Genomic DNA, 144,179 nt, shown 5'->3' with positions numbered 1-144,179 from the left:
TGAGGAAGCAATAATATAATATAATATAATATAAATTCACTAGTTACAGAATGAAGGGAATGAGGTGCCATTCCCGACAACACTACCAGGATCTCCACCAGGATCGCCACCGCAGTCACCTCTGCATCAGATGGCACTTCAGTGGCGTCCATTTTCACCGCCGTGGATGCTGGTGGAGAGGCCGCCGACACCACTGCCCAGGTCACCGACACCTCAACCCAAGATGGAACCGGAGTCTCCCCCACCCTTCATTCAGTTGGGGACTCCACCCAGGTCGCCTACACCGGTGGAATGGCTGCCATCGACGGCGGCGCGTATTTTTAAATTTAAATTTTATTTTTAAAAATCAATAAATTTTTATTTTTTTGTAAATTAGTATATTTATTTTGCGGATCCTGTATAGAAATTGTTACGACTACGTTAGAGTAAGAGTATTGCGCATGCGTGAATAGGTGGGGGAAAATTTAAGAGTGGGGATGCGTTATTGGTTGGAGTGAGGGTAAATGGGTGCGCATGCGTGAAAGGTAGGAGTGGGGATTTCGGGGTATATATTTAGGGATTTTGTCGAGTTTAGTCAGTAGCTGTTCTGTTCACAGATTCAGCGGTTCCAACAGCAGCAGCAGATTCCTATTGCCATTACTAACTGTCTTTTTTGTTATATTTACTGTCTTTTTTGTTACATTTATTGTTATATTTACTGTGTTTATTGCATTTACTTTGTATTGATTTTTAGGTTAAGTTCTTTAGTTTGTAAGTTCGTTTTGCTTAGTATAAGTATTTTAGTTTGTAAGTTCGTTCTTTTGTTAGCTTGTAAGTGTGTTCTGTTTAGTTTTAAGTGTGTTAGCTTGTAAGTGTGTTTCTTTTGATTTCAGGTGCAGAGATGAAGCGGAAGGCGACGACCACGGATGGACCACCACGTAAGTATCCGAATTACGGTACTATTCTTGACGAGAGTGACATCACTGTTACTCTCATTAAAGAAGCCCTTGAGTTGATACCTTATTTGAGTAACGTAAATGAGAGACGCTCTTTCATTGAACGATGGGTTGTAGAATGCTCACAACATGAAAACTTGTTATCGAGCATTCTCAAGTCGATGTACTTTACACATCAAAAGAAAAGATGTGTGAGCATTCTACAATCCATCATTAGACTTCGCGCATTATTTGAGTCTTATATTGTAGATGGCGCTGGAATCGATGACCCAGATATCAATAAACGTGTGCGCTGGGAAGAATGTGAGAGTGCGTTTGCGTGTAGACTGTACACTAATGTGATTCTAAATCTTGTACACATTGATATAAGCGCGTTTTTAGACGATGGGTCCACACTGTTTCAAGACCATATTAGAGGTGCTTTAAATAAGAATGGACCCATCGTCGTGTACGGCGTACTCATCGCAAACTTTAAGAGGGTGGAGAATGACGAAGAAGTTGTAAAGCCGATTCCTTTTGGAACCAAGGCCAACAACATCTTCCCTACAACCCTTTTAAAAGATTGGTTCGAGCAGTACATTAAGCAGCCGATTCTACATAGTGTTGAAGAGTTTTACGCCAAAGGTTCAAATTGGAACCTACAGTCAATTATAAAGCTTGAAATCAATGTAAATAAGTATAATCCGATGCGTGCGAGCTCTTACATTAGTTTACCTCCACAAATTAAAAACAAGCATGCATGTATTAATGTTGAAAATGCAGATAAAGAGTGCTTTAAATGGGCCATACTTTCTGCTTTACATTCAAATGTATCACATCCTGAGCGCGTTACCAGTTATAAAGAATTTAAAGATGAATTGAACTTTGACGGAATTGAATTTCCAGTGACGCTTAAAAATATCCCGAAATTTGAAAAATTAAATGATATTTCAATTAATGTCTATGGTTTATCAAAATACTATGGGGACTTCTCAACACATCCTCTCCATCTCACTGCGGAAAAAAGAGATAAGCATGTAAATCTCTTGTATGTTGCTGACATGTATGCGGATGAAAGTGTTGACAATAATGTATTGCATGACGATGATGGTTTTATGAACTTCCATTATGTATGGATAAAAAGTTTATCTGCGCTTCTGTATAAACAATTGTCAAATTATAAAGGTAAAAAACATATTTGCGACCGTTGCCTACACTATTTCAATTCGTTAGAAAAACTGAATGTACACATTGAGAATTGTAAAAAAGTGAATGAGTGTAAAATTAAATTACCGAAGCCGAAAGATAGCATTATCATATTTAAAAATTATAAGAATAAAGAGAAAGTACCGTATGTAATATACGCCGACTGTGAAAGTCTACTTCTTCCCGCCGATGAAGATGTAGACAATTTAAGTAAGACTGAAGTTTTCCAGCGTCACAAATTGTTAAGCATCGGATATTATATAAAATGTAGCTACGACGAATCATTATGTAAATATGTACCATTCCCGAAAAATGAATCTGACCCTGCTAAATGGTTTACTGAGGAATTAAGGCAATTATCTGAAAAAATTGATAATGTATTTAAAAATCCGATACCAATGAATGCCTTAACTCCTCAAGAAATCAATGACTTCAAGCGAGCGACAATATGTCACATTTGTAATGAGAAAATACCGGCAAGCGAAAAGAAAGTCCGCGATCACTGTCACCTTACTGGCAAATATAGGGGTGCTGCCCATGAATCATGCAATTTAAACTACCAAGATTGTCAGACAATACCCGTGGTGTTCCACAATTTAAGTGGCTATGACGCCCATTTTATAATTCACGCGATCTCAACGAGCTTTGAAGGGAAAATTGACCTCCTCTCCATTAACAAAGAGAAATATATCTCTTTTACTAAACACGTCAAGGGGAGTAAGGTCAAATTTCGATTCATTGACTCATTGCGATTCATGGCAGCATCCCTAGAAAAAGTCGCATCGTACTTAGACGAGTATAAAATTGTAAACTCTGTTTTTGCCAGTACGGTGACAGATCCGGATAAAATAAAATTGCTAACGCGTAAAGGTGTGTTCCCTTACGAGTACTTTGACTCAAAAAGCAAGCTCGACGAAACCGAATTACCCCCGATAGAGAAATTTTATAGTACGCTTTATGATGCCGGTATTTCTGATGATGAGTATGCGCATGCGCAGAATGTATGGACCGAGTTTAACTGTCAGAATCTCTACGACTATGTACATTTATACATGAAAACAGATGTATTGTTACTTGCGGATGTCTTTGAAAATTTTCGAAAAGAATGTGTTAAAGCGTACGGGTTAGATCCTGCTCACTATTATACGACCCCCGGTTTAACTTGGGATGCTATGCTCAAGTACACGAAAAAAGGATTGCAACTAATAACCGATATCGATATGATTATGTTTGTTGAGTCTTGTATTAGAGGTGGCATAAGTCAATGCTGCAACCGATATACTATAGCGAATAATCCATATATGGAAAATTTCGATGAAAGCAAAGATACTAGCTACATCATGTACTTTGACGCCAACAATTTATATGGCTGGGCAATGGCTCAAGCGCTCCCTTATGGCGGCTTCAAATGGGTTGAAAATGTCGACAACTCTTTCAATTTTAATGTATCCGACGATTCACCTGTTGGATACATACTCGAAGTTGATTTGGAGTATCCTGAAAGTATTCACGATACCCACAAAGACATGCCATTTTGCGCAGAAAATGCGAAACCCCCCCTCTCGAAACAGGAGAAATTATTAACAACTCTCCTACCCAAAGAAAAATATGTGATCCACTATCGAACTCTCAAACAAGTTGTTGCTAATGGCATTAAACTTGTTAAAATCCACCGAGTCTTACTGTTTAAGCAATCAACATGGCTTAAACCATACATAGACTATAATACAATGATGCGAACCAATGCCAAAAATGAGTTCGAGAAAAATTTGTTCAAGCTCATGAACAACGCTGTGTACGGCAAAACAATGGAAAATGTCCGTAAACATGTCGACATTAAGCTTGTCACCCAATGGTTTGGCCGCTATGGAGCTGAAGCCCTTATTTCTTGCCCGAATTTCCATAGTCGAGCGATATTCGACGAAAATCTGGTTGCCATTGAACTGCGTAAAACCGAGGTACTACTCAACAAACCAATCTATGTGGGGTTAAGTGTGCTCGATGTTTCCAAAACGCTAATCTACGATTTTCACTACGGGTATATGTTAAAAAAATACGGCGACAATTGTAAACTGATGTATACCGATACAGACAGTCTAATCTACGAAATTAAATGTAAAGATGTCTACAATGACATGAAAAATGACATCCAAATGTTCGATACGTCAGACTATCCCGCAAACAACGCGTACGGCATTCTGCAAGCCAACAAAAAGATTCTCGGTCTAATGAAAGACGAATGTAACGGCAAGATCGTTACCGAATTTGTTGGCTTGCGGAGTAAGATGTACAGCGTACGGGTTGAAGGTCAAGATTTTATTAAAAAAGCTAAAGGCATTAAATCCGGCGTTGTGAAAAAATCGATTCACTTTGATGATTATGTAAAATGTCTGCGAGATTTTGACATTCAAACTCGAACACAGTATAATATAAGATCGCGACTACACAACCTTGAGACTGTAAAACAAATTAAAGTAGCTTTAAGTCCGCAAGACGACAAACGGTATTTGTTACCGGGCAGTACCGACACTCTACCGTGGGGACATTATGCGATCCCTAAAATCGACGAATGATTTTGTGAAACATGATTGTAAAAAAATAAAAGGTTTGTTAATAAATAATGCAATTATATTCAATTTCCATGTGTTTTTATTTAAAAAATCCTTCCATATATACATAATAACATATGATTAAAACTTATATTAATTTAAATGTGCAAATCGCCCCCAGTAACTTAACGCAAATGCCAATCAACCAGCAAAGCAATCAAAGATTAATGTTAGCGTAGAACCTCTCTATAAATCAAAATTACTTCCAACAACAGACCTTCACAATGCCAGTGCCAACTGATTCATTGTTGATTCATTGTTGATTCATTATTGATTCATTATTGATTCATTATTGATTCATTATTGATTCATTAATGATTCATTGTTGATTCATTATTGATTCATTATTGATTCATTGTTGATTCATTATTGATTCATTGTTGATTCATTATTGATTCATTATTGATTTAATGTTAATTAAATTTGGCACTGGCAGTGTAAAGGTCTGTTGTTGGAAGCAGTTTTGATTTATAGAGAGGTTCTACGCTAACATTAATCTTTGATTGACATTTGAGTTAAGTTACTGGGGACGATTTGCGAATAATAGATTATACATTTGCTTTATCTTCCCACGTATTGTGAGAATTATCAAAGCCAAGCCATTTGACAAGAACTTTGTTTCCACGTGTCTTGAGAATTTTTTCCACAAGATAAATATCTGAATATTTTACTTTAAGAAGTTCCTCTTCATAAAATCCTCCGCTGATGGGTTGATCCTGGTAATCCTTGAGCTTGTAAGTCACTGGTTGAGTTGATACAACTTGATCAACGGTGAATATTTCTGTTGTCCAATTGGGTGTATATCCTTTCTCGAAAACGTTTTTATATTTGCTTACTCGAACTTTGTCACCAATTTTATACTTTGGTCGTCTTAAAGAAATTTTTCTCAGTTTAGAGATCCTTTCTTTTAAAATTTCAACGTCTTCTGAAGTAACATCTTTAGGCTTCATTCCAATTGTTCTATGTTTTGTATTATTGTAGTTGGAAATAAGAGTAGGCAATATATCATACCACTTGTAATTTTCTCGTAAATTAAATTGCATCTACATTTTTCTTTTTAGTGTTCGATTGAACCGTTCAACAATAGAAGCCTTCATATTACTGTATGTTGAGTAAAAATTTATTTTATGCTTTTTCATTAATGCTTCAAATTGTGAATTATTGAACTCTTTTCCTTTGTCACTATGCAAGTTTTTTGGTATGCGTTTTTTAGCAAATATAGATTGCATTGCATGAGAAACATCTTTTCCATTTTTACTTTTTACTGGAACAGCCCAAGCATATTTCGAAAATATGTCTATAACTGTTAGTAAATACTTGAAACCTTTATTTATTCTTGAATAAGGTATCATTTCTACTAAATCTGCTTGCCATGTCTCATCAATATCACGCATTTCAACTCGCCGTCGAGGATAATTTTTTCTAGCCTGAGTATGAAGTTCATTCACTACTGTTAATTTTTTGTTGTTCATTCTCAAGAGTTTTTAAGCGAGTATCCAATTCACTAATAATTTCAGCTGTTCGATAAGATAAGTCTTGATTTATATCTTTTTCAAAATTTTTTATTTTTTCTGTAATCGAGTCTTCAAGAACTTTTATAAATAAGTTGTTATTGTCCACCTCTGATCTAAGTGAGGCACTAGCTTCATACAATAAACGCACTTCGTGTTTTATCATATGTCGTACAAGTTTTAAATTGACAGCGTCGTTTTCTTCTTCAGCGTTAGCAAGATTAGAGAGTTTTCTTCCTTCAACGTCAAAGTTACCTTGAGAATTAAGTTTAAAACCAACTCCAGGAGGCCCTCGTCTTGCTGTTCCTCTTTGATTGAGAGGATGTCCGAACACGTCAATGCTCATTGTTGAAATGAATGATATTTGCTAAAACACATCTTAATATATAATTTTAGCTTCACGTAGTTCCTCAATGATAGACATGTTTTCATTATTGTGACTATGATTTCCAACAGCTTGAGAAGCCATTAATAGTCTAAGACGGTCAACCAACTCATTTGGATCATCCCAATAGATATATTATCGTTGAAAATTTCTGTTTGTAATCATAAATTTAGGTAATGAACTACCGCTTACAGATGGTTGTTTGGTAGGTGTTCGAGGGAAGAATTGAGATATAAAATTCAAATACTTGTAACTCTTATCTGTACGTATAGATTCAGAGGAACTATACTTCTTTTTGTGTGCATTAGTAGCAGTTACAAAGCTATCAAATCCTTTTCTATACCTTCCATCATTTAAATCAGAATCCTTATCAATTACTACAAATCCATATTTGTCTGAATTCCAACATGTTGAACATAGTTCTCGAAATTGATTAAATGTCATGTCAGTATTAACATGATCATCATAAACATGCCTTAAATTTTTCTCATCTTGACGAAAAAGAACTAGTAAATTAACATTATCACGTACTAAATGTTTAGGAACGCGGGCATATGTTTGACAAAGATAAAAAGAATCAACATCAACATGTCTACCCATGCAAAAAAAATGCCCTTACATTATCTTGCTTCTCACAAGCAATATCATTAAATATAAATATTGATAAATATTGAATTCCGTTTTGCATCTTTAGGAGTAATGACTTCTTCATGCTCACTAAATGGTAAATACTCTACTCCTTCAACATTACTTACAACTTGTTCCAAGAATTTATACTTGAGTTGATGTAAAGACTTTGAGTATAAGTAAATATTATCAAATCTAAGACCATTAGGATGTAAAATTAAAGAAAGGAGTACATTTGTCTTTCCACAATTTGATGGTCCACAAAAAATAGCTCGAATACTACCTGATAACAAGCTACCATGACGCTTCACTTTCTTCTATTGTTGTTTAACAATCGAGTCTAAATTGACGACTGGCAGCTTGTGAAGTTGTTCCTTGAACCGCATCCTGATTTAGACTGCCGCTAAAGGTATAAATACAGCGCTTATATAGTTCACAAGTCATTCTAATTTTAACTTTCACAGAGTAAGGTATGATTATACATCATCGCTCTCGAGAAAAAGGTTTAATTAATAAACTTATAAACAAGTTACCATTTGAATTACATTTGCCAGGTTATCAATATTGTGGACCAGGCACAAAGTTAGCAAAACGATTAGACCGAGGTGATCCAGGTGTTAATCCATTAGACGCCGCTTGTAAAGAGCACGATATTGCTTACTCGAAAAATCGAGAAAACGTTGAAGAAAGAAACGCTGCTGATAGAGTATTAGCTGACAAAGCGTGGCAACGTGTATTTGCTCCAGACGCACAATATAGTGAAAGAGCTGCAGCTTACGCAATAACAAACGCTATGAAAGCAAAATCAAAATTTGGAATGGGAGTAAAGAAGAAGAAAAAAGTCAAAGAAACGAGTAAAGAATATAAAATAAAAAAAAAGAGTAAATCTTAGAAAAATTGTTGATGTGGCAAGAAAATCAATAATTCCTGGTAATGATGCTCGTTTAACAATAAAGTCAGCTATTAAAACAGCTCGAAAAGCTGTAAGGAATGCAGGTGGTAGAGAAAAAGTTTTAACTACTCGTATTCTACCTGTCCCATCAAAAGTTGGTGGTCTGTTACCATTGATTCACATTTTTGCTGGTCTAAGTGCAATTGGAACGCTTACTGGGGGAGCTGCTGGTGTAGCAAAAGCTGTTAATGATGCAAGTGCAGCAAAAGAGCAGTTGAAGGAAGCTCAGCGTCACAATAGAGAGTTAGAAGCAGTTGCACTTGGTAAAGGTCTACATTTAAAACCATACCGACAAGGTTTGGGACTTCATTTGAAACCATACGTTAAAGGACAAGGTATTAAGAGACGATGTACAAAAAAAAAGTTTAAAGCTGCCTCAACGAGCACTTACAGATCTAGATTTACTTAAATATGTTAAAGAAATGAAAATATCCCATTTTCGAGGAGTTTTTATGCGAAATGAACTACCTATAAGAGGTCCTCGAAAAAATGAATCCGCCATTATTAATTTAGATGATAAAGATGGTTCTGGAACTCATTGGGTTGCATATAAAAAAGTTAATAATAAAGCAGTATACTTTGATAGTTTTGGTAATCTTCAACCACCCTATGAACTTGTCAATTACTTAGGTTACAATACTTTAATACAGTATAATCATCAAAATTATCAAGATTGTAATAGCTTTAATTGTGGTCATTTATGTCTAAAATTCTTATGTGGACAGCTTGAAATTACTAAAAAATATATTCTATATAAGTGATTGTAAGTCATTCCACCTGATCAGTTTATAAAAAGTCATCAACATGGAAGAATCTTTTACTCTGACTATCTCAGGCAATTCATCTGTCCTGGAGGCAGAATATTTTCCTCCGATAGAATTATTATCTAACAAAAATTATGTACTTGGCTTAGTTGAATTACTAACCTTCAATTCAATTCCTAATATTGATCAAGGTAAAAATAAATTTTATATTGGTGATAAAGTGATTACTATTCCCCCTGAAAGTTATGAAATTGAAGATATTGAAAAATATATTCAAAACTCTATTGAAAATGGATCTGAAATTGTAAGAATCAAACCTAACAATAATACTTTACGTAGTGAAATAACAAGCAGCCTTGAAGTGAGTTTTGAACAAAACGATTCAATTGGTAAATTATTAGGATTTACTCCACGAATATTGACAGCTAATAAGGCTCATACTTCAGATGTACCAGTAGCCATTCTTAAGGTAAATGCTATCAGGATTGAATGTAATATTACTACTGGTGCATACATAAATAATAAAAAGGTACACACAATTCACGAATTTTTTCCAATTGTTCCAGCTGGATATAATATTGTGGAAGTTCCATCTCACGTTATTTACCTTCCAATCGCCGTGAAGACAATACATAATATTCAAGTAAGAATCGTTGATCAAGACGGAGATTTAATAAATTTTAGAGGTGAAACTATAACAATTCGATTACACGTTAAATCAACGTAATGGGAATTGTATTTCATAGAAAAACTGGTGGAAGCTATATAAAAGAGTTGCCATGTCAGAAGTCATTCATTCCTCAATCAGTTCGCAAGAGACTAACATCTCAGAACATACTATTTCTGAAGCAGCTCGGCCTAAGAGTTAATCAAGAAAACAAGGGAAAAAATTGATTTTTCACATACTTTTTATTTGTTGTTGTAACAAAAATGGAAGAAATTTTAAACATTCTAAGTCCAGTTAAATTTGATAATTCTGTGGCACACTATGAGATTCATGCACATCAACCATACGTGTCATCAGCATTTAATAACAGTGACGAGATTCGAATTGCAGTTCAACATCAAGACTTGTACATTCTTCCCTCTAAAAGTACTTTACACGTCACTGGCAGAATTGTTAAGCCAAACAATACGCTTGTAACTAATACAAAGTTAATTAGCAAAGGTATTTCCTACCTGTTTAATGAGATTCGTTATGAATTAAATGGTGTTGAAATTGATCGCTCTAAAAATGTTGGTATTACAACCACAATGAAAAATCTAATTTCTCAAACACCTAATTAAATGATTTACTCTGAAAATGCTGGTTATCTACCTTATGATGATGATAGTAGAGTAACAAATGATGCTGGATATTTTGATGTAAATATTCCACTAAGTATGATTATTGGTTTTGCTGAAGACTATCGAAAGATTGTTGTAAATGCAAAACATGAACTTATTTTAACAAGATCTCGTACTGATCTAAATGCTGTAGTAAACATTGGAGTAGCTGAGCGTGAAGAATTTAAAATTATAATTAATAAAGTTGAATGGTTAATTCCATATTTAATGGTAAATGATTGCCAAAAAATTGAATTATTGAAATTCATTGAAAAAGACTCACTTATAACAATGAGTTTTAGATCATGGGATTTGTATGAGTATCCTATGATTCCTGCCACTCAAAAGCATGTGTGGACTGTAAAAACTTCAACACAAGTTGAAAAACCTCGATATGTTATTTATGGTTTTCAAACAAATCGAAAAAAAGATCAAGGAAGGTATGCAAATTTATTTGATTGCCTGTAATCTTCTCAATGTTAAACTTTTCTTAAACTCACAGTACTATCCTTATGGAAATTTAAATTTAAATTTTACTCAAAACAAATTTTCCATACTATATGATATGTATTGTAATTTTCAACCATCCTACTATGGAAAAGAATCTGAACCTTTATTAACTAGAAATAACTTTAAAGATTATGCCACATTGGCTGTTATTGATTGCTCAAAACAAAACGAATTTTTAAAACAAGCATCTGTAGATGTGCGATTGGAATTTGAAGCAAATGAAAATTTTCCAGCCAATACAGCTGCATATTGTCTTATAATTCACGACCGCATTATACAGTATACACCAATCAGCGGCGTTGTTAAAAAGTAACGTGATTGGTGGAAATAATGACCAATCATAGAAGACTTCGGTAGTGGGGGTATTTGGAGTGGTGGGTGAAAGGCTATAAAGAGAGCGTATTTCTGAGGCTTGAGCCATTATTCTATTTCAGATACCATGGCGTACGTCGTAGATATTAAGTGCTTTAAGAGACCATACAACGAGTTTGTCATCAAAGAGTTGGTGATTCTACCACTTCAACAAGATGCTCATCCATTGGTCTACCTCTTCGAGCCGCCATATGCCTGGAGTCGATTGCCTGCAAGATACAAATGTGAGAATCGATGGCTTACAAATAATTATCATGGTATCGATTGGGCTGCTGGTGACGTATGTTATGAAGAATTACAACCTATAATAAAAGAAGTATTAATAGGTACATCTACTGTTCATGTAAAAGGTTTAGAAAAACAAAAATGGTTAGAAAAATATACATTAAATGTGTTTAATTTAGATGATTTTAAATGTCCGTCGCTAAAAAGTTTAAGTGTAGATAGTTCATCTACATGCACAAATCACACACGTAGCTTTAGTAATTGTGCTGTGAAAAATGTATGTAATCTACGAAATTGGTTGATACAACCATCGAATGTACTACGAAATAATATAGAAAATAATGATGAAGTTGACAATGATTGTACATTGAAAGATTTTTATAATGATTGTGAAAATTTCCTATATAATGAATAAATGTATTAAATGTCTATTAATGTTTACTTTAATTAACCATTCCCTATCCTATTATCTTTATTACACATGTGTAAAACTATTAAACATGTTAAAACTAGTCTAGACTTGTCTTATGACGTCACAAAGTGGGCGTGGCTCAATAATAAAAAGTGGGGGTATTTTACAAACATAAAACGCTATTGCGCATGCGTAGAATTAGTGGTGGGGGTAATGCGCATGTGCAGAATTAATGGTGGGGGTAATGCGTGATATTTGGGTATAAATAGAGGCATCTGAGCCGATTTAGTCATTCTGTTTTGTAACTTCACAAAGTATTATCTCTAAGAAAAGATGGATCTAACCAAAATCAACGCCATTGGTCGCATGGATGCTTTCCTAACTACGAAGCCGCTTTCCGAGCTGACTCTTGGACATAAGTATCCTATAACAAAGATCCAGGTTGTCAACACCAGGTATGGAGTCAAGGTCGTCGTTGAGGTGGATAAAAAGTTCAATACATTCCTACCTTCAAGATTTGTACCAATGTTCACTGATGACTCTATATGCTTGGATCAGATGCAAGAAGCTATTAGTTCTGGACAATTACGGTTGAAGTATATTGGTGTTCCATACAACCATATTGAATTTAAAATAAAACAAGTGTAAATATTGTATATTTAATGTAAAACAAGTGTAAATATTGTGTATTGATTATAATAAATGTATGAAATGTTATTAATACTGTATTTAATTAAGTACCCTCATTAGCATTAAGTTAGACATAATTAGAATTAAGTTAGAAATAATTAGAATTAAGTTAGAAATAATTAGCATTAAGTTAGAATTAATTTGTATAAATATCCTGTAATTCAAAATTGAAACAATATTAAATCAAAGTTAAATAGAATTAAAGCTAAATTATAGTTGATTCTATGTCAAGCCAAAGTTAGATTATAACAATTAATTAACTATATTATTATTTAATCAATTCAAGAATAGGTTTAAAGTATAAAACAAAATTTCTATAAAGTTAAAGTAAAATGAATAATAAAAAAACTCATGCAACTAAACTAAATTTAAAAAACATGTGAAAATAAAACAAAAGTCAATTACAAAAAAATAATTAAATATGTATTATAGGAAAATATACATATGTACAAATGAAGATATATATTTTTATATATATACAAAACAAAAAAAACTTTTTTTTACATATGTATGTTTCCAAGAAAAAAAGAATATAAACAATTAAAAAAAACTTATAAAATGAATGAAAACATGCAGACAGTATTGAAAATGAAAAAAATGGTAAAGCGTTTAATTAAAAAAGGAAAAACTAAAAAAACAAAGCACAAAAAAGGTTTAAACTTGATGTTCAACTAAAAAAAAACTAAGTATAAAAAAACATTAAACTCAATGTTTAACTACAAAAAAAAACTGAAGACACTTGAGAAAAAAATAAATTTATCTCAACATTTTAAGGGACTTTCGCAAACGTTGACGCAAAGTTCCCTTTAGTGGTGGAGGAGGAATGAGTATTGAAGTCGATCGTGGTGGTGGTATGGGAGCTGAAGTGGATCGTGGTGGTAGCTTTGGAGCTGAAGTGGATCGTGGTGGTGGCTTTGGAGCTGATGTGGATCGTGGTGGAGGTATTGGAGTGGAAGTTGATCGTGGTGGTGGCTTTGGAGCTGATGTGGATCGTGGTGGAGGCATTGGAGTGGAAGTTGATCGTGGTGGTGGCTTTGGAGCTGATGTGGATCGTGGTGGTGGCTTTAGAGTTGATGTAGATCGTGGTGGTGGCTTTGGAGCTGAAGTGGATCGTGGTGGTGGCTTTGGAGCTGAAGTGGATCGTGGTGGTGGCTTTGGAGCTGATGTAGATCGTGGTGGAGGCATTGGAGTGGAAGTGGATCGTGGTGGTGGCTTTGGAATATGTGCTACTCGACGTTTTGGTTGTGCTGGATATTTTTCAGAATCCTCAACATCTGGAATACGTTGTGCAGCAGGCTGTGGACAAATTCCAGATAGATGACCCGATGATGTCATTTTTGGATTTGTTCTACGACGAATACATGATTCAATATCCAGCACAACCATTTGCTGAACCATATTGTGTTCTGCAGGTGGCACAAACATTTGCTGAACTATATTGTGTTCTGCAGGTGACACAACCATTTGCTGAACCATATTGTGTTCTGCAGGTGGCACAAACATTTGCTGAACTATATTGTGTTCTGCAGGTGACACAACCATTTGCTGAACCATATTGTGTTCTGCAGGTGGCACAAACATTTGCTGAACCATATTGTGTTCTGCAGGTGACACAAACATTTGTTGAACATGATTGCGTTCTGCAGGTGGCACATCCCATCGACGTTCTCTCCTTACAAACATCTCCGGGCATGTAGGGTCATAATGCATGGACCTCATCGCATTAATCGCACTTTCAATTTGATTCTAAAAGAAGAATGAACATTATTTTAAATATATTACTTTAAAAGTAAAATATTATTAAATTATATTATTATTATTATTATTATTATTAAACTCGAAGTATCGTTTAACTTTTTCACTATTATTTTCAACAAAATAAATACTAAGAAATTCACTCTGTACATAACCTCTAAATTTATCACTGTTATTTTTCACAAAATAAACAAAAAAAATTAAAAAACTTTGTCACTGATATTTTCAAAAGAAATAAACAAAAAGAAAGAAAAAGAAAGAAATTCACTTTGTCACTGGTATTTTTTTCACAAAATAAACAAAAAAGAAAGAAATTCACTTTGTCACTGGTATTTTTTCACAAAATAAACAAAAAAAAGAAAGAAATTCACTTTGTACATTACCTATAAATTTATCACTAATATTTTTTCACAAAATAAACACTCTAATAAACATTGGTATGAAGTTGTAAATTTATTTATTTAGAATTTGAGAATAAATTTACTTACAATTTCTGTTTGCAGAGCTCGATATTGGCACTGCTCTTCTTGACAGAAACAATATATTTTTATTTTTTTTTAATTCTGTACAAAACAAAAATATATTAATACACACAACAAATATATTAATACATACAACAAATATATATATAATTAATAATAATAAATTAGAAAAAAAAGATTACCATGATGATAAGTCACGTAAGTCACTGAATTTCTATGCAAAAGTTTTGGTTAGATAAAAAATATGGCGGCTAAGCATTTCAGGGGCGTCATAATCATAATTAATCCCCATCCTTTCACAATATTAACAATTGTTCCAATTTTTTTAGTTAATTAAAAATTTAAGTGTTTTCTTTTTACAATATTAGGTATAAAATTACTTAATAAATATATTAAATAATAAATTTAACGTATTATGTGAAATCAAATTTAAAAATTCCCGCCGCGCAATAAAGTATTATAAAAAGGTGGAAATCACAAACGTGAATTTCGAAGATAAATTAAAATAAATATTTATGAAATATTAAAATTATTAACCATATCCAAATTATAAAATTTCATTATAAAATTATTATTTTAATTAAAAATTCTATGTTATTATTTAATTTATTTCTCAATGAAAAAATTAACCAATAGAGAGACTCCATTCTCTTGTAGCAGGCACAACATCGATTCAAATATATCGAGAGTAAAGTTAGCGTAAAATTCAATTTGAATTCGAAACGCTTTTTATAATTTTAAGTAATAATTTCACTTACCTTAATTATAAATTGATTATAATTAATAAAATAATGATAATAGTAATAAATAATAATAATAACTAAACTTACCTTTATTAAATAAATATTAATAATAAACAATTTATAATTAATATTTTTAAGCAATAATTTTTTATATAATAAACAAATATTTACAATTAATATTTTTTTATATATAATAAACAAATGTTTACAATTAATATTTTTTAAACAATAGTTTTTTCACTAATATTAAAAATTTAGTGGCGCCATCTATCGGGACAACCCCATACTAATACTCGGTCGGTAAAACAGAGCACCCTTTCTAAGCCACTTAAAAGTATAAAAAATAAATTTTTAAATTTTCCGCCAAATGGGTTTGAAATTCGCAAATGGCGCCATCTAGCGATGACAGCCGGAACTAACTCGGTCGGTAAGGTAGAGCACACTCTACCAGTCGCTGATAATGTAGGAATCTGTATTACCGACCGAGGGTACTTAGCCGAGATCAGAACCTGGAGCAGTACCCCTATTGCTATACTACTGACGTACGTTCCTCCAAGCTTGTGGATACCTTTGTGAGATCTGAGACAATTTCCAGTTTCATATTCATCGAAGAACATGCCTAAAGAAAGAACGATTTTTCCATTTAAATTCCGCACATTTTCTTTCCATAAATCCGCCTGTACAATACTAGAAATTACTGAGCTGTTTGTGTTTAAGGAAGCCATGTAATTGAGAATACAATCTAAAACACCGTCACTTTCCAGAAATTTTTTCAGAAGAATTCGTAAGGGTACTACTTGTAAATACCTACTTTTGATTACCTCCTTTCCTTTAATTGATTCTATTTCCTCACTTATGGTACATGAATTAGGATCAATGAAAGTACCTGATTCGCGAAGATGTTTAAAGCGTAAATATTCAGAATTATTCTGATTTAAAACCAAAGGAAAAGCATTGAACATTGACAATAATTCAGCCTGTTGTTTTTGCGGAACCGAATGTTCTATTAAAATTTGTTGCATTTTATCTTGGATTATTTGCAGTGGAACAGCGACTACTTTTTTCATTTCGTCAATAACAGTCTGTACTATATATCTTGGAATAGCTGGCTTAGCATACAAATTTGATATCATACTCTGCATTTGAGAACTAATTAAATTGGAAAACTCGGTTTCATCGAAGCTTGGAATAGAAATACTTGAAACATGCTCTGAAGTACCTGGTACTTGTTGCAAGGAACTCAAATTCTGTTGCAAAGTACTAGGAACTTGTTGCAAAGTACTTTGAACTTGTTTTAAATTACTTGTTGTTTGTTCCAAAGTACTCGATTCTTGTAAAGAATATTTAATTTTTTTCGTAGTACTTTGGATGTCTGGTACAATACTTTCAACCTGTTTCGAAGTACTTGGTATTTCGTCAAAATTACTTGGAGTGGACACATTTTTATCAATATCGTTAAAACTACTACTATTAGAGTGCAAACTATTTAGCGGATTATTTTCATTTGAAACAGAAGTACCGTAATCTGTATTGACGGAGGATGAGAGAATAAGACTTTTTATATCTAGAAAATATGATTTATGTTCGTTTTTGAAGTGACGTTTAAATGAGTAAAGTGAGGAGTACCGGTTTTCACATTTTTCAACTGTACATTCATAGATACTGTTTTCACTAAGATTATGGAATACTCGCATATGAGTGATTAAGTTTTTCAACGACGATGTACAACGAAGTTTACATATGTAACAATACATTATTAAAATTATTAAAAGTTTAACATAGAAAGAACAAAAATTGTTGTACTTTCAATTATGCAATATGCGGTCATCTAATATTTCTAAGATAAATAATGACTTAAATTGTTATATCACAGAACAATTTGGAAATACATTAAGATATAACTAATTTCAGTCTCATACCTATTTAGTCGTTATAACCTCTAAAATCGGTATCTTAAAATATCACTGATCAACAGTTTTAAGTAAATATAAAACGAAAACTTACAAGTAATTGCAATGTAAAAAATTATCACATTTTTCAAATAATGTTTTAAAGTCTCTTTTGCAGAAATATTCTCAAACAAAATCAGATACTCTCATAAACGTAATGTTTATTGCTTTCTTGGTTTCTTTGGACGATTTCCGTCCCATAAAAACTCCCTGTGAAAAAATAAATATTAATACTAATAATTCTCTTTTAAATAATAAAAATTAATTATTTTCGTTAAAAAATTACTTCAAAATAGGCTCTGCGCTGCACAAATCCACAACAACTTCTTCTTGACTAGAACTTCTTAGGTCGTCGTCTGTGAAAATTTTGTAGACATACTGTTGAATAAAATTCCATAAGTGCGCATTGACGGGTGGATTATCAGCATCAAGTACTTGATATATTTTAAAAAGAGAGTCCAAAGCTTGAACAGGACCTGTCATTAAATATCTAACGTCGTCAACATAAATTGAAACAGATGTATCATCTGTGGCACTCCCAATTGAGACTATAAATGGTTGAAGCGTGTCACCACGTTTTCCAACAACACGCTTTCTTTGGTTTATCGCTTCATTTACATCACTTACATTCTGTGAAATAAAATTTAAAAAATTTGAATTAAACAAATAAATAATGCAATTTTAATCTAATACTTCTTACCTCAACTCGGAGGTAAAACGATTCGACAGATTCAATTCCTGACGGCCTGAAATTTTTTTTGGTGATTTTATTTTTTACTGGACATTCACAAAACATTCTAGGTAAATATTCCAGTACAAGTGCATCTACCAATAAAAAAATTATATTAAAACAACTTAAAAAATTAATAGGTTATTTTCAAAAGAGTAAATAATGTACTTCATAATGTAAATATGGCTATAAAAAATGAGTTCATATGATATTATTAATTATAAATTTGACACTTTAATATAGAAGTAAGTATTGTAGTCTTTAGTCTATTAAGTAAAAATTCAATAATAAACCAAAGGCCAAAATACTTACCACTACATTAAAAAAATAATGTCAACAAAAGCAATTACATTAACATTCTTAACTACTGAAATTCGAAAACTGAAATAAAAAATAAAAAAACAATAAACAAAGTAATTCCAGATAACCGAAAAGAAGTAATTGTCGTTAAAAATAAAATGTCACAGACCATTCCCTTCTTGAAGAACATCTTCTTGAAAAAATTTTTTTTCAACAGCAATCCTTAAAACTGCAATCTTTAAATATTGCCAGATTGAATATAGGGTTGTTTTTTGAGTTGGATAACTCACATTAAAATCAAGCAACAATAGTTGACATCCAAATTGTGCTTTTAAAGCAGGAATCAAGTTGAGGTATTCATAAATACTATGATTTTTCAAAAAATTAATTCCTTCCTCTCTGCAAAGTAACCAGTTATCCTTTTGTTCTTCATAAGTATCAATGTTACTTTTCAAATATTCGAAAGCCACTAAAGAAAATTAATTTGATTTGAAACTGGACTCTATTAACAAATAAAATGTGAATTTAATAAACAATGTCTCAAACTAAATGTGTATTTTTTGAACTTTTCTTAATATTTACATTAAAAATAATAAATTATGAAATACACACCATCATTGACTTCTTTGTCGTAGTAATCTCTTTCATCGTTTTCTTCCGTAAAACCAATTAGAGCTTTTTGCACAGTATGATATCTGTTCCATAACTTGCCTTCATTATAGGTTCTGCTACTAGTTTTCGTTTTAGGTTTTGCAGGAATAAAGTAAATGGTAGCCTTTTCATTTGGATAATTTTCAACAATCTCATCAGCAGCTTTTTGAAAATATATCTTATCTATCCTAAACATGAAATAGTTTATATATTTTTTCAATTGTATATAAATTGATACTAATAAATCTCGGAACGACTTTCAACCACAATGTCAAAAATTATAATTAGTTATTAAATTTTAATCAGTAATATAATAATTAAGGTTTTTAATAATATTTTTGAGTTAAAAACGTCGGGAACTATTAAAACTGTTAGTTACTTTTAAAATACTTATCGGAGATTAATTTTTTGATTCTTGAAAAATTATTAAGTATTTTAAAAAAGTTTAATGCCATAATTTCGTATTTAAAAAGAAAATAATAAATTAAATTTTAAATTTGTTTTATTGGAAGCGTAAAAAACATACTTTCCAATAGTTTAAACAATTCAAAGTTGCAATTGAATAAAAATTACATTTTTCTGCCATTAAGAAATGTTTTTTAATTTTAGGTTATGCTAACTAAATTGTTTCTTAATGACAGAAAATGGAAATTTTTATTCAATTGTAACTTAATTGTTCTAAATATTGAAAATTAAATTCTTTATGCTTTCACTAAATAGAATTTGAAATTTAATTTAACTTTTCATATAAAATACAAAATTATGACAATCTACTAACTTTTGTTTTTATTCTTTGTCAGATACTTTCTTAAATAAATTTTTGAAAACCATTGAAAACTTATTTCTTTCTGTTTATGTTTCGCTAAATTCAAAAATAAATAAATTGATCAATTATTTTTAACCTTTGACAGTAGAATTTTTTGCTAAAAATTTTGAAAAAGTTTTAAAATCCGAGTTTTAAACTAAAAAAAATATATTAATTATATATTTATAACTTACACATTGTTGTGGGAAAAATTTTTGAACAAATACTCAACAATAGATCGAACTAAGTGCTTCCTCGATTTTTTATTTAATATTTCTCCAGATTTGAGGGTGACTCTGCTATCAAAATTTGTAGCGAGATATGGTTTTAAACCCTAAAAATTAGTGTTAAAAGTTTAGTCAATTAAATTAAATTTATTACCAAAGTTTTTACTTACTTATATAAAAATTTTTTTTTTAATATTGATTGAGGTTATGCTCATTTTTATACATTACTATCATACCGATTGTATATACTCGAAATATTTTTTTATGAACTTTATTCGCGGTCCCGCGAGTGGAATCAAATCTTTAATCGTATTTTCGTTTAACATTAAAAACGCCTCATCGTCGATTTCGTTTCTGAAAATTACATAGGAAATGATTTATAATTAAGTGACATTTTACATTCATATATTTAGAAACAACATTTTTAATGCTTTTTAAATTTCAAACTATAAACAAAATACCTTCAAATGTTCGAATGACGACTTCTCCACAGTCCCACGATTTCAAAATATTTACGTAATTTCGAGATGACATATCTTGTCATTAATTAAATGTCACTAAAAAAAATTAGGATTTAATTTCACATATTCTGAGCATGTTGCATTTTACATTGAATTTTTAAATTTTCTAGAGAAAATTAATTACCAAAATAGTATTAAAAAAAACAATTTCAATAACCTAACCTCAATATTAAAAACAACACGATATTAATATAATTTACGTTCCTGTATTTACCTTTTTCAATAATTCCTTTTCGGTAAAATAAACGTAAATATAATTAATTACCCCGCCGATGGTTGTCCACTACCGAACATCATCGATGTCTTTGACGTGCTGGGAGAAGCGGATCCACTGCCAAATATCATTGATTTCTTTGATGTACTGGAAGAAGTGGATCCACTGCCGAACATAATTGATTTCTTTGATGGGCTGGGAGAAGTGGGTCCGGTGCCAGACATGATTGATTTCTTTGATGAGTTGGGAGAAGTGGGTTTGCTGCCAGACACGACTGGCATCATGGATATGTTCGGTAGACCTTGTCGTGGTGGCGGGGCTTTTCACTAAAGGGCAACTAAACAGCAAGAAAAAATGGATTCAGAGAAGGTACCCCATGTGGCCGGAAACGGGAAATCTCACCATCGGTCCCAGGACTGATGCTCAAGTGCGCGCGGATTGTGGGGGCGCACAATTTCTTGCAGTACCACGTGTGATCGTGGAAAGGTTAGAATCACAGAACATCGTGGAAAAAGAAAGAAGGAGAAAAGGAAGCGCGTCGAGCCTTCTGAGTGTGTCAAGTTGCAGTAGCGGAAAGACCGTACGCAGCGCTATCCACTCGGAAGTGGACGACGAGGCAATAGAAGAGAGTCGCGAGATATGCTTGCGGCTCAGAAAGGAGGAGGCGACTTGTCTCGACAAATTGGAGTTGGAGGTCGCAAAGATGATGGAGTCTTGCGACATTCAGAGAAGCGTCAAGAAGACGGTAAAAGATGGACTTAAAGTCATCGAAGTCCTGCTGAAAGAAGCAAAAGCAAAGAATGTCGCGGCCGATGAGTCGGACGTCGATTTGGCATGCGTTTTGAGCGGTGCCGAGTGTAACCGCAAGAACCGTAAGGAAGAGAGAGAGAGCGTTCATATAGGCGTAATCTCAAAAGCATTATAAGAGATGCTCAGAAACGGAAGAGAGAGGGTGACAGTCCAGAAGAGACTCGAACCAAAACCGATAAGAGGAAGAAGGAGGAAGCTCCTCCAATGGAAACGGAAGTACCAGATCCAAAGATTCCTCAATTGGAAAGAATTGGGTCAAAAAGATCCACAGTTCTAATCCGAGTCGGTCAAGGATTGACGTATGCTGACGTTCTAGGTAAGCTTCGCAAAGAGGTTAACCCGGAGGACAGTCATACGAGAATAGTAGCAGCAAAAGCTACAAACAAGGGGACCTTCTGATTAAGTTGAGAGGAGACTCCGACAAGGACGCTTTCGCCGCCGAGGTCACCAAAGCGGTTGGAAGCATGGGTAAGGTGCAGTCATTGGATCGAAGAGTTACACTCGAGATCCGTGATTTGGATTGCCTTACCTAAGAAGCTGAGGTGCAACAAGTGTTGTCTGAAGCAATGGGTAAGCCAGGAAACAGGAGAGTGACGGTCTTAGGACCCAACCGCCGAGGGATGAAGCTCGCGGTTGTAGTCACCAATCTGGAAGAGGCGAATAGGCTGGAGAAATTGGGACACGTAAAAATTGGTTTTATGTGTTGCCCAATCAAAAGAAGAGTAATGGTCGTCCGGTGTCATCGATGCCTGGGATACGTCCATATTGGAGCCAAATGCCAGAAGGAGGACAGATCGGCTGCGTGCTTTAAGTGCGGTGAGGCCGGTCACAGGTTCTCCAACTGCAAAAAGAACGTAAGCTGCTTTTTGTGCACTGAAAAGTTTGGCAATAAGGTGTCAACCACCCATATTGCAGGCAGCGGAGGATGCGGAGTCTTCAGGTCGGCCCTTGAGGAGGCGAAGAAGACTCTTGCAAGGACTAAAAGTAAATGAGAAGTGTTAAAAGGAGCGAATAGTTTTTAATTGTTTATTTTATTTACTTTGATTATTTTTTGTAGTTTTTATACTGTCCATTTTACATTTTATTTTTAATAGATTAATTTTTGTTTTTATGTTCGTTTACAATTTTATCTTTTAACCTTTTAATCTTTTTAATACTTTTTAACATTTGTTCCTTTATTCTTTGACATTGGAATGGTTTATTAAGGTCGCCAGTTTATTAAATTTACTATAAGATATATATTTATTTTTTTTTTATATTTCCTTTTGTTTTATCATACCAACCCCACATAACCTTGAAGTGCGGAATCCAAGGTATCTGTAGGCAGATTTCCCAAAAGTCCCTAAGCAAAAAAAAATATATATTTATAATTAATTATTATTAAATATTATTAACACATTAATAAAATACTTTTTTCATTTAGAATAACAACAAACAATTTTTGTTTACGCGATTTGCGAAATTATTCACGTGGACTACGAGGTTAGTTATATTCGTTGCATTCCATGTGGTGATGTTCGCGCCAGTTCGCGCGCATCAGTTAATTCAAACTTTCTGCGCAGCTTTTAACCCTCTTAATATAATAAAATAGAATATACAAGCAGATTTTCTTTATCAATTCAAAAATTATTTTAGAAGGACTATCAAACTCTCTTAATAATAAGGGAAAACATACACTTTTTAAACCTCTGAATTTGAACCTTCAGTTTTCTCAGTGAATTGACATATAATATATGTATTTTAGAAGGACTATCAAACTCTCTTAATAATAAGGGAAAACATACACTTTTTAAACCTCTGAATTTGAACCTCCAGTTTTCTCAGTGAATTGACATATAATATATGTGACGCTTCACAGTGAAAACAACATATGAATCAGTCTTCGTGTACTGTGCACGGAAGATTACGCCTATTGTTATTTTAATATATTTGCTATATAACTTCTTGGAAATAAAAATTATCCATAATTTAATTTTCGGTCCATAGTCCAGTAAGAAGTAAGGAATTAATAAGAATTCGAAATTTTTAATTCTTTTGAATTTCGTTTCTGACCAATTCTTTTCATTTTCATTTGTAGAAGACGAAAAGAAACTAAGTTTATTCTTTTGAATACCGTTTTAATATTTTAAGCGGAAAAAAAATTTGTCGGTTTGAAGATTTGAACCCTCAAGTTTCATTGTCGGAGACAAACAGCTTATCCGCTTAGCTATTTAAACTGTACTATGACTAGCGAATTTTAGAAGCACTTATCTCAAAGTATTGCAAACTTCAGTGGAATTAAAAAATTACAAAATATTAAAACGGAATAGACAGGAATTGAACTTACCGAGTATCACACAGTATTTCGGAATTCACAAAAATTCAAAAATTAAAGAAATATTAAAACGGAATTGATTGGAATTCACTTTCAAGAAATCTTCGCCTCAAAAAGGAATACATAGGAATTGGACAGAAACGGAATAAAAAAAATTGATAATTTAACATTTTCTGTAAAAAGTTAAAAATGTCCAATTCTTCTCAATTCCTTACTTCTTACTGGGAGGGTAACGGGTATGGTAACCGAGAAAAAAAATTTTTTTAAATTGAATTTGTATCACTTGTTTTTTATTATTTTTTATTTTGCGTAATTTTACATAATATAAAAGAGTATATCAAAGGAAAAAATGAGCCCCAAGAGCAACAAAAAATATGAAAATTACGCAATTTTATAGAAGAAAATACAAAAAGGTAATTTTTTTGATAAAATTTAAAAATATTCGTAAAAAGTGCAAACAGAATTCTATTCAAAATTAAAAAAAATACGCATTTTATTATTTTTTGATTAGGATAACGTATGTCATTGCGCAAATAATTCGCAATTTATATCGTCGGAATGCTTGCATGATTTGATATAGATTCTTTCATAATAATTTTGCCGTAAAAGTAAAAGTAAATAACGGACACCCTACTGTCCTTACTGCCCAGGTTAGGCGTAAGTCGGGCACTGTTAAGCTCCTAGTGTCTTGGTAGAAAATCAGATATCGTTAGAAATTGGCGCGAGCGGACGTACGGCCTTTGTGGCGAAATATTACGAAATATGTAAAAAAGTGGTAACGCGAGAATACGGTGCCTTTGTGGTGTATTAGTTTGTGTGTATTTCTTTATAATTTTATTACATTTTCAATAATTACATCTTAAATAAAATAATTAATTAGAATATTTCACGTAATTTCAATTAATCCGAATGCATCCCTGAGTTTCCTTAGTTTTGAAGACAATTTTTAATATTTATAACAAAATTTTAATTACACATAAAAAAGAAAGTATTATTTTATGTCGGTTAGAAAAATTGGGCAACGTCAATTCAAAAGTTTTTATTTAATTTTTCATTTGTTTTGTCGCACTTATTTTCACTCTGAAACGTTGATTTGATTGATGGATTCTTTAACATAGAAAATAATAAGTGAGAATGGAAATTGTGTAGGTAAAGAAGAGAAATCTGATTAGAAGTGACCCTGACAACTGAAAATTTTACAGTAATAATTAATTTTAAAAATATTAAAACTTTGCAAATCACTGCTCTTCTTTATTGTATTTTAGACTGTCCCGAGGCGCGCACAAACTGGCGAGCGAGGCGAGCCCCCCGCGCCCGCGCCGCGTGAAGCGCTGATGAGAATGTGTCTGTCCGAAGGATGGATAGATTTTTTACTCTACGATGAGTGAAAAAATGATTTCAGATTAAAAACAAAATTTTTTTAAGGTGCTCCGTTTGCAAAATTTTAACCTCATAGGTATGTAGTTGTAATTAAAACATAAAGCAGAATCTTATTTGTAATTTTCATAAAAAGTAATGGTAAATTTTAAAATTATCTTTCTACAGTATTCGAATTTTTTTTTGTATGATTATATTTTCTTTTTGTTTAACAATATTCTTAACTGCAAATTTAATATTCTTAGATGCTTATGGGCAAAATTCAAACTCTGAAAGTTTTTTTTATTATTTGCGGTACGATGTTCTTTCTACCTTTTATGAGGCTTTTTAATTTGCTTAACCAATTTTCAAATTCAAATGCCGAAAAAGATGATAATGGTCCTTCCATGGTTTTAAAATCGTCAGCCACGTGAAGCAAGTTATGTTTATTCATTATTTTTGAAGTCGTTGCATATAAACTTGGCAACAAAATAAAAAAGTCATGGAAAAGACGTTTTAAGTAATCGGCTTGCTTTACTGCCAGTTCCGCTGAAAAATGGATTCTACATGCTACAAAAACCAACATAAAATGTTGGTACGTCGATTTGTCCAAAACGTGCTCCAAAACAAATGCACTGCAATACAATAACAATAAACGATATTGTGTGGCTTTCCAATTAGATAAATCTTTTACATCTAAACTTTTTCTTTGAAATTCTGATGTAATTGCTTCTTCGACTCCTAATAATAAAGATTCAAAAAGCTTTTTTTTGGAAGATAGCTTGAAATTTAACCATTTTTATACTAGCCACTTCACGGCCCCCAAAAACAATAAGTGCATTGAAGCCAAAAAAAATGATGTACCAAATCTAAATTTTTTATGTTTATTAGAGGAGCTTCTCCTAAGTGATGCTCTTTTTGCGTTTACACAGTAAGGCAGGAGGTAGGCAAAAGCGGAAAAAACTCAAAATTTGATCGGATTCACTTGAAACTTTTTACTCGAAGGTTTTTGGACTCGCTGATTACGAATATAATGTCAGTTTTTCAAAATTTAAAATGGCGGATCGAATATGGTGGAAAATTTCAAAATCAATACTGTTTGATCGAAATTTATTTGTCAGGGGTTTTTTGGAGTGACTGAATTTGAATTTGATGTCCGTTCTTATAAATTCAAATTGTCGGATAAATTAATTGGTACTAGTAAACGACGATTTTTCAGAGACAACTCGAAAAGACACCGCGTGTGTGCATGGATTACAGACCGATTAATAAAGTGATAATTAAGGGTAAATATCATTCTCCGCTTATCGAAGAATTAATTGATAAACTTGTACTAAATAAACTTACCAAATTCAGTCAGACAAAACCCTTTGTTTCAAGTGGTTGAATCCGATTGATAATTTCACCTTAGAAAATGCGGATTATGAGGAAATCAATCAAAAAATGTTTGCTATATGTCATCAACATTTTAAGGATGAAGCATACGTCGATATTTATCATTTTCGATTGATTTTGCAAAAAAATGCAGTTCTTACGCTTTTATTAACAAATTTTACATCAGACATCAGCGCAGAGGTAATGATGAATACATATTTTCAGAATTGTTCAAGCGATTTGTCGATACCTATACCCTGTTCCACTAGAGAATGCTGTCGTAAAAGGACGAATTTTCGTCCACTTCGTGCACATATTAAGAAAAATGTCGCTATTCGCTAAATTTTGGAATTTGGACGGCCCATTTTCCCAAAAAAATTGTGGCCAAGCCTTTAACCATAAATTAAATCCCTCGGCTCAAGTTTAACTCTCGACCGACACATGTCTCGACGACTCATGTTTATGACAGTGGTCATAAAAGAAAAAAATAGAGGCAATAAAATATTAAAAATGTTTAAATATTACAATTAATAAATTTTTAATAATATATTAGTAATCTATTCATTATTCCGATTCAAATAATATATAATTTTTTTTCAACTATAAAATTGAATATTATCTACTGTAAATTAAAAGAAGTGAGAATTAAATGTTTTAAGTCTTGACAGGAATTAAGAATTAATAAAACTAAAATAATTTAAAAAAGCATTGTTTAATATTAATTAATAAATTAATAGAAATATCAAAAAATATGTAGAAATTTTGTTTATTATACATTTATAATAATAATAATAATTATTATTATTAGTTAATATTAAAAAGAAATTTTTTTAATACTATATGTGACGCGTCGCGAAGAAAAGCATCTAAGAAGCAAAAAACCGATTTTCGGGGACGCATGAATATTCCCCACATTGAACTTGCAACAATTTTTGTGGTATCGAAATAAAAAACTTGAAATATCTACTTATTAGAACTGCAATAATTCGAGTTTTCTTTTAAACAAATTTTTATCACAAGAAATTAGTATTTGAAGAAATATTTATTAACTACTTTTTTCATTTGACTGTATTTTAATTTATAAAAATATCCATGTAGGGAAATATGAAAGAATAGAACATTTAGTTGTTTAGATTTTTTTATAGTATGTATTTTAAAAAATAAAAATTTTGCTTAAATGAAATTTTAAGTACATAAAAGTTTATATAAAAGGATTATAACCTAAAAGATTTGTCAATTATCAGAATTTTTATATCGTAGTATATCTATATAATCGAATTTTTATGTAACGTAAAATATATGTAATCGAGTTATAATCTCACAGAATTTATATTTAACATAATTTTGATGTACAACTATTTATATTTAGTTGAAATTATATTTAAAATAATTTTTATTTAATCAAATTTTTATTTAACCATATCTGTAGTTAACCGAATTTTCGTATGAGTGAATTTCCAAAGTACCAAATTTATGAAACATAGAATTTTCAAAACGTCGAATTTCTAAAGCATTAAACTTTTAGAATGTCGAATTTTCATTTGTCCTAACTTTTTTTGCCACAAGAGTTTCCTCTCTGTAATTCTTATTGATATGGTTGATTTAAATTGTGCGGGAAATTTGAAATCATATGTTAAATCAAATTTCGCGCGCAATTTTAATCTACCTTACCGACTAACAACATAGATAGTAAACTCTATAGTGACAAAAAGTTAGGACAGATGAAAATTCGACATTCTAAAAGTTTAATGCTTTAGAAATTCGACGTTTTGAAAATTCTATGTTTTATAAATTTGGTACTTTAGAAATTCACTCATACGAAAATTTGGTTAACTATAGATATGGTTAAATAAAAATTTGATTAAATAAAAATTATTTTAAATATAATTTCAACTAAATATAAATAGTTGTACATCAAAATTATGTTAAATATAAATTCTGTGAGATTATAGCTCAATTACATATATTTTACGTTACATAAAAATTCGATAATATAGAAATACTACGATATAAAAATTCTGATAATTGACAAATCTTTTAGGTTATAATCCTTTTATATAAACTTTTATGTACTTAAAATTTCATTTAACCAAAATTTTTATTTTTTAAAATACATACTAAAAAAAACGCTGAACAACTAAATGTTCTATTCTTTCATATTTCCCTACATGGATATTTTTATAAATTAATATACAGTCAAATGAAAAAAGTAGTTAATAAATATTTTTTCAAATACTAATTTCTTGTGATAAAAATTTGTTTAAAAGAAAACTCGAATTATTGCAGTTCTAATAAGTAGATATTTTAAGTTTTTTATTTCGATACCACAAAAATTGTTGCAAGTTCAATGTGGGGAATATTCATGCGTCCCGATTTTCGGATTATGATTGTTTCAGATAAATTAAAGATTACTTTTTAACTATCTGAACTAAAAATTAATTTTTATCAAAAACTTATCTGAAATACTTTCGTAATAATGATTTACAAAACAGAAATTCGTGCTAAAAGTTGATTTTCTCTTTCCTTTTTTTCTCCACCTGTAAAATTTTCGATATGCTTCTAAGGTGCTTTTCTTCGCGACGCGTCACATATAAAATTTTTTGTTTGCACAATATTAGGGACTTTTGGGAAATCTGCCTACAGATACCTTGGATTCCGCACTCCAAGGTTATGTGGGGTTGGTATGATAAAACAAAAGGAAATATAAAAAAAAGAAAAATAAATATATATCTTATAGTAAATTTAATAAACTGGCGACCTACTACCAGCCCGACCCACTAAAACCCGTAACCCTTCTTCTGGAGCCCTTTACCCTCCCTCGGAACTGTCGTAAGACTTTAGCCTTCGAGGGTGGCGCTGCGACTCTGTCGCTCATGCGACTTTGTTCTCTCTCTGCGGTTCTTCTGCGTCAATAGTTAAAATTAAAAACCATTCCAATGTCAAAGAATAAAGGAACAAATGTTAAAAAGTATTAAAAAGATTAAAAGGTTAAAAGATAAAATTGTAAACGAACATAAAAACAAAAATTAATCTATTAAAAATAAAATGTAAAATGGACAGTATAAAAACTACAAAAAATAATCAAAGTAAATAAAATAAACAATTAAAAACTATTCGCTCCTTTTAACACTTCTCATTTACTTTTAGTCCTTGCAAGAGTCTTCTTCGCCTCCTCAAGGGCCGACCTGAAGACTCCGCATCCTCCGCTGCCTGCAATATGGGTGGTTGACACCTTATTGCCAAACTTTTCAGTGCACAAAAAGCAGCTTACGTTCTTTTTGCAGTTGGAGAACCTGTGACCGGCCTCACCGCACTTAAAGCACGCAGCCGATCTGTCCTCCTTCTGGCATTTGGCTCCAATATGGACGTATCCCAGGCATCGATGACACCGGACGACCATTACTCTTCTTTTGATTGGGCAACACATAAAACCAATTTTTACGTGTCCCAATTTCTCCAGCCTATTCGCCTCTTCCAGATTGGTGACTACAACCGCGAGCTTCATCCCTCGGCGGTTGGGTCCTAAGACCGTCACTCTCCTGTTTCCTGGCTTACCCATTGCTTCAGACAACACTTGTTGCACCTCAGCTTCTTAGGTAAGGCAATCCAAATCACGGATCTCGAGTGTAACTCTTCGATCCAATGACTGCACCTTACCCATGCTTCCAACCGCTTTGGTGACCTCGGCGGCGAAAGCGTCCTTGTCGGAGTCTCCTCTCAACTTAATCAGAAGGTCCCCTTGTTTGTAGCTTTTGCTGCTACTATTCTCGTATGACTGTCCTCCGGGTTAACCTCTTTGCGAAGCTTACCTAGAACGTCAGCATACGTCAATCCTTGACCGACTCGGATTAGAACTGTGGATCTTTTTGACCCAATTCTTTCCAATTGAGGAATCTTTGGATCTGGTACTTCCGTTTCCATTGGAGGAGCTTCCTCCTTCTTCCTCTTATCGGTTTTGGTTCGAGTCTCTTCTGGACTGTCACCCTCTCTCTTCCGTTTCTGAGCATCTCTTATAATGCTTTTGAGATTACGCCTATATGAACGCTCTCTCTCTCTTCCTTACGGTTCTTGCGGTTACACTCGGCACCGCTCAAAACGCATGCCAAATCGACGTCCGACTCATCGGCCGCGACATTCTTTGCTTTTGCTTCTTTCAGCAGGACTTCGATGACTTTAAGTCCATCTTTTACCGTCTTCTTGACGCTTCTCTGAATGTCGCAAAACTCCATCATCTTTGCGACCTCCAACTCCAATTTGTCGAGACAAGTCGCCTCCTCCTTTCTGAGCCGCAAGCATATCTCGCGACTCTCTTCTATTGCCTGGTCGTCCACTCACACACACGTGGTACTGCAAGAAATTGTGCGCCCCCACAATCCGCGCGCACTTGAGCATCAGTCCTGGGACCGATGGTGAGATTTCCCGTTTCCGGCCACATGGGGTACCTTCTCTGAATCCATTTTTTCTTGCTGTTTAGTTGCCCTTTAGTGAAAAGCCCCGCCACCACGACAAGGTCTACCGAACATATCCATGATGCCAGTCGTGTCTGGCAGCAAACCCACTTCTCCCAACTCATCAAAGAAATCAATCATGTCTGGCACCGGACCCACTTCTCCCAGCCCATCAAAGAAATCAATTATGTTCGGCAGTGGATCCACTTCTCCCAGTACATCAAAGAAATCAATGATATTTGGCAGTGGATCCGCTTCTCCCAGCACGTCAAAGACATCGATGATGTTCGGTAGTGGACAACCATCGGCGGGGTGTTTGCACAATATTGACACAAATTTTATACTTTTAATCTTCTGAATATGATTCATTAGAAACATTGATTATAACCGGTTGAATTCTGGCTACTAACTCTTTAATGCAATTATCAACGACCCAAAATTTTTCTTTCTCTCGAATAACATAAGTAATATAATGTTCCTAGTTTTGCTTTGTTACGAGATTTATTCCTTCTAAAATCAACTTTTTGACATCTTCAACTTTAAATGTGAAATTCTTTGATTTTACAAAACCTTTGACCTGTGACCATACCATTTCAATTGGATTTAATTCACAGTGGTAAGGAGGCAGCCATAAAATAGTCATGTTGTTGTTGTTTGCTATTTCATCAATTAGGTATTTGTCGTATTGACTTCTAATTTTTTTCACCACATTTAGTAATTGCAATTTTAGCATTTCTACTCCGCAATCATAACCCTTTTCCTGTAGCCACTCTACAATTTCAGGTTTATTCCAAGCAGTGGTTGGAATTTTTTCAAGTTTAACTGAATGGTTGTGAGCATTGTCCATAAAAATTATACTATTTTTATGTAACTTCGGTAAAATGCTCTCAAACCATTCTTTAAAAGTTTCTCCGTTCATTTTATCATAATAATTGAATTTTTTTTTGACTCCATAAGCAATAGTCCTCCTTCCACGAAACCATAATGACTTCCAATATGAAGAATAATTAATCGCTTCGCTTTTCCAGTTAAATTTGGTGGTCCTGTTGTTAAACCTCTTATAAAAGCTTGCCTTGCAGATGTAATACCCTCTGGGCACGGAAACGTCTTCGTTCTAGAAACGTGCCTTAAACGTTTTTAGAACGTTTAATGTCCTCAGCATAACGTCTCAAGAACGTTTTATGTTTTAAAAACGTTTTTAGAACATTGGACGTTTTTTAACCGTTATGTAGCGGACATGAAACGTTCTAAAACATTTCCGTTTCCATGCCCAGAGGGTAGTAAGGTCATTCCAGCACTTATTTGAAGTCACCTGTATTGTACCAAGTTTTATCCAAAAAGTATATTGTTCTTTTTTCCTCACGATATCTTCTTATACTTTCCAAATAATTTCTTCGCCATAGTACAATAGCATTTCTTTCCATCAACATGCTATTTTTCTGACGATTAGAAAACTTAACATTCATTTCTTTTAAAAAACGATACAAAGAAGTACGGCTTATATTCTCAATATCAGGATCTTCTTCAATAACCATAGTTAATTTATTTATAGTCGGCATTTCCTTATTAAGATAAAAAGAATGCACTTTTCTCCTCACTAAGTTTTTGTCAAATTCATCAAGTTTTTGTTCCAGTTTTAGTAGCGACTTTTTTATATTTGGAGAAGTTACATTGCCAGTCAGTCTTTCATATTCTAAAATAGCGTTTTGAATGGTTCTTCTTCCAATCCCAGTTTCTTCACTAATATGCCACATTGCATCCTCTTTTGAGATCCCCAGATATTTTTCATTCAAACTTTTAAATATATTTATTATCAATATTTTTGTTTTACTGCTAACAAGCTAAAATAAACTAATTCTTAATCTAATAATATTGACGAGTACGATTTTAATAGTAGAAAGTATAAAGAGTTAGAGTTATACACTTACCTGTCCACGTTTGTTTTTTGAAACTGGTGAAAAATTGTTTTCATCCTCAATTTTAATTCACGTTGATAGAAAAAAACGCAAACTTGCAACACTTATGTTTAAAAATATTTCTAAATATTTAAAAATTTCAAATAACCGTACACTTTGAAGTCTGAAGAAATACTAATTCTAAGATAGGTTTTCCAACATCTCTTAAAATCTTATTTTTCGTGTAACTTAATGTACTTTTAATGACTTCTTAATTTCGGCGTCAAATAGAAATCCATATTTGTCGATTTGCAAAGTAATAAATCTTAACAGTTTTTATTCGGAGCTAATTTCATTGTCGAAATTACATAGTTCAATCTAATATATTTTAAATGGTTCATAAATTTTCAAAAATAAAAAAAATTTGCAGTTTTTTGTGATATAATTTGAAAAAAAAATTTAATTTTATGTTTAGAAAAAAAATTAAATATGAATGGAATCAGAAAAATTGACAGATTCCAAAATTGTTAATGAAAATTAATTAATTGTAATATTTAAATATTTTGAATATTTTATAGCCCCTGTTTTTTTTATGAATACCGTCATAAACATGGGTTGCTAGAACATGTGTCGGAAAAAATTGGTCTTCAGAGTTCTGAAATGTAGGTGTTCAGTTAGCAGGCATGATTTTCATTGGTTAAAGGACTTTCAAAAACACCATTTTTAAATTCTTCTCCACCCTTTAAGAAAAAAAAAACTGCGCGTCGGAAATCATTCTCTCGTGGAACGAAGTATACATGTCTACATCTACACCAGTGATGAATGTTACCAAAGAAACTGGAATCTTAAATAAGGACATATTAATTACACATTCAACACGTAAAAAAATAAAAGAGAGAGCTTAAAATCAGAACGTAGCAGTTTGCATTATTCAATCGACAATTTATCAGAAGTGCAAAAAGAATTTATATTAATGCAAACAAATAAATCTGGAAAAGCAATTAATGGGTTCCGATTTACGGATAAGAAAAAAACAATAGCTTTAACGTTATTAAAAAATCCCGTAAAGGTTACATTTTTTAAAGCTCCTTAATTATTCTTCTATCTGTGAAAACTTTGAGACGACATGAAAGAGCTGTTAAATTACAAACAAAAATTAACAGAAATGTCGTAAATCTTATTAAACAGGCGGTTGAAAAGATGAAAGACGAAAAGGAAAAAGTTTGCGAGGTCATGTGGGACGAATTTAACATCCAACCAAATGTCCACTATGACATAAAAGAGGATAAAATAATATGGTTTGAAGATTTCGACAGTAGAAGAACCAGCAAATTTGCAAACCACGTTTTAGTCTTTATGATAAAAGGGTTCCAGAGCGAGAGAAACAATTTTTATGATGTTTGATCCTGTACATGCTGCAAAAAGTATGTGAAACAACCTTGTGGATAAAAATTTGGAAATCGATTACAGAGAATCAAAGAAGCTAAAGGGCATTAATAAAAAATATGCTTCCTGGGATCATATGGAAATGGCTTACGATATGGACCGACATGAAGATTTGCTGTTTAAGTTAATGCCAAAATTTACTCCTGCAAACATAAAACCTTAAAAAAATAAAGAAACTAAAGGTTTCATGTTGCACAGAAGCAGAAAGCGTAACAATGTTTAATTTTATTTGTCAAGCAATCGAGAACAATGGTTTTTATTTTGTTTTTTTTACTTATTACCTACATTTATATCTTCATATTTTGTTTCTTCAATTCTTTACTGATAATTTGTTATTTTAAGAGTACCTACTGCAGGGTTGAATTTATTTTAAATAAATTAATTTTTGAAAAATTTAACAGAAAATTATTATTTTTAAATTGTTTTCCAAATTTATAGGAATTTTTTTTGGCTCAATGAAAAGGTCAATTAAAAATCTGTAAAGTATATTTTATTTCATGAGTATTGATATGCAAAATATATTTTTTCAAAAAAATTTCATTACAAAATAGCTGCTGTGTAGCATTTTATTGGAAACCGTCTGCTTTATAGGATTCCATGGCCGGACAACTAACGTCCTCAATTTTTGATTTAAAAAAAAATCAAAATGATGTCATTGTTGATAAAAATAAAATATCAAAAATTAAGGACGTTAGTTGTCTGGCCATGGAATCCTGAAACGACTAAACGAGACGCTTTCCAATGAAATGATTCACAGCCACAATTTTTTAATAAAATTTAAAAAATATATCTTTTTTGCACATCCATAATCATGCAATACTCATAAAAATAATGGTCAATCAAACATCTGTAAAGTACGTGTTATTACGTAGTTTACAGATTTTTGATTGATCATTTCATTCAGAAAATCATAAATTTTCAAAAATATGGTAAAAACGTTCTCCTATCTACAAAAAAAACTTTTTGATAAAATATAATTTTTTCCCTCATATCTGTAGATAAATCTATCATAAAAAATATCTTAAATGTCAGGCGTAAATTTCATGTTGACTTGTGTAATTAAATTTTGGAAAATTTTTGCTATCAATTTTTATAATTAGCAAATGTGCATTTATGACATAAAAAGAGTAAAATAATAATTAACGGAGTGTTGATATTTCTTTCCTATTATTTTATTTTTTTATTTAAATTTCTAGATGCAGTCAGAATGGGAACTTCTATTTTAAGAATGCCTCCAGAAGCAATCTATAAAGCAGATTAAAATTTATTTAAGGATTAGCTGTTTGATTCTGTTAATGGACAAGCAGTGGATTGAGATAAACCTTTGAGACGTGTCATTGAACAAGGTAGTTCGTACATCGAATTTTGGAAGCAAGGCAAGGCAAAAATTGCATCCAGGTTCAAGGAGTTTTTAAAACGGTGTTAATGAACACTTATACGTCGAAACATTCCGTCGGCGCAAACTGCTAGGTAGATTCAGCTACTATTTTGGCAGCTTTAAATAATTTTCTCAAATATAAGGAGCCTCAAAATGGCCAACCTAAATATAACGAGGATGAGCAGAAAGAACCTCCCAAAAGAGAAAATATTAAAATGACAAAATGGATTTTTACAGTGCACAGAGCAGATGCTGTCGTTTTCGCGCATCAAATATTGTGCACCACAGATATCCGAAATTGTAAGGAATGTCAGACAATATTTCTTGGAACTGAGGACAATAATTTTGTGAAAACAATAATTGAACGTGCAATCAATTTCTTAGAAAGAGGATATCTTAAATCTCACTGTAGGTAAACTATTATTTATCATGGTCGGAGCATCGTAGAGAGGGTGAGGGTGTTACTACTAAAAAATGGAAATAAAATTTTGCATTCTTTAGGATTGTGTAGGGCTTAGTCCCTACTAGAACTCAGGTAATTTTTAGATAGTTAGAATTATTAAATTTGGAAAAAATAAATTTTTAATGAATTTATCTCAAAATTTTGATTGTCTGATAGCTTTCTGGTGTGAGTGCTACTACTAAAAAATGAAAAAAAAATTCTCTATTTTTCAGGATTGTGTAGGGCTCAATCCCTACTAGAACTCAGATGATTTTTAGATGATTAGAATTTTTAAGTTTGGAAGAAATAAATCTTTAATGACTTTTTTTTAAATTTCTATTGTCTGATAGCGGTCGGGTGAGGATGCTGCTACTAAAAGTCTGCCCGTCCTTTGGGCGGACACACAAGCATTACATTCTCATTACCTATTTTTGATGTCTGTTGATTACAAAATTAATTGTGATTAAATTTAAATTTTTTGGATCGTTTATTACGAATGGTAAATTATTTTTTAATAATACCTTTCTTTGTAGAAACATGGTTAGCTAAAGAAACTCTAAATTGTAATTAATTTAGTACTAATTTTGGTACTAATACCGTAATCAGGTTTGATTTAGAACCGTTATTTTACAGTGGAGTTAATACATACCGATTATCTGTTTAAACAGTTGCCGAATTATTAAATTCATAAAATATATTTTGTTTTATTGCCCAGATCAGTTATTTGCAAAATTAAAAAAATTAGATTTTAATAGTATTGAATAAGGTGATAATAAATCAGAAAAATTATTCATTTAAACAATTGGAGGATTTCACGGGTAAATCACATAGTTGTACGTGAGAAGTTACCGATTTGTCTCAAAGTTTTTAGGCTTATTCTACCTTAAAAAATAGTGAACTAGCCAAAATTTCAAAAATTTTCCAAACTATTTTGCAAAACTAAGATTAAAAAATCCATTTTAGCTTGAAAAAATGTCAATTTTGGTCTAAAAAAAATTGGAAAATTACAAGTCGATGGGAAATTTTTAAAAAAATCCAATGTCGTTAGAATTTTTGAGATATTTCTAAACGCATGCGCAGTAGATTAAAAACATCTGCTTTTTAAAAAAAATTATAATTCAATAACACCTGTTTTAATTTGGTTTAAAATGAACTTATTAAATTTCTTTAATAACTTTTTCCCAAAATTTTGGTTGTCTGATAGCGTTCGGGTGGACCTGCTACTACTTAAAAATTGAAATAAAATTCTGAATTCATCAGAATTGTGTAGGGCTCAGTTCCTACTACATGGTTGCCACAAAATCTAGATTTCAAAATTCCAGACTTTTTCCTGGTTTTCCAGGTTAAAAATATTAAAAATCCCAGGTTAAAATTTAGGAATTATTTGTGATGAAAAAACAAGTATTTTACAAAACAGTGTTAACAATATTCATTATTATGTAGTTATAAATTAATATTCCATTAAACAGTTAAAATCATAGGCATTTTTATGTCAAAGTGAGACAATAATACACACTTACCTACACGGAGAAAAATTTATTCAGAATGATTACAATAGTCTATATTACTGTTTGGATATGTGACCACTTTTTGTGATGATTACTATAGCTGTTGTGAGGGGTACAATCATGAAGGTATCCCTTACAACAGCTATAGTAATCGTTCCTACTCAATTCTTAACACATTACATAGTCTTCGTAATCATTCCAAAAAGTGGTCACATATCCGAGCTGTAATGTAGACTATTGTAATCATTAAAAAAGAATTTTTCTCCGTCTATAAAAGGGTGATTTTTCTGAAAGTGCTACTTTTGATATTCGATTTTTCAATTTTTTTTTTTTAATTATATGGTTTTTTCTATTGAAACTACTTTATTTTATAATCAACAGTAAGAATTTAAGTTGCGCAAAGTTAATTTGAAAATATTAAAGTCTTTCTTCTTTGAATTTTACTCGGGCCGATATGTAAAATTTGAATATTTATAAAAGCAATAATATTTCTCCTTTTTATAAGTAATATATAGAAAAATTAAACATCAGGTCTTTAACTTTATTTTAATGAGAAGAATCAGTCATAATTAGAACATTAAAGTCATGTTTAAATTAAATAATTTTAATCTTTAAATTTTGTTCAAAATCTTGAACAAAAAGCAACTAGTAACAAAAAATTTTGACAATCGTAATACTAATAAAGATATAAATTCCTTTTTTTAGATCAATCTTAACAACATTTTTTACAGTTTTAGTCAATAATTAAAAAGAAAAATTAAATTAATTTAAATAGAAGATAACATGGAAAAGGAAAATTGTATGTTAAGATTTTTTAAAAAAAATAACATGTTGAATGGAATTTTTCTTAATATCTTTTATTAACAAAAAAAAATTCCAGAAATTTGTTCAAATGCTATTTGTTTATGCTATTTCCAGGTTTTCCATACGCTTTTTAAATTTCCATGCTATTTCCAGGTTTTCCAGGTTGTGTGGAAACCATGTACTAGAGCTTAGACGATTTTCAGAGGATTAGAATTTTTAAATTTGGAAGCTGATAGCGTTCAGGTGGTCCTGCTACTACTTAAAAATTGAAATAAAATTTAATATTCATCAGAATTATGTAGGGCTCAATCCCAACTAGAACCCAGGTTATTTTCAGAGGAATAGAATTTTAAAAACCGCTGCCAAGTGGTACATTTTTATAATTTTAATGTTTACTTCATGAACACTTTGCTTCCTCATAGAAATAATAATAATTGAAATATAAGAATTAATTTTTATAAAAGAGTTAAAAATCATTAAATCTTGGTCCAAAAAATATGTTTTTATATATTCTATAAGATAATTATAATATTTTAATAATTACACGTAAACAAGAATGTTGACAAAATTATATTTTCCACAATTTTGGATTTTTCAAATACCAATAATTCGATAATTTTTGACCGAATCAGGTTCAAAAATAGGTCAATCGAAGCCTTTTTTAATGCTCTACAAGTTGGTAATGAAACTTTTAAAGTTTCTTTTATATTTTTCAACAAAATTTTCAAAAAAATGTTATTTTCGAAAAATTTAGATTTTTAAAACTTTAATATCTCTGGCTAATATAAACGAAAAATGTTCAATGAAGGCTCAAAAGATGCGTCTGAAAAAACTCTACAAAATTAAAGAAAAACATTTATAGGTGCCCTAACATTTTTTTAAGTTATGGCCAAAAAACGTTTTTTTACAAAATGAAAAATGCAAAAAAATATAGTTAAACTTTATGAATCGGGATGAAAATACTCTCGTTTTATGTCCCCCGGGGAGACCTACAATTCAAAAAAAATTGAGGCCTTTAGCTCTTTCTCGTTCTGAGATATTAAGGCAAATGTAATGTTAGTACACACACACGCACATCGGGACAAATTTTTAAAATCCGTTTTTTGGACTTCAGAGGTCAAAATATGTTGAAATTTTTTTTTATTTATTTAGAACATTTATACGGGCAGTGCCCATTCGTACATAAAGTACTAAAAGATTAGGTATAACGAAAAAAGATTTATAAATATGTCAAAAAATCACAATTGAAAATTTTGCTAATACAATCCTTCCTCTATGAGGAAGCAATTTTGAAGAAATAAATCTTTTATTACTTTTTCCCAAAATTATAATTGTCTGATAGCGTTAGGATCGACCAGCTACTACTTAAAAATTGAAATAATATTCTGTATTTGTCAGAATTGTGTAGGGCTCAGTCCCTACTAGAAATAAATTTCACTTGAACTTAGGTGATTTTTAGATGATTAGAATTTTCAAAAGTTGTTGAATTCGCTTGAAACTTGTTACTCGGGGATTTTTGGGCTTTCTGATTACGAATCTGAAATTAGATTTTTAAAATTCAAAATGTTGGATCCAATATGGCGGACATGAAAATTAAAAATCGACTGAATTCGCTTGAAACTTGTAACTTAGGGGTTCTTGGGGTCGCTGATTACGAATCTGAAGTCATATTTTCAAAATTCAAAATGGCGGATTAAATATGGCAGACGACAAAATTAAAACTTCATTATAGGTATTGCTTTCAAATTTGTTACTCGGGGGTTTTCAGGGTTCGTTGATTATGAATCTAAAGTCAGATTTTCAAAATTTAAAATGTCGGACCCAATATAGTGTAGATATTGAAATATAAATGATGAAATATAAATTAATTGTAAAAAATATACGATAAACACTCTTAGCCTTTGAGTATTCAAATTTTTCCGATTCCAACAGCACCGACACCCTTGCATGGGGGCATTGTAAAATTGCAGAAATTATGGCGCGCATGATTATCCCCTAGAGTTCATTTTAAATAACTTTCAAAAGAAAGAATTTTATAAGATATAACTTTTCTTTTACAGATGTTTTGTTTGTTTAAATTACTACCTAACGGGAAGTTGCCAATGGTAACGATTAGTTATATATTATATATATATATATATTTTTCAAAAATTTATTTAAAAAAAATATATTTTTCAAAAATATATATTTTTTTAAATTAATAGAACGTATTAATTTAACTTTTCACCTCTGGCAAAACAAAGGTGAAAGATTGATAAAAATTCCCTTACCGTATCTCACAGCGGAGGGATAACTGTGAATGTCTTTGCGAGAGAGGAGTAGGTACTTATAGAGCCAGTGTAACAGGTCACAAGCGTGAAGAAATCACTAGCATGCACTCTGGAGCGCTTGTCGGAAGTGGCGCAGCGTTGGTTGCCAAGCGCTGTGTCGATAATGTCACAATATGCATGCGCGCCAGAAAACAGTTCCGACAAGCGCCGCCAGAGTGCATGCTAGTGATTTCTTCTCGCTTGTGACCTGTTACACTGGCTCTTTAAGTACCTGCTCCTCTCTCGCAAAGACATTCACAGTTATCCCTCCACTGTTAGATACGGTGAGGGAATTTTTATCAGTCTTTCACTTTTGTTTTACCAGAGGTGAAAAATTAAATTAATACGTTCTATTAATGCATACGTAAACAAAAAATTTAATAAAAGAATGATTAAAAATAAAAATATTTAGTGATATTACTTTTCAAATAAAAGAGTTTGTTTTTGAAATAATGTTTAAGAATTTGAGTTTTTATTGAGCTAAAGGTTCTTTGATTAAAAATTCTATTTCTAGTAAACTTTGTTAAAGAAAATTGTTGTTTAGCATGAAACTTATTTATTAGAAAATTCATATGTTAAATTTTTTATTTAACAGAATTTTCATACAGCACGATCCTCATTTCAATAAAAAATTATCGAATGTAATTTTTGTTTGATTGATTATTCATTAATGGGAATTGTTATTTTAACAAATTTATAATTTACAAAACTGAAATTTGTAAAAAATTTTATAAGGCACAATTTATATTGAAAGAAAATTTCGTTTATAAGATTCTTATTTAATTGAAATAGAATTGTGAGTGATTGCTTATTTATTAAAATTTTTTGCAGACATTATGCAAAATTATTAAATGTTTCAATTGTCTAATATTATATTTGATAAAATTTTTATGTAAAATATTTTTTATTTGCAATAATTTTTGCACACCAAAATTTTCATGTTAAAAAAATTACGTTCATCAAATTTTTATTCGATACAAATTTTACCTATCGAAATTTATATTGAATCGATTTTTTATTCAATGGAATTTTTGTTCATGTAAATTTTTATTACACAATTTACTTTATGTCAAATTTTTTTTTAATTGAAATGTATATGTAAAAGAAATAACATTTTACTTGATGTCTATTTGATCAAATTTAAATTTGACGTAATTTCTATTTAATTTAATAAATATTTGGAAGAATGTTTATCTGCCATGATTCGCGTTAACCTTAATGTCTTTTGAATCAAATTCTCTTTTATAGTATTTTTTAAATAACATAACTTTTGTTTAGCACATGGGAATTTTTCATATGAGTTTACCATCTATGTATTTTATTAAATGTAAATAAAACTACGAAACGTGGGTAGTTGGGCTAGGGGAATTGTGAATTTTGATTGGCAAAACTTCTTAGCCCCCTGGTGTTGTTTTTTACATTAAAAAAATACATAAATGGGAAACTTATATAAAAAATTCCCATGTGCTGAACATAAGTTCTGTCACTTAAAAAATAGTGTAAAAGAGAATTCGATTCAAAAAACATTACAGTTTTCGCCAATCGTGATAGACGAAAGTTCTTCCAAATACATATATATTAAATTAAATAGAAATTACATCAAATGTAAATTTGCTAAAATAGACATCACGTAAAATTGTATTTCTTTTACATATACATTTCGATTAAAATAAATTTGACATAAAGTAAATTGTGTAATATGAAAATTTACATAAAAAAAAATTCCATTGAATAAAAAATCGATTTAATATAAATTTCGATAAGTAAAATTTTTATCGAATAAAAATTTGATAAACGCAATTTTTTTAACATGAAAATTTTGGTGTGCAAAAATTATTACAAATAAAGATTATTTTATAAAAAAAATTTTATCAAATAAAATATTAGACAATTAAAACTTTTAATAATTTTTAATAATGTCTGTAACAATTTTAATAAATAAACAATCGCTAACATTTCTATATAAATTAAATAAGAATCTTATAAACGAAATTTTCTTTCAATTTAAATTGTGTCTTTTTTTTATTTACAACTTTAACTAACGGGATATACCCTTGATTACATTTACAAAAAAAAATTATAATAGTATAAGAAACATATAAGCAGTACATAAAAACATCAAGCATTATGCCATTTAAAACGCATTAATCAGTGACAACTTTAACTGTCCTTTAAGAGCAGAGTGTGAGGAGCCAAAAAAATTTACATCTTTATAGAAATTTGCTTCTCTGCAAATACGTGACAATGGACAATTCTCACCATAATTAGTACAATGGAAGGGTATACGGAAAGTGGCAACACTTCTAGTGGAAATAATCGGCGCTGATAAAGAAATAAGAAATAATATGGAAGGATAATCGATATGTCCGTTAAGAATATGATAAAGAAAGTTTAAGTCACAAAATAAAAATCGAAACTCTATTTAAGGAATTTTAAATATGGAACGAAGTTCTCGATAGTCATGCGAAAATCTGTCATAATGAACATTAAGCTGATACGCCATAAATCTAAGAAAACGATTTTGGACCCGCTCTAGCCGTTTTCTGTGACATTCATAATAAGGGGCCCATATTATAGAGGCAAAATCAAGAACTGATCTTACCAAAGTGAAATAAAGCGTTTTTAATACCAAGGGATCATAGAAATCTCTCGATGATCTAACAATCCGCCCCAGTACTCTTAAAGCTTTATTTACCGTTATATTTAAATGTTCTAGAAAATTTAATTAAAAGTCTTAAGTAACACCTAAGTCGCGAACACCGGAGACAGATTATAAGATTTTAGAATTTAAGTTATAATAAAATTTTATTACTTTACGTCTTTTAGTAAATGTAATTACAGAACATTTTTTTTCATTCAAGGGCAGATTGTTAATAATAGACCAACGAAAAATTCCCTCTACGTCCTCCTGGAGATCCAAGGCTGAGCTGATTGATTCGATCTTATTAAACAATTTTAAGTCATCAGCAAAACATAAAAAATTACAATGCTTAATGCAGTCTTTAATGTTATTAATAAAAATTATAAAATGAAGGGGACCCAAATGAGAACCCTGAGGAATACCAGATGGAGCATAAAAACCTTCAGATAGTCTGCCATTTATTTTAACAAATTGATTACGATTACGTAAGTATGACGCGAACCAAGAAAGTGCTTGATCACCAATACCGTAGGTCTTTAATTTAGCCAATAGTATATGGTGATCAACTTTGTCAAAAGCCTTAGCAAAATCAAAATAGACAGAGTCCACCTGATACCCCCTTTCTAGGCTCCTAGTTAGGTACTCTGAGTAAAGACACAGATTCGTACAGACTGAACGAGCCTTGCGAAAACCATGTTGTTCCTCCATGAAAAAATGCTTAAAGGCTGAGTACATTCTATCATGAACGATACTCCCAAAAACTTTAGGAATAGCATTAAGTAACGGTACTGGCCGATAGTTCGCAACCTTGGAAGCGTCACCACTCTTATATACGGGTACAATTATTCCATCCTTTCAACAATCCGGGAAATAACTAAGCTTCATACTAGCATTAAAATTGCAAACAATAGGTTCCACCAATGATTGGCCACACAGTTTTAATTAGCTTGGTGGAATATTATCAGTGCCAGCACCCTTATGTAAATTTAATTTAGAAAACCTAGTGAGTACTTCCTGTTTAGAAATAGGAGAAAAGTCCAAATTTACTTCATTGTCATACTTAAAAAAATAGTTTTATCAACATTATCATTATAAACAGACTTAAAATAATCCGCAAATAAATTAGCAGTTCCTACATTACTGTTCGCATGTCTATCACTAAAATACATTTCGTTCGGCATACCAGAGTTTTTTTTGAATTATTTATGTACGACCAAAAAGACTTCGGATTGTTAAGAATGTTCGCCTCAATTTTTAAGATATAATCATTATAACATTTTGTTGATAATAGCTTATAACGAGATCTTAAAATAAAAAATAGTTCGTAGTCCGCAAGTTCTCTTGTTCTTTTATACACTGAATGTGCTATTTTCTTTTCTTTAACGAGATTAATTAATTCCCTAGAAAACCATGGTGGAAAAGTACTACTACATTTCTAAACATAAGGTACATGTTATGAAATTGCAAAATAAAGATGTGAATAGAATACATTAATCATTTTCGTGTCTTATAAAAATTTATACAAATTTCAGTTCTGTAAATTATAAATTTGTTAAAATAACAATTCCCATTAATGAATAATCAATCAAACAAAAATTACATTCGATAATTTTTTATTGAAATGTGGATTGTGCTGTATGAAAATTCTGTAAAATAAAAAATTTAACATATGAATTTTCTAATAAATAAGTTTCATGCTAAACAATAATTTTCTTTAACAAAATTTACTAGAAATAGAATTTTTAATCAAAGAACCTTTAGCTCAATAAAAACTCTAATTCTTAAACATTATTTCAAAAACAAACTCTTTTATTTGAAAAGTAATATCACTAAATATTTTTATTTTTAATCATTCTTTTATTAAATTTTTTGTTTACGTATGCATTTTGATATATAGTAATTTAAACAAACAAAACATCTGTAAAAGAAAAGTTATATCTTATGAAATTCTTCCTTTTGAAAGTTATTTGGAATGAGCTCTAGGGGATAATCATGCGCGCCAAAATTATGGAGGATGATGAACCAATGTAAAAAAATCAGTTGTTATAGAGTAAGACGAGGAGGAAAAAATAGTTATTTAAATAAAATAAATGTTGTTAATTTCATTTTATGTCAACTTTATTTTAGAAATAACCTAATCTAGTTACATTATTTAACTTATTCTAACGTCACATTAACTTATTTTAACTTTACTTTAACGTTATTTTAACATTAATTTAACTTTACTTTAAATTTAGCTACATATTAATTTAACTATATTACATATATCAGATTTTTACATTCTCATCACATAAGAAAGTATTAGTTTTTGTCGAAAATTGACTTTTGCTAATTTCATGAAATCTCGACGTTTTGGGGTACCCTGAGTCCGAAAAACATGGTCTAGAAAAAGTGTCTGTCTGTATTAGGGTGGCCGTTAAAAACGACATTTTGGAATTTTGTCCATTTCCGGTTCTCATTTTGTCACAAATTGAAAAAAATTAGATACGTATTTTTTTTATTTTTTTTTAAATTAATATTTAGTGGTGCCTGTAGGCTATTGAAATTTTGCATGTATTTTGCATGGGAAAAAAACTTTTTTTCGTAGATTTCCTGTAAAATCGTTGAAAATTAATATTTTTTTAATGGACTACTCTGTTTCTCTTCATAAATGTTTATAGAATAATATACAATTTTTAACATATGAAATTTGTTAAGTTAACTATTTTCTACAGGACTCAAAAGTTGACCAAAAAAACCAAAATAGGTTATTATTGGCAAAAAATATTAATTCTAAAAAACGAGAAAAATATAAACTGCTAATCACGGTTTCTATTGTTTTTGAGGTCGCTGATTACAAAACTGAAATAATATTTCAAAAATTCAAAATGGCGGATCCAATATGGCGGCCATGCAAATTTTAAAATTAATTAATTTTTATGAAACTTCGTATCAATGTGTTTTTGGAGTCCCTAGTTCCAAATCTAAAGTTAAAAATTTAAACAGGTCCTCGCTGCTAATCAGAAATTAGGAGGTTAGTATTTATTAGTTAGATAAGTTTTATTCCATCCTCCTTTGTTACACTTTCTACATAGTAAAAATGAGAAAATTACATGTGCTGTTACACTTAGATAGTTACACATAGGAAAAAGGGTACATAAAAGTATGCTTTATTAGTTCACTTTAACTAATCGATTTATTAGAAATATTACTATTTGAATCAGAGATCGACTTTTTGTTATTAAAATAGTTATTTCTAATTAACTTAAATGTAGATAGAACTTTCACAAAAATTTTGTTGGCTAATGGGATAAGATATTCCATAATTAAGTTCATAAAAAATTATTAATTTTTTAAACATTATGCGCGCCATATTAAATCCGGCACCTTGAATTTTTAAAATCTGACATCAGATTTGTAATCAGAGACCCCCAAAACCCCTTGATACGAAGTTTCCTAGAAATTGATTAATTTTAAAATTTTCATGGCCGCCATATTGAATCCGCCATTTTGAATTTCTAAAATATGACTTCAGTTTTGTAATCAGCGACCTCAAAAACAATAGAAACTATGATTAAAAATTTAAATTTCTCGTTTTTTTAGAATTAATATTTTTTGCCAATAATAACCTATTTTGGTCAACTTTTGGATCCTGTAGAAAATAGTTGACTTAACAAATTTCATATGTTAAAAATTGTATATTATTCTTCGAACATTTATAAAGAGAAACAGAGTAGTCGGTTCAAAAATATTAATTTTCAACGATTATACAGGAAATCTAAGAAAAAAAGTTTTTTTCCCATGCAAAATACATGCAAAATTTCAATAGCCTACAGGCACCACTAAATATTAATTTAAAAAAAATTTTAAAAAATACGTATCTAATTTTTTTCAATTTGTGACAAAATGAGAACCGGAAATGGACAAAATTCCAAAATGTTGTTTTTAACAGCCACTCTAGTCTGTATGTCTGTCTTCGTGTCTGTCTGTGGACACAATGGTGTCACTACGATAACTTTTCAAAACCTTATTGTGTCAACTTGCAACTTTGCATGCACAAAGATAGTGTTAAAATACAGATCGAGTTTGTTAGCCAGCCATTTTCGTCGAAAACTACACAAACTACAGTACTTCAAAATGTTTAACTTTATTTTACTTTAGATTAGGAAAATACAAACAACTTTTCTCTATAACATTTTTTATAGAAAGTCAAATTTCGGAGTTATAGGCTCTTAAATAGTAAAAAAAAATACTCAAAAATCCAAAAATAACGCTAAAAATCAAAATTTCTCAAAGAGAAAAAAAGTATTAGAGGAACATAGTCGAGGTTTTAAAATAAAAAAGTTATTAAAGATTTTAAAAAAATGTGTAGTCCAGGTTGGTCCTTACAGTCAAGGTCGGCCATGTTTAAAATTCAAAGGGCATTAATCGTTAAAAAATAAAATAACATGTTTGGAGTTACGGAAAATTGATTCTTTATTGTTTACAGCTTGTAACTCAATGAAATAACAAAATAATAAAAATAAACAATATAAAAAAATAAATATAAATAAAAAAAAATTTGCACTGAAGTATTATTAAAATTAAATAAAAATATTATTAAGATGATCAATTATATTATGAGTTATTCAGAATTGCAGTTTTTGCAAATAAAGTAGCTCGTCCTCATCTTTGCGCATTTTAAACACAAAGTGGCCGACCTTGACAGAAAGTAACATTTCCGAATTGTTGTAACAATAAAGAAATACGTTTCGGGATTCGATTCTTCACTTTGATTTTCTTTCAACAATGAGTCCCACAAAATTTCTGCATGCTTGCCTTGACGATTTAATTTTTTTTATCTTTTATTAATGATTTTTCACATGATGCACAAAACTTTTTTTGAGCTTTTTTTGTACCGACGTCACAAAAAACACAATTTTCGATTCTCCGAAAATGTAATTAAACAAAAAGTTAGGTTTCACTAAGACAAGCTTCGACAAGTATGCGCGTAGAATATTGCATATTCACAAAGTCGTGAAAATATTCAAGATAGAAATGAAGCAGATAAAGTATTAGCCAAAAAAGCTTGGGAACGTGTTAAAGCTAGTAATTCTAGTTTATGTGAAAGAGCAGCTGCTTCAGCTATTATTGGAACCATAAAAACAAACTCAAAATTAGGTATGGGGATGAAAAGAAGAAGAGGAAAATTATCTATAACAAAAAAAAAACAATGTATAAGAAGAAAAGGACAGCACTAAGAAAAATTGTTGATGCTGCGCGAAAAAGTATAGTTCCCAGTAATAATGCTGAAGAATCAATTAGGGCAGCTATGATTGGTGCACAAAAATCAATAAAAAAAGGTTGGTGGTAAATCCAAAGTTTTATTACCTAGAATTCTTCCTGTACCTACTAAAGTAGGTGGGATATTACCCCTAGTTCCAATTTTTGCTGGACTTAGTCCTTTAGATGCTCTCGCTGGAGGAGCTTCAGGAAAAGCAAGGGCTGTTAATAAGGCTAAAACAGCTAGTAAACATCTGTCAAAAGCTCAGCGTCACAATAAAACAATGGAAGCTATATCGCTTGGAAAAGGATTACATTTAAAACCTTATTGGCAAGGACTTGGTTACACTTGACTTACACTCAAGGAAAGGGAATTGAAAAACGAAAGAAACGAGCATCAAGAAATGCTTAGTTGCTTAGCAAAGTACAGGTAATATCGGTAAGGTAGAGAATTATATTATTCTAGAATTTGAAATATAAAAGGATTAAAAACTTTTAACAAAAAATGTTATGGTTTAAAAGAAGTTATTAAATTATAATATACTTTATCTAGGTTATCAATATCTGTTCTATAATTAATACTATTAGTATTGTTTTTTATATAGAATATTTCTAAATTTTTTCTTTTACAATTATTGTTTTCGATATGTAAAATATTTACGTTATTGAAATCAAATGAATGATTATTGTTAGAAGCGTGATTTGTTAAGGCATTTATATTTTTATTGTGATTGATATATCGTTCATGCTCTTTAATTCTTGTTTTAAGATGTCTTATTGATTCTCCGATATAGCAGCTATCACAATTTTTGCATTGAATTTTATATACACATCTAACTCTCTGTAGTTTTTCTATTGTGTCTTTAAATTTTGGATAAATGGAGTTTTTCAGATTGTTAGAATTTGTAAAAACTAATTTAAAATTTGAGTGTTTGAAAATATTTAGCAAAGTTTCATCAAAATTTTGGATAAATGGTATAGTAATAATCTTTTCAATTGGAAAATCATTCCTAGAGACCTACACTTTGTGCGAAGCGCATAATCGCATAATTTTCAAAAATTGAAAGAAAGTTTAAAGTTTTACGTATTATAATGTTTATGAATAAAATAAAATAAATTTAACGTCGCATCAAAACGCATAATTTTTTTTCATCGCACAATTTTTGAATTCTCGCATAATTGTGCATAATTATATTTTTTGTGCAAGAAATATAAAAATATTTCACAGTCTAAATCTGCATTAACGAAATATCTGTTTATAAATACATTTTATCATAAATTTATGAATAAAATTAATCATCCATAATTAAACGGGTAATCCTAGTTGTAATTTTCAAAAAATCAATTTTTCTTTTCTTGCATTTTTTCTAAGTTTACCCACACAACACCGAAAATTTCCTAAATATTTACTAAAAATTTACTTGCAAGCTTGGAAGTATTTACTTGCAAAGTTTAGTGAAAATTCTGCAAAGATTTAAATGTCCCACTTTAATAAATGTTGAGCTAACTTTGCAAGTAAATTCTTCGAAGTTTGCAAGTAAATCTTTAATAAATTTTTAGGAAAGTTTCGGTACTGTGTTGGTAGGGTCTCAGACATATGTTTGTGAAATAATAAGTTGATATTTTAAAAATTGAGTGAGATATAAAGCTTTAATCTGAAGTAAGGTTTAGTTAAGTCTGGCTTCCTGTAGCCCGGAACAAAATTTCGTCTAATGAAAGAGTATGATAAAATTTTAAACTCGTTTTTCTTAAAACAGCATTTTGCAAATCGGTGATCGCACTATTTCTCAAAAACTACCCTGCCGGAAGAATGGACTGAAATTGTACTGGAGAATTAGTACTGAGAGCTCAGTGCTATTTCAGTGAAAATTTGCTGCGTTTCAGCACTGAAATTGTACTGGGAAAAATTACCTGCAAAAGGGTCGCTATAGGGGATGTTTATGGCCTGACCGTCATTAAGTTAAAGGACGAATGTTTCTTTGTTAATGTTAAAAATATTTTTTATTTCTATTTCAACATTATATTTGTTTTTCATGAACTCAGATTCTTTATAAGTATTTATTATGTATGCTAAATATTCATGTGAACCTAAATTCAAAAATAATATCCGTTTTTACGTGACAATTAGAGTTTGCGAGATAGTTTACAACTTTTTTAATTAAACATTTTTTATAATGAATTTTAAATATTTGTAATCATAAAACATCACAGATTTAAATTTTTTTGTTTTGAAAATTGAATTATTTAAATTGTAAACTTTTTAAGCCATAAAATTATAATCCCATACAACAATAGGCTTTCGGGTCTATTGTTAAAGCAGGGGTTGCAATATAAGTTTAAAATTTAACGGGAATTTCGTTGAAAATTTTGTTAACCTTTTTTATTTTCACTTCTAGACTGTTAACAATGGTTTGTTGACATAACCTACATTTGAAACTATTGTTAAAGGACTTTAAAAATGTCTACCGAAACATTAAAAAAAACGGACTGAAATTGTATTGGAGGCCAGTACAATTTCAGTACTTTTTCAGTCCATTCTTCCGTCAGGGTACTGCACTGAATCTCCGATTTTTTTTTTGAGTTTAGTGGGCTTTTTTAATACATAAAAATCTACTCCTCACCTCAATAGAATGATTTCTTTCTTTAAGAAAGGGGTCGTCCATAAAGCATGTGATATTTGAAGGAGTAGGAGGGTCCATAAAATATCATGCTTCATATTAATCATTAATGGAAAAAGTATCAAGATGGAAAGGATAAAATTTCGGAAATTAAGTATGCTTTATGGATGACCCCAAACAATATCTTTTTACAGCTGAGAACCCACAGCATTTTTTTATCTTTTAGGGGAGAGTGGGGCAAAGGCGCTATGCGGGGCAAAGACGTTTTTTAAAATATCTCCTTTATTTTCTGTCTATTCCAATAAGTATTAAAAATTAAGTTGCAATGCAATCAGACCAATTGATTAAAAAAAGGAAAACCTAAAAATATCAAATATTTTAAGAAATATAACAAAAAAATTGTTTTGCAAAAATAAAATGATAATTTTACTGATCAAACTTTAATTTTTTAAAATATAAGTTTAAGTATTTAATTTTTAAAAATGTAACATGTAAATAAATTAAATATTTCTCTACACAACTGGCGTGGTGTTTTAGTTTAATTTTGTATCTAAATATTTTAAATTTTAAGTAAAAAAAAGTTTGTTATGTGGGGCAAAGGCAATATTGAACATAATTTGGTTAAAGACAATTGAATATTAGAATTTTCTATGTATTAATTTACAGTAATATAAGGTTAAAATCACTAAAAGTTTTTATTTTTTATTTAAATAGTTTAATTCTTTTAATAATATATTGTTAACCTTATGTTTCGTAAAAATTATACTAATAAATATCAGTTGTTAATTTTTTTAAGGCTTATAAATGCTTTCTTTTAGAAATATAAGCGAAAACGTCGCTGCCCCAGCGTGTGGGGCAAAGGCATTTTTTGCATTGTTTTTAAATTTCATTAAATAATGTATTTATAATTATAATATACTAAAGAACAACTATTAAAATTTCTTGTTGATTAGTTTTAGAATAATGGAAAACAAAGACCGCAAAAATTAATTGCTTAATTTAAAAAATATACATTGATAAATGTAAACCTAGCGCCTTTGCCCCACTCTCTCCTACTTTAACTAAATTCGTTTGAATTTTGTATTTCTGAGAAACCAGCTCCTTGTTACCGTGGTCATCGCAAAACATATTTCTTATGATGACCTTTACTCTATATTTATAGAGAATAAGTTGCTTTATTTTAAAATGTTGGTGGTTTTTCTTAAAAAAAATTAACATAATGTTAAAAGCTTTATTTGGGTCCTTAATAACGTTTTTCTTTCAAAAGCATCAATTTGCACTTTTTAATTTTTCAACGCATAATTTCGCATAATAATCAGTTTTTCAGGGCATAATCCAGTAATTTTCAGCGTCATAAAATACTGTCATTAATCATTCCTATTATTTTTGGTAAGATTTTGGTTGTTAATAAGAATGTGATACCTCTGTGAAATCTTTCTATTTAACAGATCGATGGGATATCCGTTGAGAAGTAATGTTTTTTTAACAATATCAAGATTTTCTAGATGAAATTGTTGATTTAAGAGTTTTATAGCTCTATCAACGAGAGTGTTAATAATTCTAATTTTATAACATAAAGGTTGATGTGAGTAAAAATTCATATATCTACCTGTCCAAATAGGTTTGCGATACCAGTTAGTTATAATTAACTATAATAATAATCGTCGTATTCTGTCCATTCTGTCCATTCTGTGCAGTCTGTCCACACTTGAAGTTAGACTATTGTGCATGCTTTTGTTTTTTTGATATATTCTGATAGATAATATTATACGTCATTATTTTTTCACTAATTTTTTAATTTAATAATATTATTTTTATTTCTCAAATAATTCAAAAATATTTTTATTAATTTAAAAAAATTATTAATGTTATTATATTAATAATATTATTATTTCCTTATTCCATTATTTCCTTTGTTTCTAAAAAATAAATCCTGCAAAATATTTTCTTTTTTTTATATGAAAAACTTAATTACTTGATAAAATTTTGACTTCTTCCCTAACCCTAAAGAAAATTCTGATACACTCTAAAAATGTTCTATTACATTTATTTACCAATTTCTGAAATTATTCAAAAACATCAATAACTTCTTCTCTAAATAAATTTTAATCATTATTATTTTCTCACAGGAATAAATTATTTTTAATAATTTTTGAAAAAAGTTCTTTGAGAATTTTAAAATCCATTTGTTTACAAATCAATTTTACGAAATTTAAATTATACAGAAATTCTTCAATTAAATATACGAATTAAAAAATAAACACTTAAAATAATTTCAGGATAAAATTCAATTAAACTCTTTTAATATAATTAATTCTACAGAATTGTTAGTTATAAGTAGGGGAGTTTGCTGCGAGTTGGTCACTACTGCGAGTTGGACACCCCTTGATATTTCGAGAATACATAAAGTTTATCCCAGAATTAAAATTGTAAAATATTTGCCTTATTGATAAGATATATTTATATTTGTTTTGAAAAAAATACTCGCATTATTTAAGATTCTTATAAAAAAAACATTTTTTTAGTGTAAGAATTTTTTTGAGAAGTGGAAACGACGTCTTTTAAGTGTTAATAAAAAGACTACTATTCATTGTTCATAAAAATTTCGTACATGTATTTTTGGATTAATTTTCATGCTCTTTAGGATGCAAAAAGAATTAGCTCCATATATTGTTGCCAAAACTATTTTTTGTGGTCTAAAAAAATCCTGTTAATTCTGCGAGTTGGACACACCTTTTCGCTGCGAGTTGGTCATGATTTATATGCTGGAGATTTCTTTTGTTTTCAAGTTTAACCTATTTTATGTTTGTAATTATTGCAAAATATTTGATTCGAAATTTATAGTTTATAATATGTAAAATACATTATATTTTATAAAATACAAATTTTGCATACACTTTTTATTACTAGAGGTTTTATTTAATTTTTATGCTTTTTGAGTGGATTTTGTGAGGGTGTCCAACTTGCAGCAAAGAAAAAAAAAGTCCAAAAATCATCTTTTTAGAAAATTGGCTACATTTTGAAAGTTTTTTCAAAAATTAAATTGCCGCTTTTACAGAAGTATAGGTAAGCTCTCTGGCTTTTAAACAAGACTTTAAACATGTCGATAGCTTAATTTAGTGGAAAGTTATAACCTTAAAACAAAACTATGTCCAACTCGCAGCAAACTCCCCTATGAAAAATACAAATTTTTAAAGAATTTGATTTGAAACCATTTTAAAATTTAATTATTTCTTAAAATTCATGCTAAATTTTTATTAGATAATTCAATAATTTAAATGCAAAAATAAATAATTTATTTTATATTTAAAATTTTTTAAAATTGAAGTCTCATAAAGAATTTTATCAAAACATTTTTAAATCATTAATTTCTTTGAACGATTTTTCATAAAATTTTTAAGAACAATTACATTTTTCGATAAATTTGATTAAAATTGTATTAAAAATAATTTAAACTCTGCCATGAGTTTTATTTAAGAAAATAATTGAATTCCTAAAAGAAATTTTATTATTTATAAAAATAATTAAATTATTGCGAAGAAATTTATAAAAATATTGTAAATAATAGATTTCTTATTAAATTTTTTAAAAATAATTGACATTTTGACGAGAATATTAAAAAATTCTTGAACATAATTGAATTTCTGCGAAAATTTTATTACTTTTGCAAATAATTGCATTTATGCAATTAGTTATAAATTTTCAAAAATTCAATTTATTATTGGGAGGCTTAAAAATGAATTTTGTGAAAAAATGAATTTTGTGCAAAGTTAGCAAAGCATTCAAAATTTTTGCTCACAAATTTTTTTAGTTTTTTTTGTTATTTGTAACAGGAATTTGTCGTAAATTACTGAAGTAACATTTCAAAAAACTTTAACTAATTCATTTTTTCACCCCGAATCAACAACCTGACTCTGGGTGATCGATAATTTCAACTCTATTATATAATTAATTCATTTTTTGAAGGCACAAGTAAGGCACTTTTTCTTACTAAACGAAAAAGTAGACATAATTTGATAATTTCTATTTTATAATCATAATTTTCGCACAAAATTTTGTTTTTTTTTTAAATATTTGAATTCATTTTTGTGATTACACATGTGTAATCCCGTTTTTATTTTTTATAGGCATTATTATTAATTATCTATTGACACTAAGAGAAACTACACGCGCGCTTTAGCGCGCGTTTGTTTAGCTGTTACATATACAATAATTTAAAAAGATAACATTTTTGTAATTTTTCATAAATTTTTCGAAGAATTTTTTATTGAAATTTTGTAAAGATAATTTTATTTCTTTTGAGTAATAATAATAACAAATTAAATACTTAATTTGGCGGGCGTGACAGTTGCTACTTATTTATATTACTTAATAAAAAAATTTTAAATACAAATTTCATAAAATTCAATTATTTCTTTAATTTTTAAATAAAAAATTATTCCAAAATAATTCATAAAAAATAATTTTTTCTCGACAGTTTTTCAATAATTAAATTATTTTAAAAATATAAATTTTAAATCTGTAAAGTCTAATTATTGTTAAAAACAGGAAAAGTTTGAAATAAATAAAATCTTTTCAACGCTGAAGAATAACATTCAGAATTTTCTTATGAATTCTTGAAATTGAATATTATTACAGCACTTTTGACAAAATTCTCTGGCTTTTTTCTAATTTTCCTGAATAAATTTAGAAAAATAAGTAGTGATTTTGTGTAGAATTCTTCTGAATAATGGAATTTTTTAATGTTAATGACATGAAAATAATATTATTTAATTTTGACTAGAAAACTATTAAAAACAAAATAATAAGTAATTAATTGTAATTAAATGTAATTTTTTTTGATAATTAATAAGTCAAAAATACTGTAATAAACATATCTTCCATTATCGTCTCATTGGCAATCACGCTTTTCTATGAACTATTGTTCATAAACCTTAAAATATAACATGCTTAACGGAATAAAAATTTAAGTCTTATTCTCATGTGACATGTAATGTAAAAATTACATTATTGTTATATATGTTAAAAGTGAAATAAGAAACTTCAAGCGCGCGTTATTTGTGCTAGTAATATTATTACTGTCGGTTGAAATAGACAGATCCAAAAAATTAATATTATAATTATTATTTGACAGCTCCAAGGTGAATTTTAAATTTTTATCAATTGAGTTAAATCTGTGTAATATATCGTTAAATTTATTTTTAGGTGCACAGATTAATATATCGTCAATATATTGAAAGTGAAAAAGAATTCTGTAATTAATTTTATTTAACATTTTATTTTCAATACCCTCCATGACAATATTGGCAGCACTAGAGGATATTGGGAAGCCCATTGGCAAATAAAAAATTTGTTTATAAATTTCACCTTGGAATTGACAATAAGCTGAATTTAAACATAGGTTTAAAGCTTTAAGGAAATCATCCTGCGAAAAGTTTGTGTGTTTTTCGATTTCTGCCCATTTAAATTTAATAGTGTCATTTATTAGTGTCCAGGATATGTTTGTATACATGGACACTATATCGAGTGAAAAAATAGTGAAATCTGAAGGAATAAAAAGGTTATTCAATTTACTCTTGAAATTCCAGCTATCTTTAATGAAATAATCGCTTTCAGTATTTATAGAGTTTTTTAAAATATTATTTATTAATTTTGATAGGTTGTATATTGGACTACCTATAAAAGATGTAATAGGTCTCATGGGAATGCCATTTTTGTGCAACTTTGGAAGTCCATAAAAACTTTGAGCAATACCATTTGTGCAATTTAGAAAATTATATGTGTTTTTATCAAAGTATTCTTAAGTGATGAAAGTTTGAAGTAAATTTCGCAAGGAATTTTGAATTGTGATTGTAGGATCGGAATTCAATTTTTTGTAAACAGTAAAGTTAGATAAAAGGTCTAACGTTTTTGTAATATAATCATTTTTTGTTATAATGACAGTTTTGTTACATTTATCACCAGTAGTAATAATTAAATTTTTATTTAAATTTAAGAATTTTTTTGTTTCATTTATTTGATTAATTAAATTTTTTTGAGTCGAATTTAAAATTTATTTATTAAAAATTAAATTTTGTAGCCAGTAGGAAACATTTCCTCTGATAGTATTTGAAACTAGTTAAGAGAAAAAAAAAGAAAAGTTCTTTTCACAAGAAATTTACACCTACAAACCGTAATTAGGCCTTTACATCATCAAAATTTTTTATTACAATTGTTGGTTTGAACGTTTCGCATTTCGCTCAATATCAAAAAGACGTATTTTGACTGCGACTCTGTTCTTGTTTAAAGTTCTTAATTCTCAAATATATGCTCCCGAAATTTTATTTATGATCAATTTAAGAATTCCCCGACTCTCATCATGTAATTTCGAACCATTTTACCTTTACAACAAATCAATTAGGTAGGTACAACTGCACCTAATTTTTTCGCATGCAACCATATTAATCGTTAGTAGTAAAATAAATGATCATGGCGATGGTCCCGAGCTATTTCATACTAACTCGCACGCGAGTTTTTATTTTATCTCAACTCGAGCTCGACTTATAATACTATCTCAATTCGAAGATTATACTCTATTCTGTACTAACTCGTCGGAGTGCGATTATTTCATCTCAACTCTAACGCTACAAACTAAACTATCTCAACTCAAACGCGCCTTTTTATAATGTCTCAACTCTTGGCATTGCTTTTAAAATGTATCAACTAATTTTTTTTTAAAATTTTGATTTTTGTGTTTTCAGATAGATATTTTTATAATGATCATTCTATAAAAATTTTAAAACGATAAAAAATTTAGTAATATATTTAAAAATGATTGAACTAAATCACGCAACTCAGATCGAAGAAATCGTTCCGTTCTATTTTATCTCAATTCGAGTATACATGCGCACAACTCATGCGCGTTAGAAACACGTCGTGTTTGCAATGTGAATTGTGATCGTAAAATAAATATTGCGGCAGTTGATTTTGTTATAAAGTTTATTGATGAAGAATGGAGATGTCAATTAGTGATACTGAAGAGTCCTTCAGTTTTTTGCCTCATTATCAAATACTCCATGAAGAAAATGTTGTAGGTAAGTTTTAAATAAAGTTTTTTTACGCCGAAAATTGTTGAGATTTCTAACCTCAATATTTTGAGAAAACAGGACGTCTTAAAGTTTCCAAACTTTTTTCTTGTATAGCAAAATTGCAAGGTATTTTTGGACAATAAACGTTGCTAGAATTATTTTATTGACAAAATTGATGAAAAACAACTGTTTTATCCTAAACTAAATAAATTTTTTCATAAAATGCGAGTTGTCTGGTTAGGAGGAACATGATCAAACAATTCACATATAAGATGCACTTTTTTAATCCATATTAAAACTAAACTTGACGACAAAAAAAAACATTTTTAGACACTTCACAAAGCTGCCAAAATTCTAATTAAAATAATTGAATTCCTAAGAAATTTTTTTATTCATGAAAAGAATTGAATTCTTATTGAAAATTTTTTTTAGATTGAATTCTGTTCGGAAATTTTATAAAATTAAAAATTGCGACGTTTCGTTGGCTAAGGTTCGCCAACCTCATCAGGCTAAACCCACTTAAACAGAAAAACACTTCAATATTTATAAAGGTTTAAAACAACACTATACACTTTACTGAGAATATGTTTAAAGAATGTCCTACCAGATTCGTTAAAACATAAAAATTACGTTCTAACTCGTCAATATCAAATGAACTGAATGTAAACACAGTTTTATCATAGAGGGAGCAAGTTGTGTCATTATAGGCAAGAGTCTAAACGTCTGAGAAGAGGAAAAAAGGTTCTGTTTAGAGTGAAAATATCTTCCTTTCTATTAATAGTGGAATGATTTGTTTTTATATGGATCATTTCAGATACTCGTCGTTTTATAAAATTTGCTTCATTGTCCAAAATTTTGGCATTTTCCCAATCGAAGTCATGATTACAATTAATTCGATGGCGGTAAACTACAGAGTTATCATTTACTTTTTTATGTTTATTTATGCGAGTTAACAATGACCGTTTTGTTGCACCTATATATGTTACAGGACAATCTTTACAGTGAAACTTGTATACAACATTTGTTCTGTCCCATTTTATAGATGCATCTTTACCAAGTCTAATTATAGAATTGGAGTTTTTATTAATAAGTGGAATCGCAGTAAAATGAAACTGTTTGAGAATATTTGACAACTTAAAGAAACATTTTTCATTGAACGGTAAACAAACCTTCGGGATTTGACTGTAAATACTAATTTTATTTCGATTATTGTTATTATTATTATTAACCTGAGAAAATTTTATATGGTTTATACGAATTTTTATATGTTTATCAATAAAATCCAAAGCATAGTTATTATTTTTTAAGATGGATCTTATCTTCTTTAGGTTATCAAAATGAAACTCTTGATGATCTGAAAAATAATTAATGAGTGTATTTGATGAAGTCGGCTTTTGATACCAATTTGACAATTTTGTTGTTTTTTCTAGTAAGTTTTAAATCAAGAAAATTAATTGAGTTATCCTTTTATTTCTCAATTGTAAATTGTAATTTTTGACTGTAGGCATTAAAAGTATTGATGACTAAGTTGACATGTTCTTTTTTTACAGCTAATATTGTGTCATCAACATATCTAAAATATAAAAGTGGGACACAATTGTGCTCCTCCTTTAATTTTGTTAAACATATTCTCAGTATAGTGTATAGTGTTGTTTTAAACCTTTATAAATCGTCGGCTTGGTGGAAAACTGTACCATTTCAGAAATTCGTTATAAACTGTACCATTTCGGTAAATGTTTTTAAAACATACCATTTCGAGAAAAAAAGTTTTTTGCTTTTTTTCCAAGTTTGTCAACACTGCTGCTGGACATAAAATAAGGTTATGCATTTTTAAAAAGCGGTATCTTAAATATACTCTTGTTCATCTTTTCAATGTATTAATTACAAATTTCTAATAATTTTAATTAATTGCTTGTTAATCATTAGAAATTCTTTAGTGCGACGCTTTTATAGATCTTCATCGAAATGGTGTGTTTTATAGCAAACTTTTGAAATGGTATAGTTTATAACGCATTCTTGAAATGGTACAGTTTTCCGCCAAGCCGACGAAATATTGAAGTGTTTTTCTGTTTAAGTGGGTTTAGCCTGATGAGGTTGGCAAACCTTATCCAACGAAACGTCGCAATTTTGACGATACATTGAATTTTTCAATTCTTTACCTTCCCATGATCATTTATTTTACGACTAACAATTAAACTACGAAAGGATTTAACGCTTATCACTTAATAAATTTGAGTCTTGGATCGGAGATAGACTCACATTCTTTATCAACTTCCTTTTTCACATATATTGGTGAAAAATATGGCACACACTTCAAATGTCTCTTAAAGAAATGGACATCTATTAGCAAACAACTGGCAACAGCACTTTCAAAAAGAGTTTTTCTCTTGAGCTGCAGAAATAACGGCGTCTTTCCTCAACACATTATTAATATACAAAGACGTCTAAACACTACTTCTTTCTACAGTATGTCTTGTAAAAAATCTTTTTTTAATTTAAATGTATCCTACCTAAAAAACTTCTTAACATCGAAATCAATGATATTCATTTACATGTCGCTTTTTTACAAAAATGTCTGAACAACTATAAAGAAAAGATTGTAAATTCTAATTTTTATGACCTGTCTCGCGAAAGATTCTTTGAGTTTTCTAAGATAAAATTTACTCGTATTTTAAATTCCAATAACAACATTCATAAAAATAAACTAAAAACATTAACAAAAAAACAACTTAATAAACCTCAATTTAGCCGTGATTCTTGGTATAAAAATTTGACTGATATTGAAGTTCCTTCAGAAGTGGTGGAAGTTGCATCTCTTGGCCCTAATTTCTGTTTTACAAAAAACATGGGCAAAAAAGATGTTGTAATCCGCTTAAAAAACTAATCAAAGAAACATCAAGCATTTTAAAATATCTGAATGAAAATAAATTTCTCGACAAAAACTACTATCCCAATCAATTGACCCTGACTGACACTGTATTAGCGAAGGCATATGGACTTCTAAAAATACACAAAGAAAATGTTCCACTTCGTCCAATTATATCTCTAATAAACAGTCCAACACATTTTCTTGCAAAAATATTGTATAATTCATTAAAAAATTGTATTACTCCACCTCGTTCACATATTAATAATAGTTTAGAACTTAAAAATAAACTGAGCAATCTTGTTATGGACGATAACTATACTTTTATTTCTCTCGACGTAAGTTCTATGTTTACAAACGTTTCTTGTGAACTGGTCATTTAGAGTTTAGATCGACGTATTCATTCTATAAGACAGAAATGTAAGATTCCTTTCTCAGATATTATCGACTGTACTAAATTTGTATTTAACAACACCTATTTTTCTCTTGGTGAAAAATTCTATCGACAAATTTATGGTACACCGACGGGTTCACCAATTTCAGCCTTCGTTTCAGACATTGTCATGGATGATCTGGAAACTGATTGTTTAACAAAATTAAAGGAGGAGCACAATTGTGTCCCACTTTTCTATTTTACACATGTTGATGACACAATATTAGCTGTAAAAAAAGAACATGTCAACTTAGTCATCAATACTTATAATGCCTACAGTCAAAAATTACAATTTACAATTGAGAAAGAAAAGGATAACTCAATTAATTTTCTTGATTTAAAACTTACTAGAAAAAACAACAAAATTGTCACAAATTGGTATCAAAAGCCGACTTCATCGAATACACTCATTAATTATTTTTCAGATCATCCAATCCAACAAAAAAAGAATATTGTATACAATCTGGTTGGTAGAGCGATTTCATTGTCCAACAAAGAGTTTCATTTTGATAACCTAAAGAAGATAAGATCCATCTTAAAAAATAATAACTAGGGGAGAGTCTCCAGTTGTGAGACGGGTTTCATTTTTGACCCGTAAATTGTAAACGGGTAAACGAAATTGTTAATAAAATACACCGTTCGAAAGGTAACAGAAATACGCAACTTTTTTAAAAAGAAAGTGTAGTGTTTCGATGAACTCAAAAAATTTTACGATACGTTTTCCGAGCACATCGCTTTTGTGAAAAAAAAAATGTCTCCAGTTGCAAAACACTCATTAAAAATTGCTAAAATTTAATAAGTTTGACATAAAACGTTATGTCTAGTAAAAATAATTGAATATAATAATAATATATATTATTATATACTAAATAATAATATTTATTCGCTAAAATATGACTATCAAATAAACACAATTTAATAGCTTCAACAAGAGCATTAAAATTGATTTCTTCTGAATCAATTGACTTTTTTCCACTTGACATGCCCAAAAATACTAGAAAAAAAATCAAAACAACATTTAAATAGTATGCCTGCAAAGTCGTATTTTTTATGCTGCCCAGATGGGTGTTGACACCGTCTCACAACTGGTGATATGCTGTGTCTCACACCCAGAAATTGGCGCTATTTTGAAAAAGGAAAATTAAATTATTTTCAACCGTAGATTGGAACAATGCAATATTGCATTACAAAATATAAGGAAAACACTAAACGAAAATGCATTACATTTACCTTTTCCAATTAATTAACTTGGAAAAAAAGTACTTTGCATTTATTGAAAAAACGCTTTTTAGTCGATTATCATACACAGTGTTGGTATTTAACAAAAACAGTTTATATATCCGCTTCGGCGTACACGAAAAAGTTGGCTCATATAAAAAGAAATGTTTTTATATAAACCAATCGGCTTTTTAATATTGCATGTTAAAAAAATTTGACTGTCTCACAACTGGAGGTGTCTCACAACTGGAGACTCTCCCCTGTCCTTTGGATTTTATTGATAAACATATAAAAATTCGTATAAACCATATAAAATTTTCTCATGTTAATAATAATAATAACAATAATCGAAATAAAATTAGTATTTACAGTCAAATCCCGAAGGTTTGTTTACCGTTTAATGAAAAATGTTTTTTTAAGTTGTCAAATATTCTCAAAGAGTTTCACTTTACTGCGATTCCACTTATTAATAAAAACTCAAATTCTATAATTAGACTTGGTAAAGATGCATCTAAAAAATGGGACAGAACAAATGTTGTATACAAGTTTGACTTTAAAGATAGTCCTGCAACATATATAGGTGAAACAAAACGGTCATTGTTAACTCGCATAAATGAACATAAAAAAGTAAATGATAACTCTGTAGTTTACCGCTATCGAATTAATTGTAATCATGACTTTGATTGGGAAAATGCCAAAATTTTGGACAATGAACCAAATTTTATAAAACGACGAGTATCTGAAATGATCCATATAAAAACAAATCATTCCACTATTAATAGAAAGGAAGATATTTTTACTCTAAACAGAACCTTTTTTCCTCTTCTCAAACGTTTAGACTCTTGTCTATAATGACACAACAATAACACAACTTGCTCCCTCTATGATAAAACTGTGTTTACATTTAGTTCATTGACTTTTTCTTTATCTTGATTCTTTTGACTTTCTCGAAACAGCAAATTTTAATTTATTTCAGTTGACACTGAACTAGTGTGTTGAAATGTCTTCCTTTCACGTGATGAAATTTTTCATTTTTAATTTTGATATATGTGGAAATTGTCATAAAAAATATTTTTTCTCAATGAAATCTTTTTTATATTGACGAGTTAGAACGTGATTTTTATGTTTTAACGAATCTGGTAGGACATTCTTTAAACATATTATCAGTATAGTGTATAGTGTTGTTTTAAACCTTTATAAATATTGAAGTGTTTTTCTGTTTAAGTGGGTTTAGCCTGATGAGGTTGGCAAAGCTTAGCCAACGAAACGTCGCAATTTTGATGATACATACTGGAAGTTATGAAATAAAAGACATTGAATCCTATATTCAAAATTCTATAAAAATTGGAGCTGTCATTAGTATAAAACCGAATTATAATACATTGCGCAGTGTAGTTAAATCAAATTTGCCAATTGATTTTAAACCTATTGACTCGATTGACAAATTGTTAGGATTTATATCGCAGCATCTAGCACCTCATAGAGCACATACTTCTGATTTACCTGTAGCTATTCTAAAGGTCGATTTAGTTATAATTGAGTGCAAAATAACATCAGAAGCATACATAAATAACCAAAAAGTCCACACTATCCATGAATTCTTCCCTAGCGTCCCACCAAGATATAGTATTGAGGAAGTGCCTGCACATGTCATTTATCTTCCGATTGCTACCAAGACAATACATAATATACAGCTGTTAATTGTCGATCAGGACGGTGATTTAGTCAATTTTAGAGAAGAAACTAAAACCATTCGATTGCATATAAAGTCATTGTAATGGGAATTGTTTCTAATCAAAGAGCTGTTGTTGGTAGAAACTATAAAAGTCAACAAACATGCAAGATTTAAATCAGTCTAAAGTCATCTTACAAGGGGTTACCACCTCAGAATCGTCTCTTTCTTCAAGAACTAGCTCTCTAAACAATTTTAAAAAATAAAAAAAACCTAAAATAATATCTGGAAAAACCTAGAAATAAGCTTAAAAATGTTGCAAAATAACTTAATAATGGATATTAGAAAATAAGAATTTAAAATAACACAGGTTTACAAATTAAAAACTTTTTTTTGCCAATCGAACAAAACAATTTTTTTTCGAATAGTAGGTGTTTTTTGAGTAAGAAAATCATAGTTTTAATTTTTTTCCCTCGTGCAGTTTTTCTGTAGCTTCAAATTTTGCATTTTCGAGGTGCGACGCCACTTAAACTTACCTGTTGGAAAATTAGCTTGTCAAAATATAATAAATGAGGTATCATTGGAAAGGTTATTAAATTACCTTTCGATCCATAGGTCACAGAATAAAATTTAACAAAAATTGAAAGAGTCACAGTCGATTAAAGATGAAATTTCATGACAATTTTGATGATTTTTAGACATTTGAGTAACTTCTACTATTTTTTTCTACATCAAACAGGAAAGAATGTTTAGGTTTTAATTTTTTTATTGATGGACTATATCATTACACAAATTTTGAGCCCTTGTGGACCTCGATTGGATTAAAAATGACAATTCTACACTAAATTTAGTGAACGAAACTACATTCTTCATTTTTAGTATCCCTTAAATATTTGCAGCAAAAATTGAAGTAATAAAATTTAGTTAAGCTCTAAAGTGACTAAAATCACTAATAAAAAATTTCTGAAATCGTAGATTTCGAAACCAATGTTAGTTTTCTAAATTTCAAAATGGCGGATCCAATATGGCGGACAAGTTTTTAAAAATCGATTAAATTCGTCTTTAATTCGTTACTCGGGGGTTTTCGGGGTCGCTGATTACGAATCTGATGTCGGATTTCGAAAATTGAAAAGGATGGATTCATAATGGTGAACGAGTTTTTTAAAATCCATCGAATTCGCACCTATTGGATCCGCCATTTTGAATTTTAAAAAAGTAACATCAGATTCGTAATCAGCGACCCCGAAAACCCCCGAGTAACGAATTTAAGACGAATTTAATCGATTTTTAAAAACTTGTCCGCCATATTGGATCCGCCATTTTGAAATTTAGAAAACTAACATTGGATTCGAAATCTACGATTTCAGAAATCCTTTATTAGTGATTTTAGTCACTTTAGAGCTTAACTAAATTTTATTACTTTAATTTTTGCTGCAAATGTTTAAGGGATACTAAAAATGAAGAATGTAGTTTCGTTCACTAAATTTAGTGTAGAATTGTCATTTTTAATCCAATCGAGGTCCACAAGGGCTCAAAATTTGTGTAATGATATAGTCTATCAATAAAAAAATTAAAACCTAAACATTCTTTCCTGTTTGATGTAGAAAAAAATAGTAGAAGTTACTCAAATGTCTAAAAATCATCAAAATTGTCATGAAATTTCATCTTTAATCGACTGTAACTCTCTTAATTTTTGTTGAATTTTATTCTGTGACCTATGGATCGAAAGGTAATTTAATAACCTTTCCAATGATACCTCATTTATTATATTTTGACAAGCTAATTTTCCTACAGGTAAGTTTAAGTGGCGTCGCACCTCGAAAATGCAAAATTTGAAGCTAGAGAAAAACTGCACGAGGGAAAAAAATTAAAACTATGATTTTCTTACTCAAAAAACACCTACTATTCGAAAAAAAATTGTTTTGTTTGATTGACAATTTCACTGTAAACCAGTGTAATTAAAGAAGCCTGAAAAAAGCTGAAAGGAAACCTTTAAAAAAATCTTGAAAAATAAAAAAATTAAAAATAAAATCTGTAAGGAAACCTGTAAAAAATCTAAAAATAAAATCTATAAAGAAACCTGTAAAAAAAATCTTGTAAAATAAAAAAGGTGAAAATAAAATCTATACGGAAACCTGTAAAAAATCTGAAAATGAAAAGAATGAAAATAAAATCTATAAAGAAACCTGTAAAAAAATCTTGTAAAATAAGAAAATTGAAAATAAAATATGTAAGAAAACCTGTAAAAAATCTGAAAATAAAATCTGTAGGGGATCCTGTAAAAATCTGACAATAAAAGCGCTATAGTAAAGAAAATTTCACTTACGGTTACTTCGGAGACCTCGAAGAGAATGATTCTGCTGGTGAATGGAATCACCGTCCCCCACCCCTTTTCTCTTTAACCTCACCACTATCCTGCGCACGCAGTTGTAAACATGCTAATATGCGCGCGCAATTTCTATTTTTTCTTTAAAAGCTATCTTTCAATTTACGCAAATATTAAAACAATTTTTTATAAAAAATTTGTTTTATTTAAAAATAAACATGTCTATAAGTCTTATAAAAAAAGTTTTTATTTCTTCCAACTTTCCGGTATCTACAACACATATATGCACTGAAAATATTATTATTTTTATTATTATTATTAAAATTGTAATATTACAATAAAATCGTTACCTGAGTAATTACAATAAATCGACAATAAGAGTGACTTCTTCATCATTATGATCATCATCACTGCCATCTCCTACAGTCTTATAATCAACACTATCGTCGTTATCATGATTATCGTCCACATAAATACTGGATCCTTCACTTCCATACTCATCATTAGACTCATCGTCACTCTCAAAAATAAGAATAATGGTTCTTTCCGCCCCATCATTACTATTATCATCGTCATTATAAGACGATTTAGCATATGATTTTTCCATTTTTTGTCTAAGAAAGAAACACAACTTGTAGATTAAATTTTTTAAAAATCGACAATAACAGATAACATAAATGGCTATAAGAATCCTGAAAAAGAAAAAAAATATTAAAAAGAAACAATTCTTGAAAAGAATAAGTTGGAAAATGAAGAATCCTGAATATAAAAATTACCTACGGCGCCCTCGACCTCCATTCGTGTCACAAAAATCACCGTAAACAAATGGCTGCCTTTATACCCTTGTTGCTTAACATACTATATAAACATCAATCGATCCTTCTTGGTGCAAAAAATAAGATTTTAGAAATAAATGAGTAAGATTTTCTTATACAGCAACATAATTTTTCGGAAAGAACTTATTTTTTGATAAAAATAAGAATAAGGGGGACCTCCAATTTCAATAAAAATTGGTATACCAACGTATTTTGATGCGCTGATTACGAAAATGATAATGAAAATTGGCGCAAATGTGATGTTTATGGTGAAAATCATTAAAAACCCATAAAATTGTGGTTTTTTGCGTATAATTCGTAAAAAACGAAAAATTTTGAAAAATTTTTTAAACAAAAGTTATAGATCTCACCAAAATACACATTTTATTGTCTCGTCATTATTTGCTAAAATCTATTATTTTCCGAAAAAAATGTAAAAACCCATAAAATACCATAAAAACGGGTTAAAATATACTTTCGCTCAAAAGAACATCCAATTTTAACAAAATACAGTTTATGTACATATTTTGGGGACGCAAGAATATTCCCCACATTGAACTTGCAACAATTTTTGTGGTATCGAAATAAAAAACTTAAAATATCTACTTATCCGAACTGCAATAATTCGAGTTTTCTTTTAAACAAATTTTTATCACAAGAAATTAGTATTTCAAGAAATATTTATTTAAATCGGAGGTCCCCCTTAATCGGAAGTACACACGCGAATTTTTCAGCTTTAATTCTTGTGATTAACTCTATAAATTCTCATACAATTTATACTTTTTATATACCAATCGATTCATCTTGATGCAAAGAATAAGATTTCATTATATATTAACTTTAATAACCAACTTAAAAAAAGTCAAAAAAAAATTTTTTTATCGTGTTCACAAAAATCGGGATCCACACACATACATACATCCGGACAATTGTTCAGAGTCTTATATCACATAGTTCTATATAGAAGAAAATTTGTTAAAAGGATTTTTAAAAATTTTGTAAATTAAACGACTAAAAAGCTTCCTCGCGAGGAAGCAAAATATATAAATATGTAAAAAAATATAGAAAAACATTTTTAAAAAATTAAATTTATAATTTGGTGTTAAAATTTTCCAACTATAGATCATTGCCTTTTTTCCATTTTTTGAATTTATCAATTCTATTTTGGCAGAATGAAATATCTGGATAAAAGTCAGCATCTGTGACGTTCCACGGTGAAAGGGCCTTAGCTGCAATAGACGAATTTTGAAGGAAATACATTTAAAGTAGAGCGTCCCCGATTGGTTGAGACGCTCCATCGAAAATCAGCCCCTCTACTTACTACTACATTAATATTTGAGTTTATCTGTTAGCTAGATTCACGTGATCTTACTTCGTGCATCTTCGGCTTTATCCTATACATATATAGTAATAGTAATACACTAACTCACAAGTAAATAAAGTTGTTGGTGTTTTTAATAAGTGTTGACATAGGTTAGGAAACCGGCAAAGTAATACAATTTCGAGACATAAGTGTTAATATTGTTCAGAATTCTGAAATGACATTCATTACTTTTTATTAATGATATAACATTTAGAAATTCTGATGTAATCTATTTTTATGATTAATGTAGTTCTATTATTTTCTATTTTTAGGGTTTCGTACACCTACGGTGTATCGGCGGAACCCTATTGGTGAGACTCTTGTGTCCGTAGCCAAATCGCCCCCCCCCCCTAACGGCTAAACTATTTTACCTCTAGAGCTCAAATTAGGTACAGATACGTATTTTCACACGTAGATTACAGGAAAAATATAGAGAATGTGATTGGAGGTGATGGTCAGAGCGTTGTCAAAGAAATAACAAGATTTTTGGCCAAAAATGTATAAAAAGTGACCATTCCCCTCCCCTTAACTTCTAAACTATTCAACATGGAGGGCTAAAATTTGGCATACTGGTGTATTTTAACGCGAATATTACAGGAAAAATATAGAGAACTTGCTATGTAATAATGGCCATAGCGTTGTCAAAGAAAAACTAAAAAAAATTTTTTCTAATTTTTACATTATTTGATCTAATTAACTAAAAATGAGTTTATTAGTATATTTTTATAGTCTGATCACAAAAAATATATTAAAAAATCTAAAAAAAAATTTCAATATTCTGTGTGCTCTTGAACGGGTTTCGTATTCATTATTTTTATTTAATCGCATTAGTTAAACATTTTCTAAGTAAACAATTTAAACAAAAATGAGTGCCCCCGACGCGAATACTTTGTTTCATTACCTTTACAATGCTCTTACGTGTGTACCAGAATTCGACGGTTATAAACCAACATTGAGATCTTTCGTTTTTGATGTTAAAAATGCCGAGAAACTTTTATTACCGGGATGTTGTAAGGAGCTATTTACGCGAAGTGTCATTGCCAAATTAAAAGGACCCGCGAAAGAAGCAGTAGATGGACAAGATCTCGTTGATATAAAAGGTTTAATTAAACATTTGAAAAAACGGTTTACGAACGCTCGAAATTTTAAATCTTACCATCAAGAACTAGCGCGCGTGGCAATGTTACTCGAAGAAAATGTCACACAATATGAAACGCGTGTACAGAACATAGTGCGCAGTGCTAAGGCTGCTCTTGCCGGAACGGCAGAGGAAGCAAATTTAGATTCTCTTCTCAAGGCAATCGACCCTGTAGGTTGTTTTCTAGACGGTTTTCCCCCAGACGGTTTGTCCCCAGATATCGAAGTTCAAGTTTCTCCACAAAAACCTGCGTCTCTTGAAGAAGCAATCGATTTAGCTCGTGAAGAGGAACGTCGTGCTCGTTATCGCTTGCGAACGCGTGAATCAGCTGTTAGATACTCTCGCCGTGATTTTTCTCCTTCTTACGGGGAAGAGCGCTATTCAAACAATTATCTTGACAGAGATGTTCAACGAGAATATCCACAAAGACCTGTCGCGCAATATCCTTCATAACACGATCGTTATCGTAACGAAAACCGTACAGAAATGTATAACCCACACCGACGATCACCTTCTCCTGGTTATCAGCGTTATCCTTATAATGAAAATAAAGCACAAGAACACCCTGTGCATATTCTTGAACGCGATCATGTCTTCCACCCTGCGTCAAAATCGCCTACACGAGAAAATTTTGATAGACAGAAAACTGTTACGTGGAAAGATCGTACGAATTCCGACCTTAACGGGCCCCTTTTTGCTCCTTTTGCAACGACGTAGGACACGAAACGTTCAGGTGTAGAAACCCTTCCAACCCTAGACGCCCAAAATCTCCTGCACTTTTTAACCCTAAAAATTCTAATTCAAACAATCAGGCAGCGGGTCCGAGCAAAACTCAATCCGAGCATTTAAACTCACGAAGCGCTCGTCGCCAGAACTTGCCGGCGAGCGCCCCAGCGATGCATTCCCGGGTTGCGGTGGCCATTATGCAGTCAGATGCGAAGACTGTTATTCCCGATGTCCGGTTGTCCAAGTTGAGGTTAGACAGTTAAAAACAAAAAAGGCTATTTTTCTCGTAGACACAGGTTGCGCAATAAATTTAATTAAAAAGGGTTGTTTAAGTTCCGAAGCTCAGGTTAATAACCTTGGACGAATAACAATTACAGAAATTACCAAGGTACCAGACGAAGTTAAAGTTCCAGATGATGGTATTTTGGGAGGTGACTATTTCTATCAGGAAGAAGTAACAATCTCTTATCATCATAAATCGATTGTTACTGTTAGTCGACCTATTAGTCCGATACCATTTCTCAATTCACAAAATTTTCCAGACTAAAATCAAAATTTAAACTTTCTACATCCAATAAAGACACCGGTTCTTTTTTTCAAAGCCCGCACGCGTCAAGTCATTCCTATCGAAATTACGAATAGCGATTGTAAGGAGGGATATCTACCATTAGTCGACGCCGGAGCAGGCATTATTATTGGTAATGCTGCAGTAACCACCGAAAATGGTCACTGCCTATAATGTCAGCGATGAAGATGTCGCTCTCCAAGTAGCCCCTTAAGAAATAATACCCTACGATCTCTACGATAACAAATCTGAATCCGATTCAGACGAAATTTTCGAGAAAATTGTAGAAGATAGTTATAGTTCGCTGCCCCGTCTCTCTAAACGACAAAGAATTCGCAGATTATGCGAATTAGTAGGAGTAAAACAACTTCCTCTCGAAGAACGTAATAGCGTATTAGAGCTCATTAAAGAATTTCCTTATATTTTCTATCTTCCAGGAGATAAATTTCCATGCACGTCACTGGTTCAACATTTTATTCCAACAACTAATGGCGTACCCTTATCCACCAATCAGTATCGTTATCCGCCGGTTTATAAGGAAGAAGTGAGGAAACAAATTACGAAATTGCTCAAACTAGGTGTTATAAAAGAATCAAGTTCTCCGTAAAATTCGTCTCTTTGGATTGTTCAAAGAAACCGGACGCCCATAGCAAACGTAAATGGCGTATGGTAATTGATTTTCGCGCGTTAAATAGTAAAACGATTGGCGATGCGTTTTCCTTGCCTAGATAATTTGGGAAAATCCAAATATTTCTCTGTGTTTGATTTAGCGAGCGGATTTCACCAGATTCCGATGAATCCAAGTGATACCGCGAAAACAGCATTTTCTACAGATAACGGACACTACGAATATTTGCGCATGCCTTTCGGATTGAAAGGAGCACCCGCGACTTTTCAACGGTTAATGAATCGTGTGCTAACTGGACTTCAGGGAACCGAATTATTCGTTTACCTCGATGACATCGTGATTTTTGCATCGAGCATAGATAGAAGATCACACGGGTAAAACAAGACGCCTTTTTAACCGCTTATCAGCATCCGGTCTCCGGTTACAACCAGAAAAAATTGAAGCAGTAGAGAATTTTCCTAGGCCGAAAAATCAGAGGAGCATAAGAGAATTCCTCGGACTTGTTGGTTACTAAAGAAAATTCATTGCTGATTTTGCACGAAGGACAAAACCGCTTTCTGATTTATTAAATGTGACGCGACACGAGAAAAGGGACCTATCGCCGCAAAAGAGAATTTTACAGGGAGAGCGTTTAAAGCGACGCCATGCGCAGAAAACCCGTGTATTTACGCGTACATGCTTAACTTTCGGGCTTTATATTATTAACACTATTTAAGTTTTTCAACTTTTGATTTTTTCACGTGAAAAAGCAAAGAATAATCTGTCGAATAACACCATAATCTCAAAATCGATTTTTTTAACGATAGGTTCCTTTTCTCGTGTCACTGACCATCAAGCTTTAGTATGGCTTGGAGAGGGACACTTCAACTTCTGAGTTCGACTCGAGTTCGAAATCTCAAAACACGCTTCGAAAAAAACAAACAAATGAACGGTACGAAATTGACGACGATTACGTTCCGCCCGCGCAGTTGAATTTACAACCATTATCGTTAAAAATTTATACCCTTTAATGGCCAGTGGGACACATGTCACTTTTTAAAAATTCAAAATGGCGGATCCAATATGGCGACCGAAAAATTTTAAAATTCACTAGATGCGCGTGAAACTTGTCACAAGAGTGTTTTCGGGGTCGCTGATTACGAATATGATATCAGTTTTTAAAATTTTGAAACTTTGGGTTAAAAATATCACTATAATTATAGCTCTGGCTTTATTTCTTTTTTATTGCCTTGTTGATGGAATGAATAATATTTTTTAGAATGGTAATACCTTTAATAATAATAATAATAATAAAAAACAAACCTCAAATTAAACTAAAGTTAAATGATAAAAGATGAAGTGTTATTTCTACCAACATTGTTTCTTACATACAAATTTAAATAGAAAGGTAGGAAACTTAAGTGTTAAAAGCTTAAAATTAAATGAATGGATAATAATAATCCCTTTTGTATATTTCAAACCACAAGTTCTAGGAATTAAGAAGTATTGTTTAATAAATTCCAAATACATAAAGTAGATAATAATAATAACTAAATTTCGATAATTCCATACAAAAAGATGTAGGAATTACTTACACATACTACAAGTAAAAAACGGATAAATAAAAAAGTAGATAATAATAATAATAATAATAATAATTTTTGATAATTTTAACGACGAAATGTAGGAATTAATTACGCACAATTAAAAAAACGCATTAATTAAAAGTAGACAATAATAATTTTTTAAAAATACCATATGACGAGATGTAGAAAATGTTGACGCACACAACAAGAAAAAAACGCATAAATAACAACTAGATAATAATTTTTTATAATTTCGCACATTGAGATGTAGACATTATTTACACACAGTACAAGAAAAAAAACGCATAATTGAAAAAGTAAATAAAAATTATAACAAGTAATTTTTGCCTATTCCATATGACGAGATATAGGAATTACTTACACATACTACAAGTAAAAACGCATAAATAAAAAGTAGATAATAATAATAATTTTTGTTAGTTCGATACGACGAGATGTAGAAATTGTTTACGCACACCACAAGAAAAAAACGCATAAATAGAAAGTAGATAATAAGAATAATTTGTGTTAGTTCCATACGATGAGATGTAGAAATTGTTTACGCACACTACAAGAAAAAAAACGCATAATTAAAAAGTAAATAATAAGAATAACTTTTGTTAGTTCCATACGACGAGATGTAGAAATTGTTTACGCACACCACAAGAAAAAAACGCATTAATAAAAAGTAGATAATAGTAATAATTTTTGTTAGTTCCATATGACGAGATATATAGAAATTGTTTACGCACACTACGTCGGTTTTACGCGTGAATTAACTGTCATGAAATTTTTTGAAGCAAGGTTCTACACAAAGAGGAACGTCGCAAACTTTGCACACATATTTAGTTCGAATTTCTTTTTCCTTAGTGCTGCAAAAGCGACATCGTCTACGAGATTCAATAGACTCCAATACATGTTTACTTAATTGAACTTTTCTACTTTCTTGTAAACGGTTTATTTTTTTCCCTACGAAATTGTTTGGACGACCTGTACGTTTTCGATAAGTAGTATTCGATATTAGCTGTTTAGTTAAATTCACACGAAAATCGAGATGAGTTTTCTTAGAATCTTTATTTTTTACTTTGTACATTATAAACGAATTGACAATCGCTAAGTCAATTAAAAAATAAAAGATTCTATGCCACCACTTACGAGATCGTCTGCCGATGGAATATCTTTCTTTTAGTTGATCAAATCTATCAACAGCTCCCATGATTTTGTTGTAGGATGATACTGCAAGAGGACAAGACACATCTATTTTTTTCCAGTTTTAGTTTTCCTTTTTACAGCACTTACAACACTTGGATGATGCGCTGATGACAAGCGTCACTGGCTTTGCATCCATCCATTTTATAGCAGTAACAGCACCTTTTCTTTGAAATACGTACTCACCTCTTTGCATTTTCGATTTTTCCTTCATCATGTCAGGAAGTCCTATTCGATTCGCCCTTACGGTACCAACTGAGAAAATCCCTTTTTCATGAAGGCTAGATACAAGTTTCACAGACGTGAAAAAGTTGTCGAATGCTACCAAAGTGCCAGTGTCAAATTCCGTCAAATTCAGAACAACGCGTTCTCCAAATGTATCGTTAGAATTTTTGTTTTCTGATTTACCAGTATAAATTTCGAAATTAGAAACAAAGCCTGTTACAGAATCGGCTAAGCACCAAACTTTGTACCCTCTTTTTATCGGTTTCATTGGATTGTACTGTTTTAGTGAAGAACGTCCCTTAAATAAAATCATAGATTCATCAATTGCAGCAAGATTGGAAGGTTTATAAACGTCTTTTATTGACCTATTCAATGCTTCGACTAAAGGCTTCACTTTATGTAATTTATCAAATCTTGAATCTCCTTTGGGAAAACAATTGTTATTTTTATTCAAGTGCAACATTGCAGTGATTTTTTGAAAACGATTTCGAGTCATGACGTTTGCAATTACATCTACTCTGAGAGCAGGATCCGAACTCTAGTACAAATCTACACTCGGTAATTTATGAATCGCCATAAAAACGTTCATTCCAATCCAAGCCTTCAATTCTTTTGCAGTCAAATCAATCCAATCATTATCGGATCCAGAGGACCTACGTGTTTTTGAAGATTTTCTTTCTTTTTGTGCAGCATATCTGTTAGCTTCTTCAACTATTTTAGTCAGTATATTCTCGCTGAAAATAGAAAGAAAATATTCAATTTCACAAGTATCGTTTGTCAAGTTAAACAAAAGTTCTGGATCCGTTTTAATGCCATTAAAAAGATTTAACCTTTCGGTGGATATCGACCAATCTAGATCGTTACTAGCATTATCAGTGTCCTCAGTTTCAGATGATAAACTTTCTTCATCACATGAACTAGAGGTAACATCTGATTCTTCTTCTGATTCTATATCCCCTTCTATTTCAGAATCATCAGGATCATCTGGAAGTGAGGCTAATTTATTCGGGATCTTCTTTTGTCTACTCCTATTCATTTTGATTTATTTTTGGAAAATATAAATAAAATTCCAAAAATTTTGTGCAAAAGGCAAATTGGTGAAAATAAGCTTGGAGAACGCTACATGCAGGAAATGAAACGACGCGCTGCTGGGGTCATAACAGCAGTTCCACATAGGAGTGTTTGTACTACTGTCGTACCCCCACTATCTCATCTACCCAATGCATTCCCCTCCACAACGTCGTGGAGAGGAGTGCATTGGGTAGATGAAATGATAATATGATAATAACTAGTAAAAATTATTTTTTTTTATTGTTGAAAACTGAAATCACGATATAAGTTATGAATTAGGGGTGGGTTTTATTATTATTATATTTAATTATATATTTATATTCAATATCAGTACTTAGTTATCATAGAAATATTTTTTCATATTTTCGAAACGTATGGAAACAATGGAAATTATTTTTTTGATTGTTCAAAACTAAAAAAATTATGAATTAGGGGTGGGCTTTAAGGGTAGGGGTGAGTTTATTATTATTATAGATATCTGTGTAATTTTTAAATATTTGTTTATAATTTAAAAGCAATTAGAATTTATAGATTTTTTTAATCATTTGTAAAAACTTTCACGACCGAGGGGTGGTAATTTGACTTAAAGGGTGGTTTTCTAGGGGTTGATTATCATTGTTTTCAATTTTTAAATATTCAGGGGATTTTTATAAATAATTGTAAAGTAGATAGGAGCTAAAAAATGTTTAATTCTTCAATCAGATTAAATATCAATTTTTTGGGGTAGTAATTTACCATGGGGGTGGTTTTAAGGGGTGAAACATGTTAACAAAATTTTTTTTCTCATACTGAATACTTTATTAAATAAATCTAATATACATTATGACTTTAAATTAACCACAAAAAACTCGGCCATTAAAGGGTTAACGAATCAACTCCCATTGACATAACCGTTAATGTCGATTCTACTCCAATGTTAGAATTATCACCTTCATCGGAAAAAGAAGATGATAAAAACGACGAATCAAATTCTTTTCGATCAAATTCTAATCATGTTTCCACTTCGGAAGATGAAAATCAATTGACAGTTATCGAAAAAACAATTCTCGCACCCGATCATTAAGCCGAGAATACACCGTTTATCAAGTTTCTTTCTCCTGAACAAAACCCATTAGACTCTGAATCGGAATACTCTGAAATTGAGTGTGAACAAACCATTATGCCGACAATAATGGAAACGTCTATTCGAAACTCTTCAACCAATTTGGTAGTTCCCGAAACTCGAGACTTTTCGAATTTGCCTAGCACATCTCTGTCTACTCCTATCTCGCGACAAAGTACAGATATTGTTGTACCACAAAAGGAAAATGAACTAAAAACGCTTGGTTTGTACGAGTCAATCCCACCGCTGTCAACAAAATTTCTTATGTTACGGAACTAACATCTAATAACACAGGTCAACAAAAAAAGACTAACATTTTTTTTATGAGATATAGGAATGGTTTCCGATGTATTTTTGGACGCTGAACACGATCCCGACTTCCAAAATTGCCCATCACGTCAGGATTTTGAGAAAAGTGGGGGTAAAGACCCCAAAAACGCTTTTTTGAGGATTTTCAACATTTTTTTTTCTCTTTAACCTGACGTGCTAGAGACTTCCACAAGGTCTTAAATTAAAGCTTGTAATGTGCACTACAAGACCCATATCCATAAAATAAAAAAAATTCAGATTTTTTTTAAAAATGGGGTTGAAGACACTAAAAAATGTGTGTTTTTGGATTGCTTTAATAGACTTCTTGCAATTGCTTGGATTCGATTGAAAATGGTTACTTAGGGTTTTTGGGGTCGCTGATTACAAATCCGATATTAGTTTTCAAACATTTAAAATGGCGAATTCGTAATCAGCGATCCCAAAAACCCTGAAGTAACAAACTTTTAAGCGAATCCAAGAAATTCTTAATTTTTATATCTGCCATCTTGGTTCCGACATTTTAAATTTTTAAAAACTAATTTTGGATTCGTAATCTACGACTCCAAAAACCCTGAGTAACAAATTTTAAGCGAATCCAAGCAATAGCATGAAGTCTATTAAAGCAATCGAAAAACCCACCTTTTTGGTGCCTTCAACCCCATTTTTTAAAAAAACTTCTAATTTTTTTTATTTTATTGATATGGGTCTTCTAGTGCACATTACAAGCTTTAATTTAAGACCTTGTGGAAGTCTCTAGCACGTCAGGTTAAAGAGAAAAAAAATGTTGAAAATCCTCAAAAAAGCGTTTTTGGGGTCTTTACCCCCACTTTTCTCAAAATCCTGACGTGATGGGCAATTTTGGAAGTCGGGATCGTGTTCAGCGTCCAAAAATACATCGGAAACCATTCCGATATCTCATAAAAAAAAAGTTAGTCTTTTTTTGTTGACCTGTGTAATTTATAAGTTAAATTATATAAAAATAACTTAATTTCCAAACTTTCGAGCGGTAAAAAGAATGGAATTGTGAAACTTTTTTTATTTAAAGAGTTAAAACTCACCTTAATTTATTGATTTGGTAAAAGAGGAAAGAAAAGTAAAACAAAGGGATTTTAGAAAAATTTATAATTTTTTATAAATAGGAGTAGTTATTTACTGTGTAATTTTTAGTTACTTACAATACCAATAATCTGCATAATACGTAGTTTCGAATTTAACCAAATTAGCAAAATGATTTTATTATTTAGTGATTAAATAATTATAAAAAACAGATATTAATAGTCTGAAGTGAATTTTAGAAAATAATAAGTTTGACGAAATGTACAATTATTACGCGGATTAAAAATTATAATGTTGTAGAGGTTTAGTTAATTAATTCGTTCTTTTATTCAATGAAAATTTAGTTTCTTTAAATGTTTGAACTTTCACCTTTACTGAAAACTAACCAAGGAATTTAATCGTTTATTCGGAATCGCGGTTTCAACTAATTTTTGTTTGCGAGACTCAAAACTTTGAACCTCAAGACGCGATATCTATTAGAGCGAAAGCCCAAAAAAATCGAAAGTAATTAGAACAAGTCTAAGAGAGAACTTAACTCAAAAATGGTGTACAACACCCTCGCAACCCAGGAATCCATTCCCACTCTTCAGAATTTGCAATTTTTTAAATGGTAGGGGTAAGTTAAGGTGGTGCTAGGGCCCAAAGGAAAAAAGGGAGTTTGCAAATTTTGGGAAAACTAAAAAACCCTAACGTCACTGTCGATGGCCTGTGAGTCCAATTTTTATGATCTGTACAAATTCGATTGTGGATTGCCTTAATGGTCGCTTTTACAACTTGTTGTTTTGAGACCTTTTAAAAGATTAGACTTCCACTTTTATTGGGTGCACAATATTTCAATAAAATAATTGTACAAATGTTTATTCTAGAGATTTACTTTTAAAAGATTTTTGGCACTTATCGACTATCGTTGAGATAGTTTTTATGGCATTTTTGTAATGGTTGCTTACAACTCCGAATTCCAAGGGTTTATAGATTGAAATAATTCAGACTAAAGGATTTTACTGCTTTATATTCCCTTTGAGCAGAAAAGACAACCTAAGCCACGAGCATAATTGACTACCTTTTGGTTCTTTAATTGAGAGTAATTTATATAGAAATATTGAAACGATTGTTATCAGCATGAGTGAAAGTTCGTATAAATAATAGATAGAAATAATAATATATTTCAAGGTAATTAATAATAAAAAGTGTTTAGACAATTATTAATGAGTATAAGAAAAGTGAAATAAATATTAGTCACAACCAACATGCTTTACTCTCACACACATACACAATGGGTAGCATGTATTATAATTATTAAATAATACGGTTCATTCTGCATCCCCCTTCCTAAGACTTATCAAAAAGAAAAACGTGTGAGTCTCGGTCGTGCGAAAATGGAACGTAATGAAACTGTTTCTAAATTCGGTTCTCGCTTACAGCATATTGTTTGACAAACTAAAGTTGCTCTTCTCACATCTGTATCCTCAGATGACGTTGTGGCGTGGCAAAAATTTTAGAGAAATTTGTGAACAAAATTAATTCATAAAATTATAAACAAACAAACTCCCTCGCGCCGATCAACAATGGCTGCAGCAATTTCTCAGTTCTGGTCAAAATATTTATTTATAGAATTTATTTATTTATATTATTGTATTCCCTTTTCATAAAAAACTCAGGAAGCGAGAAATTACAAATTTAAATATACCCCGGTGTCACTATTTTTGACAGTAATTACGCTCCTGTTTTCGGCGGAGTAATACAAGTTTTGGGACCATGGTAACCGGCAGGGTGAACGGAGGGGGAAAATCAAGGCAGCATGCTCATCAGGAAAATTCGTATCGTCCTCTTTGGATTTAGCAGCCTACCAGGACAGCAGCTCGCTATTCTACTCTTCGCTACCATCCCAAAATTTAATTTTCTAAGTTACTTTTTTTGTGCAAATTGTGTTCTTCTTGGACTTCTCGATTTCACCAATTCCAGCTTAGATCTTCGAAATTTCTAGTCTTCGAAATGTAAGTCTAGTTGCAACATTCCCTAATTTTCTTGTCTTAAATGTAATTTTCTTAGTTTTCCATTTCTTTTTTTTGTATAATGTAACAAGTGGTTCGGCCGGCCTCATGGCCGAGTGAGAATACAATAGTAGTATATTAATTTCCTATCTTTCTGGCTTATATTAATTCTAGCTTCTTTTATCTAAATTGTTATTGTAGAATATGAATTGTTTAAATTGGAAATTGTTTCTTATATTAAATTCTTTATTCTCACTCGACCATGCTCCCAGAGTTTCTCATGTATTTCTTATGTTTTTCTTTTATTATAATTTCAGCCAAAAACAAATATTTATATTGTTGTTAATTTCGTCCCTATGATTATTTTTGTGTGTAAATTTCCGTAAGAGAAAACTTGAAAAAAATCAAGTTATTATCTCACAATCAGGTAAATTAAAAACGTTTAGCGTCGTATACAAAAACAAATTTTGCGACATTACATCGGTTACAGACTTATACGACGCACTGCAAGCTTTAAAACTCGCGTTAGAACAAACAAACGTTAAAACAATCAAAGTCTCGAAGGTAAATGACGGATTAGACAACCTTCCTCAAAATAGTATTCGAGATGTAATTCGAGAAGTATTTCGTGGAATGGATGTGACTTTCACAATTTGCACTGGAAAAGTAGTAAAGCCTCCTCCAGAGCAAAGAAGAAATATCATTAAAGAATTTCACTCGAGCCTGATTGGTGGCCATAAGGGAGTCACAGAAACATTTTCTAGAATTCGAGAAAGGTTTCATTGGTCAGATATGAGACGCGAAATACAAGATTTTATCCGTTCATGTCATAGTTGCCAGTTGCAAAAATTAGTCTGAATAAAGACCCGTCAACCAGTGATAATTACAGACACGCCCACTGACTCCTTTGACAAAATTGCTTTAGATCTTGTAGGCCCTCTTCCTACCACTCCTAACGGTAATCGATACGTGTTAACAATGCAAGACCAATTAACAAAATTTTGTATCGGAGTTCCTATTCCCGATAAACGCGCATCCACTGTAACTGATGCTCTCGCGCAAGATCGCTAAACTTGGAATGGAAACTTTTTCTGGACAAATAGATGGTTTTTATGATAAAAAATTTTATTTTTACAGATTAAACTTTATGGAATTATCCAAAGAGGAACAGGATATTGTAATTCTAATTTGAACGAACGTGAAGGACACTAGGGATCAACGAGAAAATAGAAATCGTCAACGTGTAGAATACTTCTTTGCAGATATAATTATCTGTCAAAGAATGTATTTCTTTCTACACAATTTAACCATAAAAAGATATAAAAATATCGTACAGCATTATAATGAAAATGAACTGGTTTCAAGAAAGCATAAATTGATAGGCAAAGCTTCTACAAATAAAAATTCATTAACACCAGAAGACTTACAAAATGTAGTAACGTTTATAAAAGCTTATGCCGAAGAAGTGTCAATTCCTCTCCCTGATCGTCTTCCACAAGTTAGAAATTTTGACAAAGTCGTCAAATTGCCATCTTGCGACACAAAACTCTCACTTTATAGAAAGTTTGTAGAAGCAGTGGATGGAGATGAAAACTTTCGTTTTATTTCGCAGTCTTCTTTCTATAATATTTGGGGAAATATTGCCCGGAGATTATGACGATGAAACCTACGACTGATTTGTGCGACACTTGTAAAAATCACTTACAATTGGCGAAAATTCACGAACTTTCAGCTAATGAACAAGAAAAGATTTTAGATGTAGCTAAAGATCATTTGGAAAAAGCGAAACTTCAAATAGAGTTTTATAACGCTTTGAGAAAAGAAGTTGAAAGTAATGAACTATTCACGACCACAGTCCTTTCGTTTGATTACGCCCAAAATGTGGCGTATCCATGTAGTCCTCAACAAGTGGTTCCTCGTATTTCAAGGCGAATAGAAAATGCAGCATTTTTGGCATAAATAATGAAAGTACACACGTGCAAACCAATTTTCTTGTGAATGAAAGCGATAATTCAGGAAAGGGGGCTAACGCAGTTATCAGCATGCTTCATTCATATTTATCAAACGTTAAAAATAAAACAATATAGTTCTTTTTTCGGTTAACTGCGTAGGTCAAAATAAAAATAATACCGTTCTTCACTATTTACCTTGGCGTGTCATGACAGATAAAAGTAAAAATATTTCGCTAAATTTCCTTTTAACTGGGCATACCAAGTTCTCTCCAGACCGTAATTTTGGTATTTTAAAATCCAAATATTCGAAATCAGTGGTTGATTGTTTCGAAGACCTAATAGAAGTTGTAAATACTTCCTCTCCTAACAAATTCAATCTTGCTGTAACGACAGTAGATCCAAAAAATAATGTTCGAAATGTACATTGGTCAGAGTGGGACATATTTTTAAAGCAATATTTTAAACCAGTTACCTCCTTGACAAAATATCGCCACTTTAAATTTCATAAAGACTGTCAAATAAGTGAACAACAATTTTCAAATTCACCGGAAGAAATTGTGCATAAAAGAAAGTATTGATAGCACAAAAGTGTCGAAAATAAAAGAAATAAAACCTCCGGGAATCTCATTACAAAGAGCAAGGTACTTATACGATGAAATACGACCTTTTTGCATTAAAGAATCATCAAAAGATTTAATTGTTTTAATTAATGCCCAGCAAACCTAAGCCAAAGAAAATAAAGAAAGACTAATTATAATAGGAAAATATTGTGATATTAACAGAGCTCGAACTAGGTCCGTAAATCCCGTGAAAATCAGTAAATTTGCTTCAAGTCCACAAAAGTCGGGTTTTTTTAAAAAAGGTCAGCAAAGTCCGTAATTTGATAAAAAAAGGTCGAAAAGTTTGTAAATTGTACGGTATAATTCGGAGAATTTTAGAAAAATTACTGTAGGTAAGTGGTTCCGAAGTCTACTAGCTTTACTACTTAAAAACTTGTAATTCCAACGAATGGTGTCCATAATTTTTTCAAATAGTTAACCCATTCTTACCAAATTATTCTTTCTCTAGAGACAGGCTCATTGTGACCTAAAGGAGATGAGTTTGTTACACATTGGATCAAATCTTCATGTATGTCAATATTGTTGAACTTAGCAAGATAGTGATGCAGGCAGCTAAAGTAAGAGCTTTCTGTTTGTTGTGGACTGACTGACTGTTTTAGCTTTATGGAGATGGTGTTCAAATAAATTCAGTTTCTGTTAGCGTACTTAATCGGTCCAATTTTTCAATTAAGAAATCAAAAGAAAAATTAAGGTAGTAAAAGTAAAAGTCTTTTATCGTGATGACATTTTATATGCAGTATTATTACTGAGCAAACGCGTGCTTTGTACTCTAAGCGATTTTAAATAAAAAAGTAGTAAAAAAACTAAAAAGTTTTATTGGATATGTGTGTTGACAGTGCTAGAGTGAAGATTTTTTGAAAATTAAGTCAGGTAAATATATGGAACGTATTGTTTTGACCTTGGACAACAGATTTTTGTATTTTACATTATTCTCAATTCGCGCTGTATCAAATTAACACCATCATATTTCGATCAATAGCTTGTAAGGTATGATGGCGTAATTTTTGTAACGTACAGTGGCGGATAATTCTTTCCACGAGTTTCAACTGTCTTTGCATTTTTTGTGTATTAATGCCTCTTGTGCTCCACCGGAAGAAGTCTCGAATATGTGACAGTTGCGGTCTTCTCTTATGCTAGTTGCGTTAAAACAGTAACCAGCTACTTCACATGTCCAAATTGTAACCATAACTGAAGTGAAACTTTTTTTTCTATAATGTAAAATCATCAGTTTTTTCTCTTTTTGTTATTTTTCATCATTTTTAGTAGTTTTAATAAATGATTTTAACATCTACATAATGTTTTAGTTGAATACACCAAATCCGCCACCATACCTTACAACTTTCAAAAATAAAAATCAGTGTTTTGCGCCAAAAGCTGTAAAATTTCACTGCAATTAAATTTTAACCACCGCTTCTGACATAAATATGCTTAATAGATGTCAACAACTGCCTGCTTTGGAAATTTAGAAAAATATTGTTTTTTGAGAGAGAGAGACGCAAAAAACAAAGTGTTCGCCACCATACCTTACACTCCCCTTCATATATATTCCAGATATTTCGAAAAGCTCTACATATTACTTGTCTTTCATTCTTCCGGACCGAGTGCTGAAATATACATTCAATAAATTAATGACTTTATTTCGCTGGATAAATTCTACAATTTTAATGATTTTATCTTGTTGCAATGCTAGTGGATTGGAACTGACTTTATTTGTTTTACTATGAATTCGTTACTCAACTCCATTATCATTGAAGTGACTTATTAAAGCTTTATATCGTTTTACTCCACAGACGTGCATAAACAGGAACAACTTACGACAAATAGTCAATTTATGATAAGTGTAAGCAACTTTGCTTTTCGTATCTTCGGACACTTTATTCTTTATATACTTCTTTTGTCCCACAATACTTTTATAGGCTTTATCATCACCCACATTTAACATAGTTTCGTACAAATATTAAATAGTTTTTCCTTCTTCACGATATTTTCGAATTTGTTTTAAATACTTCCTTCGCTATAAAACTATATCGTTTCTTTCTAACAACAATTTGTTTCTTTTACGTTTTTCGAAAGTAAATTTTAATTCTTTTAACACAGTATGTACAACTCAGTTTTGGAATATCGTCTTCTAACACCAAAACCGATGTTAACCCTTTAACGACGAGATGTGCTACTTTTCAACATGAATTTCAATCTCTTACAATTAGTAGAAAAAAGCCATACAAGTTTTTAAAAGTCCATACCCTACTATTTTTGGGGTCGCTCTTTCAAATGGTGTTATCAAAATTTTCAAAAAATGATATTAAACCCATCTTTTTTCAAAAATACTAAAAAAGTCAAGTTTTTTAAATGTAATTTTTTTCAAAAGAATTTTTTTCTCTATCATAACGCTTTTCAAATACAACAAAAAGTATCAAAAACGTGTTCCCGATAGTTGTACTTAAAAAATATTGTCAAATAATTATTAAAATTTGTTACACGGGGGTTTTCAGGGTCGCTGATTACAAATCTGATGTTAGTTTTTAAAAATTCAAAATGGCGGATCAAATATGGAGGACGAAATAATAAAATTGTTCAGATTTGCTTGAATTCAAAATGGCGAAATTATTATACTCTATTTGCTCTGACTCTATCAGTATCAACTAATCTATATTTCACAATATGTGACAGGGAAAGTTAAAAGTGATCTACGGTACGACATAATCGATGTTAATTTTTCAAAATTCAAAACGGCGGATCGAATATGGCGGACGTAGTTAAAAAATTAGTCGGATTCGCTTGAATTTTGTTACTCGTGTGTTTTTGGGTCCGCTGATTGCGAATCCGATGTTCGTTTTTTAAAATACTAAATGCTTGGTATAAAATAGCTATAAGAATTGATAAGGACAAACCATTAATACAAATTAATACTGATTTACATAGAAATCCAGAAATTCATCTGTTTCGTAATTATCGACCCCAAGATACCCTAAGTATCAATTTATATATGAATTAAAATATTTTTTTAAACCTTGTCTGCCATATTGAATCCGCCATTTTGAATTTTGAAAAACTAACATCGGATTCGTAACCAGCGACCCCGAAAACCCCCGAGTAAAGAGTTTCAATCGAATCCGATCAATTTTTAAAATGTCATCCGCCATATTAGATCCGCCATTTCAAATTTTTAAAAACTAACATCAGATTCGTAATCAGCGATCCCAAAAACCTGCGAGTAACAAATTTCAATCAGATTTGAGCAATTTTGAAAAAGTTTGTCATCTTACGTAAAATAAGGAAAAAATTTTGTCCTTCAAGCGCCATTTTAAATTCAAAATCGAAAAAAATAAAAATTAGAAATGAATATTTTTCAAGTACAACTATCGGAAACACGTTTTTGATACTTTTTGTTGTATTTGAAAAGCGTTATGACAGAGAAAAAAATTCTTTTGAAAAAAATTACATTAAAAAAACTTGACTTTTTTTAGTATTTTTGAAAAAAGAAGGGTTAAATATCATTTCTTGAAAATTTTGATCACATATTCGGAAGAGCAACCCCAAAAATAGTAGGGTATGGAATTTTAAAATCTTTTATGGCTTTTTTTTACTAATTATAAGAGATTGAAATTCATGTTGAAAAGTAGCACATCTCGTCTGTCCAACGTTGGAAATTCACCATTTATGTAAAAAGTATGCACTTTTCTTCTAATAAGGTTCTTTTGAAGTTCATCCAATTTTTGATAAATCCTAAGTCGAGACTTTGATCTTTTTGGAGACCGAATGACGCCGTTCTGATCATATTCTAAAAGAATTTTTTTGCTGTTCTCATTCTAATTCCTGTTTCTTCACTTATATGTATGCATAATTGCATCTTTTTCATAATTTCTGGATTTTTCTCTTTTAAATTTTTGAAAGAGTTTACTGTAATCTTCTTCACGTTACTGATAATAAGCTAATAATTGTAAATAAAATTCATTTAGGGCAGTCTAATACGACGATATATTTAAGGAAATAAAGACAGTTTAACTTATTTGTCCTCTTTTATTTTTTTAAAAAAGTGACATTTGATTAGCATTTTTTTTCATTTTACAGTAGCAGTAATCACAATAAATAAATAAGCAATAAAATCTAATGCTTCAATATATTAAAATATATTCAAAAATTTATGAGTCATTTTTTGTCAAGGGGACCCCCCTGCTCTCCAAAAATGGTTTAGGTTTAAATTACCGGGCATAGGCGGAAAACTTAAGTAAAAAGGAATACTTTTAAATGCCGAGTACATACATACCTTTCAGTTGTAAAAGAGGAAGAACAAATTATGGAGAAGAAATATTGTTTGCTGTTTAATTAATTTCGAGGAAAAATTTATTATTAACATGAAAATAGAAAACAGAATAGAAAACTTTATCTACAAAATAAAAAATAAATTATATCATCAATTTCGAAAACGGCTCAACTCGAATTTTTTCAAACTTCACTTTTTTTACATTATCACATATCCATTGACGTTTTATTAAAAGAAAAGTTTCATTTGAGGTTCTTTTAGCAGAGAAAAGTGTATTAAAGTATGCTTTCCTTTGGACTTTTAACCTAAGATTGTTTGTTTTCTAACCTAATGTTGAATGGTTTTTAAGGGTGAAGTCCCATGATGAGTGTAAAGTGCAAAATACAAAGTGCTTCATAAACATAGACGAGGAAACTCATTGCCTTGTGATAGGCGAAGATGGGCTCGTCAGTTTCAGTTTGTATATATATATAGTAATTTAATTTCAAGTTAATATGATTTTAATAATATATACACATAAATCGTATCTTATAATTGTTTTAGCTCCATTATCCAAAAGTAAAAGAAAATGGTTCGAAGAAGTCATATTAATTAATGAAGTTAGTAAGCGGCCAAAATGATATGATCGTTCCGAAAGGTATCATGAAACACCAGAAGAAAGAGAAAGAATTTGGGAAGAAATTGCTAATTTATTTTCTGGTAGAGTAATACTTATCTATTTAGTTTAATTTTCAAATAACAATATTCTCTTCTTTTGAAATAAAGTTTGTAAAAAATTTAGTTCTTAAAATTATTTTCAATTGTTAAGATCTTTCGCTCCCGCATTGAAGAGGCAGTGGAAAAATCTACGAGCTCAATATTCCAGAACTGAAACTGTTTAGTTCCGACATCATTATTTGATAAACTGTATTGAAAACGCAAGCGCTGAGTAAGGATATATCTTTACTAAAGCTATTTAAACAAATTTTTATTAAAATATTTTAATATTTCAATTATTATAATACTCTCCTTATTAAACAGATAATGACTAAAATTATTTATAAATTCTTTTACAGCGAAATTCTACCTGATACTGAAACTCATAATGAAATTGTCAATGAAAGATTGACTGTTGAAAATTCTAACCACGTATCAGTGCAAAACTCGAATACCAGATTAGGTACGTCATTTTTACAAAAATATCCATAACAACTTACTTGAAAATTAAGCATAATTTATTATTATTATATTTAGAAAATATAATACAAGAAAAATCTGCAAAAAATGCATACAGAAAAGTGTCAAAATCTCTTTCCAATAATTCAACAAACAAACAAATTCTTTTATCATTTTCTCATACAAAATAGCATGTAGTTACTACGAAAAAATCTGGAGTCATTAAATTAAAGCTGTTTGATATAAACAGTTTTTGTGTTTCCTGTAAAATTTAAAAAAAAAACGAGTTGAGACATTTTCGAAGTTCACGATTCAATTACTTAAAATAGTTTTTTTTGAAAAATTGGATATCTGTTCACAAACATTTAATCTTACAAATTCAACATAAGTACATTTATTCATACATAAATCCATATTTACAAATTTTGTAATGGTCCGTCGATGTCTCATAAATTTAACTAGGACAATTCTACAACTGACTTATGAAGTTGTATCGCGTATCATTCATCTGCAATGCACTTATGTTGAATCTGTAAAGTTAAATATTTGTGAAAAGATATCAAATTTAAAAAAAAACTTTTTTAAATAATTGATTTTTCATTTTGTAGATAAACTTTTCTATCCTGTTTTCTATTTTCATGCTTATACTAATTTTCCTCTTAAAATTAATAAAACAGCAAAAAATATTATTTCTCTATATTGTTTTTCCTCTTTTACAACTGACAGGTAAGTAGAACTTTCATCTGCATTTATAAACTTGAAATATTCACAAACAAAAGATATTTGCTTACATTTTTTGCGTCCAAACCTAAAAAGTTGGGTTTTTCATGATTATATTTTGGGATAGTTACGGAAATTCATTTTATTTGAATATAGGAGCTGGGGCAATTTTACAGTTTGGAATTTTGGAAAATATAAGCTTAATCCTACAAGTTTTCGTTGACCGAAGTTGGATCCATATTTGTATAACTTTAAGGCGCTTGAGGAGGGGTGTGTTAAGGGATGGAAATGAAGGAAATATTAATGTTGAAAGTCACTTATATGGTGCAGGCATCGTAGATTAACAGTGGTTTCATTTTTCATGTTTTCACATTACATAAGTTTAAATGCGTTTTTATCAAAATTACATTTTTCAAAACGGTGGGCTGTCTAGGGAGAACAGTTTTGATCGTATTGACTTCGTCCAAAGTTTTTTTTGTTCGTCATTTACTAATGCTTCCAAGTACGTAGCGGATTTTTTTTTGGTTTTTTTGGCAATAGATATTTTGAAAAAATTTCGCCCTAAAAATCGACTTTTTTCATCAAACAGCTGCCAAATACACAAAAATTAATATTTTTAAAATATCCTACGTCCTACTCTAAAGCTAAATCTATCACAGATTCAGAAAAACTTTGAATTTTTGTTTTTGAATAAACGGTCTAACCAGAATATTGCCCACCGATTTGCCCTGCAAAGAAACGAGTGTAGGGATCCTGCATGTGTTCTCACCCCAAGTACAAGAGAGAACCATGGGTGTGTTTGTTAGTAGTAAAATAAATGATCATGGGAAGGTGAAGAATTGAAAAAATTCAATGTATCGTCAAAATTGCGACGTTCCGTTGGCTAAGGTTTGCCAACTTATCAGGCTAAATTTATTTAAACAGAAAAACACTTCAATATTTATAAAGGTTTAAAACAACACTATACACTATACTAAAAATATGTTTAAAGAATATCCTACCAGGTTCGTTAAAACATAAAAATCGCGTTCTAACTCGTCAAAATAAAAAAGATTTCATAGAGAAAAAATATTTTTTATAAAAATTTCCACATGTATTAAAAAAGAAAAGTTTCTTCATATGAGAGGAAGACATTTCAGCACACTAGTTCAGTGTCAACTGAAATAAATTAAAAATTTGCTATTTCGAGAAAGTCAAAAGAATCAAGATAAAGAAAAAGTCAATTAACCGAATGTAAACACAGTTTTATCATAGAGGGAGCAAGTTGTGTTATTGTTGTGTCATTATAGACAAGAATCTAAACGTCTGAGAAGAGGAAAAAAAGTTCTGTTTAGAGTGAAAATATCTTCTTTTCTATTAATAGTGGAATGATTTGTTTTTATATGGATCATTTCAGATATTCGTCGTTTTATAAAATTTGGTTCATTGTCCAAAATTTTGGCATTTTCCCAATCGAAGTCATGATTACAATTAATTCGATGGCGGTAAACTACAGAGTTATCATTTACTTTTTTATGTTCATTTATGCGAGTTAACAATGATCGTTTTGTTTCACCTATATATGTTGCTGGACAATCTTTACAGTCAAACTTGTATACAACATTTGTTCTGTCCCATTTTTTAGATGAATCTTTACCAAGTCTAATTATAGAATTGGAGTTTTTATTAATAAGTGGAATCGCAGTAAAATGAAACTCTTTGAGAATATTTGACAACTTAAAGAAACATTTTTCATTGAACGGTAAACAAACCTTCGGGATTTGACTGTAAATACTAATTTTATTTCGATTATTGTTATTATTATTATTAACCTGAGAAAATTTTATATGGTTTATACGAATTTTTATATGTTTATCAATAAAATCCTAAGGATAGTTATTGTTTTTTAAGATGGATCTTATCTTCTTTAAGTTATCAAAATGAAACTCTTTTTTGGACAATAAAATCGCTCTATCAACCAGATTGTATACAATATTCTTTTTTTGTTGGATTGGATGATCTGAAAAATAATTAATGAGTCTATCCAATGAAGTCGGCTTTTGATACCAATTTGTGACAATTTTGTTGTTTTTTCTAGTAAGTTTTAAATCAAGAAAATTAATTGAGTTATCCTTTTCTTTCTCAATAGTAAATTGTAATTTTTGATTGTAAGCATTAAAAGTATTGATGACTAAGTTGACATGTTCTTTTTTTACAGCTAATATTGTGTCATCAACATATCTAAAATAAAAAAGAGGGACACAATTGTGCTCCTCCTTTAATTTTGTTAAACAATCAGTTTCCAGATCATCCATGACAATGTTTGAAACGAAGGCTGAAATTGGTGAACCCATCGGTGTACCATAAATTTGTCGATAAAATTTTTCTCCAAGAGAGAAATAGGTGTTTTAAATACAAATTTAGTACAGTCGATAATATCTGAGAAAGGAATCTTACATTTCTGTCTTATAGAATGAATACGTCGATCTAAACTCTGAATGACCAGTTCACAAGAAACGTTTGTAAACATAGAACTTACGTCGAGAGAAATAAAAGTATAGTTATCGTCCATAACAAGATTGCTCAGTTTATTTTTAAGTTCTAAACTATTATTAATATGTGAACGAGGTAGAGTAATACAATTTTTTAATGAATTATACAATATTTTTGCAAGAAAATGTGTTGGACATATGTGTCCATATGCCTTCGCTAATACAGTGTCAGTCAGGGTCAATTGATTAGGATGGTAGTTTTTGTCAAAAAATTCATTTTCATTCAGATATTTTAAAATGCTTGATGTTTCTTTGATTAGTTTTTTAAGCGGATTCTTTTTTATAAGTTCGTATGTTGACACGTCAGAAAACATATCCAACATTTTTTTATTGTATTCAGACTTTTTTATAAGTGCAGTCACATTGCCTTTATCGGCTGGAGTGAAAAAAACATCAGGATTACTCTTTAAAAAACTTTTTGTGCTTTGTAATTTTTTGGCAAATGGCCTATCTTGGTTTTTAGAAAGATTTTTATTATTTAAATTACTTAACAGGACATCAGAAAATTTTCCCCTTAAATTATTCTTTGAGTTTTCATTAATGTCAATTGTAGATAAAGAAGACTCCAGGTTTTTAATAGAATTTGTTAATTAACTTTTGTCATTGTTCAAATTTATTTATTTGGAGCGGGGAGAAACGTGGGACACCTTCTGATCGTGAAGATTAATTATTTAAAATATCCAACTTCCCACACATGATCACCTTCGGCACCCTCTATAGGCAACAAATTGAAACTTTTTTAAATATAAAAAAATTCATGAATAACAGGTTCGAAAGGCACCTCAAAAGTGTCACTCCCCCTTAAACTTTTCAAGAAACCTTTTCGTCCGTTTTGGTAAAGAAAAAAATAGTCGATTTTTACTATGTAATTTATCGCCGCCATTTTGTTATAAAATTTTAAATAAACAATTTTTTTCTACATTTTAATATGTATTTAATAAACCCTCCAAAAAGAAATCCTATTCTACTTTCCATTTTGTCAAAACAAATCATCAAATATATAGGTCTCTTTTTCTGACTCTAGAGTACTCTAGAGTACTCTAGTTACCCCTTAAACATTTGCTGATTTGTTAAATTTATAAATTTAATAAAGCTTAGTTAACTATTTGTTATTTGTTTAAATAATTAAAAAATCAATAACTGTATGTTTAATGTTTGTTTGTTATTATAATTAGGTCAAAAAATTACAAAATTACGAAAAAGCTGCATTTCCAGAAGTGTAGGAAGAAAGAAGTTAGTAGTTAACAATAATAAATCGTTTATACAAATAAAGTGTGCAGTATAACGTTGGTATACAATATGGGCTGACCTACCCAGGTTGGGATCCCGTCTAGTGAAAGTTAAAATTCATCGGTTTTAAAATTTTTTTAAAAATTGTCGGCTGCAATATTGCATGAAAAACTTAAAACTTTGTAAATCTGTCTTCAGACTCGTAATCAGTGACAAAAAACCCTCGAATCCAAATTTTGTTAAAATCTATCTACATTATAAAATTTTATTTTCATAGTTTTTGGGGGTTGTACTGGATTAAAAAAAAAATTTTTAATCTGATTTCAGATTCTTATTCAGCGTTATGAAATACCCCTAAATCGAAAAATTTTAAGACGCATGATTATTCCTGAAATGTTATTTGACCTTATTTATTAACGATATATTGAAATTCAGTAACTGTACTGCATATTTACTTCATATAAATGTATATTAAATTTAATACAGATATTTTAACGCAGTGTATACATAAATATTAAAATCTAATTTTCTCCAGAAAAAAAATTAATCAATGTTATTACAGTACAATTTTTTTATTAAATAATATAATTTATATTATTATTATTCAGTTTAGTTGGATATTTTTTTACAATAACATTGATATATAAAAATAGTGTGATGTAATATAAATTAGTAAACATAACTGCAAATCCCATAGTAATTCTTGTTACGTAAAGAACTAAAAAATTACTTATTAAAAAAATCAAATAAATTATGTTAAATTAGGTATAAAAAGTACAGAATTTCAAATTTTTTAAAGTTCCTAAAATAATTTTTAAGCTAGAAAAAATTACTTAATTTCGCAATTTAACTATTTTTCAGTACCTAGTAAAAAAGTATTAAATGAAGCTGTTCCCCTAGAGCCAATGCAGTCGCGTCTATCAAATTTTGATTTAACCACATTTTAACAATTTTTCACTGCTTCTTTTTGAAATCGGCATTTTCATATCCAGGGATAATTGTTATTTCAACTTATAATGTGTACTCTACTCATGTGATCTTAATTTCAATGATAAAAGAGAAACGTATTCTGTTGACAAAAAAAGGATTGAGTCAAACATCCCAATACGGTTTTGCCACAAATCCGAATTGGCTCATGCTTACTCCCAATTCGGAACGTGGTCCACTCAATACTTTTCTTTTGAGTGGAGCTTACTATTCATTTAAATAACATGTACGTATTAATTCTTTGTTGAACATCAAGCAATTTATGTTTCGGTTAGCTTTCAATATCCAATATTAATATTAATTACAAAAATGTCATGTTATAAAATATCCTTGTAAATTTATTTTACAAATAATGCCTTAAAATCTAAATTTATTAAATACTGCGTCTACAGAACGACTTGAAATTAATTCAAATACTCGCATGGACCACACATCTAATTAAATGGGTTTCCTCGACTGAGAGGAGGGAAACTGTAGAAAATCTCAGCTGAGTACAACCGGTTTATCAACAGCTGAGTTCTAACGGTGTATACTTTACAATAATAATCGACAGTGCACATAATTTTACATCGATATCAAAGCGCGATCATCAAGTACTAACACTGTACTCAAGTGTGCTTAACCTCGACGATCGCAAACCACTGAGTCACACTATCAAATTGCAAAACAAGAAAAATTAATTTTTCAATTAGTTATAAACAATTAAACTTTAAAGTACCTATTTAGATAATTCACTATTGCTTCGTTGTCTTTTGATAAAATTTAATAATATTTGGTAGATATGTACAAAAAATGCCTCTATTAATAACAACAAAAATTTTAAAAATTCATCTTAATGCAAAATAAATTGTTAATTAATTATAAACAATTAAAGTTTTAAGTGGCTTCTGGTTTGGTTACGAAACAAATTTTAAAAACTACAAAAATCCATTTTTCTACACTTTCATTTCTAAAAAAAAATTTTAGTACATACCTTTAAAAATTGAGCAAATGATATAATTTTAAAGAGCGACGTCCAAGCGCTTCACAGGTGGCGACAATAACACAGGACCACAAAATTTTTTTTAAAGAAAGTATTGACCGGACCATGTTTTTTATATGTTTTTTGGGTCGCTTAATTCGAATGCGAACTCAGTTTTGCGCCATCACGTCAAGTTTCTTCAAAATGGCGGATCCAATATGGCTGTCGAATTTTTTAAAAATGTATCAGATTTAGGGTACGGTCCCATGTTGAGCAGAAAACACAATGCAAAGCAGAATTTCGTGAGAGTGGAAAGGATAGTGATATCTGACTATCTCTCTTGCACTCACGAAATTCTGCTTTGCATTCTGTTTTCTGCTCAGCATGGGACTGCACCCTTACTTTAAACTTGTTACTCGGGGGTTCTTGGGGTCACTGAATACGAATTTCACCTTAGTTTTAAAAAATCCAAAATGGCGGATCCAATATAGGTGAAGTATGTTTTAAAAAATTATCAGATTTATTCGAAACTTGTTACTCAGGGGTTTTTGGGGTCGCTGAATACAAATTTCACCTTAGTTTTAAAAAATCCAAAATGGCAGATCCAATATGGCTAACGAATTATTTAAAAATTTATCAGATTTTGAATTTTTGAAAACTAAGGTGAAATTCGTATTCAGCGACCCTGAAAACCCCCGAGTATAACGTTTCAGGTAAATCCAATAATTTTTTTAAAAATTGGTCAGCCATATTGGATCCGTCATTTTGAATTCTTGAAAACTGAGGTGAAATTCGTATTTAGCAACCCCAAAAACCCCAGAGTAACAAGTTTCAGGCGAATTGGATTAATTTTAAAAAAATCGACGCCATATTGGTTCGGCCATCTTAAATTTTGAATATTTACAAGTTTCTTTGATTGTTTAACCTTATGTATATAATATTTTTTCATTGTTTTAAAGTTGTTTTTTAATAGAATCTTCTGCTTATTTTTATTTAAATCTTGTTTACAGTCAGTTTTTTTCGAATTTTATTAATTTGTGAAGAAACTTGACGTGATGGTGGAAAACTGAGTTCGGATTCGAATTCAGTGACCCAAAAAACATATAAAAATATAGTCCGGTCAATACTTTCTTTAAAAGAATTTTGTGGTTCTGTGTAATGTAGTTTTTTATTTCAAATCACTCTACACGTTACAATTTTTTACCGAAACGATTTTTATTTTTTTCTAAATTTTCGTAATTAAATTCTCTATTCATCTTTCCAGTCCGATTTTTGAATTTTTGTTTTAAAACATTTTTTTAATAACAATAAGTATTAAAAATCGTAAAAACAATTATTTTAAGCTTCATTAAATAAAAAAATTAATTAAAAAACCTTATCAAAATAATGTTTTAGTGTTTCTGATGTATGAAGTAAAGTATACCTAACAATTTATTAAATAGTTTTAACAATTAATTGTTGTTATTTTTTTCATAAATTGTACTTAGGGCTAGAAATGTATAGTTTTTTCTGAATTATGAAATTTGTCATGAGTTAAATATCTACTAATGATAAAAAATTGTGCAATTTTTCATGAGTAAAATATCTACTGATGATAATAAATTAAAAACAAGTTGTACATTTTTTGTTATGATTTTGATGCTCATTTCATGAAATGATTTCATGTCATTTCCCACAATTTTTGGTTTTTAAAATACCAATAATTTTAAAATTTATAATCGAATTAGGTTAAAAAATATGTCAATCGAAGCGTTTTTTAATGCTCTACAAGTTGGTAACGAGACTTTTAAAGTTACTTCTACATTTTTTAACAAAATTTTCAAAAAAGTCTTATTTTCCAAAATTTTAGATTCTTAAAAGTTTAATATCTCCGGTTAATATAGACGAAAAATGTTCAATAAGGGCTCAAAAAATGCGTCTAAAAAACTCTACAAAATTAAAGAAAAACATTTATAGGTGTCTTATAATATTTTTAAGTTATGGGCAAAAAACGGTTTTTTGAAAAATTAAAAATAAACTTAGGGCTAGACATCTGGTAGCTACTACCAGTAATCACTACCGGAATTTGTTATCTGAAATTATTCTAAAAATCACTACCGAGAGGTTTTCTCGGAAAAACTAAAAATTAATTATTTAAACATTCTTTAAATAGTTTGTTTTGTTAATTTTTTAATTTAGGTACTGTCCTCAAAAATAGAATTTCTTAATTTTGTTCTAATTGACAATTTTTTATAACTTAAACATTTAAGTATAATAGAAAAACTAAGAATTTATTATTTAAACATTGTTTAGAAAATTTATAGTTTTTAGTTTTTCAATTGATTGCATTTAGAAAAATCTAGAAACTTCTAGCCCTAAGTGCAGTTTATGAAAAAATGACAACAATATATTGTTCAAACAGTTTTAAAATAAATTATTTTTTATTTTTTATCATTAGTAGATGTTTTATACTCATGACAAATTGCACAGTTGAAGAAAACTAGAAATTTCTAGCCTTGTACGGTTTATGAAAAAAATAACAACAATTTCAAAGTTTTTGAACTTTGAAATTTATGCTCAAATATTTACACTTCTCAGGGTAAGTTGCAAACAGAAAGGTATAAAACATATCAAGCTTTACATTCCTCGGGGTAAGTTTAATTAACCTATTTCCCCGTATAATAATTTTATAAAATATTTGAATATATTAATATATGTGACCTGGTCTATGAAAATGGACCTTACGTGCGAAAATAAGTTTTCGAGAATACAGCAATTAAAGTTAAAACTTAGAAAAATCATTGTAACTTTTTTAAATGTTAATATTTTTTAATCAAATTTGCTTTATCACAGTATCAAAATAAAAAACATACAAGTAAAGAAAAATTTTTTTTAATAATTTTTCATATAAATTAATAACAAAATCCCCAAACATACAAAAAATAATCTAAGTTTTCCAAATACATAGCAACAATAAGTATAAATACACGATACATGTTTGTAAGGGTTTTTAAGGCCGCTGATTACAAATATGATGTTAAATTGACAATTTGACAGTTGACAGCTGTCAATTCATCTATCAACTTCTCTAAAAAATGAACATCTTTTATAAAAAAGACAGTAATAAGGTTTTCGAGGTCGCTAATTACGACTAAAATCAAATTTGAATTTTGACAGTTGACAGCTGTCAAAGAAACTGTCAACTTTTCTAAATAATAACTTTTTTTAATGAAAATGACAATAAAAGGGATTTCGAGGTCGTTGATTATGAATATGATGTAAGATTGACAAGTTTACAGTTGACAGCTGTCAATGAAACTGCCAACTTCTCTAAAAAGTAATAATTTTCAATAAAAAAGACAGTAATAGGGTTTTTGAGGTCGCTGATTACGAATATGATGTCAAATTTGAATTTTGATAATTGACAGCTGTCAACTTTTCTAACTAATAACAGTTTTTAACGAAAATGACAGTATCGGATTCGTAATCAGGAACACCAAAAAACCCCGTATAATGAATTTCAAGCGAATCCTTTAAATTTAAAAAAAACATCCGCCATTTTTGATTCGCCATTTTGAATTTTTTAATTCTGATATCGGATTCGTAATCAGCGATCCCAAAAACATCCGAGTAACGAGTTTCAGGTATTTTAATTTACTTTTGATGTTTAAACAATACCATATTTTGTGGCAATGATTTTGAAAAACCCTTAAAAACGAAGACTTATAAATTATATAAATTTTTTTTGTAACAACTTTTTTGAAAATGGATTTCAGTATCTTATTCATTATACCTCAGACTACCTAGAAATGGTTCAGTTTTTAATTTTAAACAAATGATGACTTTTGGTTTTTACCATCTTAAAGAGCGTTTTAAACCATATCCAAATCAACAAAAAAGTGAAAAATTATTTTTTGAAACGTAAGGTCCCTTTTCATAGACCAGGTCACATATAAATTATATTAATATTTACAAAATATTTTATAAAATATATTATTTATTTTATTGAAAATAGATATCTTCTAAACGGTTATTTTCCATATCGATTGCAATAACTGCATCACTTGAAAGCGTGCATAATGTGTTAGTTAAAAGTTAAATTTTAAGCAAGTTTTTTGAGAATATGAATATGACAAATATATAGAGATAAGTATGGCGTCAGAGAATCGAGAAGAGGTAAGATGAATTTCAGGTGGGGATTTCTGTGCTTCATCGGACCACGTGTTAGCTCCACTTGGACTTGACTTTCATCGAATCTTTCAGTTTTTCGTTCGCGTTTAGACATATCGCTTCGAATTCATCTCTTGACCTACATAAATTGTTGGAAGAGAATTTTTAATTCTTTTCTCTTTTTAGTCAAAAAAATTGATTAGTTCCTTAATGAAAGTTCGAAATCTCTTAAAAAGCGTTTATGGGTGTGATTTTTTAATTCAATGATTTTTAATAATTTACTTTTCATGAAAGCAGTACTTTTTTAAACATCAGTGTCCAAAAAAAGTAATTAAAAAGTGCGTAATTTATACATTACAATTGAAAACTTAAAATTAAAAATTAAATTTAAAAAAATCTTCAAAAGTATGTTACACTCTTAGTTATGAATTAAAGTTTTGACAGTTATTTAAATGTGCCTTTATTTTATAACGGAATTTTTATTTCGATTACAGTTTCACTTAAGTCAAATTTCATTTCTGAATCTTAAATTGTTAAGTTTGGAAAATAAAAAAATTTATAATTATCTGATTTGTAAAACATATTTTTTAAAAAAATTAAAAATATTTAACTTTTAATATAATTACATTTCCTGAAATTTTTAAAATATTACAGTTACAATCAAATGGCGAATTTAATAGGACTAGTTGTCAGCAACTACAATGAAATACTTGAAAAAAATAGAGGTAAGTTTTTAGACTATTCCCATTAAGTCATTATTAAATGTTAATTCTTATTAACATCGAATATTCATAAAATCGTCATATAAAATAGAAAAAAATTACAGTTATATAAAACAATAATTATTTATTTATAGTAAGACTTAATATAAATATGTTATTTACTTTTTAAAATAAATTTAATTTACAATTTAATTACTAATTAGCTTGTTAATAATTTAAAAAAATAATAATAGTAAAAAAGGATCTTGCATGAAATATATTAGGTAACTAAATTTTTTGTTTCATTAATGTTTCTAATTAAAATAATATTAAACAATTTTTTTAAACATTCTTATTTTAAAAATTAAAAAAAAATTTTTTAATTTAAAAAACGTTTACGAAGAATGTAAATCTCTTTCTGTGTATTCGATATCTTGAATATACGTTTTGACAGATTTAATGAAAAATAGTACTTACATAAAATATTATTACCTGAAAATGTATAGGATTTCATAAAATCGCTCAGAAAAATGTTGTTTATACTAAAAAGAATTTTAAAAAAGAATTTTTTTTGCCTAAAAATTTAAGATGTTATAGAATTAAACTATGCTCTTTGTATCATAATGGATTGATTATTTTACATAAATTTTTGAATTTAATTGAAAATTAATTAATTAATTTATAAAATTAGTCACAACTTTTTTGCTAAAAATTTTGTTTTTTCTTTAAATTCAAGTAAATAAGTTATAGAATTTTATTTCTTGTACGAAGACGATTCGATTGGTCTATATGAAGTATAAATTTCTTAAATATTATTAACAATATTATTTATGTAATTTAATTTTAATATTATCTTCATAATTTTTTCTATTTCATTTAGCAGCTATAATTTTTTTATTTATATTTTAGTGAAATTTTTTCTAAAATTATTATTAAAAACTAGATGAAATTTTTGCTAATTAAAATTAATCAATGACTCCTTTATTAAATGAGATTCAAAAAGTATTGTGTAAATATCGCAGAACAATATATGCAATATTGACCCAATATCGTAGTCACATGTTTTTCAATTACGGTATTTGAATTTGCAGCGAATCAGTGACGTTCCGCTTGTTTATATATCGTAAGATTTTTTTTTCTTTTTTTTTAAATTTTTAGTTTTTAATTATTTTAAATTCTGTTAAATCATGCACTTTATAATAATGTTTAAATTTGTTGCAAACTGCGAACATTTTTATAAACAATTTATAAAAAATTAAAAGAGTATATAAATAAATAGTATGAAGACTGTTAAACATATTTTCAAAATTAGCATAGTACATTATATGTTACAAGTTTTAGTATAATCGACATAGTGTCAATTTAATTCTAATAATAAATAATAGTAGAATATATAAATATATAATTATGAAATTCCGAAAAGGAAATTTCGCTTTATATGAGGCATAAAAAAGTATATACATATATATTTGTGTATATTTAAGAAAGTACTATGCAAATCAGAATTCTTTGGAATTTGAGAAAGTAGTAACCTTCAGATTTAGTAAAAATTAAATTAACACTTTTAATTCCGTAATAAATTCTATAGTAGGAAGTAGGACTTGTATTTCAGAAATAATATGAATGATTTACGAATGCCCTCAATTTTCAAATATTTAAAATTAAATTGACATAACGACACTTTCTTTACAATAATTCATATGCTATATTTTAATCGTAGATTTTTTTCTCACTCATTTATAATCTTTAGCTTTATTATTTATCATTTTTCCAATAACAATTTGGTTTTATTTGATATGTGAACTTTTTCTATGGTTAAGAGTATAGAATAATTTCATTTATTAGAAAAATAACTGTATCCCTAAAAAATATTTGTATGCTATTATTATCAGTATACAAAAAATAGAACTGAGATAATACTGTACCCAATATTCTTGTAAATAATATGAAAAATAAAAATAATTGATTTTTAATAATCTAAATAAATGATTTTCAACTACAAATATGCTTTTTTCATTCATTTTATATTAAAATATCATTTCGAAGTTCAAATTAAATGAAAAATAATGTTACTATTTCTTAAAGATCCCATGGTGGATTCCTGGCTTCTTATGGGGTCTCCTGGACCATTGATCTTAATTTTGGCAATATATCTCGTTTTCGTCTTGAAAATTGGTCCAAAGATGATGGAGAAAAGGCCTGCTTTGGAATTAAAAAAACTTATGATTGCTTATAATGGATTTCAAGTGATTTTCAGCATTTACTTAGCATCGACGGTGAATAAAATTTGAATTAAAAATTTTCTCTAAAATATTTGATGAATTTTACATTTAATTAAATATTAATTGACAGGCTTTTAATTTAAATTTCTTCCGATACATCTTCAGTAATAGCTGTAATACCCAGAAAATTCAACCAGACAGAGAAATGCAGACTTTAGTAAGTAATCTTTTTTGTACTTTGGGGTAACACTACTCTAGAGACATGAAACGAAACCTATCTTTGATGATTTGTTTTGGGAAAATGAAAACAGAAACAGGATTTTTTTGGTGGGTGTATTAAATACATATTAAAGTATAAACAAATTTTTATTTAAAAATAACAAAATGTCTGTTATAAATGTTATATTCAAAATCGACTATTTTTATGACCAAAACGGACAAACAAGTTTAAGTCCTGGAACAAAAGGTTACAATACCATTTTACAATACAGTGATCTATGAGAGTAAATATAAATACTAAAGGGACCATTCAAGTATTACGTAAGCATTTAAGGGGGAGGGGGGTCTAGCTATTGCTTATTTCCATTAGAAAAAATGGCGCTAATGCATATAAAAAATCTTATATGGGGGAGGGGGGGGGGTCTCAAAACCTGAAAAATATGCTTACGTAATACTTGAATGGCCCCTAAATGATGAAAAATATTTATACAACTTTGAGATAAACATGAATATGTAACAAAGTAATTATTAATCAACCTTTTACGTCCGAGAAATATTAATAATTAAAACAATTAAAATTTTTTTTTACTCTAGGACCAATAACATATTGTGTTCAAGACACTAAAGTATTATTTAAGCAAAAAAAATTGATTTTTTTAAAAACTTCTAGAGTGGTGATATTTTAGTTGTTTCACAAGAAGTAAATATTAATACCTAATATACTTATGAATTAATTTGTTATTTTCAGCTGTCCTCCGGTGCATGGTGGTATTTCTTTGCAAAAGTAATCGAGCTCTTAGACACGGTATTTACAGCATTATTATTATTATATCTTCCTTCTATAAAAACAATTAAGAAGATTTGTAAATAAAAAAAATTATTTTATTTAAGAATATTTATTCGAGGCTTTTACATAGATATCTACCAACACAGCACAGAAACTTTCATAAAAATTGATTAAATATTTATTTGCAAACTTTGGAGTATTTACTTGCAAAGTTTAGTGAAAATGTTGTAAAGATTTAAATGTCACCCTTCAATAAATGTTTGGCGTGAAACTTTCCTGAACATTTAAATTAAATTTGTAATTTAATTTTAAAAAATGTAATTTAAATGTTCAGGAAAGTTTCAAGATAAATTTTCAGGAAAGTCTGACGCTAAACGTTTATTGAAGTGGGACCCTAAGTAAAAAAATCTGCACAAAGTCTGCAAATATTCCGCAGACTTTATTATTTATTAAAATGGTCAACCTGATGTCAGGATGTTTTCTGGATTTTTAATAAATTTTTAGGAAAATTTAGGTGCTGTGTGGTAATGAATTATGGAAATTTTTTGCTTATTGTTTTCTGCGTCAATGAAAATCCCTGTATATCGTCGTTTTGGGGGAAGAATGTTCCAATTCAGATCAACCACGAAAAACATGTCATTTGTAATGCTATTTAGGAAAGCAGCAAAAATTTGGTTTTTAGGTTGTTTGTACAATGACGAGAAGTTGGTATTTGGATTTTTATACTTTTTCAAAATATTCTTTAACGTGAGATAGTTTTTTTGTATTTTTTAATTTTAATTAGATTTTAAACAAAAAAACATTAAAATCTTTTATGTAAAATATTCCGATAAGATGTTAAATAAAATAAAATAATATTTAAGAGAAATAATATAATATAATTGAAAACTATTAATATTTTTTTGAAAAGAGTTTTTCGTCGTCGATTTGTATTGTCACACTCTTCCCCCATGCATCGATATAATCCCTGTACATAATCCATTGTACAAGAGAATATGTACAATATGTATTTAGCTACTAAACGTGTGTCAGTTTTGTACAATTTCTGCAATAAAATTAAAAATAAGTTTGTATGTCTGAACTTATACAAGATCTTGTACATAAACAATAAGCTCCCTAGTGAAAATAATCGCGTATTTATAAATATTGATTTGGGCAAGTAAATACATGAAATCAAATCAAATGAAAACATTGCAAACCATCTGGAAATATTACCCTCAAAATGTCTTCTGTAGACTCTATCAAATTCCGATGATAATTTCCTCCAGGATTCCGGCAGATTTCTACAAGATTTCCGCTGAAAGTTCTTATCGGAATTCTGATGGAATCTCTATCCAAACAACAATAAGTTATGTAAGTATTGCATAACAAATATTTTACATATCACAGTCACAATAATGTTTTGTACTTTCTGAATTCCAAGCCTCTCCCATAAAACAAATTTTGTTCTCCCTTTCAGAAGATTTAATAAATTTAAAGATTAACAGTTAAGTTAATGTGAGATTTTTTTCTATATTGCAATTTCTATTTTGCATCCACAATTATCAACAAAAACGAGAATTTTCCTATTTTTTCTTAATGTATCATCTGAACTTCCCAATTCTTTAGTAAATAATGCGGACGTTATTCATTATTTTCTATTTCCTTCATACTTTACGGGTAAAATTTGTTTTGACTTTCCAATATTACAAGCAATTGGCGTTTCTCCGTTCCTGTCATGTTAGCACCAATTAAAACTGTAACTCTTTCTTTGGATAATTTTCCACGTTCATTTTTAAATTTCAACGTTCTGTCCGGTATTAGATTATAAAATAAACCTGTTTCGTCAACACATTAACTTAACGTACAGAAGTCCGATACTATGCTAAACATCCATAAGAATATAAATAAAGAAATGCTTTGTTAACTACCAATCTGAGGTGATAACTGACAACCGTATGCTGCAGCTTTTCTTGTTACATGTACCTCACTACAAATAAAACCTGACATTGTGTGTGATATAATTGTTACATATTTTATATATGTTTGACAGGAAGACACTATCTGGGGAATATTTCCAAATTGTTTTAAACATTTTTAAATCTTAATTTTTTCAATACTTTTTTTGTAATAAAAATTACTAAAAACTATAGAGGCATTTCACGTCAGAAATATCACGATTTGCAAAGGGTATGCCGATTTTCGCAAAACTTCGTGGGATTATAGTTCTATATAAGAGACTTCTTTCCCCCAAATTTTTTCAAAAAAAATTCAAAATTGTTGAAGATACGCCATTTTGAAATTTAATATTAATTTTATAAAATTTTGAATATCTCGGAATATTGTTTATGGATTTTTATGAAATTTACACATTTTTCAGGTAAAAGTATGTACTTTAAAATGCAAATAAAGTTAATAAAAAAAAATTAATTTTTAAATAAAAAAATTTAAAAAAATTTTTTAAACAATTTTTTGTTTATTTACTCCTCTCTGAGAAAAATGTTATTAACATATTTGGATTCCTTATGAATTCACCTTTAATTTCATAAAAAAAAATTGATGGAGACTCAACTGGTTCCGGAGATATTGAATTTTTTGTAAAAAAAAGCGTCGCCGCGCCATAGCACCATACTGCACAAGTCGCGTAGTACGTTACCGCAGTCGTGCATTGCTGCTGTAACTATGACTATTTTTTACAAAAAATTCAATATCTCTGGAACCAGTTGAGTCTCCATCAATTTTTTTTTATGAAATTAAAAGTGAATTCATAAGGAATCCAAATATGTTAATAACATTTTTCTCAGAGAGGAGTAAATAAACAAAAAATTGTTTTAAAAAATTTTTTTTAATTTTTTATTTAAAAATTAATTTTTTTTTTATTAACTTTATTTGCATTTTAAAGTACATACTTTTACCTGAAAAATGTGTAAATTTCATAAAAATCCATAAACAATATTCCGAGATATTCAAAATTTTATAAAATTAATATTAAAATTCAAAATGGCGTATCTTCAACAATTTTGAATTTTTTTTGAAAAAATTTGAGGGAAAGAAGTCTCTTATATAGAACTATAATCCCACAAACTTTTGCGAAAATCGGCATACCCTTTGCAAATCGTGATATTTCTGACGTGAAATGCCTCTATAATAATAATAAATATACATTAATCAGTTTTTATTTCAATCTTTCAGAATTAGCATGAATTAACATTAATGTTCGTCATATGATTAGTTTCAATTTTTTACTAAGAGTAGAATTTACGAAGTGATTATTTCGCCCGTCAACGGGTGAAATAAGAGTTGGTACTACAACGTACTGAACCTAGAAGCGACTCTCCAACAACAAAAAAACCCACTAGTTTTGTATGTTCTTATTTTGCGAAAATTGGAATTTTTAAGTCGCAGCAGGAATTCATTTTAGAATGTGAAACAAATGAGCTATGCCCATTTGGTAAATATATTAACTCGTACCACTGAAGGGTTAATGTGTAAATGGGATCCAACATCCAAGCAAAAATTGACAACTGGCGCAGTACTGCGCCAGTACTGGCGGAGTACTGGCCGCCATGGTTGAACCAGTACTGGCATTTGACCGAAATGATAACGCTTTTCAGTACTGGTTGGATGTTACTGGCGCAGTACTGGCAGCCAGTACTAGTTTAGTACTGGTGCAGTACTGGTTCAGTACTGGTTTAGTACCCGTGTAGAAAAATCTTCTGGCGCTGGCCTGAATCAGACCAAACCGTCTATTTTCCAATCTAGTGGAAAATTTATTTAAATTCAATATTAATATAATAAAAAAATTAATTTATACTTGCAAACATGTAATAATCCCCAACTTTTAACTTTTAATCAAATTAATGTTTACAACGCAGAATAAACGCAAACTTATAACGAAATAAAATTTGCCACTGTGGGGAATCGAACCTACGACCTACGGACTTCTAGCCTAACACTCTAACCACTACCCTATCGAACCTACAGGATAATAAATTTTAATTTTCGACACCTTTTACACTTACAATTAATAAAGAGCGTTTAACTGCGTAATTAAGTTAAATTATTATTTAATTAAACTAAATTCAAAAAAACCAAATAAGTAAATTACCTAATAAATTTCCATAAATTACCAACGTTAAATTTTTTAGTTAAAAATTTATCGTCAAAATTTTCATAAATTATCTCATAAATTACCATAAATTACCGATGTTAATTTTTTTAATTCTCGTTTGTGTTTTACATAGTTTTATAAACTATCGTTAAAATGTTGATAGATTACCGCATAAATTTCCATAAATTAGAGGAGAACGGGGCGAGGCAGCCAACGGGGTGAGGCAGCCAATTGCTTCTTATCCCCGCATAATTTTTTCAAATCGTGCGCTATTGATAATGTAGACTGCTTATGGTAGTTTACTTTAGTTGCTAATAGATGGGCATTATTGCTGCAGCAGTTTAGCAATGACAGTATCATTTATGAAAACAGACTTTTTGGATGTAACTTTGCTAAGAGTTATTTTGGTGATTTTAGTTAATAGAGTTACATGAATAAAATTCTTGTATAATGATTTTAATGCAGAATTTAGTGCCGAAGACGATAGTGTTAATAGAATTGCGATATTTTTAATATTACGGGTTTTATGAATGTTTTCTTAAAAAAGTACTCGTGGGGTTAGGCAGCCAACGCTAAATTTTTCGTCTTTTGTGTTGAACATTGAATTTTATAAACCATTTTTTAAGAATAACAAATTTATATTTCCTTAAAATGTTAAATTGAATTTAATTAATGTTATTATTATAATATTATTCAAATGTAAATTTTTGAAGTTTACTAACAAAATAAAAGTAAGTTAAGTTCAAATACCTTGTTATGTTTTATTAATTTTAACTTTAAGTTATGTTTTTTTAACTATTAAAATAGTTGGCCGCCTCACCCCACGTTTTTGCAAATATGCCAAAATGTGGTCCTTTGGGAAAAGGGTTGTAGAAATTTTTAAGTGCAACCTACTGTAAAATTATGTAAAAAGAAAATATCTAAAAAATTTTGCTGAAAATGATTTAACTTCTTTCCGTAACAAAGACATCAATTGTTTCGTAAATCCTGAATCAATAAAATTTTTAAAAATATTTTAAATGGAAAGTTCTTTTCTTGATATTGACGTAACAGAATGCTATAAGGGGATACGCGCCATTCACTTAACATGGTCTCAATGAATTTTCTTTAAAAAAATTTTAATTGCGGAAATAAGTGTAAAACTTGTTAAAATTCTTATTTCTTAAATCTCTTTAGCCCTTAGGTATCACGACATAATTCATTTTTTTCACATTCTAAAATAAATTTTGGCCGGCGACCTAAAAGAATCCAAAGTTTCGCCAAATAAGAACTAATGTACACATCTCTTTTTTTGTTGAAGGGGCACACAGTGGGACTTTTAGCATTTTTTTTGTCAAAATCTAATATCTCTCGATAAAATGGACCAAAATGAGTGATCGTTGGACCAAAATAAAGCGGATAAATACAAAATAAGAAATTTTTGTGAGGTTGCTACATTAAAATACAGTGCCACACAGTAACTTTTGCCCACCCTACAGCGATTAAACACTTTACGAAAAGTTTTGTATTTTGTTTATTATTAAAGATAAAAAGCTCAAAAAGTCTCTTTTTAAAGCTCATTTCCTGAGCTTTAACACTATATACAGTACCGGCCAAAATTGTCAGTCCACCCATTTTTGAAGGAATGAAAAAAATTTTTTAACATAAAAGTTATGAAAACTCAAATTTTTTTTTGGTTTATATTTTGAAAGACGATAAAATTTTGAAAAGAATAAGACCTCACAGAAGTCATTTGGCAAATATTTTTTCAAGATATTCTTAAAAAATCGTCATTTTCAATGTTTTACAAAAATTTGAATAACTTCTAAAATAATGAACGCTTTTTAATAATCTTAGGCTTTTTTTAAGGTCGTTTTCTACAGAATAAGAATTACTTATAGGCATTAACCTGTAATTTTTTTCTTGGAATAAGCATGACGTCAAAGTTGGACAAAAAAATTAGAAAAATTTGAAATAAATTTTTTGTACTAAAAACTATTCTAAAACATATATAAAACATGATATGGTGTAGATTCTTCAAGAAAATTTAATAAAAAAATATGTTTGAATTTCAAAAATTATTTTTCTTTTAATAATATTGTTTCAAATTTTTTGAATTTTTTTGTCCAACTTTGACGGCATGCTTATTCCAAGTAAAAAATTACAGGTTAATGCCTATAAGTAATTCTTATTCCGTAGAAAATGACCTTTAAAATAAGCCTAAGATTATTAAAAAGCGTTCATTATTTTAGAAGTTATTCAAATTTTTGTAAAACTTTGAAAATGACGATTTTTAAGAATATCTTCTACAAATTTTGGCCAAATGACTTCTGTAAGGTCTTATTCTCTTCAAAATTTGATCGTCTTTTAAAATATAAACCAAAAAAAAATTTAGTTTTCATGAATTTTATGTTAACAAATTTTTTTCATTCCTTTAAAAATGGGTGGACTGACAATTTCGGACGGTACTGTAAAACAAAAATTAAAAAAATTAATTTGTTAATGTTTAAAAAATGTTATTGCAACATAAAATTTTTCCATTTTATTTGGTTTTTCTAAAGCGATACAGTTTTTTAGAAAATCATTGCATGTAAATCACACTTATATCATTTTAAAGCTAATTTTATCACCTTTAAAACGCATTTTAAAAATTTTTTTCCGATAATTTCACAGCCACACAAAAAAAAAAGTTCTGATCTGGGGGTCTCACTATGTAGACTTTATGTTTTTTAGGTCGCTGAATTCGAATCCGAGGTCCATTTAACCTCATCAGATCAGGATTTTGACATAACCTCAAAAAACGAATATGGCGGACACATTTTTGAAAAGTTCATCGGATTCGCTTGAAATTCGTTACTCGGGGGTTTTTGGGGTCGCTGATTACGAATTTGAAGTCTGATTTCAAAAATTCAAAATGGCGGATTTAATATGGCGGACATGTTTTTGAGAAATTCATTGGATTCGCTTGAAATTCGTTACTCTGGGGTTTTTGGGGTCGCTGATTACGAACCTAATGTCGGTTTTTCAAAATTTAAAATGGCGGATCCAATATGTCTGTGTCAGCCATATTGGATCCGCCATTTTAAATTTTTAAAATTTGACTTCAAATTCGTAATCAGCGACCCCAAAAACCCCAGAGTAACGAATTTCAAGCGAATCCGATGAATTTTTCAAAAACGTGTCCGCCATAGTGGATCCGCCATTTTGAATTTTTGAAATCAGACTTCAAATTCGTAATCAGCGACCCCAAAAACCCCCGAGTAACGAATTTCAAGCGAATCCAATCAACTTTTCAAAAATGTGTCCGCCATATTGGTTTTTTGAGGTTATGTCAAAATCCTGATCTGATGGGGTGAAATGGACCTCGGATTCGGATTCAGCGACCCAAAAAACATAAAGTCTACATAGTGAGACCCCCAGATCAGAACTTTTTTTTTTTGTGTGGCTGTGTTTTTAAGAATAATATGATCATTTATTTAAATAATTAGCCATTTTTTCAATTGTTAATAACTCAAAAAAAGATCGTTGAAAAAAAATTTTTTAAGAACATAAATTGTTCATTTTTACATGTAGAATCAGAAAAAAAATATACCAAATTTTTATTAGAAAAAATTTTTTTAACCCATTTAAAAAAAATTTTTTTTTTGCATTTTTTATATTTTTAAGTTTTAATCGTAGAAATTTGCAACTTTTACTCACTACAAGAAACAAATAAATTTATTATCGTATTCATGTATCTAATTATTTTCAACTATGCAATTATTTGAGAAACTTTTGATGAGTTTACAAACAATAAACTTAATTATATTATCAAAAGTGATTTAAATGATTGCTCAGTTAAAATTATTAAAAATAATTAAATAAATACGATAATAAATTTATTTGTTTCTTGTGGTGGGTAAAAGTTGCGTATTTCTTAAAAAAAATTTTTAAACGAACCGTTTTTGAGTTATCAACAATTAAAAAAAATGGCTAATTATTTAAACAAGTGATCATATTATTCTTAAAAATTATCGTAAAAAAATTTTTAAAAATGCGTTTTAAAAGTGATAAAACTAGCTTTAAAATGATATATGTGTGATTTACATGCGATAATTTTCTAAAAAAAACTGTATCGCTTTAAAAAAACAAAAAAAAATTGAAAAATTTTAGGTTGCAATAACATTTTTTAAACATTAACAAATTAATTTTTAAAATTTTTGTTTTATATAGTGTTAAAGCTTAGAAAATAAGCTTTAAAAAGAGACCTTCATGAGCTTTTTATCCTTAACCCTTTCGCAGTCAAGACCAAAATCTCCTAAGTGGGCTCAAAATGTCGACAACTTTTTAAAAAACTAAAATTTGCGCAAACGAGCATACTATTGTATTTGAAGTCGCTGATTACGAATCCGATATCAGATTTTGAAAATTCAAAATGGAGGACATGAAAATTAAAAATCGACTGAATTCACTTAAAACTTGTTACTCAGGGATTTTCGGAGTCGCTGATTACGAATCCGATATTATATTTTGAAAATTCAAAATGGCGGATACAATATGGCGGACATGAAAATTAAAAATAGACTGAATTCACTTGAAACTTGTTACTCAGGGGTTTTCGGGGTCGCTGATTACGAATCCGATATCAGATTTTGAAAATTCAAAATGGTGGTTCCAATATGGCGGACAACATTTTCTAAAATTCATCGGATTCACTTGAAACTTTTTACTCGGGGGTTTTCAGGGTCCCTGATTTCGAAACCGATTTCAGATTTTAAAAATTTAAAATGTCGGATCCAATATAGTGGACGAAATTTTCTAAAATTCATCGAATTCACTTAAAACTTTTTACTCGGGAGTTTTCGGGGTCGCTGATTACAAATCCGATTTCAGATTTTGAAAATTTAAAATAGCGGATCCAATATGGAGAATGAAATTTTCTAAAATTTATCGGATTCATTTAAAACTCGTTACTAGAGGGTTTTTTGCTGATTACGAAAAACTTTTGAAACGATAATAAATACAAAATTTTCCCCCGCAGTCACCTGTTAAGTATACTACGTTACTTATGACCCCAGATTTACCACGTAAAGGTATGCGATCGGATTTTACACTCCTTTATTTATTTTGTTTTTTTATATTTTTTTTGTATATTGGATCCGCCATTTTCAAAACCGATATTACATTTTTAATCTACGACATAAATAAATCCCAAGTAACAACTTTTAAGTAAATCTAAAAAAATTTTTAAAATGGCTCCAGCCATATTTGAAACGCCACATTGTATTTTATAAATCTTATGCTAGATTCGTTATCAGCGACCCCGGAAACTGCCGAGTAACAAGTTTCAAATGAAACGGACGAGTTTGTAAAAATGTCGTCCGCCATATTGGATCCGCCATTTTGAATTTTCAAAATCTGATAGCAGATTTGTAATCAGCGACCCCGAAAACCCCTGAGTAACAAGTTTCAAGTGAATTTGATGAATTTTTAAAAATGTCCGCCATATTGGATCCGCCATTTTACATTTTCAAAATCTGATATCGGATTCGTAATCAGCGACTCCGAAAACCCCTGAGTAACAAGTTTCAAGTGAATCCGATGAATTTTTGAAAATGTCGTCTGCCATATTAGATCCGCCATTTTGAATTTTTAAAATCTGAAAACGGATTCGTAATCAGCGACCCCGAAAACCCGCGAGTATAAATTTGTGGACTGTGTGTTTTTGTAGCCAAAAATCTGCTTGCGTCCATACACGTCATCGACAGTTTGAGCCCACCTGCACCATGACGTGTATACACGTCATCGACTGCCAAGGGTTAAGGGGAGACCCCACCTTTATTTTGACCCCTTTAAAATAAAATTATTAAACGAGGTAATATTTTTTTTCTTGCATAATTTTTAACCTGAAAACATATAAGATGGTCAAAAGTATTTATTTTAATTTTTGAAGAGGTTAGAATTTTTTCTTTTGAATTATTGCCTATTATTGCAAATCCATGCGAGAAGTTGTTTAGAATGGTAAAATATGTATGGGAAAAAATTTTCGTTGAAAAATATTAAAACCTGTAAGAGAAGATCGATTTTTAATATTCAAATCTTTAAATTTTGCCGAAATGTCGGAAGTCCTGAACCTTTAATTTTTTCCAATTTGATGCTCTGAGTCGAAAAACATAGTTAAAATTGACAATTAGCTCACTTTCATGGTAAAAACTATAAAAATCATGGCTTTTTGCATTTATTTTAGTATATATAAAGTATACCATAAAAGCTTCGGACTATGATTTTTAAGGTTTTTACCACAAAAATGAGCTAAATGTCAATTTTAACAATATTTTTTGAATAATTGCATCAAATTACACAGTTTGGAAAAAAATTAAAGATTTAAGGCTTTCGAAATTTCGTCAAAAGTTAAAGATTTGAATATTAAAAATTGATCTTCTCTTACAGTTTTTAATATTTTTCAACGAAATTTTTTTCAATGCATATTTTACCATTCTAAACAACTTCTCGCATGGATTTGCAATAATATGCAATAGGTCAAAAGAAAAAAATTCTAACCTCTTCAAAAATTAAAATTAAATATTTTTGACCATCTTATATGTTTTCAGGTTCAAAATTATGCGAGAAAAAAAATATTACCTCGTTTAATAATTTTATTTTAAAGGGGTCAAAATAAAGGTGTAATAAAGGTGTAATAATAAACAAAATACAAAACTTCTTGTAAAGTGTTTAATCGCTGTAGGGTGAGCAAAAGTTATTGAGCGCCACTGTATGAATTAAACTTTAACTTTAAAAATGGCGAATACAATATGGCGGACTAAAATCTCAAAAAATAATCGATTTTTACAAAACTTGGTTTTCAGATGTTTTTTGGGTCGTTGAATATAAATATAACATTCAGAATGAGAAATTCAACATGGCGGATCCAATATGACGGACTAAATTCCCAAAAAATATTCGGTTTTTTCCAAACTTAGTTTTTAGATGTTTGTTGGGTCGTAGAATGTAAATATAACATTCAAATTGAGAAATTCATTATTGTGGATTTAATATTATGAAATAAGCATTCAAAAAGTGTTTGGATTTCTCCCAAACTTGGTATATTACTGCTTTTTTAGATATTTTTTTAAACTTAGAATTTATATTAATTGTAAAGTGTGAATGTAAGTATTAACTAATTGAAGTAAGAAAAAATTCCAAAGTGTCCTAAAAACAGTATAAAAATCAAGTATTTTTTGGGAATTTAGTCCGCCATGTTGAATTTCTCAATTTGAATGTTATATGTGACCTGGACAGTGAAAAGGGACCTTACGTGCGAAAACAAGTTTTCGAGAAAACAGCAGTTAAAGTTTAACTTAGAAAAACCCTTGTAACTTTTTTGAATATTAATATTTTTTAATCAATTTAGGATTAATTTCTTCACCGTGAATCACAGTATCTAAATAACAAACATACAAGTAATGAAATTTTTTTAAATAATTGTTTATATAAATTAATAACAAACTCTCCAAACATAGAAAAAATAATCTAAGTTTTCTAACTAATAACAATAAGTATAAATAAGTGACACATGTTTGTAAGGGTTTTCGAGGCCGCTGATTGAGAATATGATGTTAAATTGACAATTTGACAGTTGACAGCTGTCAACTTCTCTAAAAAGTGATCGTTTTTTGTAAAAAAGACAGTAATAAGGTTTTTGAGGTCGCTGATTACGAATATGATATTAAATTTGAATTTTAACTGTTGGCAGTTGTCAAAGAAACTGTCAACTTTTCTAAATAATAATGATTTTTTGACACGTAAGGTCCCTTTTCATAAACCAGGTCACATATTTATATTCTACGACCCAAAAAACATCTGAAAAACAAGTTTTGTGAATATCGATTTTTTTGAGATTTTAGTCCTTCATATTGTATTCGCCATTTTGAAAGTTAAAGATTAATTCATATTTTAATGTGACAATCTCAAAAGCTTACCATTAACGAGTTTTGTAGTTTCACAAATTTGTTTGGTCTGTATACTTCAATTTGTCGTTTTTTTTAATTGCTAACTTCCCGAATGTTTCCTAGACCAGGAAAAGTGGAAAACAGCTTCTCCATAATTTTTTCTTATTTTGTATTTATCTTTATTTTGGTCCAAGAATCACTCATTTTGGTCCACTTTATCGAGGGATATTGGATTTTGACAAAAAAATGCAAAAAGTCCCACAGTGGGGCAGTGGGATGGTTTTTTTGTAAAGTGGGGTCGCTTTTGGGTTTGATATATTATAAAAAAGCGACTGTCGAAATAAAATAGTTTCTTTTTATTTCCAGTCTTTTCTAACCATGTTTTTTCACTGACAGGCGAAATAGCCACTTCTTAAAATTTATCTTTGCAATAAATAATGATATACATGGAAAAAGAAGCACGTGGAACTTTCATTGACTCAGTGTTTGACTTTTGGATAGGACATAAAATTCTTTAAGAATTCTAACATTTTAAATAGTATTTAAGAGACAGCACTAAAAAATTTCTTGCTCATTCATGAATAATTATGAGATATTTTCATTATTTTCTTGACATTACTGTGTTTTATAAGAAAAAGTATATGATATTGTACTTTATTGAAAATTCTGTTTTATCCTAAACTTAAGAATTTCCAAGTAAAATTTCAGGTACTTCTTTCCGTGTATGGATTTGAAATGCATAAACATTAAAATTTCCATTGAAATTTATTGACACACAGCACTGAGAATTTCTCGAAACATGATTTGGCACTTAATATTTTCAACCTCGCTGTACTATGTCCTGTCAATTTTCAGGAAATTCTCGCTGCCGTGTGGGTTATTTTATAAACAAATTTAAGGATGCTTCAGAAAAATAATAAACCAAATTTATTCCAAATATTTGACAATCTTAAATACTTGCTAGATTGATAATATTAAAATTGATTAATATTTTTATTTTACAGGTATTTTTTGTTTTGAGAAAGAAAGATAATCAAGTATCATTTTTACATGTTTATCATCACACCATAACAGCACTGTTTTCATGGTGTTATCTAAAACTACTTCCTGGTGAACAAGGAATTGTAATTGGGATTTTAAATTCAATCGTTCATATAGTTATGTACAGTTATTATTTAATTGCTGCCCTTGGACCTAAATACAGAAAATATATCTGGTGGAAAAAATACATGACATGGATTCAACTGGTAATTAAAATTTGTTAAAATTAAACCTAATTATTTAAAACAGTCCGTAAAAATAACAATTTGCAAATGTGAAAATTTGAAAAATTGTGAAATTTCTAAATCTGCAATTCGTAAAAATGATATTACGAAAAAGTGACAAATTGTAAAAATGTTGCTTCCAACGAATGACAATTAGCAACAATGACTATTTAAAAGGTTGTAATGTTAGGTTAAAATTTAATCAAGTCAAATTAGGCAAACAGAAACTCAATATCAAGTTAAAGGTCGTTGCCCTAGAAACCCTTTCACATGAGAGCTGTAATATATTCAGAACAACTTTAAATCAAAGTCGTATGGGAAGAAGCAAACCATATCAGAACGAAATCAGGTCACAGCTTGTCTCCCCAGAGATTCCTTTACATGAGAGATATAGTATACTCAGCAGAACATCATGTCAAAGTAGTAGGACGAGAAGCAAACATGCACAGAAGTAATTTAGGGAGTAAATATATATATATAGGATCATCAAGAGTTTACTTATGTTACTTTAACTCTAAAAAAATGCGAGTACTAAAAATTATAAACTTATGTGAAGAAAAAATCAAGATGTAATTAAATCAAGATGAAACCAACTAAAAAAATTTCCCAATAGCAAAGGATACTCAAGGATACCCTGCTGACGTCTTAGTCACATCCGGAAATTTAAATATCACTAGGATGTCCTTAAGATGTCTCAGAACATCCCTGATTAAATAATAATAATAATTATTATTATCTTCCTGATTTAATAGATTTCGGATATCCTGAATATTCGGATGCTGTTAGGGTTGCGCCCAACATTGAAAAAACGGACATTTAAAACACTATTTCAAGTTTCATAAGCTTTGGAACTAAAAATTTCGAAAATTGCAGTCAGGTTGTTTTGCATTGATGTTTAAGTTAGCACTTTATGAACAAGCGGCGTCGAGGTATTACCAAGAGAATTAAATTCAAATTAATTTTTTACTTTTTTGTTGACTCGGATAGAGTTTGAAATGCTCTTTAAGATGGTGAAAACCAAAATGTCATAAGTTGATTAGAAGTTTTTTAAAATAATTTTTAAAGTCAAAAGAAACAAGAGTGAAAATACGAAAAAACTGATTTTTTTGTTATTATGCAAATTAAAATAACAAAGACGATAATTTTTTATTACTTAGAAAATTTGACAGTTTTTTTGACAACTGTCAACAGTTAAAATTCAAATTTGATATCATATTCGTAATCAGCGACCTCAAAAACCTTATTACTCTCTTTTTTATAAAACACGATCACTTTTTAGAGAAGTTGACAGCTTTCGACTGTCAAATTGTCATTTTAACATTATATTCGTAATCAGCGTCCTCGAAAACCCTTACAAACATGTGTCACTTATTTATACTTATTGTTGCTATTTAGAAAATTTTGATTATTTTTGCACGTAAGGACCCTTTTTATAGACCAGGTCACATATTACAAAAGTACGAAATTTACAATTAAATGCTATTCATCTTTTGAATTATTTTTATTAACAAATTTTAATTACAATTAATGTATTAATATCTTTTCTAGGTACAATTTGGAATTATGCTTTGTTACTTGATGTTCATTTTAGCCCTGGATTGCTCGATGCCAAAAGCTCTCACGTATTTTTTCGCAACAAACGTCGTCATTTTTATTTATCTTTTCACTGACTTCTACAGAAAAACTTACAAAAAGAAAAAACAAATTTGAATATTCCTGATACGCTTAAAAGATATGATCGCGATCTGTAAATTTTTGCTTTTATGAGTGAATGAAAAGTTGTTTGTGTGAAAAAGAAAATGTAAATTTTCAAAGAGTTAAACAAACATAGCAAATTGTTTTAAAACTTTTACGTCCAGAAGAGATGGAGGAGGAAAGTAACAAAAATCAGTTTTTTGAAGGTAGTGTTAAAACTGTTAGCGAGATAAGATTCTATTAATGATATATTAATAGAAAGCTCAAAACTTCACCTCTTAAATATAAGTTGAATTAAAAATTAAATAGTCAGTTAACAGCAAATCCTCTTAGCGACATCTGCATTTGTTACTTTTCTCCACACCTCCAAAAAGAATGTTACAGCACCTAAAAGGAAAGTATAAATATTTAGACAATTTGTTAATTTTTTTCGCTTTCATAGTTCTTAGTATATAAAAGTAAAAAATTTAACTTTGAAAACATAAAAATATCTTATATTAGTCTAAAGTTTTCAAACAAAATATAAGCTGGTCAATAAAAAAATCAAAGCATGTAAATAAAAAGTTAAAACTGTACAAAAGTATTTCAAAGTACTTTATTAAACATTAATACGATCTAATGACAAATAATTAAGCTACAAAAAACGAAAGCACATGTTATAAATCTGAAAATCGAACAAAATATGAAGTTTTGTATTTTTTATATATTTTTCAGCTCTACATTACCATTAGACATATTAAAAGTAACAACGTTTTACACACTACAAAAAATTTGTAGGGGGCATTGTTGCTTAAGAATGAAGAACTACTTCAATCCATTTATTTTATTAAACGATATGAGCGTTGTTACTTTCCTCTTTGGTTTTCCCTATTTGTAAAATAATGTTAGTAAACAGTTTAATTATCTAAATAGTTATAAAAAATCTACTTCCAAAGTACTGAATCAGAAAATTTAACAATGTTGATAACTAATCGGTTTCACATACATTCATATTTTTATAGAATTATTTATTTGGATAATTTATTAAATAGTGTTATTGTTATAGGTAATTATTAATAATATGTCTTATACAATAAAAAACATTGTCAACGTTGTTTTTAAAAAAAAGTGTTTTTATTTCCTAAAGTTTTGTGCCATAAACATTACGTAGAGGAGTGTAAGGTATGGTGGCGGACACTTTGCTTTGCGTCTCTCTCTCTTAAAAAACAATATTTTTTAAAATCTCAAAAGCAGGCAGTTGCTTACATCTATTAAGCATATTTCTGTCAAAAGCGGTAGTTAAAATTTAAATGCAGTGAAATTTTACAGCTCTTGGCGCAAAAGACTGATTTTTTTTTATTTTTGAAAGTTGTAAGGTATGGTGGCGGATTTGGTGTATTCAACTAAAACATTATGTAGATGTTAAAATCATTTATTGAAACTATTAGAAATGATGAAAAATAACAAAAAGAGAAAAAAACTGATGATTTTACATTATAGAAAAAAAAGTTTCACTTCGGTTATGGTTACAATTTGGACATGTGAAGTAGCTGGTGACTGTTTTAACGCAACTAGAATAAGAGAAGACCGCAAGTGTCACATATTCGAGAATTGTTGCGTTGGAGCACATGAGGCATTAGTACACAAAAAATGCAAAGACAATTGAAACTCGTGCAAAAAATGATCCGCCACTGTACGTTACAATAATTACGCCATCATGCCTTACAAGCTATTGATGAAAATATGATGGTGTTAGTTTCATACAGCGCGAATTGAGAAAAATGTAAAATACAAAAAAACTGTTGTCCAAGGTCTAAACAATACGTTCCATACATTTACCTGACTCAATTTTAAAAAAATCTTCACTTTGGCACTGTTAACCCATGTCATCTAAATCATGCTTAATTTTAATAAGCATTTCTTCAATTTTTAACTCCATGGTGTTTTTAACTTTTAAAACTTTGCTAGTGTCATATTTGTCTAATCATATCAAACGGAACTTTGGATAAAAGGCTGCAGCCAATAAACACTCTTCATCCTCCATAAACAGTCTAAATCTTTTATTAAGGCCGGCTTCAAGTGCAGTAACTAATGCGTTGCAATAAATAAGTCTTTTGGTTTTCAATTTTTTTAATTTAAAGAGAGTAGTAGCAGGGATCACAGTACCTATTATCATGAAAAAAGGTGAAAAGGTACAATTTTTTTCGAAAATAGGTAACAAATAGGTAACAATAAAAGTACTGTAAAACATGAATAAACATGTAATTTAAGGTTTATTAACATTTTTATTGTTAAAAGAAAGTATTTTTTTCAAATATCTAAATATATAATTATAAATTTTAAAGTATTTTTTTCAAATATCTAAATATATAATTATAAATTTTAAAGTATTTTTTTTCAAATATCTAAATATATAATTATAAATTTTATAAATTTGTAAAATATATATAATCAAAATTTACTCCAAATATATTTATTTCAGGGTTGCCACAAAACATAGATTTTAAAATTCCATGACTTTTCCAGGTTTTCCAGATCATTTCTTTAAAAATTCCAGACCCAAAAGTGAAATCGTTTTGATAAATTTTTTTCTAATTACGACAAAAAGTTTAAAAATCTCCAAGTAAATTATAAATAACATAAGTTATTATTTTTTAATTTTATGAATAATTGAAATTAAGATTAAACTTTGCTAGATTATTTGTGACACACTCCAAAGAAAAGTCCTATGAAAACCTTAGAAGCAAATCGTTGTTTGTGTTATTTTTAACTTAATTAAAAGTAAAAAATTAAAAGTTATTGTTTAATTTTGTAAAACCAAATTTAATTTTAATTTATTATGTTAGTTGTAATGAAGATTTTAATATCAGTTTTTTATATTGAGAGTTAATCCCCTTTGTGTAATTTCATTCAAAAAATTACAACCATAACCTACAATCTTTTGCTTCTAAAGTATCTTTCTTCAGAGCGCATCACACTTACATAGTTTAAAGTAAACGAAAAAATATAGATAAAAATAATAAGAATTTAAAAATTTAGTTTTGTTCAGAATTTTTCACAATTAAACGAGTATTTTAATCATTTTAATAACATTTTGAGTTTCTACAGGGTGTCCGCTGAAAATATGAAATAAAATTCCCGTACATTTCCCACATTTTTTACAAAATTCCCGTACATAAAATATAAGGGTTTATACAATATTGTATATAAAAGGTAAAGTATTAAGAAAAAGTAATAGAATTTTAAATGTTTATTTTTTTATTATTTAAATAACATTTAATCAGTATTAATATTTTTATAGTACATACTGGGGTCACAAAGTTTCAGTACATTTGGACTGATTACATTTGAATGCTCGCTTCACTTCAAATTCAAATATTTTAGTAAAAATGGGTGTAACAGATATCAAACCAATTTGAGATATAACAGATATAACCAATTTAATCATGTCAAAATTAAAATATAATTAATTAAAGTTAAATAAATAATATTTTTAAGCTTTGACAGTTGTACAATATGAAGTATTAATTATATTCTTTAATTCTAGACCAAAATTATTCACAAATATTAAGTATTTTCTTCAAATTCTATAAAAATAAATTTTCTTGCTCTAAATTTTTCGCAGAATATAAATTGCAAATTTGTCGATTCTATTCATTCATTTGTTTTATTAATTAACCACACTTTTGAAAAATATAGAACCTCTTGATTGTAGGGAATTTAAGATAATTATTTATTATTAATTGTTATAATGTTACAAATATTAACTGTGTTATTGTTACTTATTTCATTTCTATGTAACATCCTTCTTGTTTTACAATAAATAAGAGATAAATGTTTTTCAAAAATGTGGTTAATTGATAAAACAAGTGAACGGAAAAGGCGAATTTGCAATTTATATACTGTGAAAAATTTAGAGCAAGAGAAGTTATTTTTACAGAATTTGAAAAAAATACTTAATATTTGTGAATGATTTTGGTCTAGAATTAAAAATGGAATTTATACTTCATATTGTACAACTGTCAAAGCTTAAAAATATTATTTATTTAACTTTAATTAATTATATTTTAATTTTGACATGATTAAATTGGTTATATCTGTTATATCTCAAATTGGTTTGATATCTGTTACACCCATTTTTACTAAAATATTTGAATTTGAAGTGAAGTGAGCATTCAAATGTAATCAGTCCAAATGTACTGAAACTTTGTGACCCCAGTACATATTTTTTAAATTCAAACAACGAAATATAAAATTATTTTAAATAAATATCAAACAAAATTATTTTTTTAAGTCTTTTTTTACTTTGAAATTCTACTTCAAGCAATTATATTGTGGACTCAACCTCAATTATAAACTTTTAGGTGCTTGCACATTTCCAAATTTTTTCATTATTACGACCATTTTAAGTAAAAAATCCCGTTGAACAAAATAATTCCCGTACATTTCCCGCACATTTCCCGTACAAAAAAAATTCCCGTACAATTCCCGCATTTCCCGCTTTTCCCTGTATCTAAAATGCATTGAAAAATATTAATTTTAAAATTATGCAAAGGAAAATATTGACCAGAAGAAACTAAACTTTAGAAACGATTTAGATTTTAACTGTAAGCACTAAATTTAAAATCAAAAAGATATTGTACAATAACAACTTAAAACTTGAGATTTTGAATATTCAAATAGAAAAAATTGAATTTTCAGAATGAGAATTTATAAAATTCCCTGACAATTCAAGGTTTTCCAGGTCTGTGGCAACCCTGTATTTCTTTGATGACGATCTCTTTGGCATGATTTTTTACTGCTTCTTTTAAAGCATTTTGCATTGATTCTGAATTTTTGGCAAAAAATGTAAAATTACATCGTCCAACGGGGGAAAAAGTGACCACACGTCCAACCGATTAATTAATGCTTTATTTTAATGCTTATTAAATAAGGGTTAATTTTATGTAAGAAAAAAGATATTCAAACGCAGAAAAATAATTATGAAATAAAAAATAATTTTTAAAACTTACTGTGATAACTTAAAATAGGTAAAAAAGGTAACAAATAATCAAAATAGGTACAAAAGGTACCAAATTTCAAAATAGGTACAAAAAGGTAAATAGGTAACACTCTGTGATCCCTGTAAGTAGCAATTGTTGTCAATAAAATTAAAAAATACGATAGATTTTCCTCTTGGATGACGTCTAGTGCTTTCGCAAAATGTGACATGACCCAAAATCTTTATAAATAAGATCAGACTTTTGTCTGTACATTGCATAGAAATTGAAAATTCATATTTAGTTTTTCTATTCGAGTAGTAAGAATTCCAAAAATGCCAATAAAAAAATTATGTATGTATGTATATATGTGTGTATGTATGTCTGTCCGCAATATTTTGTCCGGGATAAACACAAAGACTACTTGACCGATTAAAACGAAACTTTACAGTCTCTTAGGTATTGGTCTAACTTAAAGGAGGATGTTAAAAAAGGGTCGATTTTTGCTCCGAACCGAGAAGTAAATTTCAAGTGAATCCTTATACATTTTGAGCCCAGGAATAGAGTAGTAACCTTCATTTCCCCCCATACCCTCGGGAAAGTGGTGAAAATGAGGAAAAACCATGAAAAGTCCAAAAAATAAGAATTAAGTTGGAATAAGAGCAAAAGGGATAAAAACATATCATAAAATATTTTTAAATATTTTCTGGTCTACAAATAACTGCCACATGCTTGCGGCTACTGTCGGAAAAGTCGGGAAATTTATGAAAATTCCTTGAAAAATGTAAGAAATTCTTTTTAAGTGGTCAGAATCGGTTTAGAGTAGAGTAAAGTTAATTTAAACTAATTACAAAACAATTTTATATCTACAATGATATCTAGACTTTTCCCTGATGTCTAAAGAATGTGTGGAAATCTCAGAAAACTCAGGAAAATTCAAAATAATAAAAATAATCTATTTACGTTGTTTCAGAACTGACAGAAGTAATTTAAATTCATTTCTAAATTATTTTTTGGACTAGGAATAACTGTTGTGAGTTTTAATATTGACAAAAAAGTCGGAAAATATATGGAAAAATTATGAAAATTGTAACAAATTAAGCTTTGGCAGTCCGAATCAATTTAGAGTTAAATAAAATTTTCATCTTTCAGTTTTTTCTTCAAATTTTTTTCTAAATTATTTCTTGGACTAGAAATAACTGTTGTTGGTTTTTTTACTGACGGGAAAGTCGGAAAATCAATGGAAGCTTTGTCAGTCAGAATCAATTTAGAGTTGAATAAAGTTTTTTTCTTTCAGTTTTTTCTTCAAATTTTTTTCGAAATTTTTTCTTGGACTAGAAATAACTGTTGTTTGTTTTTTTATTGACGGGAAAGTCGGAAAATCTATGGATAAATTAAAACAAAAAAAATTGTAACTAAAAATTGAGCTTTTGTAGTCAAAAACAGTTTAGGGTTGAACAAAGTTAACTGAATTTAGTTCTAAAATGATTTTAGATCTACCATCATATCTAGATTTTTCTTTAATATCGGAACATGTGTGAAAATCGCGGATTATGTATTGATGTTATTTCAGAAATGACAAATTTTATTCAAATTCATTTCCAAATTATTTTTTTGTCCCGGAACTGTTGTAGGTTTCAATTCAATACAAAATTTTAACTTTCCCTGAGTTTTTCGCGATTTTCACACATTTTCCGATATTTAAGAAAAATCTAGGTATGATGGTAGATCTACAATCATTTTAGAACTAAATTTAGTTAACTTTGTTCAACTCTAAACTGTTTTGGACTACCAAAGCTCAATTTTTGGTTACCATTTTTTTGTTTCAATTTTTCATAGATTTTCCGACTTTCCCATCAATAAAAAACCTACAACAGTTATTTCTAGTCCAAGATATAATTTAGAAAAAAATTTGAAGAAAAAACTGAAAAATGAAAACTTTATTCAACTCTAAATTGATTCTGACTGCCAAAGCTCAATTTGTTACAATTTTCATAATTTTTCCGACTTTTTCGTCAATATTAAAACTCACAACAGTTATTCATAGTTCAAAAAAATAATTTAGAAATGAATTTGAATTACTTCTGTCAGTTCTGAAACAACGTAAATAGATTATTTTTATTATTTTGACTTTTCCTGAGTTTTCCGAGATTTTCACACATTCTTCGGACATAAGAGAAAAGTCTAGATATCATTGTAGATATAAAATTGTTTTATAATTAGTTTAAATTAACTTTACTCTACCCTAAACCGATTCTGACCACTTAAAAAAATTTCTTACATTTTTCAATGGATTTTTATAAATTTTCCGACTTTTTCGACAGTAGCCGCAAGCATGTGGCAGTTATTTGTAGACCAGAAAATATTTTTAAATATTTTATGATATGTTTTTATCCGTTTTGCTCTTATTCCAACTTAATTCTTATTTTTTGGACTTTTCATGGTTTTTCCACATTTTCACCACTTTCCCGAGGGTATGGGGGAAATGAAGGTTACTATTCGATTCCTGGGTTTAAAATGTATAAGGGTTCACTTGAAATTTACTTCTCGGTTCGGGGAAAAAATCGACCTTTTTTTAACATCCTCCTTTCTAGCCATATATTCCGATTGAAAAATATTAACCCTTAAACCGCACACTGGGTGTGCGACACCCGGGGACTTTTAAGTGTGTTCTCCAAGCTGGAATAGGATATTATCTTTTGGAAAAATTATCTTACATAGCTCAGTACATCTATTTTAAAGGAAAATAGGTTTCATAATGATTTATTTAATTTAAATAATTAAAAAAGAGTTTTCTAAAACTACTGAAATTACCTTAAACCAAAAACTGGGTGTCAAACAAGCAGAAATTTTTCGCCGACAACTTCATAAAGTTATCAAATACACAAAGACACTTGGGAGACTAATGTCCCTCACGGAACAAAAAGTTAAGTACAAAATGTATCGTCCAATAACGACACATGTTCAATTTTTACGAATTTAACCGAAATATTAAAGTAAAAAGCTAGAATATGGGTGTCGCACACCCAGGGTGCGGTTTAAGGGTTAAGTTGAACGAAAGTTATAGCTTTTATCACATATCATATATTCAGAATAACTTGGAATTTTTATATTTCTTGTTTTGTGACTAATTTAACTTTGCTTGTATCATCTCTGCTTGTCAGCATGGCCATCTGTCCCGAGTGTCGTAATTTGGTTAAAAGAGGTGATCTTAACATTGTAAATTGTGTTAAATGTGGTGTTTTAATTCACATGTTATGTGCCAACGCTGTTAATGCAAAGGCTAACAGTGAGAGCACAAAAAAGGGAATTGTTAATTATATGTGTAGTAAATGCAAAAGCAAGGACAGTGACATCTGTAGTGATCGTAGCTCAAATAGCAAGTTAACTGACACAACCAAAAAAGGTGATAATAGGCCTAAAGTGACAGATACCTCTATTACCACACCTAATGCAGAAGTCTCACCAGCTGTCATTGAAGCTATCAGGGTTGCAGTACACCAGGGGCAATCCAGTTCCTTTGAGGATTTGCAGACTCAGATGTTTAAGATGTTCACCGAGTTCACTAACAGGCAGAAAGAATTTAATGCGGAGTTAAATAATACGGTAGTAACTCTTAGAGAGGACATTGATAATAGTAAGGGTAAAATCGATTCTCTAGAATTAATTGTCGAAGATCAAAAAAGAGCACTACAACTTTCAAAATTGGATAACGAAGCACTCGAGAATAAGATTGCATTACTTGAACGTAATCTTAACTTACAAGAACAGACATCTCTTCAAACTTCGTTGGAGATTCATGGACTTCCAGTAAGTGAAAATGAGAGTTTGGCTAGTGTTGTCTGTGATATTGCCAAAGCATTGGACGTTAAAATGGATGAAAAGGACATATCTAACACTTTCCGTTTGGGTAGAGGGGATGTTAACTCTCTATTTCCTCCTGTTATAATGGTCAAGCTATTTAGGCAAAACTTAAGGGATGAAATTATTAACAAAAGGAAGCACAACGCTAGTTTCTCTACAAATAATATTGGCTGGTCCATTGACAATAAGCGTCTCATTTTCATCCGTGAACCACTCTCTATGTTGAATCGCAGAATTTATTCAGCAGCTTTAAACCTCAGGAAGAATGGCAAAATTAAATATTTATGGATAGCTGGAGGAAAGATTTTTTGTCGTCGGGAAGATGGAGCACTGAGATTGCAACTATCCAGTCTACAAGATTTGGACAAATTCAAGTAGCAATCATCGTTATGGCAACTTTCAATTGTTTTTTGATTTTTATGTTATCTTTCTGTTGGGAACTTTTTGACGTTTGGATTATATCTTTGTTTATGGTTTGATTGTCAAACATCTTATACGAGTAAGTTTATCATTATTTTTACTTCACTTTTTAATGAAAAATTGGTACTTCATGTTAATGTTATACATTTTTGTTTCTTTATTAATGAACATTATTTATTGATTGTTATTCATAAATATATGATCATTGCAAAGCAATTGCTTCAATCTTTAATATCTATTATTTTTCGTTATGTTTGTTTATTTCAATTTATTTGCAGAGTTTTATTGTTTATTGTTGAAACACGGCATTTTTATATTGTAAAAATGGACTTTCTCTCTCTACTTCTTTGGCTTTACTTGATTGTTTATTTATGTAAGATAAAATGGAGCCTTTGAATATTTGCCATATTAATGCTCAGTCTTTACGTGCGCATATACTTGAGTTTAGGGATTTTTTCAGTAGAGTTGAATATGACGTCATAGCGGTATCAGAGACATGGCTAACGCCATACGTAATGTCTGACTTAGTTGAACTAAATAATTATTTTCTTTTCCGTAGAGACAGAGAGATGCGCAGAGGTGGAGGAGTTTGCTTATTCGTGAAAAAGAGTTTAAGGTGTTCTATGGTGAGTGCGAGTATTGAGGGATCACATCCTACAGCCGAGTTTCTTTTTATAAAATTACAGTCACAGCTTGACGATGCATTAATAGGAGTGGTATATAAGCCACCGAATGCATCCTTCGGATGTGAACTGGAGAACCAAATATTTTCTTTGTTTCAGAATTTTAATAATGTTATAATATTAGGAGACTTTAATTGTGATTTGAATATTTCTTCACCTTTAACTAATTACCTAACCTCTATGGTATATTCATCAGGTTTGTTTATTGTGCCACACAGCTCGACTCACCATTTGATCAACTCTAGCACAAGAATTGATGCAATTTTTGTTAGTGATATTGATAGGGTTATCTCTCATGATCAACATCCGGTACCTTTCTTATCTAGTCATGATTTAATAAGTATTAAATTTGACATGGAAGTTTCTGATTCATATTCACATCAATTTAAATTTATTCGAAATATAAATAGCATTCCCAAGGATGAATTTCTTGCACACTTGGCTGATTATGACTGGACGGCAATATATTTTTAACAAGACATTAACGTTAAGGTACGGATGTTGACTTCATTTTTGACTTCAGCATTCGATGTGTTTGCCCCATGTCGTCCGCCGAGAGTGAGGGGGAAATTCATGCCTTGGATGAATGACGAAATACGACAATTAATTAAGAAAAGAAATAAATTGCGTCAATTGTTTAAGAGAACAAAAAAAAATATTGATCAAATTAATTTTATAAAAATTCGTAACTTAGTTAAAACGAAAATCAGGGATGCACACAATAGATATAATTACAATACTATTAAGACCAATGTCAAATCTGAAAATATTTGGCACATCTTAAGAAAACTGAATCTCATATCAAATAAAAAAAAAGTAACTGATAATAGCTTTCAAGCAAGTGAATTCTTAAATGTTTTTTCGCAATCTCCTATCTCGGTTCCCTGTACCTCTGAGCGTTTGCCGGTCAATAATGAAATTTTTGATGAAAATAAATTTTTCTTTTCGGATATTGATCATGTTACATTATTTAAAAGCATAGATTGCATTACAACTAATGCTATGGGACATGATTATATATCTATGAAGATGATTAAATTGGCACTTCCTGTTATTTTTCATCACGTTTTACATATTTACAACTATTCCTTGCAAACTGGAACTTTTCCTGAAATTTGGAAGATGAGTACTGTGCACCCTATTCCTAAGATTTACAATCCTAAAAAGCCAACCGATTTCCGTCCGATCTCAATAGTGTGTTCTCTCGCAAAGCCGCTTGAAAAAATAGTATGCACCCAGATTGATAGTTTTTTAAATGTGACTGGTTTATTTGATCCTTTACAATCTGGCTTTCGTTCTAAGCATAGTACTTGTACTGCACTACTAAAATTTACAACAGATCTTGAGCTCGCTTTGGACATGAAGTTTGTTACAGTCGCTGTTTTCTTTGATTTCTCTAAAACAAAAAAAGTGTGGTTATTTCTTCTTATCTATTTCATGATTCCCTTCGGTGAATCATGGGTTTTTGATAAAAAAAGCTTTTTTCTCATGACATGTCTAGATCGGTTTGTAACTGGTTTGAGTCTTATCTGGATGATAGACTACAGAGAGTTGTGGATGGGAATGGAGATTTTTCCGAATGGGGCAAACTTGAATGTGGTGTACCTCAGGGAGCTTCATTGTCATCCTTACTCTTTAATTTGTTTATCGCGGATCTCGGTGTTGACCTTAAGTTCTGTAAATACCATAAATATGCTGATGATTTTAAAATTTACCTATCAGGTCCATTGTCATTGCTCCCTGAACTTATTCAAAAGGTTCAAATTGATATTAATTATGTTGTTAAATGGGGAATTGATAATGGACTTGCTCTTAACCCAGATAAGACTCAGGCTATGATAGTTACAGCAAATAGAGGTATTTCGGTGCAGGATTTATCATCACTACCGCCTCTATTAGTAAGTGGGGTTCCAGTCACATTTAAAGAAAAAGTTAAAGATCTTGGTGTAACGTTAGATAAAAATTTAAACTGGAGCGATCATATTTCTGAGATTACGCGCAAAGTGTTTATAGTACTCCAACAGTTAAATAGAAGTAGGGAGTCTCTACCTATTGCGACAAGAACGTTATTGGTTAAATCATTAATTCTTCCTATCTTTGATTATTGCTGCCCTGTATATAACGGAATTTCAGATGATTTGAATACTAAACTCGAGAGAGCCCTAAATGCATGTATACGTTTTATTTTTGATCTGCGGAAGAGTGAGCATATTACTCAATATAGAGTAAAGGCGGGTTTATTGAATGTCGCGGCCAGAAGACAACTGTTTATTGGAAATTTACTTTATTCAATATTTAAAAGTAAAACACCATCTTATTTGTATGAGTTTTTTAACTTTAAAAACTTAGAAGAGTCAACATATAATAGATTACGAGAGAGAAAGTCAATTTTAAAAGTGCCTGCACATAGAACTAGTAAAATGCAAGCATCGTTCATTGTTAGAAGTGCTAGGTTGTGGAATAAATTATCCATTGAAGTTAGAAATGTACCAACTCAATTAATATTTAAGAAGATATTTTTCAAATTGTTATTTAATAATAATAGTAAAATACTAGATGTAACTTATTGGTAATATATATTTTTTTTCTCCTAATTTTTTCTTTTATTTTCCATAAAAAGTTTTTTTGTATATATAAAGTATTGTTAATTGAGCGATGAATATATTTTTATAATTTTTTCTTTTCTTTTCTATAAAAAGTTATTTTTTATAATATATAAAGTATTGTGAATTGAGTGATAAATGGATGATTGATTGAGTTCTAGATTATATAACTTTCTACTCAGCTATGTACTATGTATTGTTCCTTAGAGGGCTCCTTAGCCCTAGGAACTTATGTTATTAAATAAATAAATAAATAAATAAATTTCAAAAAATTGAAAAAATGCAAATTTCTTTAATTTTTGTCAAATTGATATGACACTTTTTGTAGCTACTTTTTAATATAAATACAACTAATTTTCTCTATAAAAATGAAATATAAATAATTAATTTGAATTTTTAAGCCAAAATCATATTTTTGATTTTCAACCACTTTTAATTAGTTTTTTTCAATATTGTTTAATTTTTTATGAAGTTGGTATTAATATCGGTTAATGTTTTAAAATTTTAAATTACATTCATTACATTTATTTTATTAACAACTTTAGAGTCATGAATTTGATGTCTATTACAAATTTTCTAAAATCAATTAACGTGAGTTTGCAAATAATTTGTGTATTGTTATTGTAATGTTTTAAGTTTGGAAATTTCATAGCATGTATTTTCATATTTCATTTAACGTAGAAAATAAAATATATATGTATATGTTCAATATAAATGGTACAGTAAAAGCATCAATAAAACTGAAATTTAACTTCAGCGCACTGAGAAAACTGGAGAGTCATATTCAGAGGTTCAAAAAGTGTATGTTTCCTTTGCTTATGAAGAGAGTTAAATAGTCCTTCTAAAATAAATTTTGAATTGATGATGGAAATCTACTTGTATATTCTCTCCCACATTATATCTGAGGGTTAAAAGTTGCGCAGAAAATGTGTACGATCTGATGCGCGCGAAATTATTTTTCTGACATTTTATGTTTTAATTTAGGGGTTAGGTTGCCATATTTATTCATTTCGCGCCGGATAAGGAAGGGATTTCTCAAGATGGTTAATTTGTCCCTCTGTTATAAACTCATTTTCCCTCCAAGAGAAATGGTACAAATATCTGTCAATGGTGTATTTGAACATTTAGATTGTTATCTAATAGCTAACTCTCAAATATGAACGATTTGTCCCTCCAGACTCTACATAACTCCAAAAGCTGGTGGAAAATTAGGATTAATTTTTAATACATTAATTAAAGCTCGGTGGGCGGACCAAGGGTACTTGGTTCGCGCCCATTAGCCTGGGATTTTTCCGGCACGTGAGATAATCTGAGCGGGAGGTTTGACGTCGAGGTATAATGATCTGCACCACGGAGTAATAATAAGGAGACTGCTCTCCAGCGTATCCCCTAGTCAAACTGGTGCCAGATTTCTGCCTTGGTTCACTGAGTAGTAATGACTTTTAAAAAATAACGCGCATGTGCAGTTTGCAACTATCTTCGTCACTCTTGAAAGAACGATGAGAGAGATAATTATTTTGACGTGCGAGTTGGAAAGTGTGGTTATGTTTTACTGTTGACAATATATATTATACTATTAAATAATATTAATAAATTGTAATATAGGAAATGTGTGAGTAGATATTAATTATATTAGCATTATAGCGATTATAGCATTATATTATATTGTATTCATTCACTTTATCATACAAAGAAAATAATTACTCCGGTTCGACAAAAATAATCTTTTTATTAATATCTACTCACACCTATATTACAATTTATTAATATTATAATATATTGTACTTACTCTTCTCTTTGCAGTTTGTTAATCAATATTTTTTCTTATTTAAATGTTGATTTTCCCGTATAGTTGCTGTTGTCAACAATAAAACATAACCACACTTTCTAACTCGCACGTCAAAATAATGATCTCTCTCATCGTTCTTTCAAGAGTGACGAAGATAGTTGCAAACTGCGCATGCGCTTTATTTTTGAGAAGTCTTTACTACTCAGTGAACCAAGGCAGACATTTGGCACGGTATCTCACTGGTAGTACAGTCTCCTTATTATTACTCCGTGATCTGCACTGTCGATTATTGTCCAGTACACACCGTTAAAACTCGGCTGTCGATAAACCGGTTGTACTCAGGAGAGGTTTTCTACAGTTTCCCTCTTCTCTGGCGAGAAAACCCATTGACGGGTGGTCCAGGCAAATGCGAGTACTCCTAACCTCAAAAAGTCGTTCTGTAGAAACGCAAAAAGTAGTTGGTATATAAGAGTGTGTGTTCTGACAGTTGGCCTAGCTTCAAGTCATTTAAGAAAAAAAAAAAAAAAATACTACAAACGCATAAAGTACTACAAACTGACAAATACTGTTCTGTAAATATGAATTACACTGGAGCTTCACTTATTTTCAGTCTCACTTATTTGTAGTCGCACTTATTTTCACCATTTCCAGTCTCACTTATTTTCAGTTAAAAGGTTCTCCGTGCGTTCTCATTGGTTGATGTTAAAAGAATCCACCAATCAAATCAACTCGAATGTTACGTTTCAGGGTGAAAATAAGTGCGACTTTGCCTTTCAGTTTGTTTGGACTTAGTGAAAATAAGTGAAGCTCCAGTGTAGTTGAAAATAGTATTTGATAGGAAAAGTCATTTACTGATTCAAAAAGTAATATTTTTCTAATGAAGTAGTTAATGTAACTAATTATTAGTTTTTCCCAATCAAATTAAATTCCCGATTGATAGACACCTCTTCAAATATATTAGTAGAAACTAAAACCCGTCGAAGACGGGTACGACAGCTAGTAAATTATAAAACTAAAGATTACTTTTTATTTCAACAACGAAAATAAGTTAACATTATGAACTCAGTTAATAACCTGGGTATACTCTTTCAAGAAATTTATATCTTGATCATTGAAAGTTGAGACGTTTTTTTAAGTCATAATCCTATGAAGAATTGAACGATTTGATTCTAAAACATTATTGAGGACATAAACTGAATCATATAATGAATTCCATCGCGTTACAGTAGGTATTGTTAATCTTTTTTCTATTCCTTAGTGTATAGCATCTGCTGCAATTGTGCTATGATTAGGCAAATTCCAAAGTGCTCGGGCCTTTGCCATAGAGGGCCTGAATGCTTTTTTGAAACTTGCATCCAATAATGCAACATCTGCATCCTTACTAACCACTAAATTTAGCGTATGAGCAGCACATCTCATATGTGCTGGCAAATCAATTATCAGATTGTCCATTGCCATGTAAAGTTGCGTAAAAATGGCATTCCGCAAATATTTTAAAATGAGAATAATGATATGCAAGATTGTTAAAACTGTTCTCATTCTTATATTGCTCTGCTGCTCCATCAGTAATATATATCTTATTTCTGTTCTGTGATAAACTTCTTAATAAATAAATTTACTGCATTTGAATTGTGATTAAGATCTTCCGAAATCAGGATGAAACATTCATGTTCAAGTTTATATTCATCTACATAATACACAACGAAAGGATGTAATGTGATTTGTTCCTTGGACTAATATTGACTTTGTGTCGCGTCTTGAATTATAACCGAATAATTTTTCTAAAAATCTTTTTTGCAGAAGAATTTCCCAGGTTTAAAAAAATTTTCCAAATCAGAAATATATTTATTTTACTCCGTAGTAATAAAGTCATGTTTTAATAATAATTGCAAATTTGTCAAAACCTTTTTTAGTAAAATCGTTAACAGCATTGGCACATGTTAATAAAGCAGTTCTGTCAGTTGAAACCCATCTCTCTTCTATATGTATCTGTATCTATGTAATGATTATCAAATACAATCCACACTCGAGAATCAACTTCAACAATTTTAAAAAGAAGTGTCTCTTTCGATATAATAGCATAAACATCATAATCATCTTTATCTAATTTTACAGATTCAGTCACACTTCTATTGAGTGCATTATCACATTCTTCTCTAGTCACAATCATTGAAGAAATTAAAAATTTGTCAGAGGACTCCATTTTACTCATTATTGTCAAAATTTTTTTCTTATCGAGATGATCTACAACAATTAGAAATAATATGCTACAAGAATTTTTGAAAGCGTTTTGTTGTTTTTTAACTGATTCAAAAGTTTTATTTGAAAAAATCGTTGATATCTCACTAGAACTTGGAGGAATATAACTTGACTGCAGAATTTTTATAAAATCTTTTTTCCTTTTCACTAACTGTGTCTAAGAAAGTTTTAATGTTTGACTGACGTGGATTATAGGTTTTCTTGAAAGAAAGAGTCCTGTGATTAATATTATTTTACACTTGTAAAATCTAATAACAGAGGTAAAAAGTTAATAAATTAAAGAAATCTATAAAGCACATTATCATTTTTTAATTATTAACTAAATAGTAAAATTGGTTAACTGAAAATATCTTGTAAATTGTATGGAAACTTACAGAATTATTATTATCCTCTTCTAATCTTCTACTGATTGGGGGTCATTCGCCCGACTGCTTATTCGCCCGATTGACATTTGCTAGAAAGAAAAGTGTCCGATTCCAGGCGCCCGATACCTTTTGCCCGAATTTGAAAGCCCGACTTTATTTTCCAGGATACGAATGTAATTTATCGGTCTGGGAGTTCCCGCAATTCTTCCAAAGATTGGGGATTCAGGGGCAAATCTTTTCGTCGATAATGTCTTAATGTTTTTTTAGATTATTTCACTCGGAAAGTTTACTCAGTACTTCTGGGCCAAACGGACTGAGTTCTGTACGCAAAATCTGGTAGAAAGAAAAAATCAAAATTATTCGTAATAACAATAATAATAATTGTTGTATTCTTTTGTTGAACTCTTTATTTCACACTAAATTAACTATACAAGAGATAAAATTCGTAGTACAAAACTATTAACAATTATCAATTGACAAATACTCTTCGACGTGGGTTTGAAGGACAGCTACTTGCTTCTTGCGCACTCGAACTCAACTTTTACACTGAACTCACTGCGAAAATTATCCTTAGAGGTATTCCGTAGCCCACGCCCCCATCATAGGATAAGGGTGGGGACAAAACCCGCAGGTAGGGAGCGAAGATTCGAACAGGAATAATTTATTTCCCGAACAATAATAATAATACTAATTTATTAAATGAAATAATGAATAAATAACGAACGTCTTAAATAGTAAAGAAATTATTATTATTTTTAACCTGTGCCAATGTAAGCTCAGGATGTTCTCCCGCTGTTCGTTTAAGATTGTTCTCTACGATTTCGGCTTTAGCCTCCTCTGGATCGGCAGGGTGACTATGTTTGAAATCTTTTAAAACAGTCAATCCATCTTCGCCTGGAATTGTTACAACTCGAGCTTTACATTCGCCGCGACGTAACTTTCTACATGCGCAATTGAATTCTCCATTTGGTCCTTTCTTCGATCTTACATGTACGAAACCTTTACAAATTAAATGGTTATTGACAATTCAAGGTCCGGAAGCATCTAAATCCATTTTCACAAAAAAATTTGGAGAAAAAAACGACAAATTTTGAAAATGATTTCACTACGAATTTTGAATCGAATGACTGAAGTTTGTTTGTTTATATGTGAAGATATGCACTTATGAGAAGACGATCGATGTAACCATGAAATTGACAATCGGGCAAAATTTATTGTCGGACGCCTGGAATCGGGCATTACGAGTCGAGCAAAAGAAATTGTGTTAATGTCCAGACGAGCTAAGAAATATACGGGCTATAGGAGTCGGCCGAATGGTCGGGAACCTCTTCTACTTCATTTGCAAGGCGTTCTAAACTTTCATTAACAGAAAAACTCATTTTAGAAATGTCGTTATTTGTATTTTCTTGTAAACTCATTTCTTCTGAAGGCATAGTCACTGGAACTGCACAAACTTTTCTAAAAATTAGAAATTATTTTATGTTATTTAGTGAAATTAAAACTGCCTACATTATTTAAGTTTTTATACTTACCTATGAGTCTTTAATCTCTCTATTGCCGTATTTTTTAATGCATAATTGCACAAAGCACATATATTACAATATTCTTGCCATTTCATCCTTTTTTGAAATGTAGCACAATTCATTCCACTGATTGTGCTTTGGCCTCCTACTTTCACTCATATTATTTTATTTTTACAACGATCGTTAACTGAACTGACATGAAAATTGTAAATTCAAAGCCGTTCAAAACAAGCAGATTAAAGGTATAATTTCTTCTTGATATTTCTTTATGATTTCAGATTTCTTCATGTATAATTTCGTTACGTCTTTCCATTCAGTTTCTTCTCAAAGTTTTTTAAAATTTTATTAGCATTTTTTAGTAAAGCAAAGTGTTCAGCAAACTATATATTAGTTTCTTCGCAACTCATTTCCGCTAATTCTTGAGCAAAAATGCCTTGAAAGCATCAAAGACGTATAAAAAATTATTTTGAGGAAAAATACTTATTTTAGAATGTTTTAGCACATAATGCATTTTAAATAAAAGCACATCTGGTAAGTGGTGGGGCTTTTTTCTTGCGCATGTCAATCACTCAAATCAACTGCTTATGTGTTCTTTGAACACATTACATATTTTCTTACTATTCTTCACAGGGGCATAAGGTAAAAACGGTAGATAATTAATAAACAATTTGCGTGATATAAGATTGTCAAATGTAATTTTTTTAAATTTTACTCCATTAAACTTTTTTAATGAAAAATAAAAAGAACTCGAAGTGTTATATATAGTGTCACACAACACTATAAGTGAATTATCAGATTCAGAAGATACACTTGATTTTGAATGCACTGATGAAAATAACATTTCAGAATTAAATATTGTACATGAAGATGAAATTAGAGCTTCTTCATCTGTCGACAGTAATATTTCATTATAAAACCGTTTGCTTCAAAATACTAAGGCTGAAATATGGGAAGAATTAAAAATGGTTGGTCTTCAAATCTTCATTATATTCAAAATATTCAATCAAAATTGGTTTTACATTCAAATAATTAAAAATAAACTTTTAATCAAGATAAATCTAACACGAACCCAACCTATAATTTGTTTGCTTCTTAGGTACCTTTCTTGGGAGCGCATCACATATTGATAAGTAAAATTTATCAAATTTAAAGTACGAATAGTGATTTTTAAAAGGGTTTTCACGAGCTATAAGTTGGAGATGAAAAAAAGTTGTTTTCTTTCAATTTGACCTTGAAATTCAAGGTCAAATTCTTAATTTCAATATATCTCAAAATCGGTGTTTTTTATTTTTTTTCTAACCTATCCCAATCGAAAGCTTACCTTTTTTTCTATAAGCCATGTAAAAATCAGAGTAAGACCATGGAACATTTTGGAGAAATTAATTTTAAATTATCATTTTCTATATAAAATAATGATAAATTATTATTTTCCTCAAAAATCTTCATGGTCCCACTCTGATTTTTACATGGCTCATAGGAAAAAAGGTCACCTTATTATTATTAATAAGTATTACTTAGGATTCCGTCAGAGTTATGTAAACATTATTTGACAGATTCTTACAAATTCACGCGTTCTCTACAATGTACATTGAACGCAAACACATCCATACATTGTAAGCAGCTAAACGAGATTTGCAATGCATTGCCGAGTGATTGACAAAGATTGTGTTCTTTGCGCTCGCGTTCAGTGACAGAGTTTGACGGACTTCAACAAAATGCGCGTGAATTCCAAAGACTCCCATTGAATCCCAGTGACTCCAACTGAATCCAAACGGAATTTCCAGTGTATCTTACCGAATCTCAACCGTATAAAACTTTGAAACTAATCGGAAATATCTTGTAGAATTATACTGGAATGATTACTTACCAAAACTAAAATTAAATGATAAATGAACCGTGAAGTATCAAATTCTTTGCAATTATCTTTAGAAACCAAGCAGAAATTCAGTTGTTTAAGGAAGAATAATAATGTTATTAATTATAATAATATTATTATTAATTAATTAATTATAATAATTAATAATAATAAACAGAAATATTATTTATAAAATTATTCTAGTAAATTAATAATTATAATAATTATAATTATTGTTAATAATTATAATAATATTATTATTAATTAATTAACTATAATAATTATTAATAATAAACAGAAATATTATTTTGACGTGAGGGATTTTTCCTCACTTTTAATTATTTAATCGATCCGGAAAAATTAGCGACCTTACGGTATTTTCACCGTAGGTGGCGCCTGTTCTCGGCCACTTACCGGTAAAGCTATGCAATTTTCCATATTAATTACATGAAGTGCTGTGTGGTGCGCATAAGCAATTCGTGCGAATATGACTTCGCTCAGTGCGTAGATATAAGCGGATCACCGAATTATGTACTTCGACAACCGTACCCGACCTCTCATTGCCTGGAGGGGGAGGTACCGGTTTGAGCTAAGAAATAAAGGCTATACTTGAAATTACTCAAGTCGGCTTATTTTTCTCCTATACCCATTTTTCCATCTTCCATGCTACGAGACTCGACTAGCAGCCAGAAGGAGAAGAAAGGAGGAAAGGAAGGAAGCTATTCTCCAGCCGCCCTGGGTCCCCCACCGCCTGCCTGACAAATATCTCCTAACCACGATGTCAGCAGCAAGGCCCCCATCGTCCGCCTCACTGCCACATTCGACCTCCCCCGCTCAACGTCGATACCAAAATTCAACCTACATCGCAGCATTGAGGGTTGCGTAGGTTCCCCATACAGTTTCCCATAAGGGTTAAGTTTCACTTTCCTTAAATTCTCGCGGGTCAACCGGCCACCCTTAAAATATAAAATTTTCAATCTGCCCCTTTAATAGTTTCACAGCACTCTTTTGTGAACAAAATTTGACGAGAATTTCCCTACCCGTAAAAAAGGGAAATTCGCCCATGTCAAAATGGCGCCCAACGTGGGGCCCGAGTTAAAAAAGTTACTTTTACCCACCCTGCTTGTCTCAAATGCTCTTCTCGAAAGAAATGAATTTTTCTTTTCTTAAATGTTCTCTCGTGAAGAATTTAATTTTTCTTCTTTCAAAACCGCCCCCTGTGGCTTCTAATTATTTTTAAAAAATATTCTTCCCCCTGTGGAAAAATTTCTAAGTCACCCTCTCCTGTGGGACTTAGCTCAAAATAAAATTCCAATCACTCCCTGTGGTGCAAATTGATAAAAAAATAATTTTTTTTTCTTTCCTCTCCACCCTGTGGAGTTTTTCTTCTCTTAAACCTCCAATGGTCCAGACCAATTAAATCGGGTGGCGCCCTCCTTTAAACATTTTTTTTTCATTTTATAACGGGACTTTTAAATAGAAAATTAAATAATAAATTAAAGAAGATAGCTATTGCATCGTAGTCCCGAAATTCGATATTTTACCAACTCTAAGTCGCGACTAAACTCTAAAATAAACACACAAAAAGGTCTCAACAAAACAACGCTAACAAAAACGAAAGACAAATTAAAATAAAACAAAGGGAGGAACTGCTGAGAACACGATCGACGATGCATCGATCTCCAGTCAAAAATAAAATCAAACCTGCGATGAAAACCCTCGCCAACAACCAACGGCGTCCTTTCTGCAACGGCTTTCCGGCGACTCCAAAGAAATAAAGTTCAGAAAGACTCAATAAAACGCTTAAAAATTCACTAAATTATTATAACTTTATTTTAGAAAATTAAATTAAGAAAAATACAATCGAAATTTATAAATCAAAATTTAATAAAAATTAATATAAAATCTTAAGAAATGCTCAATTTGGAAAAACTCGACCAGCTCGTAACACTTGCTTCCGAATAATGATTTCTTAATTTATGAACTGGAACCACGAACTTCTCAGAAGCCTGCATTCAATCTCGCAAAATCCTCTCCGTCCAATCCTCGCCGAATTTTCATAAATCAACTCCCTTCCATCAATGAAACACCTGTAAGAAAGGGGGAAAAAGGGTCGCTACTCGTCGTTGGATGTACTACGTCACATCGAACATGCGCAACGTTAGATTCAACTAGTCTCTAAGCAAAACGAACACCCGGCTCGCAACGACACTATAGCAAAAACAGAAAAACTGCGACAGACAGAACGACCACGAGAGAGAAACCACTCTCACTCACTATAGCAAACGAACGAGGAAAGTCTCGGTCTCTAAAATTATTATAAGTAACGATTCACATCGTTACAATCCCCTTCCCTAGGCCAAAGTTATTACCAATAATTTTGCCGAAAAGAAAAGAAAATTCAAAAATTCACACAGCATGAAAAATAATCTCTCGGTCACTACTTCAAAGGAAAAAGATCTCCGCTCGACTGAGTTTCCTCTGAAAACTGACTCTCCTTTACCAGATTAGGAAAGAACACAAAATAAAACACAAAAAAAAACTCTAATTGACTCGTTTATTTCATTTCCTTCAAAGGCAAATTACAGCACATCACTGCTGGCTCTCCCAAAATTTGATCTTGATTTCCCGCGCCATCTCAGGTGGAAGATCTCGGACAAACCTCTCGAGACTCATAATCTGCTCCATGAGAGGCCTCGTTTCCACCGAACCGCGGCTAGTACTAGGCTGAGGGCCAAGACGATCCCCCAAAGGTGCAACAAGACGGCCCCGGGCAGAAGGGATTCCAAATGCACACGGGACACGATCACTAGAGGGGGGTGACTCACGCCGGTCACTACCACGACGCTGCCTCCAATAAGCATCTCGACAACGAGGGCAATTCGACATTCGCACCTCCCTACGGCCACAATTATTACAGAAAGTACCCAAGGGCCTGGTGCAATTACGGAGGCGATGCCCTCGCTGCCAACAATTGTGGCAAACACCTGGAGGAGGGTCCAAAGAAGGATCCGTGGGAATGGAAACCAAATCCGAAAATAAACGGCCTGTCATCAATGTCGGCGACGGGGGTGGGGGTCGAACAGGGGACGGTCTCAAAGACATTAAAGGAGGCGGGTCAGGAGGGGAACCTGCTCCACTAGAAGAGGACGAGATAGGGAAAAACTCCTGGGAAGGAGACATACGATCCAACACAGAGCCCGGCGACGACACCTGAACTGACTCCTGGTCAACAGCAAACGACGTCGGGTCTCTAACAGGTGGGGGAGCATGTCGGGGCAAACCCGAGTTTGTGGAAGCCGTAGGGATGAGGTCGTCCATCCGCTGGCTGCTGACGTAATCCCAATCGCTCTGGGGCCTACGTCTCTCCACCACTGGTCTCTCCACCGGAACAAAAACCCGAGCCTCAGCCGCCTCACTTTCCTGTAAGGTCTGCTCTAATTCCATCACCGCCAACCAACTCTCGAACTCAACCGGGTCCTCGGGAGGATTTTGTAAATTTTCCTCGCCCTCCGGCACCGGTCGGCCCGACCAGTCCTCCCACTCACTCTCCAGTAAGGGCGGAACCGACTCCAGGGGCAACACCAAAGACTCCGACTCAGGGTCCGCTGCTCCCACCGCCTCCTCGCGCTCCGCAGTCGGTCCCACCTCCGGCATAACAGGACTCCTTCCCCCTTCCACCACATTTCCCCGACTCAACATTTCGTCGAACAACGCGTCGAAATGCTGGAGGCTCGCTGGCTCCTCAATTACAGGCAGGACGGGACCCGGAACAGGCAGCACTTCCACCCTCTCCCGGAGCCACCGGCCCCGACCAACACTTGTACGCCTCATCTTTTCGTGCCGCTTCAACACCACAACACTACGAACCCGAGGCTTGGAAGTGGAGCCACCGGCCTCATTCACCTTCGGCATGAAAACTGGAAAATTAAACCACCCTGATTAAATCCATGACACCACACTTAACTTTGACCACGAGGAGGTACAAAACGCTTCAAGTCGGAAACATGCACCTTGGTAATACGGCGACTATTGTCAGTCTTAAGCTCATAAACATTGTCGGACAACTGACGAATAATTTCAAAAGGTCCCTCGTGTTTGCTCGATTCTGCCATGGGTACCTGGTGGTACGCCATTTTTAAATCGATTTTGGAAATATAACGTGCCTTTCTTAACTTATCCAGTATACTATCAATACTGGGTATAGGGTACGCATCTTTTACGGTCACGACATTTAGGTCTCTAAAATCAAAACACAATCTCAAGGACCCATCCCCTTTTTTAACTATGACCGGTGCGGAACTCCAATCGCTCGAAGCCCTTTCGATAATGCCCTGCTCAAGAAGCTTCTTAATTTCTTCTATGAGCCACTGAAGCATCATGGGGGACATTCTGCGTGGTCGGTGCTTGATAGGGGCCGAATCTGTCACTACAATAGTGTGCTCGGTTAAGGTGGTCATGCCATGCTCTTGGCCCTGGGGTAAAACTAACTCATCGACGAGCTGTTGAATTTCTTGCCTCTGTGCCGCATTTAATTCGCAAATACCCGCACATTCGGCAAAAAACCTGACCTTCGACACATCTACCTGGTCCATTGGCAAACTCGTGCCAAGCCTGGCCACTAATGCGCCATAACCCTTTTCCCAATTGCACATCCACGTCCATGTTTCTACAAAAATCCATGCCAAGAATCAGATCTTGCTTTAAGGATTTAATCGCTCGTAATTCGAACGACTGAGAAACGCCATCTATGGTAAACCATAGCCTCAGTTTACCCAACGCTCTGGTTTCGCCCCCTATCGCACTCGAAATTATGGAATCCGTGGTCTCTAATTTGTCACGAAATTGTCTCGCTAGATGCGGCCCTACTGCAGAAATAGTCGCACCCGGGTCAAAAAGGGCAAGGTAAGGGCGGTCAGCAATAAAAAGTTTAATGAAGAATCTATTTTCTTCCGACGAACCATCTACAATTTCGCCTTCGATTGCTGTACTAAATGCACCTTGTGCATTCCCCCCCTCCCTAAACTCGACTTCCGTCGCGCCTGCATCGGCCGTGGAAAATTGCACGCTCGAGTCTCTCTCATAGCCTGCATTACTTCTCTCATTAGGCGGCGAACCAACGCGCACCGTAGCAGTAATGCCTTGTGCGCCGCCTTCCCCGCTCGTCTCCCTCTCTTCTTCCCCTGGTCTTGTACAAGGCTGAACAACGGGTACCCTATTATCCCCGCTCGCCTCAGCACTCTGTACCTCGACTCTTGCCTTCTCAACGATTGCGTGAGGAGTTTCGAAACTCTCGAAAACTTCCCCTCTATTGCTTCTCATTCCTTCACTAACATCGGTGTGCCTCTCGGCGGTCTCTATACTATGCGGTGCTACGAGGGAACACTCTACCTCCCCGCCCGCCTCAGGCATACGCAACTCTACGCCCACCGACTCACCTGTCACGCGAGGGGTCTCTAAGCTCTCTAGCCTTCCCCCTCTATCCACTGTCTCAATGCGTTCTGTGTGCCTTTCCGACATCGCTACACTATGCGGTGCTACAGGCACACATACTATCTGCCCGCTCGCCTCCGGTACACGTACCTCTACCCCCACC

The 144,179-nt window shown here is 30.5% G+C and overlaps 4 protein-coding genes and 1 long non-coding RNA gene across 5 annotated transcripts; 3 read left to right on the top strand and 2 right to left on the bottom strand.

Moving 5' to 3' along the window:
* Positions 1–5,277: 5,277 nt before the first annotated feature.
* On the bottom strand, positions 5,278–6,123 carry LOC122499702. Its single transcript, XM_043608181.1, has 2 exons — positions 6,047–6,123; positions 5,278–5,599 (listed from the first exon to the last, which is right to left on the bottom strand). The coding sequence occupies exons 1-2, from the start codon at positions 6,121–6,123 to the stop codon at positions 5,278–5,280; spliced, it is 399 nt and encodes a 132-aa protein (XP_043464116.1).
* A 4,132-nt stretch (positions 6,124–10,255) lies between these two features.
* Positions 10,256–10,762, top strand: LOC122499701. The gene has a single exon (XM_043608180.1). The coding sequence runs from the start codon at positions 10,256–10,258 to the stop codon at positions 10,760–10,762; it is 507 nt and encodes a 168-aa protein (XP_043464115.1).
* A 63,859-nt stretch (positions 10,763–74,621) lies between these two features.
* Positions 74,622–75,776, bottom strand: LOC122499700 (piggyBac transposable element-derived protein 4-like). The gene is made up of 3 exons (XM_043608179.1): positions 75,146–75,776; positions 75,002–75,082; positions 74,622–74,836 (listed from the first exon to the last, which is right to left on the bottom strand). Exons 1-3 carry the CDS (start codon positions 75,774–75,776, stop codon positions 74,622–74,624), a joined length of 927 nt encoding a protein of 308 aa, XP_043464114.1.
* A 12,055-nt stretch (positions 75,777–87,831) lies between these two features.
* LOC122499699 lies at positions 87,832–88,791 on the top strand. The gene is made up of 4 exons (XR_006301364.1): positions 87,832–88,091; positions 88,189–88,344; positions 88,454–88,573; positions 88,701–88,791. It is a non-coding gene; the product is annotated as an uncharacterized LOC122499699 (long non-coding RNA).
* Positions 88,792–99,456: 10,665 nt separating this feature from the next.
* Positions 99,457–118,665, top strand: LOC122499696 (elongation of very long chain fatty acids protein AAEL008004). The gene is made up of 7 exons (XM_043608175.1): positions 99,457–99,716; positions 100,033–100,103; positions 102,165–102,355; positions 102,432–102,518; positions 103,269–103,325; positions 116,309–116,551; positions 118,118–118,665. Exons 2-7 carry the CDS (start codon positions 100,043–100,045, stop codon positions 118,277–118,279), a joined length of 801 nt encoding a protein of 266 aa, XP_043464110.1. The 5' UTR covers positions 99,457–99,716; positions 100,033–100,042; the 3' UTR covers positions 118,280–118,665.
* The last annotated feature ends 25,514 nt before the right edge of the window (positions 118,666–144,179 follow it).

The sequence above is a fragment of the Leptopilina heterotoma genome, unplaced genomic scaffold (genome assembly GCF_015476425.1).
Source record: "Leptopilina heterotoma isolate Lh14 unplaced genomic scaffold, ASM1547642v1 Lhet_172, whole genome shotgun sequence".
NCBI classification, from domain to species: Eukaryota; Metazoa; Arthropoda; class Insecta; order Hymenoptera; family Figitidae; genus Leptopilina; species Leptopilina heterotoma.
Note: the sequence above shows the minus strand (reverse complement) of the source record. Positions and strands in the feature narration are given on the sequence as shown.

Bases quoted from the DNA above. Each gene is read 5' to 3' on its own strand.
- LOC122499702 (XM_043608181.1), bottom strand. From the start codon at position 6,123: ATGCGTGATATTGATGAGACATGGCAAGCAGATTTAGTAGAAATGATA. The intron at 5,600-6,046 runs GTATTTACTAAC...AATTTCTTTAAG, and splicing joins AGAATAAATAAAGGTTTCAA to ACGACCAAAGTATAAAATTG.
- LOC122499696 (XM_043608175.1), top strand. From the start codon at position 100,043: ATGGCGAATTTAATAGGACTAGTTGTCAGCAACTACAATGAAATACTT. The intron at 100,104-102,164 runs GTAAGTTTTTAG...TATTTCTTAAAG, and splicing joins AATACTTGAAAAAAATAGAG to ATCCCATGGTGGATTCCTGG. The intron at 102,356-102,431 runs GTGAATAAAATT...ATTAATTGACAG, and splicing joins GCATTTACTTAGCATCGACG to GCTTTTAATTTAAATTTCTT.
- LOC122499700 (XM_043608179.1), bottom strand. From the start codon at position 75,776: ATGACTCGAAATCGTTTTCAAAAAATCACTGCAATGTTGCACTTGAAT. The intron at 75,083-75,145 runs GTAAGTGCTGTA...GTCCTCTTGCAG, and splicing joins CAGCGCATCATCCAAGTGTT to TATCATCCTACAACAAAATC. The intron at 74,837-75,001 runs GTAAGTGGTGGC...GAAAACGTACAG, and splicing joins TTCCATCGGCAGACGATCTC to GTCGTCCAAACAATTTCGTA.
- LOC122499701 (XM_043608180.1), top strand. From the start codon at position 10,256: ATGATTTACTCTGAAAATGCTGGTTATCTACCTTATGATGATGATAGT.